The sequence below is a fragment of the Phragmites australis genome, chromosome 17 (assembly GCF_958298935.1).
Source record: "Phragmites australis chromosome 17, lpPhrAust1.1, whole genome shotgun sequence".
Lineage (NCBI taxonomy): Eukaryota > Viridiplantae > Streptophyta > Magnoliopsida > Poales > Poaceae > Phragmites > Phragmites australis.
In genome coordinates this window covers 25,057,755-25,171,127 of record NC_084937.1, presented here as the reverse complement: position 1 = coordinate 25,171,127, position 113,373 = coordinate 25,057,755, and the positions used below count along the sequence as shown (strand labels likewise).

Sequence of the window (113,373 nt, the reverse complement as noted above, 5' to 3'; positions counted from 1 at the left end):
GCTACAGCGAATTTAGAGCATGTTTGGTTTGACGCCAAAAATTGCAATAAGGCAGCCAAAGTTGTTCAAAACATGGGCAGACAACTCGGCCGCTCCGAGTTTGGCGTGCCAAAATTTGGTACGGCTTTCATGTGTACCGTTCAGGCAGAAAACCAAACCTATTTCCAACCAAATAAATAAATCATAATTCTAACCAGTGTCTTCTCCCGGGTTAATTAAGCGCTTGCGTGTGTCAAGCTTGGAAGTTCATCAGCAATAAGATTTAAAAAAAATAAAAAATCAAGGGGTATACAGACCCTCGATTTATCTTAAGAGGTGTCAGGAGTCGAATTAGACCGGTTCAGTGAGAACGCAGTCCTCTGATGATAACTAGAGTCTTGGTAAATGAAAGATCAGAGAGGCAGACAACCTCTCGATTTATCTTAAGGAGGTGCCAAGACTCAAACATAAGCCAGTTCAGTGAAAATGTAGTTCTCTTATCGGTAGACCGTGAGTTGGCGAATGAAAGATCAGAGGAGTAGATAGCTCCCTGATTTTATCTTAAGGAGGTACCAAGACTCGAACATAAGCCAGTTCAGTGAAAACGTAGTTATCTGATCGGTGGACCGTGAGTTGACAAATGAAAGATCAGAGGAGCAGATAGATAGCTCCCTGATTTTATCTTAAGAAGATGTCAGGATTCGAATCCAAGCCGGTTCAATGAGAGCGCAGTAGACTACAAGAGTCTTGGCAAATGAAAGATCGGAGAGGCAGACAATCCCCCATTTATCTTAAAGAGGTGTCAGGACTTGAACCTGAACCGGTTCAGTAGGAGTGTAGTCTTCTGACCGGTAAACCGCGAGAGGCCATCAGCGATAATATACCATCACAGCAAATTGAGACCCTCTATCAACTTTGGAGTTCGTGTTGTAGCTTTAGAGATTAGGAATGCACCTTTATCTAAAAGCTAGCATACAAATATTTGATGGTTGTCCGGGGATCGACTTTGTCTTGCAAAATAATGGAAAAAGGCAGGTAAGGATTTCATCAGCAAGACAGCGAGGTTACACTCATTTGTGGTACACCGCAATGGGGCAGCATGGCACCTCATTATCACCTCGGCAAAACCAGCGTAGATCATTGTTACCAAAAGTTGAACGATCACATGGCAGCTAATTCAAGGGCGGTCCACCCCAAGAATTGTGCAAAAATGCTTTGATTTCGCATAGTGAAGTGAAATATACAAACTTGTGGCAATCCAAAGTACAAGTTCATTTCTACAAGTGCTCTTATTTCTTCTCCAGCTTGCTTTGATGTTTTATACGTTGGCGATATACAAGAACTTATAGAAATTTCACGAGAAACAATCAAATTCCAAAAAAGTTTTAAAAAAAATTATGCGTGTCAAACAGCGCTATAGATACAAATTAAGTAATCTAAGGTAACTACTGACTCTTTTTAGTTTAACTAATTATATTAATTTTCTAAAATTTTACTTAATTTGAAAAACATATTGTTATTAATTAAATTAAAGAGAGTTAGTGCATACTCTTGTATTCACCGGTTTACACCTCTAGCCCTTCTGATCATCGGCGATAGCGGCAGCAGAGAATGCAAGAGGTGGGCAGCTTTCTTTTCATGAGATTTTAGCAAGTTACAAGAGCCACTCGAACTTCTTCTTCTTTTTGTGTATGTCGTTTTCCTTGCTCTATGCTCGGCCATTTAGATGTCGAGATGATATGGAAAATGACGAGAAGCTTTCGCCTTTCGTACATCCACCATGGCCATTAGGATGGTCTGATCGGTGACTCATCACCGAGAAAATCGACATGGCCGGCTGTCAGTGTGGGCCCGCGCACATATCCGCTCGGATCTCCCGTCGCATCAACTTTATCACGGCGTTTGTGCGTGTGTTGCGTGCTTTTGAGTTTTCATCTCAAACCTAAGCAGTTGAAATTGTTTTTGAAAATTATTTCTCAAATAGGAAGACATTAGTTCCTCCTTGGCATTCTTGTTTGTGAAATAGTAATATTATCGGTGTAAAAAATAAGTGATGCCCTATCATAAAGTCCACATCAGCAAATTCTAGCTGACAATTGATATTATCAAGACTATGACCCAACTGCGTGACCAGTCCCCTGGTCGAAGAAGAAAACCCCATGATCAACCATTGTTGGTCGCGGGGTAGGTACTCAATTAATCCGTCTAATCTCATTTAATGATATCCATTTAAGTATTTTTCTTCTCCAGATATCTCCTCTCAACGAGCAAATTGTGATCGGCGCAGAGGTGCAGTGCTCTACGGGGTGGCCTTGCAGACATATGTGATATTATTGGGCAGATGGGATAGGGTCTGGAGGACGGCCAGGCAAGTGGGATGTTCTCATAGGAGAGCGTGCGGCGCGTGGTGACGGGAGCAAGGCATACCGGTCGATCAGAGCAGGGCGAACATGCCTATCCTTTGTTATCATAGGCTAGGAGTAGTTGGTTCCGTCAGTCTTAGTTCGGTCTCAGGTTTTTTTATGATCTGTTTGTATATATCTGTCTCCTACTATATAAAAGAAGGATGATCGGGATTGAAAGGAACAGAATTTATTCTGTAACAAGTTCATCTAAACCATAAAAAATACATATGACGTATGACTCTTATTCCATATGAATCTAGATAATTTCTTGTGTTTTTAAGTTTCTTTTGACACATATTTATCAAAAATATTGATCACACACACATCATTCAGTACACTCTGAAAATATTATCAGAGATTAACTCCAACAAATACCATTTAATGTTGAATAAAAAGCATCCAGACATGAGTGAGTTTCTACTACAATAAAGAAAGTTTACTCGAGAAGTAGCGTTACGGGCATTACCAAAACTTAGACAATGTTCGATGACACGGTAAGTACATGAATTAAAAGGCCAAGTTCACATGGAAAAAATGGTTGCAACAGCAAAAACTTTGGTTGAAGCCACATACGTCGCCATGGAATTGCTGGCCACAGAGACAAGTTAGCATAATTAGAGGCCATGACCCGGAACCTGATGGTGACGTGGCACCAGAGCTAGGGGCGGTGGACAGGACCCCACCCACAGTCCTCTTGGAACAGTACGGAGTACTTTCCACTTTGTGATGACGTGGGATGCCGCCATACACGTGTGTCCATGTCATCTTACGAACACTAGCAATTGAATGGTCTGACGTGTCAGTGAGTGTGACCAAATTCTTATGATCAGAGAGAGATGATCTACAGGAACAACAAGCCAAATTTGCGTAGGATTGAGAAGGATTATGAGCTGTTTCGTGTTTGGGGTTACTTTTGAGCAAGACTAATTTATCCTAACTGCATCTGGTGCAAGTAAGTTGTACTGGAACTTTTGAGCAAAATTTGTCGAGTAGTTTGAACGAAGAACATGCGTGTGGTGTTCAAAAGTTGGATCTCGTCAGCTTCATGCTGTTTCGCAGTCAATAGAAGCTCTCAGTCTCTAACAATATTTTTTATAGATGAGAAAGGAGAAAAAGAAAAAAAAAACAGGAGGAAGAGGACAACATATAGGGATGAGCTCTCTACCTAATTTCTCTGTATCCACCACTGACCAAGTATAGTACACATGTTGTTCTATGTAATTGATCAAAGGTACTACTTCTTTGCAAATAAACACATAAAAAAACCCAACTATTCCCAACAGAAGTGAATGTAGGTTACTATTACCACCATTTACTCTTAACATCCAACGAACAACTGTTGCTTGAAATGTGAATTGATCTCTAGAGCTGCTACCTAATCTTTTACACATTGTTCTCGACATCGAAACGGTCCCCATTTACACACCTTCGACTATTTACTTTTTCTAATTTTACATCAGCAGAATTCACAATAAAAACAATGAAAAAAAAGTTTTCGACATCGGTTGTGCCGATATCGTTTCCTGAAGAAAGGAGGTGGTGTCAAGTACTGAGCTAGCTCTATCAGCAAGGACCATGAACAGACGCAGCACCGACACGTCCGCCATTGCAGGCGCAACCTAGTAACCACTAGCCTGTGATTGGACGTGCATGAGCTCACTGTAAGCAGGTCATGCCACGACTCCATGAGACCATAACCAATTAGAGATTCCCATAGGCTTTTGCAAACAAATGGATGCAACAAAAATACTACTGGTTCCCAGTGCCTGATGAGAGGGCATGTACTCTAGCTCTGCTACATCTCGATCAATCGCCATGGGCGCAACGTTCTATCGAGCACCGACAACGCATTGTCAGGATATGGAATGTTTATTCTTGCAGCCATGTCGAATTGTCGATAAACGAGAGTTCTTCGACTAATGATTGAGCTAGATATTTTTGCCATTGGGATTATAAATTTCTAAGTTATAAAAGGTCGACGAGGTAGATGATATCAAGCAATGTGAGCAAATGCTTGCATACGCGTAGTAGTTGGAAAACAAAGGTTTAGTAGTAGGTCTTGCATGGCGCCGTTGACGTGTGTGGGCAGAGAAAAACTGATTTCAAAACTGCTATTCAAGTTGACATGCAAAAGATAGTCTCAGTGACTTCACACTTGCTATAGAGGTTGACATATGGACCTTTTTTTTTTGCAATTTGATGACTGGGTTACAACCTTCTATAGAAAACTAGTGAACGTGGCAAAAACCACTATCATGTTTGTGCCACGTCAGCTAAAATCACTTTCAAATGGAGTTACGGGATAAATTGTCTAATTTTTTATAGTTGATGGTGTGCTATATCTGATTTTTTTGTTCTTAGAGAAAAATGAGACTACCGTAAGAGTTGAGGGGATCAAATACACTTCTTCCACTTCGCATTCATGCGCTTCAACAACAGTGGATTCAGAATTATAGTTAAAGGTGATTCAATTTAATATAATTTAACATGCTAATATAATTAAGTCTAAAATTTACCTTAAAAGAAATTTACACGTCTATATATAGATCTTAAACTGATGTAAATTTTCAAAATGGTCCACGGCTCACTGTGCCACCCAGTTTGATCCACCATTGCCGCTTCAATCATTGTGTACTTTCAAAAGGTTGCATGAGTAAAAGATCCAAATAGCAAATGAGTGCAATCTCATCTCCCTTGGACCCTTTCCTCCAAAGACAAAGACCAGTTTTTGGGCCATGTCCAAGCCCTACAAATCCCAAAAAAGTCGGGCCCATACATGGCCCCAAACGGAAAACTCGCCCAGCCCACCAGTCACGCCTGCCATTGAACCGCCGCTTGCTGCACGAGGTGGCACCGCCGCCGCCGCCGCGCAGCCGCCAGAATTGGCAGAACTAACGAGCAGCCAGAGCACGCCGCGGCGCCCGTGTCAGGCTGGCGCCGCAACGCACCAATGGAGCGCGCGGTGCGGGAGCTGTGGGTCGAGTCCCGAGACCTGCTGGGCCTCCACTCCCCGTCCCCTGACGCCGCCGACGCCTCCGCCGTGCCGCGTGTCGACCTGCCCCCCGACGCCGCTCGCCTTCCTCCGCGACCACGTCTCCCTGGGCCGCCCGCTTCTCGTCTCCGCTGCGGCTACACGCCACTGGCCCGCCGCGTCCCTCTGGCCTACAGCCTCCTACCTCACCGACGCGCTCCGCTCCACCGCCGTCTCCCTCCACCTCACCCCCAACGGCCGCGCCGACGCCCTGGCCCCACACCCGCAGCTTCCCGACTCCAGGTGCTTCGCATCCGCGCACGTCCGCCGCGTCGACTTCCCCACCGCCGTGCGGCTCATCAGGCGCTCGGTTCCGGCCGCGGGCCTGGTGGCGTACGCGCAGCAGCAGGACGATTGCCTCCGCGGGGAGTACGCGGCGGTGGCCGGCGACGTGGACTCGCACGTGCCCTGGGCCAGCGAGGCGCTTGGCTGCCTCCCTGAGGCCGTCAACCTCTGGATCGGCAACTCCCACTCCGTCACCTCCTTCCACAAGGACCACTACGACAACATCTACGTTGTCGTCTCCGGCGAGAAGCACTTCCTCCTCCTGCCCCCTACCGAGCACCACCGCCTCTACGTCCGCGACTACCCCGCCGCCCACTACGTCGCGGAGCAGGGAGGAGAGGGGGAGCTGAGGCTTAAGCTGGAGATGGAAGAACCCGAGAGGCTCGTGCCGTGGAGCAGCGTTGACCCCTACCTGCCTTCTCAGGTGTCATCCTTCCCGCTCTACTTCGAGGGGCTGAGGCCGATACATTGCACGGTCCGCGCCGGCGAGATGCTCTACTTGCCGAGCATGTGGTTTCACCATGTCAGCCAGAGCCCCGAGCCAAACGGGCTCACCATCGCAGTTTGACATCAAGTATGCTTACTTCAACTTCTTGAGGTCGCTGGAGATCGACGATGGTTGGCCGAACAAGACTGGTGCTTTGGTAGGTGATTTCGAGGAGAAGAACGATTGAGTTGGTGAATTGTGGTTGCATTCGATTCTGGATGGATGCAGTAAGGCCAGTATGAGCAGGATATTGCTCAGTTTTTTTGGACATCATCTAACAGTTCCTCAATGTTCGGAAGTAGATGCTCGGTGCAAGTATCTCGATTGCCTGCCGTGTATGTCGTACAAATTTGCAGGGCCAAATAGCTTATCAGGTTTGATTTGGTTGCAGATTGAACATTTTGATGGCAATTTTTCAAATGTTTATTCAGGCATGGGAAGGTGAATTCTGCCCATGCTTATTCAGTTATTCTCCGATGGTCATGCCTTACATTCTGCATTTCTAAAAATGTCATCTCATGCAAATTATGCATGTTTCAGTGCGAGTTGGATCAGAAGGAAAGCAGAATTTCAAGCGAAGATCTCTTCTGAATCTGGCAGTGTTAGTGCCTGATGTCATAAACTTGCTGCCAGCTCTACATTGCACATAGATATTGTCTTTAGTTCTTTTATTTATGACATAATTTTCTTAGCTTTAATTCATACACATGATATGTTGAATTGATATCTGCTTCTGCTAACTTGAGCCAATTTGTGGTAATTTTATTCTCCCGGATGACCGTTCTGAAATTCACTCGGAACATATTTTGTTTACCTGTTCTCATCATGATAAATATATTATCATCCAGATTACTGAAAACAGAACACGGAATGCATCCGATTACTGAACACAGAATCCTCACACTCCAGATTCCAAAACTGCCACTTTTATTTCCACATGTAGGCTTTCACAAGCATAGCCACACAACATTTCCATTTGTTTAACTAGCTTGTGTGGTTTATGAACTACAGCATTATAACTTTTGGGCTTCTGCCGTATCCCACTAAATAAGCACGAGCAACTAGCAATGAAATAGCTCCAATCAAGTACAAGAATGGCAATATAAAATTAGAAATCGTAGACGTGTGACAAAATTGCTGCAAAACTGTTGCTTCAAGCTGCTTTGGCCAGCTCCCTGTCCACAGCCACCTTCAGGAAGCTGCCTTCCTCGACCACCATCTGCACCGGCAGGAACCCGATGCCGTTGGCGACGGCGAGCATCACCTCCTTCATCTCGGCCCGGAACTCCTCCACGTCCACCGTGCCGTTGCCGTCCCGGTCGAACTGCGCAAACAGGCCACGGTACAGCTCCACAAGCTCGTCGGGGCTCATGGCGGCCTCATCGACGCCGAAGTGCTTCTCAAGAACTCTGAGGCTCATGAGCTCCTTGGCCATCTCCGAGTACGAGAGCAGGCCATCACGGTTGGTGTCGAGGGCCACGAACCGGCCGTCCACGGAGGAGTTGAAGGCGCCCTCGTCCTCGACGAAGCTCCGGATGGTCTTGCCGTCAAGGATTTCTACACTCATGTTGCTGGTTCGCGGAGTGCGGTTGATGTTCTTGCTGGTTTGGTTTGAGGATGGTTGAAGCTGGCCTGGTGAGTGCTGCTTATATACAAGCTAGTTTGCAGCTGGTTTTTTTCATGCGGGTCATATGCTATGGGCATTGGGCATTCAGTGCAGTGCTGCCAACCGGCTACGTCGTGGTGGAGGAGCCTATGGTTTTAGGAGAAGGTTGTTGTGGGCAAAATGCCGAAACCAAGGGGAGATGTAGCTGTCAAAGATGAAGGTCGCGCTGAACATTGACTTTATGTTCTACGCGTCCTTCGCCCTTGAGATATGTTTCGTGTCAGGCGGACGCCGCAGCGCCAGTAGAGCGCGTTGTGCGCGCTGGAACTGTGGGCGGAGTCCCGCGATCTGCTGGGCGTCCACTCCCCGTCCCGGACGACGACGACGCCACCATCGTGTCGTGCCGCACGCCGACCTGCCCCCGACGCCGCTCACCTTCCTCTGCCACCCGTCACTCTGAGTAGTTCTTAGAGTATGTTAAGATTCGGAGTGATGAATAATCTATAAAAAAAGAAACAAATGTATGACTAATCAGAACATTTATACTAATAAAAAAACAGATAGTGTAACTGATTAAACTATAGTACTGTTGTATTCTATCGAAAGATTTAGACTAATAAATAAACCGTAAAAAATCATCTAACTGAAGCAAACGTATAACTACTCGAAGTATTTATACACCATAAAAAATCCGAAAAGTGTGACCTATTAAACTATAGTACTATCGTATTTCACATTTTAATTTTCAGTATTTCCGTTAGTTTGATTTAAGATTGGTGAGGACGGTGCAAATAGTAGATGGGCACGTTGCGGAAATTTCCCTTCCGCTCATACTCATCGACGCGCTCCGCTCCACCGCCGTCTCCCTCCACCTCACCCCCGACGCCCGCGCCGACGCGCTCGCCCCGCACCCGCGGCTTCCGCGCGCCTCCAAGTGCTTCGCGTCCGCGCACGACCGCCGCGTCGACTTCCCCACCGCCGTGCGGCTCATCAGGGGCTCCGACCCGGCCGCGGGCCTGGTCGTGTACGCACAGCAGCAGGACGACTGCCTCCGCGGGGAGTACGCGGCGGTGGCCGGCGACGTGGACGCGCACGTGCCCTGGGCCAGCGAGGCGCACGTCGCCGGAGGAGGTGGCCGCGCAGGCGTCGTCGTTCCCGCTCTACTTCAACGGGCCGGCGCCGATACGGTGCACGGTGCAGGCCGGCGAGATTCTTTACGTGCCGAGCATGTGGTTTCACCATGTCAGCCAGAGCCCAGGACCGAACGTGCTCACTATTGCCGTGAACTACTGGTATGACATGCAGTTTGACATCAAGTATGCCTACTTCAACTTCTTGAGATCGCTGGAGATCCACGATTGTTCATCGGACAAAAACGGTGCTTTGGAAGGTGATCTTGAGGAGAAAGATTGAGGTGACGAACTGTCATTGCCAGTACATCTGGTTTCTGATCAACACAATGATGCCAGTGTATGTAAAGCTGGGCTCGGTTTCCTGTGGTCACCTTCTGATAGTTCGTCAAGCTTATGATATTTCATATATATAGATATATGTGTTGTATTGTAAAAATCCGATGGAAACGAATTATCCTATTTTTAGATCAAATTATCTATATTTTACTAGGTTCATTACCTCTAGCCTAGACTAATACTATGAAATAGAGTATGCATTATATCTATCTATACAATGTAATATTTTGAATTATACTATTAGCTATTGTCTATTATATGATGTTTATTTGATGAAAATTATAGTATTTCTATGTGCTAGTGTGTATGCCTCTTACGTGTATAAAAAAATAGAAATAGCTCTTAGTTTCTTTTTCTTATAATTGAACCATATGATAGGCATATATTATTTTATATCTACTTGTGTATAAGCTAAATCTGTTTGGACTCTTTTAATCTTTCATTGTTTTTTGAAAAAATGACGATGACTTATGACAGTACCCTAAGTGAGATTTTAACTATATATATGAATCCTCATACTCACCAAAGATTGTCTCAATGAAGATAATTGATGGCTTCAAAATAGAGATGAAACTCACACAATCTTAATACTAACCAGCATAATTGCTATCACACTATCTATTGCTTGCATGACCATATGCGCAAATAATATCTGACTATTTTAGTTTATTTTTAGTCCAACTCTAACTCCGAAACAATCTGTATTCGAATTTGTATCTACAATATCCTCTCCCAACTCTAAATCCGACAAAAAAATAATATGAATATGGTAAAAACATTATCCATACAAATCTAATCTATTTTTACCTTACCGAGGCTAATTAGACCTTAAGATGGTAGACTGCGAGACTACGATAGTGAGAAAAGACTAAAAATATATAAATAATTTGTTAAATCAAAGTGCAACACATAATTATTAAATTTTAATAACTAATGATATAAACAACGTATATAGTCCACGTTTTGTGAAAAAATTAAATGTACATTTGTACACCCTTTCCCAGGTGTGCCCGCCCACGGATGGCATGCATCATATACTCCGACGACAGGCAGGTGGACACGAATGTTGTAGCAGGTGGGATCAAGGGAGGAGACGAACCTGACCGGCTTTCTTTATTTCAGCACCGCAGCAGGCGAGGTCAGGCACAACAAACACACACACCCAACAACACGGTTCCCCCAACTGTATCAACAAGTACATCAGCGGATGGTCCAACAGATGCCTAGAGTATAAACAGCTGAGCACAAAACACGACGGTACAGACCAAAACTTCTTGAAGCGGTACATGACAGACGTCCCACATGATAGCTCACTTCTGCATATGGTGGATTCAGATACTTCAGCAGGGGCAAATTAATGCGGTGCTAAAACAGAGAACATTGTAGAAGAGACCAAAAGCTTTACCTTCCACCATGTTACAACCCCAGCTCCAAGAGAAGATTGCGCCACCTTGGTGTCTCCTCGTCAAATATGTAAGTCAGCTTTGTTACCAAGACTCCGCTGCCACCAATCTGCAGTTCCAAGTCCATGGATACAGGTATCAATATCGCATGTTTCATTAACAACAAGAACCATAGAGGTTCAGAAAATAAGGCCTAATAAGAGCTCAAACAAGTTGGTACACTGTGCTGTGTGCAGAAGAAAAGAACAAAAAGCGTTTCTTTTTCTTATTGGAGTAGAGGAAAAGCTCCGTGCTTTCAGCTGCTAGAAATGAAGCTTTAAACATGATTTAAAATCCTAAAACCCATCGCTTCTGGATAAGGATAAATACTTTTAAATTTTATTTAGGGTAGTTATTGGAGAACATTTGTGGGACATCTCCTTCAATCGCAACATTTGTGGGACATCTTATATGAGTTAAAATGAAGATAAGGATGAGGTAAGAGTCTTACAGATCTCAGTTGCTGAATAGACTTGTAAAGCAACTTTTGTGGAACAACTACATTAATAGCATAGTATTCCACAGCAACTTTGCCATCACGTCTGCAATAGACGGGACTTATAGTCGGGCCCTGTTCACATCAACATGGAGTAATGAAATCATAAGCATGAGTTAGAAATATAAGAATTAAACCTCAATATTTCAACAATAAGAATTCAACATCAATTTTCAAACTACTGCAGTTTCACTTAGATCATGACCAATTTCACTCCGTTAATTATATAATTAGAATGATGTTAATATGCCTTCCAAGAGAGATGACAGATATTATGTCACAGCCAGCGGAAGGGCGTCGTGAACGAAGGAAGTAGCGGTGGAGGGAAGGAGGGTTTTGAGGAGGTCGCAGAGCCAAGCGCTTGAACTTGGGCGGCGTTGTGGTGTTGCGCTTAGGGACAAGGCTCGGGGTAGGGTGGTTTCGGGGTTTTCTCTTCTTGCTAGATCAAATGAATCCGGTGGCATTATATAGCCCCAGTGCCTAACAATTCAAACTAACCAATTCTTATCTCTAACCAAATCTAATTTATCTCTAACTAATCAATCTGAAGAAGCCGTTGGGACTCCTTGTGCCTGCGCCTGTACTGCTGCCCCCACATGACATATTACATATTATATATAATTAGAATAACGTTAACAGGACCCGCTACTTTCACTCCAAAGGGCTAGAAGTTTCCTAATTAGAATAATGTTAACAGGACCCGCTACTTTCACTCCAAAGGGCTAGAAGTTTCCTCATCAATCAAGAAAAAGAAAGAGAATGAAATATTTTAATCCTTATTGGTGGGGAAAATTTAAATGATGCTACATATGATGAATACAGCTCTATTTTAAAACATAAAGATAATCATTCCACCACAAAATTACACATGATTCATGGCCAGATTTTAGACAATAATGTTTGTTGCTAGTTTGAATATTCCTAATTATTACCTGTAATCCACATATTGATGTTTGGCTAAGAACTCTCTCTCCCACTTCTTCTGCACTATTGCCCCTCATGTTTGCTGTGACCTTATATGATAATGAAAAGTACAATAAGTTAAGCAATAAAACTTGTATAATCATGTAAGCTATATAAAGACTTACCATCAGCTCCGCAGTCGCTGTGAGGTGAGCCTCTAATCTTTCAAGCAACTCATGAGTAATCTCCAACACACCTTTACGTTTGTGAAGAGACCTCCTACTTGCTACAAGAGTGGCCTGCATAGAATTCGATATCATATGAAACAAACACAACTTTTCTCTTTGACAAAAGAAGCGTCAATTGGAAGTTGGAAATATTGCCTGAGGGTGTGTGCGTGCACGCGTGAGCGTGTGCCTGTGCGGGCGGGCACGTGCATGTGAGAGAGGAGGCTTACCTGGCTTTCCAAAACTACTCCACCTTCAATTTCCTTCAAATTATTCTCACGCAAGGTCGTTCCGCTACTCACAAGATCCACGATAGCATCAGCCATACCCATCTTCACAGGGGAAAAGGAAATTAGCAACATGCATTAACCTTGATAGCCTCTTGATTAGATTATGGCACAGCTCATAAGCTAGCAAAAAGACTATAGGCACACATTCCAGTATACATTACAATAGTTAAAAACAAACTGTTGTTCATTACAATGTGAAGAGTTAAAGTTCATACAGATTCATGCCAGTCATATCATAATATACTAGAGCAAGAACAAAAAAAAGGTACAGAACACGTCAGCAGTACACATAATAATATGCAGCATCCTAATTTGTTGAAAGAAATGACTAATATGATACTAGAAAACATTGGCAGTTAGTTTCTCGCAAGATCTAAATTTAAGCACTATAGTGGAACAGAAATGGGCACCATTCACTATTGCACCATCCAAATTCCAAATAACTACATGAAAAAAGAAAAGGTGGAATCGCAAAGAAACAGAAGGAAATAAAATGAAAAGAGAGCAATCTCACAGGAGGATATGACTCAAGGGCTCCATCAGCAGATAAAAAGTGAACATGCTTAAAACCATTCTCTTCCAAGAACTTAGCGCCTATCTGCAGCACAATAGCATAACTTGGGTCAATGATCAGCAAACCTGTGTTCACAAACAGCTTGGGTCAATGATCATACATATCCAAATCCTGTAACAACACGCAGTGGTCTTTCTTCTGTCCATTCAGGCATCTTTGCCAAATCCTCCAGAGTATTTATGTTTTCAAAAATGCCTTCCTTAGGTACCTGGTCACACGATTGACTGCTTCAGATATAAACTTCAATTAGGGATATCAAGACTATTACCCATGAATGAGCTTGGATAACCCCATACCGCAAGGGACAACCGACAGTGTCCAAACTCAAGAGCATCATGAACAACTACTAAATCAGCATTTCCCTGCCACATGAAATCTCAAATAAGTGCAAGCATTGATCAGATAAAGGCTCTGTAAAAAAAAAACACGCAAAGAACATTGTGAATTCAATTAGCAGAAATTTGTACTCCCTCTGTTTCATAATAAAGTCCACAACCATCATGCTCGCAAACTAAGGAGGCACTAAGTCTAAGGGTACGTTAGTGAGAAACAACCACACATGCCCCTATTTAACTGCATGCTAGAAACACTTAACCCCTTTCACATTATTAGATAGGGGTAGAAGGTGGAAATATTGCAATAATTACACTCTTATTTTCATCCGTGGACTAATGCTGAAATGGTGACTTCCAAGTAAAAGGAGCTATATTGTGGAATGGAGGAAGTATTAGATATTACCGAAACATCTAAGATTAAAGGCATGCACAAACAGAGCCAAAAGATTTAACAGGATGCCTCAGAAACTTACCTTCCCGTACTCACTGACCATGTCAAAACCCACAATACCAAGATCAAGATCCCCTGACTGCAGTTTACGAACAATATCTTTAGGCCTTTGAAACCAAACCTCCAAGTTTGGAATCTGCAAAAAGATGAAAAGATAGCAACACACCGGATTAGAACTAAGCGTGAATTTTACTGCCACTATCTATCGCTCACTCCGTTCCTCAGTATGTGTCAAAGCAGCTGTTAGCAAATTGCAACAGACCAATGAGGTACTATAAAGTTGAAGAAACGGGAAAATGAAGTAAAGCTGCACGTGCTACCAGTGTATCACTAATTCACTATTAAATGAATATACTCATACTGGCCATTCAACCTTTTATCTCAAACTTATAATAATTGGAGAGAAAAATACAAGAACTATATCGATCGTTTAGTCAATGGACAAATATTGCGAAATTATGCTCCATAGTAAGGCTGACAGATTGTGAGTGAGGGGCAGTATATAACTAAAACATGGATGCATGGATTCATTTTGAGAAGAGAAGCCCACATTAATCAGAAGGGGAGAAAAAAGAATACATGGACCCAGGCCGGACCGTTGGACATTAATTACTTGTAGGCAGATACTATAATTTCACAATACACATTGCTCCATTGTAGTATGAAGTCTTAATACATACATCTATAAATCAGATGTTAGGGTTCAATGTTCTTACGTATAAATCCAACTCTACAGATAATAGGTTGTATAAGCTTTGCATGCAAACAGGGATGTGAGAGTGCTCTAATAGAGACTTTTAAGTAGCCAACAAAAACCTTCTTGATTCTTCAATTTAAAAGATACTCGAAATTGTTGATAAACCACTTGGTCTTAAATCTAACTTTTTGTAGGACATATGCATGTTCTGCATCTCACGTATGTTTGCTATGCAAAATGACGAATATCGGAGGAATTGTATCTAGATGCACAATAGAGATGGTCTGGTGCCATGGACTTTGACATCATTTTCTTTGATTAGTACAAAACAGAAGGAGAAAAGTACAAAGAATAACAGTGTTGCTAAGCAAACCAATCTTAAGAAACAGAACAAATGTCTTGCTGGAAAACATCTTGACAGATGCAACAAATTGGCGTTCCTCTAACAATCCTGAAATATTCAATTAAGAAACGAAAAAAAAAGGCCGGCCTCAATGATTGGTGATTCGGCAATTACCAGAGCACATGACTAGAACAACTAGAACTCTAGCCTGAGTGACATGTTATTTATCAATTCACATGCAGGACTTCAACAAAGCTAACAAATATGGTCTGTTTCTCAACAACCACGTTCAATAAACCTACCATAACACCACAGCTTCAAACACAAAATTTGACTCGATCATAAGATGAGCTGCCTATCAAGTTGTCAAGCCTTCGCTCACTAGTGTAGGGACAATAGATATCATGTAACATTTCTTTGGCATTGCTTCTACCAAACATCAAACAGGCCTTGCATATAACCAACAATACCACAGTAGCAATTCCCTCTTGCTAAGCCTAAGTGTTAAGCTTATCTAGCAACCTATCTTAAAAACAAACCATGGGAGAGGAAAGCTACACTGTTCTTAAACCCCACAATCCTACCAGTGTGGCAGCAACTAAAGGCTTACTGATTCAACACCAACTCACAGCAAGTCAGCAACTGCCCACCTCCCAGCCAAATCAAATAGACGGTAATGCAGAGAGACCATAGGGCTGTAAACCTCACCAGCGGGATATCCGCAGTGTATTGCCGCGGGTTGAGCTGCCTTACCGACAATTGGCAACTCTGCACCATCAAGCACAAACAGCACGACCGCAAACAAATCAGCAAAACAATTATATAATTCAAAATTGCAAACCAAGCAACGGAAGCAGAATAGGGGAGAAGCACGATACCTTGAGGAGGCTTAGGGTTTGCTCGGCCATCCGCCCCTTGCTGGGGAGCCCGATACGGACGACGGTGCGGTCCGCAACCAGGGGAGCCACCGCCGCTGCCGGTTTAGCAGAGACAGCTGTCGCCGATGCTGACGCCCGCGGGGCGAGAACGCGGGTCCTCGCCGCCGGCGAGAGGCGGAGTCGGAGGCTGGAATGTGGCGAAGGCGACTGGGATAACGGGAGGGCCGTGAGCGTAAGCTGCGTCGCCGTCATCGCCGACATTTTTGGGTGGAAGGAGGCTAGCGGCGGGTGCGGCGGCGGCGGAGCGGGCGAGCAACCGACCTCAAGATACGGTGTGATGTGGGCCCCACATGACGGTACGGGATGAGGATGAGCACGTGGGTGTTGGGCTGGGCCCAGATTAGGACGTGGGGTATTAGCTCTTATGTTGGGCTGGGCTTAGTGGGCTTTGCAGATATGTTGTAAATGGGCCTTACACTTTTTATTTTGAAAAGAAAACGAGACTGAAAGAATCAAAAAAGGAAATAACGAAATTCCTATTAAACTCGGCTAATTATTTTTGCAAAACATGAATTAAGAGATTGATTGACATAATTTTAGAGAGTTATGTTTGTTTACTCATATCCACTATTTTAGTCTGATATGATAGATACAAATATACATTTTCAGCTAGCTTGGTAGATACAGACTCATACAGACGAGCTCACTGGTTAGTGTCAAAAAATATCTTCATGCGAGCAACCAATCACAATTTTAACTCTTGCATTATCCGCTTATACGGCCTTAGATTCGATCAAACAAATAAGAGGACAGCTCAACATGTCCAGATAGATATAAACAAGTAAACACTATTCTTTTTAGTAAATATAACTAAGTTTAGCTTATTTTATCTCAGCCTACATATACGATCTATATGAGCAAAATCTTATGTGTGCAACAAATCACACCCTAAAACATTCAACTAGCCCAAAACAAAGAAAATATTGATGGAATTTTTAGATTTTGGTCTTTTAAAAAACTTTTTCTCCGTTCAGATCTATGAAAAAATAATATCAAAAATAGATTATGTTTACGGCGTCATGATTGAATAGCATGGCGCCATAACAATTGACTCTGTGATAACTACCACGTATGATCTTTTAAATCCAAAATAAAATACCGCTAGCACGGTACCGTGCGCCAAATGTTATGACGCAGTGCAAAAAAAAGGATTATTTTTAGAAATTATTTTTTACATATCTATTTGTATAATATATTTTTAAAAAGGTCAAAATGTAAAAAATTCTTGAAATCATTTATACCATCGGCATACATACGGTCACGCTGAAATGCCAGGCAGCATTACTACACACTATTGACGGAGCTTGAGCTATAATTTAGAGGAGGCCAAAACTAAAGGATCTAAAAATTAGACAATATAAACATGACGAATTTAAAGCTTCATCATTAAAATTGTTTAAAATATTACTAAGTACATAAATATTTGCACAAATGTTGAGGGCCTATGGCCCCTTGGCCACAAGGAAGCTCCGTCTCTGCTACACACGCTTAGTGCATAAATAAGTGCACACTCCAAATACTTTTGCAAGTACGAATATTAGTCTGATACGAACTCGGAACACAGCGGAAACTCTCAAGAACTCGGAACACAGCGGAAACTCTCATCGACACTGAAACGGCGTGACCATGAGCTGAGCTGGTCAGTTCAAGTTGCTCCGCCCAGCTCCCTGTCGACGGCCCACCTGAGGAGGCTGCCTTCCTCGACGACCATCTGCACGGGTAGCACGCCGAGCCCGCTGGCGACGGCGAGCATGACCTCCCTCATCTCGGCGCGGAACTCCTCCCGGTCCACCGCGCCGTCGCCGTCGCGGTCGAACCGCGCGAACAGCGCCCCGTACAGCTCCGCGAGCTCGCCCGCCGCGGCGGGCTCGTCGTCGCCGAAGTGCGCCTCGCGCACGCGGAGGCTCATGAGCTCCCCGGCCATCTCGGCGTACGAGAGCCGGCCGTCGCGGTCCGCGTCCAGCGCCGCGAACCGGGCGTCCACGGACGAGTTGAACGCGCGCTCGTCCTCCACGAAGCTCTGCACCGTCCTCCCGTCAAGGATCTCCACGCTCATCTTGGCAAAAAGAGCTGTTTTTCACGAGCCTAGCACCGTGTTTCCCGTTGGAGTTTCGTGGTCTCCTGGTCTCGGTTTGGAGGCCGTGGCCGCGTTTTATAGAGATGCAGCATTGCATTGCACCGCCACTTGTGTTGTGCCGCGTTGGTTTGGTTTGGTTTGGTTTGCAGAGCAGGAAGACGCTGTTTGTTATCGCTCCACTCTAAGATCTATATAGAATTTAAAGTTTGTAATATAAAATAAACAATGTGCCTAAACTAAAGATTCTTAATCTGCTCATAACTCCAATTATAAGACTCTTTGGAGGTAGGAATAACCAGTTTAAAACTTTTTAAAACTGAAACTCTGCTAAACATACACTAATACGCTGTGGGATGTGCCAAAGCGTTGACGTCTTGACGAGTTGTGCTTTGGCAAGTGCGGTCTAATCCAGCATGCGCCCCCTGCAAAGCAAAGCAGAGGACCCCATGGATTATCGTAGCGTGGGGTCGTGGGCGGTGCGCGGGTGTTTTTCAAAAGGAACCCACGCTCGTTCGATTCTTTTTCTTGCTGTGCTCGGCGTCAGGCGGGACCGGCCAAAACTTCGAAGAGTGGCAACCGGCAAGGTCGTGTTCGTACGCGTACGCCTTGTCCTAGTGTAAGCTGTGTGCAGCGACCACGAGTTCCCGGAATTGACTCACGGTTAAGTCCGAAAACCTTGTCTGTGTTCTGAGCCGGAGTTTTCTTTAGTCCGTTAAAGGAGTGACAACAGAAGCAAATCAGGTTCGGTTCCATGCTTGGTTTGGCGGCTTCACTTTCAGAACCAGGGCACTACAGGTCATTTCGAAAGAAATACTCTTGACTTCTAGAGCCGAAAATATTGTTCTAATCGAGCTAGAGTTTAGTAGCAAATATCAACTTTTTGACGATGTCGGATAGTATAAAGATGAAAAAACCCAGTGTCTTCTCGCAAATGACACACCTGTCGTATAGCAAAATTTGCCCGAAGAAATGTAATGTTCAGCCCGTGTTCGGCACCAGCAAGTTGGGTGAGACAGATGGACCATATCTATGGTCCTGAAACCTGTGCCACCCTGGTTTGGTCCACCGACATCGGTCTCGCCGGCCACCGGCCACCGGCCACCGGTTCCTGTCACTCTCGGCCACAACCTTCTACAACCTTCTCGTCACATTCCCATGGGCTGCCCATGCTATGACACAGCGACATCAGATATGTTTGGTCCACAGAGCGGTGAACCCAAAGCAAAATGAGGAATTTTTTCGTTGGTATATTTTTTATTTTAAAAATTACAAAATTCTGCGGTCGTTTTTTAATTTTGTAAAAATAGGCTCCTCCAGTCTGTTGAGTGTGCGTGAAAAAAAAAACACCTACTGAACAGAGTGAGAGATTAAGTGGACGACATGAGGCACTTTCCGCTTATTGGATGGGCAAAAAATACCCCCTCACCCATCCAACAGGCGGTAAGTAGCGCATGGCCTGCAACACTGACTTCACACCTTTCCAACGAGTAGAAACTAGTGGGTCCAACGTCTCTCACATTAAACAGGCAAGGAGTGGCATGGGCCTCATAGCACTAGCCTCCTATTAAGTGACACGGACCCTACTATATTTATGTGCTTCATATTATTAGCTTGGAGTTTGTCACTGTAATATAGCCAACCCATTTTTTCATTGGTTACAGGGAAGATCAAAGATCTTGCAGGCTCAATCGATATTGGGGATGGAATAACTATCGAAATTTGTTCCTTTCATGTTTTGAGGTAAAAAAAAAGGGCGCTTCGGAATTTTGATTAATTGAATCTCCTGCTTAGGGATAATTTGCAGGCCAAAAATGTAGGGTTAAAGCCACGGAGAGAGCCAAGAACAGGAGAATATGTTGGTTCACCGATCATTGACAGCTCGAGAATCACTAAGCACCGACTTCTCATCGGCTTTGATATTTTTCCTTATTTTCTTTTATTACCGTCAATCTCTTTTCCCTCTGTATTAACAGTCGCGGCTTTCACGTTTATCAGGAGGTATAAGATGAGAGTAGAACCTGCCATTTTTATTCACATATAAACATGTAGAAGTTATTACAAAGATCGTCGTACATGATTTTTGATATTAGAATGCCAAGGATAGAACATGGATTCTATTATGTGAAGCGGAAATATTTTCTCCTTCTCGCATGCGCCGCTTCGCGGTCCTCCTCTTCTTGGCAGTGCAGGAGAGCCTGATGTCTCTAAAGTAGTTTCTCGCGCGTGTGAAGTTCGTCTTCATGTCTCCAAAGGCCATTTCCCTTACTCTAATGATACCCTTATCTATTAACTAAAATCCAGACAAATCTATCTCATTCGGACCATAAACAATCTCCCCATCTCCAAAGAAAATATTGAAATACAACTTATCTACCATTCCTACCTACAATTAATTTAAAAAAAGCTATACTATTGCTTTAGCCTGCAACAACTAAATCCAAGAAAAAATTACTAAACTATAAGTACTACATCTAAAATAGCAGTCCATAAAAAAACAATCTTGAAATATTGTTACAATAAATACCACTATCAACTAATACTAACTATCAAATCATCGGTCTAATTATTATTCTTTCTTCCTTTAAAAATCTAGATCCAATAACAACACAACTAACTCTCAATTACATATGCTAACCTATATATGATGGCTAACATATATCCGAAATCAGATTTGATAGCTAACCTATATTTGAAACTAGATTTGATGACTAACCTAACTCGTTTACAAAATAAAGTACCAAGATTAGACTATTTACTAGCAACGAAGATCGAATTTGGCAGGGCTCTGCTGCTCCTACTTTCCTCTCCTCTCATCTATTTTTTTTTAACACATGAGGTCTCAACTAGGCAAGTGAGGCCTCCACTCGCCCAATGTAGCATTATATAGGCCAATCTCTCGTCCTTCTAACGAGCGGAAAGTGATGCAACCGGTTGGACCGGCACAATTTTCCCTCTCCCAATATACGGGAGGCCACAATAGTGGGACTATTTCACTTTCCACCCTTCCAACAAGCGGGAGGCTGTTGTTGCAGGGCCTGTGCCACTTCCCGCCTTCTCGCCCTTCTAATAGGTAGGAAGTTGTTGGCAGCCGATGTGTTTTCTTGCTCTCTAATCGGGGAAGGAGATAACTCGTCCAATCATATGACGATTTTTTAACCTCCTTCCCGCTTTATTTCTGTAAAATTCAAAAATGGACACATAGTTTTATAGTTTTAAAATAAAAATATACAAAAAAATCGCAAATTGAGCAGCCGCTAACTTAGCCAGGGCCCAGCTGCATACTTTAGCAGCCCAGCGAAAATCCAGGTATGCGGTCCAGAATGCCCAAAATTGAAGCCCAAGCTCGGAACCGTCTGCGTCCAGAACTCCAGATCGCCGGTGACACTCTGAATTCTGAAGCGACCACAGCATGGCATGGAACGCACGACACCATGGCTTGCAAGGGAATGAAATAGCTCTCGTTTTCCTCTCGCTTGCGCGGGCAGACGTGGATGTTTGGCCTGCAAATCTTTGGTGCTTGAACGACATGCTAACCATTTCTCTTCTCCCCCGTTCTACGTCAGGCCACTCCTTTTCCCGTGTTCATTTCGGTGGTTCTCGAGTCATTGGTAGCCAATAATTGCACTCCAGGGACGTCTCCACGGCAGTTCTCCAATAAAAAAAGGGACATCTCGACGGCAGTTCTCCTAAAAAAAGGACGTCTTCACGGCCATAATGAGATCGTCATTTGCATGCAATGATGCAGGGAATGGAATATGGTCTCATTTTTCTTTATGTTTGCAACAAGTTAAATATGTAGGGTACAGACTATGCCCATACAAGATTTTGGTACTTTTCATCGTACAATATGTTCTCTACCGATTTTGCTGGTTCCTCACCTGATCGTGGATCTGTTAAATGATTCTTTTGTGTGTGTGTGTGTGTGTGATTGGGTCACTTAAAAATGTGATCCCTATCTCCTTTACATTGAAGAACCATCTGAGACGGTCCTAAAGTTCAAGCTTGAATCAGCATGGAGGTTAAACAGAGTGCTCACCACCAGCCCAAGTTTTAACGGAACAGTAATGTTTGAGGTTTGATGAAGTTGGTAAAAGGTTCAAGTGGATCGAATCTGAAGTCCTGAATAAAATAATCTAAGGTTTACCTTCCTCTTTAACATTAGAAGGAAAAAAGGCTTGCTTCACTCTGACAACAGATGAAGGTCAGCAACCACTGAAACAGCAACGTTTTTTGTTCGAGATCATTAGAGAGGTCATCAAAAGTGATAGGAGGTACTCTCATGTTATTAACTAGTCAAATACCGATGCGTTACAACAGGAGCAAAAAATTTACACACGATAACATCATGCAGTACTGCGTCACGAGGTGTGTGGCGTGAGGAAGTTTTTCATGGACCATATGTGTGTGCGTTCTATGGAATAAAAGGAAAAAGAATAAAAAAGAGGAAGTTACATGCAGGTGGTTGAGGAGCTCATGTATGTGTGTATATAGTTGTTGAGTACTGCTCAAATGCTGTTCGGACAGAAGAAAAAAAATGCAAGGCTACTGTGTTGAAATCGGCTTTGTCCTAGTGTAGCCTGGCGTGTGGGGCGTGAGGCTTAGGCAACCCAGTTGTTCGGCGCATGGCCCATGCACTCACAAGACGCCCTGCCAGCTGGTGCGTGTGGTCCATGTGGGGGCGGCCCAAGTGGGGCCGTTAGCCCATACGGGAGCGGACGACCCATGTGGGGACGCTGGCCCATGCGGGATCCGGATGGGATGGCAGGATGTCTTGCCTGTCTTGGAACAATCACTGCACATTTTTTAAATATTAGAGATTATAGTCATGAAGTATGCATTAATTGATTGTTTATAGTGAAAGGAGGGCATTAGCTTCCTGCAATCCTAGAACAAATAGGAGCTCAGTTTTCAGCCAGTGTGCTTAGAGTGAAAGAAAGGATAATATATATCACCCAACTTTCAGATTTCCTGGAAGGTGAAACCAAACCAAAACGCAAAGTTGGAAAAAAAAACGTGTTAGTTGTTTAATGTAACTCCTTGAGTCAGCCTCCTGCTGGGCCTTTTATTTCCATTATGTGATGCACAAACTAATGCACAAACTAACAATTTGAATGTAGGTCTAACAAGAGGCATTTGAACAATATGCAAAAATGTGATTAGAAATGTATTGGAAATAGTTTCGCAAAATTATGTCTACTTTGTTTTAATTTTTTAACTTTCTTACAGACTAAGTTATAGTACTGATTTACAATTGAATCAACAGTAGGAACATGAAATTCAACTGTGCAGTTACATCCATCGATTTTGCAGTCTATGGATGTTAAACGTGTTACTTGATTGTGTATGATGAAAGGTGCTGAATATATTTTTTCTACCCAGCTTAATTGAGCATGACAGCTCAAGAAATGAACTTTCCTTTCCTTCGATGATTAAGGCATTATTGTTACCTACCACTGAACAGTTATTATTCTAGACTTGATGCAAGGGAAGATGCTTAACCCCACCAGATACAAGCTGTATCAGCTGAGTCAAGTGGCCATCTCACCGACACTGCAAAATCAACTCAGGTAGCCCATTCAGTTGTGATCTCGCATTATCAAATACAGTTAATACCCCACGTCAGTGAAGTTTATTATATACCGATCATGGCATATTAATTCATCTAGCAAGGTTGAGGTAACTAATTATTTTAAAAGTAAATAAAATGTTATATGCAGATTGAGATGCACACATACTATTTATTTCAGTTAAGTAAAAAGAAGGCCTCTACTAAATATTTACGAAATCTTTAACTCTAATCAAGAACTAATCCATTATTTCTTGAAAGATCATCCTCATGAGCCAAAAAGCTAGCTGGTAGCAACTTGTTACAAATTTTCTCAAAGTCATTTGCTTGTTTCCTTTAAGAAAAATGAGTTCGGTTGCACTGTCAGATTTATTAACCACACAGATGCACTAGGCCTACTTGAAGTCTTCCATGAGCCTTAGTAGCTGTACTAATCTGCTACTGACCTCTGTAGTTTACATGTGGCCTAAGCTACAGATCAGATAGCAATGATAATCCAAAGTGGAGTAGAAACAGATTTTAATCTAATTGTCCTATGAGTTTTTCCTCATAAAGATGTAGTAGAAACAAATTTGAATCTAACGGATCTTGGTGTCAGACAATGAATTAACAAGTTCACAGTTTTTATACATCTTGTGGCTTCGCACAAGAACAGTTTAAAAAGGCAAAGTGCACAACTGGATTCGAAAAGGTCAGAACCACTTCATGCATCCGGGTGACAGTTTGCAATGAAGTACATAAGTATAAAAAAAAACTAGTGTGACGCTGAAGTACCGGCAATTGACCTTACAAGAAAACTGAAGTCTGGTACACAATCCTGACAAAATCAATAAGCGCTGAAAAGAAAAAACGAGAAGTGCTCCTTGCAGGTATGCCTGTTTTCAGACAAATCCACACACACTAAGGGCCTGTTTGGAACACAGAAATTTCGTAGCATTTCGCAATAAACAATTCAATTCTTGCATGAACTGAAAATTATTTCTGGAACGGGGCCTGGTTGTACTGCCACTAAGCAGCAGTGCAATTTACTCAAGAACGGAACAGAAAAAAGCTGGGACAGGCAGGAAGAAAGTGCAGCTAATACCCGGCCAGCTCTCATCACGCACCTTCTCAGAAGAGAGAGCGCGGGCACCTACTGCCCCCGCCCGCAACAGCTACCAGCCATATGAAACATCTCATTATCTTCTTTTTTTCTTCCTCCTTACACGAAAGAACACCACCGTTTTATATAGCATCCCCCTCTTCTCAGCACTCCAGCGTCAGTTGCCACCCTCTCCTCTTCTCTCGTTCTCTCTTCCCTGCTCTACTCAGGTCTGTTCCCTTGAATTCTTCTTTTGCGCAACGCAATGTTGTCATGCGATTAGGCACTTCTTTTCATCTATTGCAAGCTCTACTTCATCGTTTAGCTTTGTGATACGAACTCTTCAATGCACTGTGATGCTTGTGTATCTCGTCGCAGTACTTGACCTCGGAAATATGAACAAATTTATGTTTTTCTAGTGTACAATGATATTTCTTCTTCTTTAAGTCGAAGCGAAGATTGTGTAGCTGGGCTCGTGAGTGTTCATCTAGTTAGTTGGCTCTTGCCCCTTTTTGTATTGGTGCTGAGATCTGAAAAGTTTTCTTTTTGTTCAAGCGATTGTTTTTGTATTTGTGTCATGATTTGGTAGGCACTTGCACATCTAGCTACAACGTGCCACCAAGAGTAGATCTAATGGCCCCACTGGAGCCTGAAATGATTTTTCTATACTGTTTTCTAATTCTTGGTGATAGTGAGTCGATCAATAACCAGATGTTCAAATTATATGCTCTCAGTCTTAGGTAGTATCGTTCCAAAATACCGTTGATCTGAATTTCTGGAACTATGCATCGAAAAATGTCAGCATCAATTTGATCATTGTGATAAAGAGAAAGAACATACTCCTTGATTGCCGTACTGATCTGTGATCACTCAGATCGAACTCGCACGTCGTTCGTCTTCTGAGTTCCAAGTCTGTCTATATTTCTGCATGATCTCAGGGATTTGGATCGGAGAAGAAGAGAAGACAAGCAGACGCTTCATGATGGGGTTCAAAGCTGCCATTTTTACCACGGCCGTACTGGCCGTCCTCCTCTCCTCCCCGGCATTGGCTCAGAAGATTAGCCCACCCACGCCGGCGCCCGTGTCACTCCCACCGACCCCCGCGCCGGCGCCGGCGCCGCACTACGTGGACCTCGCCGTACTCCTAAGCGTGGCCGGCCCGTTCCACACCTTCCTCAACTACCTGGAGAAGACCGAAGTGATCAAGACTTTCCAGAGCCAGGCCAACAAGACCGACGACGGCATCACCATCTTCGTCCCCAAGGACTCGGCGTTCGCGGCGCTCAAGAAGTCCACCTTCTCCAACCTCACCGCCGACCAGGTCAAGACGCTGCTCCTGTACCACGCGTTCCCAAAGTTCTACTCCCTCGCCGAGTTCAAGAACCTGAGCGCGCTCAACCCGGTGGACACCTTCGCCGGCTCGCCGTACACGCTGAACCTCACCGACGACATGGGCAGCATCTACGTGCAGTCCATGTGGTCCAAGCCCAAGATCGCCAGCAGCGTGTACGCCACCGACCCCGTCGCGATCTACGCGCTCAACAAGGTGCTCCTGCCCATGCAGATCTTCAGCAAGGACCCACCGCTCGCGCCGGCGCCGGCGCCCGCGCCGGAGTCCGGGGCGTCCGATGCTCCCAGCCCGGCGGCCGGCAAAGAAGGCGGGCTAACCGGCAAGGGTGACTCGACGAGCGCCGCGTACAACGCCGGCGTCAGTGTCGCGAATTGCTTGCTGCTAGCTGCCGCAGGGTGCCTGATGCTCCTGTCGTGAGACTTGAGCGATCTTGTCAATTTGTAAGCAGAGTGTTCGTGCTGTGCTTCCCCACACTTCATATCATTTTGAATTGGTTGACGGAGTCATTCTTTTGGACATATGGTAGGCATGCCGTTAGGACCGAATTGGAGTATTTTACATTACATTACTCTCATAATTACTCATCTTTTGTTGGATGAATGAATATGAAAAAGGAAAAGTTTCTTACTGCTTAGCACTTCTCTTCTAGTCTCTCTATGCAGCTGGTGATCATCCATATACTAATTGTTCAGTTAAAGAACTGGAACTGCTTGTAACCAGCACCTCACCTCTGACTGATTCACCTATTGACCTATTGATGCTCACCAGTCACGTGAGACATGGCCCTGTAAGACGTTGAGTCTGAGCTGATGAGTTGTTCCTGGCAGAAACAACATGCCAAAGATGATTGTTCTTTGAAGTAGTTGTACGGAATCGAAAGATCTATGCATACCAGTATACTACCACACTAGCTACTTTATTCGAATTTTGAACTTAGGTTAGCTCTTGCCTTTGGCATGCCTATAGAAATAACAGAATTTTCCATGTGCATTGAGCACGGTTTGCTGTTCTCACATGCAACTAGTTTTTGTGTCTGAAGAATATGTATTCAATGTAAAATGTATCAGATCTTAGGCTTGGCAATGTTCAGTCTCCATTTGACTCTGAGTAATTAACTAAGGGTCTTAGGTTTACAAAATGTGTTTTTTTCCTAATGGCCTTAGGCATGCATTGTCGTTGCAGCTAGCAATTAATCGCAGAAATAAATAAAAAAACATTTGTGAACTCAACTCTGCGACACTAGTTTAACAGGAGGAGCATTTCCTATCGTTCTGTTCCACTACAGCAGATCATCTTGTTAATTTGGATGCTTTGACTGCCTTTTGCAAATGTCAGAGCATGTAACTCGCATTGTTCAGGAACAACATCTTGTGCCTGAATCTGATAATCTGATGCCTTTGATGCTTGCTGAAACCATGTAAATATTGTAACTGCAGTGCTAGAAAACGTGGTGCCGCGAAACTTCTCTCAGGGAACCGCCGTACACGTCCTGTGATCCTGCTGTATCTGTACTGTTATTCCGGCGGGACCCGATCCTCTGCGGCAGAGAAAGTATTTTCTGTAGCAGCCGAACAGTAAAATATGAGCAGCGAACTGTGATTTAAAGTGACACTGTAGTAACAGTACTCGTATACTGTAGCGACGATTCCAACTGTTTATTGTTTACGTAGCGTCTGATCTGATCCGTTGCTTTTATTCCACGGTTGTGAAGGGATACTAATATATTTTACTGTAGCTTGCACTGCAGAGGATCTTTCCGACGGGGCCAACCAAATCCAGATGATAATTAGGGGCTGCAAACCTGCAGCTGCGGAATGGCAGATGTTGCTTTGCTCGGCCAGCCAGTCCGTAGGAACGGCAGAAATCACCACACCGTGCAGCACTCGCCAGGGAGGGCACCACCGAGCCAGCTTGCCCATTTTGGCAGTGCATTGTGCGCGCGAGCGCGTTGGTACGCGCGGCGGGAGCCGGCGGAAAGTGCAGAGGCCGTGCCACGGCGGGCGTGCGCGCGTCGCACCGTCACGTCGTCGTTCGCCGGGGGTCCGAGCGCGACGAGTGAGCCGAGCAACACGCGTGCCGCCGCGTTGAAGATGACGCGCCCGTGCCGGGCCGCTGCAAAGATGACGCGGAGACGGGCGCGTGATTGCCGTTGCCATCTCGTTCTCTTTCTGTCAAGAGTTGTGCCGTCACACGCCGGGCCTCAGGCGTCGGAGTCCAGAAGACCACGGACGGGCAGGCAACCTCTGCGCGCCCGTTCCATCATCCATGTCACCTGGTCAGTCGCACAAATCTCACAAAAGATAAGATGCCTTTTCAGTGCTGACAGTCTGCTGTTTTCCACTCGAAAGAAAAGATGCCCTGCAAGGCTGCAAGGAAATCAAACCATCCCGATGTCCCATCAAACCAAAGGCTACACTGGTCTTCACTCACTTTCAGTCCAAAAAAAAAAAAACTACTCACCCATACTAGTGTCGTAGTTTATCCAGGAGACCAGGAGTAGGGTGTAGGGAGAACCGGTGCTGACTGATGAGTGACTCGAAGGAATCGCATCAAGATGGGCGCGGCGGTGAATGCTCCGAAACGGAATAGAAGCCCCGGACGAGACGAGGCATCGGAGCAAGAGCCGGGCCGATGTCGCGGGGTTCGACGGTCCCGGGAAGGAGCGTACACCGGCAGCGCCGCGAGACGGACCGCGGACGCCCACCTGACACCATGCTGCGCGCCTGCGCCCCACGGCCCGGGGCTGCCGAACCGGATCAGAATCCTCTACAGTTAGTCGTTGATACGTGAGACTCTAATAACATGCTAATGATTTTTAATGCACTTTGTAGCACTGTAGATGATTCGTGACGAGCTGTTACTGTGCCCACCAGCTAGGCCACCATCGAGATTGTCACTGATGAGAGTTTATCCGCATATTATGTGCTACGATAGAAGCTGATGAAATGGTGGTTCGAAAAGGACTCCTCCTGATGGCAACTGGGTGTCGGCTCGGCCGTTCAAGATGGTGCGGCCATGAACTCTACTTAGTTTAGCCTTAGTGAGAGTGGTGGTGCACGGTGAATCATGGTGATCCTTCTTTCACAAAGTGGGTGCGATTATGAATCACTTTTTTTCCCTTGACAGAAAAAAGTGCATCTATGATGACCTCTCATTTAAAACAACATTATAAAAAGGTCACAATAAAGCATAATATTAGCTTTGAGTAGACCATCGCTATAGACATAAACAGCTCAAGCTTAAAGTCAAATTTTGATTTATTCAGCTTGTGACTAGGGGCAGATCTTCAAGTGGGTGTGGGAGCTCAAGCCGCCTACCCTCTCGTGCTTTATAGCGAAGAAAGAGAGAGGATGGAGAATAAGAAGAGTGGGACTAGGAGAGTAAAAAGGAAAGAGTCCCTAACAGTCTATTCTTTTAACATGGCATGTATTATATTTATGTGGAGTATTTTCTTTTTGGACATGCAATATTAGGCCAAGAAACCAACACGACTCCACTTGCTAAATGACTCCGAAAGCTTAGCAAAGCACAGGAATAAAAGAAACGCGATCACGATAAGCTGCAGTGGTCGGTGCAGCCCCAAGCCCACTTGCGCCGGTGCAGGTCGTTGTACGGGCTCATCCCATGCGTATGGTTCCACGCTTTCCAGGACAAATGATTTCGATGAGCATAACGAAAAAGCGGCACCAAAACCACCGGCAGAAGAAAGCCCCCCCGCTTTCCGTGCACAGGCACGGACGCGGCTGGCGCGCGCGCAGGACATGCCCGTGCGGGGCGGGCGCAGATGATCGATCCCGTGGGGAGATCTCCTGACCCGGCGCCTCTCCAGATTTCCTGTCCCGTCCTTAAATCCCCCGAAATATTCCCGAGGCGAAGGGCAGCGCATCTGAAACCTTTCTTCTTGGTCGTCGTCTTCTTCCTCTCTCTCCCACCTCCCCTCAGCCATTTGTGGCTAGCTCGCACCTAGCTCGAGTGTACCTTGGCATTTGTGGCTAGCTGCGACATGGGCAAGGATGAGGATGGCGTGCGCTGCTCGAAGCCATCTCTCGCGAGGTGCAGGAGGCGCCTCCCGTGCATCGCTGCTCGTCGCCGGCTCCGGGATGCCGGGGTTCCGGCCGGCGGATGGTGATCCGTTTGCCTTCCTGTTCGTCGCGGCAGGGTCCGGCCTACGGGGATGATGGTCCGGCGGGATAGGCCACGAAATGGAGGGGAGTTTTGGTGGTGAAGATTCGATCAAGGTTGAAGATTGAAGAAGCTGAGTTATGATGTAGTGTTGTAGGTCAGTCGATCGGCGGCATACATGGGAAAGCCAGGCATTTTCTCGCAGTTCAAGTACCTTTCGTGTAGCTTTCCTCTCCATGCATGGTAATGGTTGTTCCTGTTGGCGTTGCTGTCTCTGTTTTCCTTCCGGGATTCGTTTAGATTTTAGTTTAGTTGAAGGAGGTTAGTGAGATCAAAGTATCGGAGTATGTATATCTGCATTTTCTCGAGGTGCCATATATATATGCTAAAGATTTAATTCAGGATTCGTGTCTCTCTCCCCTCTGTTATAGTCTAAGTAATGCATTTTTTTTTTCATCGGTAAACTTGCATTTTTTTTTCATCGGTACAAGGGTGACACACCATACACGCCCACACCCACTAGTACGTCTCTATCAACTCTTACACTCTGGTAAACTTGCACCCTCAGCAATCATCCTATGAAGACGTGGTTCCATGCTCAATGGAGCATTTTAACTTGTACTAATATTAATATTAAAGCCAGCTGATGAAATGTTGGAATGTGGATTGTACCTGCTGTATCTTGTTACAGATGTGCATGGATCGAGTTAGAAGTCCAATTAATGAATCCAGACCGTTTGTGATATACGTACGTAGCCTAATTTAATAAATCAAGTTGAAATATGTATTAATTTATATATGATGAGTGATTGATAAGTTTATTGATTTGGTTTGCTAAGTTTTAGATTGCTTGAGTTTGGTTTGATCATTTTAATTATGTACTAACTGGAATTGGAGTTGGAGAAATGTGTTTTCTTGTCTCATGGTGTGCGGGTGACGGATGCAACTTGACGGTCGACGGTGGGTGATCGGGGCTAAGTAGGTGTTTGGTGCTGGACGATCAAGGAGGTCGAGTGGAATCAATAGTGATCCTAGTTGTACACTTAGAGATCAAGCAAAACATAAAACAGAGGATAAAGATGATGTGTTAACAAAGACAAGTGGAAGGGATATCGATGCAAGTGATAAGGCAGTCTGAGAGATCAGGAGCGGGAGAGGCTTGTTGGTGGTCATGATCGCAAGACGGAGTACAGATGTTGATATTAGAGCGTTTGCTTAAGGTGTAAGCAGGTGGCGAGATACATTTTGAGAAACGTGTAGAGGATTTCATGGTTGGATCTTAAAATCGTAGGAGGACTGGAAGAGTATGTTACACCATCACGAAGCTTGTTTTGAGGTGAAGCTAAGTTATGAAGGCGTCGCAGCCGTTCGACGGACAGAGCAAAAAATAGACCAAAATGTCATCGATGATATGTAGTAGTGTACTACAAGATAATGATATTTTAGTAATAAGCTAGAAAATTTAGGTGTCAAGTTTTCTATGCCTATAAATAGAGCGATATGGCTATGAGAGAGTTTGAATCAGCCACTTGAGGTCCTTGTGCTACCCATTTGAGAGCCTATTGCTAGTATTTTAAAAAAGAGAAAGATGAGTGTTTAACCTATGTAATAGTTGAGAGTTTTTGAGAGAAAATTTTTTATAATTCGTCTAAAATAAAGTTGATCTCTTTGAGTAATAAAGTTTATATTTTTGCATATACTTGAATTACCCTCCTTCTAGTATCTCTTTATTGGTTCCCTTGTAAGTTTGCAAGTTTTACTTTTATGGTTGTAATTTTCTTATTAATTTTCGTTTTTGACTTTGAGCTACGATTTTTTAACCTTAAAAAGTTGTTTTTCTTACTGCTAGAGGTATAAACGTTCATATACTTATGTATTTAAGAGGGTTTTGAATCATCTTATTTCTAGACTATCAATTTGGAAAGTTGTTTCATTTTATGACTATTTTTTTATATTCTTCATTCAAGTTTCAAACTTTTGTGCTTAAAGACATATGAAATAGTCTTGAATAAAACTTATGTTCATATTCTATCAATGGATTCATATTGTTTGAAATTTCTTTCTTGTTTTGTCTCTCTAAAATTTATGTTTCTGTTTATGTATTTTTGAGAAGTGTTAAGTGAACAAGTAAATCATCATTTTCATAAATTTTTTATAAAAAATCTATTCACCTTCTATAATTTCTCCGTTCTATTCAACTCTCTAATTATAGTTCTCGGTTCTACATAATTAGAAGAGGATCTACGTACAGAACCGTTCCGATCAGATTCAACGCATTAGATATTCAGATATCGTCCTTGGAAAAATAATGAGTGTACGTTGGTACTGTTTCTTTGGTCATTTCCGTGTCATTATTTTTCGGAGCTAGGTCCCTTAAGAGTGCCGTCTTCACTCTTGACTATCTAACCGATCAGTACCGGGTACAATCAGAATCAGTGTTCACTTGGAAGCTTGTTGATTAGGTGGTACTGTGATTAAGAACCAGAACCAGTTTTCCTCACATAATCTATTGAGACAATTATCTGCGTGCCATCAAATATTAACATAATTCTCCATTTGGCTGGGATGTTAGTTTTCCACAGCCTTAAGGCGCATGATTTTCAACTTACTAGTACATCTTTGCAGCTGCTTCTTTAATTGTGACCGTTTCGTTTAGACAGAACCATTGCCTCTTATTGATTAATTGCTAGAAACAAATTTCTTAGAAAATAACATTTTTTAGAACATTCGTTACTATGGACGAATTCAAATAAAACTCCACATGATCCTCATGTTTCAAACATGTCCATGTATACCCCACCAGATATGAAAGCAATACTCATGTAGAAGAATTTGACGGCAAGAAATGGATAGCTTACGTTGGACCAACACAATGTTGCTCCCAAGAACCAAGCCTCGGGTTGGAGAGTCCGTGGAGTTGGTTATATCCTTTACGCATTTATATTTGCTTATTGTGTATCTCATTAAAATAGAAATTTCTTTCGGTGGTAGGTGACATACTCGTAAACTGTGAGATGAATATGATGACTTCATTAATCTTTAAATCCTAAATCTTCAGTCTTCAATAAATATTATGTGAGTGCATACATACGGTGATGTGAGGATGTAGATACCTAGGTGTGCTTGTGTATAAAAACACTGTTGCTCCACTGTACCATAATGGTACATACTACACCAATAACTGTTCTGAACCCTCCATGAGGATCCATTTTCTTTGTAACGGATTTTTTCACATACACATATATGTTTTATCAAAACTCTTCATTTGTGTTAAGATTTAGACTGGAAAAGTAACTGAAAAAAAATCATGAGTAGATGAGGATAATCAACAGATTAATAAGTATTAAGTGTAAGAGATGGACCGTTAAGATAAGCCGTGTATACACGAATCCATTGCATTTTCCTATTTCTTTCCTCGGCCTGCTCGTGTGGTGCTGCAAAATTAGTAAGGGTATCTCCAATAGTATGAAGAGTCAGTATTTGCTCTTCTGATAGGTCCCACCTCATCGTACGAGGTACGGTATAACCTGTATAATTTTTTTAATAAAATGCTTTCTCATCTAAAAACCAATATTAACTCTAGATATTAGAGATGTTATGTTGCACCATCCACGGCATCGAGGAAGACGGATCATTAGACCAACCCCAACCATATTCCATTCATTTCGTTCCCTTTCCGATTCTCTTCCCTGTTCCTATTCGCTTTATCTCCTCTCATCTCCAACAGCTTCCCTTCGAAGGAAATCGCGAAGGGAATGGAGAGAGAATCCCGTCCTGAAGTGAATGATCCTGGGAATCCCGTCGTGAAGTGAAACTGTTGGAGCGCTGAAGGGAACGAAAATCCCTTCGTAACAGAAATCTCGCCCGTGAAGGAAAGCTGTTGGACTCAACCTTATATATAGTAGTGTCGCGCTAATCAAAGGCTTCGCATCAGTGTTGTACTGAAACTGGAGTATTTTAATATGCTTTGGTTTGTTTTTGTTTAAGCGGCCTATCCATCTGATCGATCCGATGGCACTGCGCCGATGACCTTTCAAAAATTAGCGGCTTGCATCGCGCACCGCATTGACTTTCTGCCTCCATCCAGCAGTTCGCCTGGTGAAAAGCTCGTTTTATATTGGGTGTGTGCAAGGTTTCTTAACTGTGTCGTTTTCAGATCATAGTATGGGCCCCTGTGCTGCTGTGAATGCCATGCTGCCACTGCGACATTGTAATACTTACCATCACATACTAAAACTTGTTCCTCTCGGGTAGTTAGATGAGACACACATGACCTTTCATTTCCTTTGGATGAACGGAACGTATCGGTGCACCGATGTTACCTGTATACGCATATGGTGGCGCCTATATGGCTATATGATATCCGGGGTCCAGGCCTCCTGCTCTTGGTCCGGCCGGTTCTTATGTACTTTGCACAAGAGAAGCCGCTCTGTGCTGTAATATGAAAATTCCGCTAGAGTTTGTGAAAGTATGATTTATCATGATCAAATATTTATGTGAAGATTTATACTACAAGATGAAAAAAAATATAGAGTATGTGAGAGAATCAACAGATGTATAAATACATATGAGAGATAAACGATTAAGATAGATGATACGTGTGCAACGACGCAAGAGCATGTGAAGTTACATTTAGCGGATAAAGAAAAATTGAAAATGGTGTGCCTATTCTAGTCCCAGTGGGGGTGGGGCGGGCCGGCGCTGGGAGGAGGCGCGGGGCAGGGGTCACGCGGCGACACAACCTCACGAGAGGAGCAGAACGAGAGGCGGAGCGGAGATGGCAGAGACGCGGGCAGCAGGGCACGAGCATTGGAGAGCCGAGAGTGGCCCGACGCCCGACGATGTGGCGACCCAACGATGAAGGAGTCCAAGTTCCCTGACACGCTCGACCTCGCGTTGGGCGTCACCGACGCTGAGGGCCCGACAGTGATGCGGGTGTGCCCATACACATACTGCTCCCTCAATAGCCACGCTCACGCGTCGGCAGTACCCGTCATGAGCTTCCTCGCGTCACGGCGGTGGCTCATCAAGACACAACAGACACGACGGCTAGGGGAACCAGACACGAAGGGGTTTGGAGACAGGGATCGAATAAATTGGGCTAGACAAAAAGGAGAGTTCTTGAAAAAAAAGGCATCTCGGCCCACCCGGTGACCCCTAGATCCGCCCCTGACCGCGAGGGGCATCCCAAAGCGGCGCCACAGAGCGCGCGCGAGGCGGTCGTACCCGTGCCACTCCACGCGCGCGCGCGCGCACGCATCCGTGGCGTCGGCGCCGGTCTCCCGCGGCCGACCGAGAGGACGGGCCACTGTGCGCTACGCCGCTACCAGCCGTGCAGGTTCAGAGATTCAAGTACGCGTGCAGATTATTTACCGGCCGGCAGCCGGATAGAAACGTCCACTTGTTGGCAGGGGCCAGCCAAGCTCTGAAAAGTCCACAGCAATGACAGCTGACCTCAGTTTCTTCTTCTACTTGAAGTGACCTCGTTCTGGTGAACAAGTACAAGGGAATAACTGGAATATGTTACTACTTACTAGTAACAAGATTAACGCCTTCACAGGCCAAACTTAAGTCAATGAAAAAAGGAAAAGAAAAGAAGAGTTGGCGGGAGGGGTTAAAGTAAGCGAACCCATGCACCACGAAGCACGGGACTCTTGCCGCCCGACTCCATGGACGCTCCCCCCCCCCCCCCCCACCACCTTAATAGACACACCTATACAGGCTCTTGCTGGGGCGAACCCGCAACTATTTTAACCCACCAGCTTTCGTCTCTTTCTTACTTAGCAGTCCTGTCAAGTAGAATTGCAAGGCAAAATCTCTTTTAAACGTTTTTTACTCTCAAAACAGAACCTCCGTGGCTAACACGATACGCTTGATCTGATGTTCTTTGGCACAGAGCTGGTATGCTACTCACATCTATCTCAGCATTCTTACCATAACATGCATAGCAATGGTCCAACAGTAGATGACATTCTATTTTACGATGCTCTTATGAAATATTTGCACCAGACCTTTTACAAGCCTCTATACTTTTCGTATCTATCTGCATCTTCTTTTTTCGTCATAACTCGGGTGTTGCTTGGAATCACCTGCTTGTCAGCTCCTAACGTGTTCAGTAAGAAATCCAAGACGGAATAGCTGTAAGGCACAAAGGACAGGATAGCAGGAAAAAAGTTTTTTGATCCAACTACACTTGGGAGCTGAATAAATCACACTGATCAGGAATCTGCAGAAGGCAGCACTAATATATATCCCCGATATGGCCATATGACCATACCAAAGCTATGTGCCAAATGCACGTGGATGCTCCCTCAATAAAACATCACTCAAGTACGCAGCAGTGGCAACACAACGCTGCATGGTCCTAATCGAAGAGAGCAGCTTAGCTTAGGGTGGATTAAAACAATAAGTTTTTCCGGATATTGATTATTATCATAATTAAGCTAGACATGCTTGGTACTCAGAACTAGACGCCGTGTTTGTCTACTCCAGTCCCTCCCTGATGTGTAGCCTGCAATTTCCACATCGATTTGATAAGAAAATAAGTGTGATTTATTCATTCTTTCGAATCATTTGAATGTAGTATACAAACCATCAAATCAAACCATAAAATGAATCAAAATCCAAGAAAAAAATGATAAATGGGTGGAACCGGAGTTACTTTCAAATCTAGCCAATGCCTCATGCCTGTCTATTCTTGAAAAGAATCAGCCACTCCAGATACAGGTTATTCTTTGTTTTCTGACTATAAGATAAAGCTACCGGGAAGACAATGTACATCACAAGCAGAGAAACTTTGATCACAATGTGAGGCATTCCTTCCAAAATGAGAATCTACTAGACATATGCACCGCAGTGTTTTTCATGGGCTTTTCAACGTCTCTTGTGAGATTTGGCTTGGTGTCTGTTACCTTCTCTTCCTCGGTGCTCTCTATAAATAATTCAAATCCCTAGAATATGCACACCATCAAATAGGAGATTTAGCATTAACAAACTCAAATCGCCTGGAAGGAGGACAAAGTAAAAGGAGGGGCATATACCTTCACTGGCTTGTTTTTAGATTGAGCTGGATGTGAAAGCTTGAGTTTTTCACTGGCTTCTTGTGGAATGAGGAACAATGATGGATCATCAAAAGAACCACAAACAACAGCAGAACAAAGAGAAATTTATCTTTACTCAATAACTTTACTTGAATGAATAAACAAGAACGATTGATCGTGCAGAATTGCAGACTAGCCACCTGATATTAATGATCCGCCCAGCTCAAAAAACTTGGCATTTATTCCATATTTTGTACCTCCTACTAGTCGGCAGAGGTACCATATACCAGCATTAGCCACATCCTGTCCAGTAAACACAAGATGTCAGGGTAATGAGAATTACAGGATGACATGGCTCACTAATACTCGCACCTACATTCAGCTACCTGTTTGTTCTCAAGAAACTCGATCTTCTCCTTCCCGATAATAAGAAAAACCAAGGTCAAGATAATCGAAGAATTTTGATAATAGTTCGTGAACAAGTTTAAGAGATGCTCAAGCTCACTAATCCAGCAACCATTTGTTGAATTCCCTCAATGTCAAATCCAATTGTACTTAAACAAACATTTCTAAGTTTCAAAGGTCAACATGTGTGATTAAAGGCGAAAGCTGAACAACATATCATCAAAATATGTACCATGCATATAGGACTCACTATACCTACTGAAGAATAAATTATGCATGATTTTCGAATGCCAAATGGCGTACATTGACTAGCAGAAGTGGTAGATGCAGATTTACAATATAGTGCTAAAACCGCTTGACAATGCACATAATTAAACGGAACATAAAAATAGAGGGGGGGGGGGGGGTTGGAATCTACCGACCTGGAGCTCCCTTAATACATCAGACAAGCGTCCATTCCGTAGTAGGATCGAACCGTCATCCATGCAAAGACATCAGCTCACCAAGTTAGGGATTAAAACAGCACCCGATTGGAAGAAATTGCATCCAATCGGCAAGCGAGTGAACGATGATGATGGCGAGAGGAGGACTTGCACCAACGAGGATGAGGACCTTGGAGGCGGCGACCCCCGTCTGCGTGCCATGCCCTTTCGCTTCCTGGATCGCCTTTGGAAGGCTCTAGAAGGGGGCGGTAGTGGCGTCGGCAGCCAGTGGGGGGAGGGGGAGGACCGGAGGAGGAGAGGCGAGTGAAAAGCTTTGGGGCGAGGAGAGCGCTTGGACCAGGGACATGGTGGTTTCATGGGTGGGTGCTAGGCGGCGCGCGTGCACCAGCTGGCGATTGGGCCACACATGTCAGTGAGAAGGTAGATACCAATTCTTGTCTCTTAAAAGAAAGGGACCTGCTATATTTCAATTAACTGAAAATAACAATTATTTCAATCGATCAATCTGGACCCTTAGATCATGATCGGACAACCCATGAGTCATCTCTAACCTCTAGACCCTCCTCTCCTCTCTCCTCTCTCCTCTATGTTACACCTATGCTCACCACTGTGTCCCCGGCCCCATCCTATAGGTTGGAATCTTTCAATGAAAATGCTATAGGAACTGCATGGTAGGATAGGCATTTTGATAACAACTTCCATACTGCAAATCTAAACTGTTGTATTTTCGATGTCATGGAGTATTGGAGCATTATCTTTTAACTCGGTCTGTCTTTGATTCTTTCCTAACAAGATTTCAAAAGCAACAAGTATACATTACTAGTAAAGTTACATGTAAATTTCTGGATTCCTTTGATTTCTTGTGTTGAATATCATATCTTGCCTTCAGGATGTCTAATATGTTGAAATTTTTGTTATACTCGCTGCATTGCCCTTTGATTTCTTGTGTTGAACATTATATTTTGTCTTCAGGATGTCTATAATGTTGAACATTATATCAGAGCCAAAAACTAGGAGCTGTCCATCTTCTTCTTCCCCTCCCTTCCTCTTTTTCTCTTATTTCTCTTTCTCTTCTTCCTCGTTCTCTTCTCTTCTTACTCTTCCATGCCCAATGTGAACTTGGGAGCCCCCGTTGGATCCGTCGATGACTCGCAGACAGTGCTGCAAATTTTCCTGAAAAGCATGTTCGTACCCTATGTGAACTCATACCTTGGGCAAAGCTTCCCATTACCTATCATCAAGGGATCTTCCATCAGAGATGCATATATCCTCAACTTCCTACTCAAGAATGATTGTTAGCTGTGATGTTGCCTTCATTCAACCAGACGCCCTGTTCTCTGTGCCATACCAACGAAGATTTATGGTATAAGTTGGTTTGTTGGTTGGATCTGCTAAAAACATGGCGATCACCATGGAACGAGTAGTGCAAATTCCTGCACATTATAGTCTTATTTAATTGTATAGTATATTTGTTTTTGTTGTAAATAACCGTCCAATATACTTGCACGCCCTTTCATCTAAAGATAGGAGCTATACAAGTATTCTGTTAGTTAAATTATTATACTAGGTCTGAGTTGTAAACTGTAATGTATCTACAACTCTTCCAAATGAACAGGAATTCAAGGCGTCTGCTGTATATAATCTTCCGGTCCTGTAATTTTCGCTGGATTTTTCCTTGCTGAATGTAATCATAATGTGACCTGTCAATACAACGCCCACTGTTGTTTAGCCTACTGCACCACTGTAACTCTAAGCACATACTGATGTTTGATCGTGTCATTTTTTTTTTCTTCCTGAGACGATGTTTGATAATATCTGGAATGTTCTTCATTTCCACAATTATGTCAAATACTTGCATTTTGTCTGGCATTTTACAGAAAGCACCTCCACTGATCATAATTCACGAGCCAATATAGGAGTCTGCATGAGCTTGTATTCGTCAGGCTCCAACGCTACAACGCGGAACGAATATTGCGACAAGGCAGGGGCTACGGCGCGAAAACTGTCGTTATCCTCGAGCCGAGCTCACCTCACCAAAACCCCAAGCCCCCGCGCCCTCGGCACCATTCGTCCCCAAACCCGAGCGAGCGAGATGGCGACCAACTCCCTCTTCTCCCTCCCCTCGCTCCGCCTACTGTCCCGCTCCTCCGCCCCAGCCTCCCGCTTCCAGACGCTGGTCGCGAGGAAGGCGGTGGCCTCCTCCACCGTCAGCGGCGGCGGACGCGGAGGGGGCGGGCTGCTGTCGGTGCTGGACCGGGCGCTGTCGGACGAGGAGGAGTACCGGCGCGCGCGCGCCCAGGTGCAGCGCAAGGGCGTGGAGGTGGAGGGGTACGCCATCGAGGGCGTCTCGGTGGGCGGGCACGAGACCTGCGTCACCGTGCCGTCACTGAACGTCGCGTTCGACATCGGCCGCGGGCCGCACTTCTTTTTTTTGCGAAATTAGGCCGCGGGCCGCACTTCGCCGTGACCCAGGACTACCTCTTCATCACCACGCCGACCTCGACCACATCGTGAGCGCCCCGGCCCCTGCTCTGATTTGCCTAGGCTTTAATTTCGCTTTTACTCGGTTTGCTTATGCATGTCGAGATAAACTTAGAAGGGCCGTTACTAAGTGAAGCTCTTACAGGTCTGTTACAAATAGCCTATACCAGAATAATGTTGCAGTACTTGTAGGGAGAAAATGCGCATCCACATCCACTTGAACTATGAAACTATCATTAACGCTTAATCCATCGAATTCTGCTTTGATAATTGTTCAGGGTGGTCTTCCAATGTACATAGCAACTCGTGGCCTCTACAACTTGAAGCCCCCAACTGTATTTGTATCACCCTGCATCAGGGATGATGTTGAGGAGCTGCTTCAGGTCTATCGTAGAATGAGTCAAATTGAGCTGAAGGTTGAATTAGTTGCACTTGATTTGGGTATGGAAATCGTTTCACCTTTGTCTTGTATGTTTTCTCAGTTGTTTGTTTCTTATGATGCAACAACTTCTTTCAGGGGAGACATATGAAATATGTAATGACCTTGTTGCCAGACCATTTCAAACTTACCATGCTATACCCAGCCAGGTACTGCTCCTCAAGTCAATTGAACTATTAGAGTTAGCAGATAGATATATTTAGTTATTTGAACATAATCTAATTCTTATTGACATTGTCCATCTTTTACCCTTTGTAACCTTGAATGGCGTAAAGGGTTATGTCATCTACTCCATTCGAAGAAAGTTGCAAAGGCAGTATGCTCACTTGAAGGGTAGTCAAATAATGAAGTTGAAGCAATCAGGCGCTGAGGTGAGTACTTTTGAATTGGCCTACTCTTGATTTGGAATATCTCTTACGTATTATTCACTGCATGATGTAATATTAGATTACAGATACCATACTGTACCCTGAAGTTGCCTTCACCAGAGATACGAAGTCTGATTTTATTCTTGACCCACGAAATTCAGATGCCTTGAGAGCCAAAGTTCTCATAACTGAGGTATTGGCTTTACACACCTTCAGTGTTCCTGTGGCTAGGATGTTTTCTTCTTGTTGTTCTTGCTCCAAAACCTGTAAAAATGATTGTTCCTGATGTGTATATATTATCTGAAGAAATAAAAATCAAGACAAAAACACGCAAAATGCTCGGTAATTGACCACTTTAGGGCATGTTTGGAAGAGAGGGATATCTCAAAGAATTGGATCCTGGTCCTCCCTTTTGAAACAGTCCTTTGGGGATTTAGGGCCTGTTTGGTAGAGTTCCGGATTCTCCTAGAAATGTTTCGGTTCCAATTTGTCCCTGAAAACGTTTCTCTGGTGAATCAGAATCACTTTGTGCAATCGTTTGGCTAGTTGGATGGATTTTGATTCTTGAGACAGGATGACAGCTGTAAATGAGAATGAAGTGATTTAGAAACGGGAGAAACCACCTTTTGCATGTTTCTCCCTTGCAGTGTAAAAAAAGAGAAATGTTTTTCCCGTTTCGGATTTGAATCACTTGCCAAAAGCACCGTTTGGTAGGGATTCCACTGATTCTAGCAAGAATCTGAAAAGTTTCTCGCATCCAAACGGCGCCTTAATCTCTGTTGTCAACTAAACGACATGGAATGGTGTTCCTCAAATATAACTTGGGAGTAGATGTTAGAAAGTCATTTTTGTCATATGGCGCCATTACTTCTATAAAACCAACAGTTTGTTACATACTCTCGAATACGCAGGAGAATTGCGTATCATTATATTAAAGAAGAAGAAAAGGTAGAGAACCCATACACACTCACACCCACGGCTCTTAAATTACAGCCGTGCCTGAGAAAACAATAACACGACCACACAACTCCCTAATCACTAGGGGCTAGGCAGCCAAGGAGGGAAAGCCCTCGAGCCCCAGCTGTCTCCCAGAGCTTAGCCTCTTCCTCGGCTAGCTGCAGAGCTGCAGCCATGCTAGGTGCAATTCCATCAAAAACACATCTATTCCGATACTTCCAAATGGTCCAGGCACCCATAATGACCAGAGAATTAAAGCCCTTTTGCACCTGCCCGAAAACCGCAGCCCTAGCCTTGCACCACCAGTCTTCAAAGGTTTTATCATCAAGTGAAGGTGACAGAGCATGAAGGTCATATCTCCTCAGGACACTAAACCAAAATTGCCTCGCAAAAACACAAGTGGTGAGCAGATGATCAATTGTTTCAGCCTCTTGGTCACAAAGAGGGCAACGATCTGGGTGAGGCAAATTTCGTCGAGCAAGCCGGTCCGCAGTCCAACACCTTTTATGAATCACTAACCAAATGAAAAAACGACATTTGCCTGGAGCCCAAGATTTCCAAATGCACTCCCAAGACTGAAAAAGGATAGAACCTTGGAAAAAACTTGCATAAGTCGATTTGACCGAAAACTGTCCTGATGGAGAAAAACGCCAGCGATGAACGTCTTGTTCCCCTGGCTGCAAAATAACCTCAGCCAGCCGATCCCAAAGAACAAGAAACTCGGCTAGCACACCCACAGTCATAGCACCTTGGATATCAAGAATCCAACAATTATTTGTTAAAGCCTCACGGACTGTGCGTTTATTGGCTCTCCTTTTGGAAATTAGAGCAAATAAGTGAGGTGCGAGATCAGCAATTCGTTGTCCCAGCAACCACCTGTCTCTCCAAAACAAAGTCTGTGCCCCATCTCCGATCTCAGTTTCGATCGCCATGGAAAAGAAAGCATGAACACACTCATGCACTTGGATCGGAAAAAAGGACCAAGGCCTATCAGGTTCTGTTTTCTGCAGCCATAACCACCTCATCTTAAGGGCCCAACCAAGCCTTTGGAGATTAGAAATACCCAAACCGCCAAGCTCACGAGGCCGCTGCACTTTGTCCCAAGCAATGAGACAGTGACCTCCTCTGACATCTTTTTTTCCTTTCCAGAGAAAACCCCGCCGAATCTTATCAATTGCTTTTATAGCCCAAACTGGGAGCTCAATGGCCATGGTTAGGTAAACAAGCATGGCTGTTAGAACATGCTGCACCTGAATAACCCGACCAGCCCTGGTCATAAGATCAGCCTTCCACCCAGGCACTTGATTAGCAATTCGGTCAATACAAGGTTGCAACTGAGTTTTTGACAATTTCCTCAAGGAGAGAGGTAACCCGAGGTATCTGCAAGGGAATTGTTGCAGCTCACACGGTAGATGTTCCTGAATTATTGCAACATCCATCTCAGTGCATTGAATAGGGAAAACGCAGCTCTTCTGTACATTAGTTTTCAGTCCTGAGGCTTCTCCAAACAGGTTTAGGATGTCAAGCATAAGTCCAATATCATTCCGAATCGGCCGAAGGAAAAGGACCACATCATCCGCATATAAAGAGATCCGATGTTTGATTGTCCTAGTTGATAAAGGTTGCAGCAAACCTTCTTCAGAAGCGCGAGACACCATGTGACTGAGAATATCCATAACCAAAATAAAGAGCATAGGAGACAAGGGATCGCCTTGCCGCAAACCTCGCCGGTGCATGATAACCTCACCGGGGATTCCATTCAACAAAATCTGAGTTGAGGAGGAAGCCAACAGTCCACTAATCATATCACACCAAATTGGTCCAAATCCCAATTTTTTTTAATACCTCAATGAGAAAAGGCCAAGAAACCGAATCAAAAGCCTTTGAGATATCCAATTTGAGAAGAATTCGGGGCTGTTTTTGCTGATGCAAAAATCTTGCGGTTTGTTGCACAAACATGAAATTATCCTGTATGAACCGACCCTTGATAAAAGCACTCTGATTGGGGGTGACTAAATGCTGTAGCCGACCAGCCAACCGATTGGCCAAAAGCTTGGAAACGAGTTTTGAGAAACTGTGCACAAGACTTATAGGTCGGAAATCATTAACATGACATACCTCATCTCTTTTTGGCAGAAGAGTAATATATCCTTTATTGAGCAACCAAAAATTCCTGAATTTCCTACTCCAAATATCCGAAAAGGCAGCCATGATATCACCCTTGATAATCGTCCAACAAGATTTATAAAATCTCCCTGTAAATCCATCCGGCCCTGGCGCCTTATCAGAAGGAGTTTGTTTGATTGTATTCCAAACCTCCTCTTCAGAAATGGGGGCCTCAAGATCAGCTAGATCATGGGATTCGATGCCCAACAGATCAAGATTAATAGTGTTGGTCCGGTCCCCACTAGCACCGAGCAAATTGCTATAGAAATCCAGAATCACCTTAGCTTTGTCCTCATGGCTGGTGAGGACTTGATCATCTGAAACCAGTTTGGATATGAAGTTTTTCCTCTTTCTATGACGAGCGTGGAGATGAAATAGAGCTGTGTTTGCATCTCCATCCTTAAGCCAACCAATCCTGGAACGAATCCTAGCTATAGACCGCATGAGTGAAGCCAACGCTAGGCAGTAAACAAGAAAAAGATCTTTGCTAGTTTGTTCATCAGATAATACTTCAAATCTGAAACACGAATAAAGCAATCTGAACTTCCTCCACTTTTACTATCATTTAGTACCAACATAATTTGACATTTGCAGGCAACCTTTCTAGATGACCATATTGATGTTGAGCATGCTAGGGAGCATGGCCACATGCATCTGTCTGAGGTAACAATTCCCATTCTGACACGCCCTACACATGCTAATGAGCCCCGTGACAATTTTGATTATTAGAGGACATAGGCCCTGTTTGGCATAGCTTATTGCTGGCTTTTGCTTCTCAGAAGCTATAAGTTGGAACAAACAGGTTGGTTTATTACTGGCTTTTGAAAAGCTAAAAAGCTAGTTTATGATGAAATGAACTAAAAACTGATAAGTTGGCTGAGAGTGTCTTTTTTGATAAGCTGGTGTGTTGAGAACTTAAAAATTTCTCGCCAAAACCAACAGCTTTTGGCATAAGCCATAAGAAGCTTTCAACAAAAACTCATAAGTTTCAGCTGTGCCAAACAGGGTCATAATTGCTGGTTCTATCACTAACCTGCACCCATTATGCTATACGTAGATAATGGAGCATTCCCAGTGGTTTAGAAACAAAGCGATCATACTCACTCATTTCTCAGATCGATATAATCTTGAGGTGTGTAGCCAATTACCTATCAAATCATTGTCTCAAATCATTGTCAGCGACTAACTAATATGACCCAAATGATCATTTTGTAGGATATTCGACAGGCTGTTTCTAGGCTGCAACCTAAGTTACATTCAAAGGTTGTTGCTCTGACAGAAGGTTTCAAATCTGAATATAGATAAGTGTATATAAATAGAATAACTGGTGTTTCTCGATCTTCCCCTAATTTACTGAATTTATGTTAGCATTAGGAACTGGTCATTTTGTCAAAAAAGATATAGTTTTGTCTGTGGTGTGTGTTCGCTTGCAATTCTCTTATCTTTTTCTCTCAGAAAATATACTTTGTACAGCTTATTGAATATGTTGATGGGAAAGTATTTTTATATTGCACACCTAGGTGGAGATTCTGTAAATACAGAACCTTTCTTATATATTCTCCAGTTTTCAGAACAAGGTGGAAATTTGTCTATTACAATACCTCGGAGAACTGGAAGGTGAAATACATAAAAGTACATATACTCTTCATTCCTTCATGGAATATGATAAGTCAAAAAGTGTCATATAGTATATTCCCTGATAAAGTAACCAGCAGTGACTAGTTTGTTCTCTGCGATCCTCTTTTCTTCTAGTTTGCTAATATTGATGTTTCACAGCAGAGCAAGCCTACTAGTATCTGGTTATAATGTAACGAGGTTTCTTAGCATCAGTTTCTTCTTCACTTGCATCCTCCGCTGATTCGTCGTCAGTGGAGTACTCATCAGGATCTTTGCGCGCGGGAATGATGAATATGTCAGATTCGTCAGGTAATCTGAAGCTAACCCTCCTGGCTATGCTACTTTGGCTTCTCATGGACATTCTATCGATGGAGAAGCTATCCCTGACATTTAGAGAGTTGCTCTCATAAGAGCAGTCCAGGTTAAGTGGGCAGACCTTCGGAGAATGCCTCCAGGGAGATGGCGCTCCAATTGCCTCGGCTTCGATGCTCAGCGGAGAATACAGAATGTCTTGAAGAGTGTCTTGTCTTTCTTCTGCTCTGCCCCTGGTTGCATTGGTCTCACAGCGTTTCTGGTTCCCTTCAAGGCATCCGGGCTTCATTCTGCTCAGAATTGCTTTGACATGGTAAAAACCACAGCCCTGTGAGCCCATCTTTTCCCTCTCTTATGAATGCTGGATGGATTAGTATGGCTTGAGCAGTTCATTGTAGTGTTCTGATAAATGCATTTATAGATATGTCATGTGTGCATGCCTAGTACCTTGTGCGTTGGAAAAGAAGTAATTTGCTTAGCGTAGGCTTGGTTATGACAAACCTTGGTTGTGTCAAACTAGGACAAACCATGGTGACTAGAGCAAAGAATGTACAAAGGAGACAGAGGTCACTTAGTTTGGATTAGCTTCGACAAGGTTATCAATTTTTTAAAGTGAAATTCATAGATAGTTTTGGAGCTGTTATTGGTGTCATACCGTCATTGCTTTGGATTTGGAACTTCACATAGGTACTAGCGGAGTATACGAAGAACTATTTGGAATCGTGACAAGAAAAATGTGGATTGTAGTATGCAATGATGAAATTTTGTCGTTACCTGTGTTCAGCACATTGTAATTGTGTTGGAAGTCCAAGTGAAGTAGCGAGCCCATAGGATTTCCTCTTCTTCTATGTACTGCATAAAGGAAGATACCTAGAAACAGAACATCCAATATATAGGTTTCTTCACTGTTCTAGCATCTTTGTTGTGTACTTCTTCCTGTATCTTGCCTTTACATGACAATTAAATCTTGACAAGTGGAGTCCTCCGAGATTTTAGTGAATGAATCATGTTCACTGCACTTAACATAGTTCTTGTTTATTCCTCCCTTCCTTTGCCTTTGCACAACTTCTTTTTTGAAGGTTTGCCTTTGCATAACTGTAAACTGTATGGGAGCGAAACACTTGCTATGGTTGAGATATATTTTATAGGTATGTTATATGATATAATTCCATTGCTTATGCACAAAATTTTCTGTTAAATGTTGAATTTTGCAATTTGTCTGCGTGTAGCGAACTTATCTTACTTTAAATCAGCTTGTCAATATTTTATCCTTACTTTTGTCCAAATATTATCCTTACTTTTGTCCAAATACAAGGCACGCCAACAAGGAATAGCTCTTGGAATACATGTATTATTGAATTGTATTACTGGTCCACGTGGTCAGGAGCACAGATTCTATTTTTAGCATATAGACGAACTTAAAATTTTCATGTAGATTCTATAGGTTTCCTCAGCGGGAGCCTCCTCAGCGCCGCGGGTTCGCTACTTGATTGATCGCATTAGTAATCACAAACAGTATTAGGATATGGATATAATAAGCTAAACTCAGCTTTGGACAGTAAGCTTAAGCTCTATTCTGCTTTGTTCTTTGCACATAATGACACTGAGTATTTGAGTGGCAGGCAGGCAGGAAGATCAGCGAGAAAAGCTTGCTGATAGCAAGAATTCCCTATCAGGGCGATAATTTTTACAATTTTTTATCTTCGACAAATTTTTCTTTCTCATGTCTCACCCCTCACTGCAATGGGCACAGGCCGCAGGCCGCAGCACAGCTCCCTTCTCTCCATGCCCACCACACCGCCAGCAGACGCGAATCAGCAGCGGGCGACGGGTGGATGCGCATGCAGAGGGCGACGGAAGGATGCGGCCGAGAAGATGAACGTAAACTTCGATGGGGCAGGGAGCGACGGCAGGCGGCGCCGGCGCCGCCAGCTAGTCGCCGTTATCGTCGTCCGTCGATGGTGAGTGAGATCATGGATTGTGAAAGAAAAGACGTGCGCGCAGCAGCGAGAAAATAGCGCTTTGTTGCACATCGCGATCATAAACTGTGAGAACGCCCTCTGTTAAAACCCATGGATAGTCGATTTTCACAAAACAGACCTTTTCTGGTTGTACGGAGAACTCAGTTTTAGATATACAGTTTTAGATCTTGGACTATCCGAACAAGGATTTAGAGGTTGTTAGGCTAAAAATCGGTTTTAAGATATCTGGTTCTCTTAAACCGTGAGATCCAAACAACCCAATTATCGTTGATGATTTGTTTTTAAGTTTTCACAGGCGTTTAGATCCACTGCCTATAGTAGAACAAACGCTTATACGATTAAATACGAAGATCGATAGACATGGAAAAGAATAACTACGTCAAACTGATAAAACTGATTAAAAAGTAACAGATTTGGGAGGCACAAAGATAAAACAGAACATAGAAACATCTACCATTACAAATAATAACGACAAACTGTTCAACAAGGTAACGTAACAGCTTAACCACACTCATTGCCCGGCTAGCTGAACAAGACGAAAACCAATAACGATCCAAAAACATCGAACAGTAGTCAGATATGCTACCGACAGGTAAACTGGATGCATCAAAAACTTAGTCAACCTCCTCCATCTTGCTCTCGCCGGCGTCGTCCTCCAGCGGCGGCATGTCTGCGTCGGCCTCAGCAGCAGGCTCATCCTCGTCGATGCTCAGGCCAAGCTTAAGCATGCGGTGGATCCTGGTGCCGAAGGTGTTGGGGTCGTCGAGGCTGAAGCCGGAGGTGAGGAGGGCGGTCTCGAAGAGCAGCATCACGAGGTCCTTGACGGACTTGTCGTTCTTGTCGGCCTCAGCGCGCTTGCGGAGCTCGTCCATGATGGCGTTCTCCGGGTTGATCTCCATCGTCTTCTTGCTCGACATGTAGCCGGCCATGCTCGAGTCCCTCAGGGCCTGCGCCTTCATGATCCTCTCCATGTTGGCGGTCCAGCCGTACTCGCCGGTGACGAGGCAGCACGGGGAGTCCACAACACGGTCAGAGACCACCACCTTCTCAACCTTGTCGCCAAGCACCTCCTTGATGACCTTGCACAGACCCTCGAACTTCTCCTTCAGCTCCTCCTGCTTCTTCTTCTCATCCTCGCTCTCATCAAGCTTCAGACCTTCCTTGGTGGCAGAGACAAGCTTCTTGCCCTCAAAATCCTTGAGCTGACCAACAGCATACTCATCAATGGCATCAACCATGTAGAGAACCTCATAGCCCCTTTTCTTCAGCTTCTCAAGGAAGGGGGAGTTCTCAACGGCCTTCTTGCTCTCACCAGTGATGTAGTAGATGTCGTTCTGCCCCTCCTTCATCCTGGTCACATAGTCCTTGAGGCTCGTCAACTCATCACCACTCTTGGTCGAGTGGTACCTCAGGAGCTCAGCCAGCTTGTTCCTGTTCTGGGAGTCCTCGTGGATGCCAAGCTTCAGGTTCTTGGAGAAGGCCTCGTAGAACTTGTTGTAGTCCTCCTTGTTCTCGGCAATCTCAAAGAAGAGCTCAACACATTTCTTGACAAGGTTCTTGCGGATAACCTTCAGGATCTTGTTCTGCTGGAGCGTCTCACGGGAGATGTTGAGGGGAAGGTCCTCTGAGTCAACAATGCCCTTCACGAAGCTCAGCCACTCGGGGATCAGCTCCTCGCAGTTGTCCATGATGAACACGCGGCGCACATAGAGCTTGATGTTGTTAGCCTTCTTCCTGGTGTCAAAGAGGTCAAAGGGGGCCCTCTTGGGAACAAAGAGGACGGCCTTGAACTCCAGCTGACCCTCCACAGAGAAGTGCTTGACAGCCAGATGTTCCTCCCAGTCATTTGTCAAGCTCTTGTAGAAGGCAGCATACTCTTCCTTTGTAATCTCTTCTGGCTTCCTCATCCAGATGGGCTTCTGCTTGTTGAGCAAGGACCACTCGTGAGAAACTTCCTTTATCTTCTTCTTCTTCTTTTCCTTCTCTTCCTTCTCCTCGTCAACATCCTCAACCTTGCCCTCCTCAGTATCCTTTTTCTCTTCCTCATCTTCATCATCAGAAATTTCCTTCTCGGTTGTCTTCTCAGTCCACAGGGAGATAGGGTAACTGATGAACTCAGAGTGCTTCTTGACCAGATCCTTGAGGCGACGCTCCTCGAGGTATTCCAGCTGCAAGTCAACAGTTCAAGGATCAGCTAAAGCAACAACAGCAGGGCTTATATGAACGCAAATTACAATTCCTTAGATCACCAAACAAAGCATTACTAATTCTATGATGGCAATTGGCAGGAGAATGCAAGCATATAATTCATTGTGGAATCTAAAAATAAGTAGCATACACTACATGCATGTTTGACTATTTGGGCAACAGTATGAACAGATGGAATAAATGCATATATCAAAACCAAAACGAAAGAAACTATTCGCTCAGCTCAAAAAATCTGTGGTTCTCTGTATGGTAACATGTAACATGTCTAATTCAGCACGGTGCATGGATTACTGTAACTACAGAAGGCAGTAACACAACTTATTTTTAGTAAATAAGAGTTTCTAGGATCAAGCAAAAAAGTTAAATCAGGTAGACCAAGTGAGCTTAGTAGCATCCAGACAAACAACAACCATCAAACACTCTTATCATAAGACTGATCCATCCGAGCGTGACAAATTGAAGTGGATTAAATCGAGTATAATTGTTGATCAATTTATGAGTGCTGAATCTATATGAATCAAGCTATGGCACAAAAGTCATGTACTCGATCACAGTTGCAGAACATAGACATCTCGAGATCACATGACTAAAACACACTGCGAAACAGATCACGTAATAACAAGCTTGGACTGAATATGCATACCTGGTCGTCCTTGAGGTAGAGCGTCATCTTAGTACCCCTGCCAAGCTGCTCCCCGGACGTGTCACGAGTAACGGTGAACGACCCACCGGCCTGGGACTCCCACACATACTGCTCGTCATCGTTGTGCTTGGTGGTCACAACGACCCTCTCAGCGACAAGGTAGGCGGAGTAGAACCCGACACCGAATTGCCCAATCATGGACACGTCGGCGCCGGCAGCGAGGGCCTCCATGAATTCCTTGGTCCCGGACCGCGCGATGGTCCCGAGGTTGTTGACGAGGTCGGACTTGGTCATGCCGATGCCGCTGTCGATGATGGAGAGCGTGTTGGACGCCTTGTCAGGGACAATGTGGATGAACAGCTCGGGCTGCGCATCGAGCTTGCTCTTCTCCGTAAGGCTCTCGAACCTGATCTTATCCAACGCCTGAAGAGATCACATCCAAAACCGAAGCAGTTAGATCGAAGAATCGCAGATCAGAAACAGAATTCGCGAGCTGCATAGATTCGACAAACAAATAACAAAAGGTCTACATCTCTCTCAGTGTTCAGATCACAACGAAATCTACGAGTCAACGGGTGAAACAGTAAAACACGTAGGTGCATACAGATTTCGAGATGCGAGGGGATGGTTAGAAATGGATTTGGGGGCTTACATCGGAGGAGTTCGAGATGAGCTCGCGGAGGAAGATCTCCTTGTTGGAGTAGAAGGTGTTGATGATGAGGGAGAGCAGCTGGTTGATCTCGGCCTGGAAGGCGAAGGTCTCCGTCTCCGTCGCCATGGCGTCCCTGAGCTATGCTCTGTGCGAGGAGAAGCTTGCAGGAGGCGGCTAGGGTTGGGAGGGGTTTTCGGATCGAGAGGCGTTGCGAAGCTCGGGGTGGGCGAGTACTTATGTGGTGGTGCGGTTCTGGAAGCTTCTACATGGGCCTAGAAGCCGGCGAGCGTAGGGAGTGGGGACGGGTCGCATTGACTAGTCGCCGCCGGTGGTTACCGTTTGGGCCTCGCGGGGGAAGTTTACGCGCGTGTTTGGGAAGGGGACGGGCCTTGCGTTCTTTGTGGCCCACCAAGCCCGGGGTTTCCATAATCCATTGCATTCTCTCTCTGGTAACAAAAAAGAAAACGGTAATAGGGGATTTCCATAACTTTACACTCTACAATAGGGTGCTTAGAGAATGTGCTTATAGTAATTTTTTTCTTAACTGCAGTAGCACAGGTGCTTAAGTAGAGAACAAGTTGCTTACTTAAGCACCACTGCATATATTAGTGCTAACAAGATAGTTAATTATATTTAAGTCCATGTAATATTTGTTTGAATTGAAAATTACAATTTTAAGCACCTGTAGTTCTTATTTATACTGAAAATTGTGATTTTTATGTAGGTACTTAACACTATCTTTTCTTAAACACCTAGCTATAAGCCCCTAGCATTGGCTGAAATGTTGAGAGGGTAGAAGATTAGTATGTGCCCCGTACAAATCTGATTTTGATGGTCCATTTGAAAGCAGGAAATTTTTAAGAGTGGATTTAAGAGAAGTTTCAGAGAAGATGGCTCAATTCACAAATATTTGAAAACATAAAATCGTGGTTTCTCAAACAAGGCCTCTAATATAGTCGGGTTCAGCATGACTTAGAAATCTGAATGATTTCGATTTCGAGGAACCTGTAACTTGCACAGGTACACAAGGCATAGCATCTGTACTCACAAAAATTTCAGTTGGAAGAAAGGGATCAGAACAAAATTTTGACATTCCTCGGGGAAGGAAGCAGGTTACCGAGTACATTCCACATAGGTTGATCTTTGCTTACATGATCCTATGTTGAAGTATCCTAATCTATGGCTGATATACTGCTACTTTCACCTTTGTCCACTACGAGAGATGATGTGTAAATTCGAGGAAGCTGGTCACTTCATATCTGCAGTCATTAATCATGCCCCTCTGAGTCTCTAGGCCCGTCAATGCTTTATCTGCAGTTACATCCAGACCTATAGTTAGTCTGCAAGGAACAGCTGAGCTAATATACACCGGCTTTGTAAATGCTGGAGTGCAAGTAATCGAAATAAAGTGATCAAATTATAATAAGAAAAAAAGAAAGAGATAAGGGCGTTTTCTCTTACCGGGATCAACCTCATTATCATCGTTATCGTCCCCATTTTGAGAGGTAAAAATGGGAGTAAGATAGTTTTTGTCCAATAAAGCAAAAGACGAAGTGCTGCAAAAGAGAAAGTACATCGGAGTGAGAAGAAGCTTTATTGCAGTAGATCAACACAATCAATTAAGAACAATGTGTAACCAACTTCTTTTAATACTAGTTTTTAACAATAAATAAAGGTTTTCAAGAAGCAAACAAAGAAGTGTAGCAATATAAATCAAATATGTTAATTAGTATGCCTTCTCCATAGCTCTCTGAGTTTCAATTTGAATTTGCTTGAAGTGGACGTTCCTTCATCACAATTGTGTCACACGTTGTCATCAGAATTCTCCTGCATTTTGCAAGATTATCGTTCATACCACACAAACCCCCATTAAGGCTCATGTGTTTGTCCATGAGCAGTGAAATATACAAGGATGAATGCAAGTTAAATACTCGAAGTGCATATGGTGGTCGGCAATATAATTGGTCCACTTTTAAGCACCAAAATAGACTAAACGACTCCATGGTGAATGGTGACTACAACCCCTGATATGCATTTGTAATTTTATATGCAAACAACAAGTAGGCTGCAATTCAGGAGACAACCATTCCAAAGAGTAAAGTGCTTGGAATGCAATGTGGGTATACATATTTCTTTGTAGTACCATTTGGCATTATGGTTAAAATGCACAGGAAAGAAACAAAATTGTGTTGTTAAAAAAAATCAAATGGCTCTACACAGAGAAACATGGTGATGAAACTTGACAACAGTAAAGTGTATACTTGTTACGACCTGCAAATATACTTACCTCGTACAGATGGTGATAATGATTGTTGTCCCCAACAACTTGTAGTGCTTCAAGCATTGTTCCAGTAGAGCCTCTAGTAAGAAGTACCTTGAATATTACCGTAAGAGAGTTATTTACAGCTTGTTTGTGATGCAAGTTTTTCACAAGAATTTTGCAAGAAGTCCACAAGAATCAATTCAATTCCTATAAGAATTGAGCTCGCATTCCAAACAATGCCTTTGGATGCTTTAGAATCGCAAAATCCCAAGCCATACCTCTAAAATCCTTTCCATATGAATATTCTTGATTCATATTGATATAATGCCGAAATAATCCAGCAACTTACAGTTAGAACAACAATAGACGTGGTAGAAGTGAAAATTGTCCTGCCGTGTCTATTAGGAAGATCATGAATAGACTGAAGAGCAAGGGCAAAAGCCATAGCTCCTCTAAGCCCTAATTTGAAAATATATGATGACATATTTTATGTCATCCATACCAATATACCAGAGTGCCAGCTGATATTGCCTAGGTCTTTGGCAATGGGGTGACCGTGCCAAATTCAGTATGTATGCACAAGAGAAGACATTTGAAGCCCTTCAAAACAAAAGGAGATGAGAAACTGATATTGTAACATAGCTAAGCAGGCTAAGCACATAAAGATAATGGAAAGCATTCTCCAAAAGCTCAGCGATCAAGTTGACACACATCCACGTCAAACAAATAAGGGGGGAAATAGTTCAGTTTGCCAAATGATACCTTGCAAGTAATATGAAGATCTGCATGCCATTGATAAACAAAAGATTAAGGAAATAACCGAAATAGCAACATATTTCATTGATAATGTTAAGAGTAGAGGTTGATAGTCTAATCAAACAGAAGGTACAATTGAGAAAAATATGAATCCAATATGTGACCAGCTTTGATGTTTTATTGCAATATCGAATCCCATGTATATGAACCTGCATAGAAGCACAGCCAATTCTTCATCTAGGGTTGTTTGATTATGCAAGTTGGATTACAATCAAACTTACACAAAAGCTTCTGCTAGTGATGAAAGAAGACGGAAAAGGCGAGCAGTAAAAAACTGAGAATCTTCTTATAAGTTATAGAACATGTATCTCTTCATTACCTGGAAGAAAAATTCTTCTAGTAAGCATCTTTGAGGGTTTACAATTCAGTAAGTTAAAATTGGTTACTGAACTTGAATTTTGTAAGTTACATACTCAAAAGATAAACATAAGCATTTTCCAAAAATCAATAATCAAGTTGAGCTTAGAAAGTACAGAACAAGACCCAAGGCAACATTATCAAAGTTGAACTTACAATCCCAGTGAAGAGAATAGAAACAATGCCAGATAGACCAATGCCTTCAGTTAGCATGTACCTAACACAAATGCCAATAGCTAATAGAAACATTCAAATGAAACATCAAACTAACCGAAGTTCAAAGAAGGCTTACGATAAGTAAGGGAAAAGCACAAACAAGCAACTCTCCAGATTGTGAAGGCTGAAAATAATATGAAATTTAGTTGCCTATGTGATGAGCTCCAGTTTTGGAGAAATTATATGTGGCGGATTTTACTTACTTCTCAGTGCCCAGTGCTGCATACTTGAAGAGGTTTAACCGAATTAAGGAGTAACAGGTTGAGATGTGAGTGGAAAAAAAAAGTCCAAAAAATAATTTGTGTTGTGCAAGAAGCTTTTCTTGACAAGATGATTTTTTACCCAAAAAAAGTGTAAAAAGTTACATATTTTTTTGTGATCTAAAAAAGTTACAGATTTAGCTATGCACATAGCTGTCAACCCTGTTTGGGGGAGCTTCTTCAATTTTTTACCAAAAAAGGCAAATCTCTCAATAAGTGTCAGCATGACTGTTTAAACAGATTATGAAAGAAGCCAAAGCTCCCTCACAACATTAACCACCTTTCTCGTTGGAGTTGCATTTTTCTGGTCTAAAACACATCAAGTAAGGGGACAAAATAAATGAAAAAAAGAAACATGAGTATATTAATGTGTGCCTAGTGTTCACCAAACAAACGGGGACAAGAAAGAAAGATATGCTTGTCTAGAATTATGGAACAGCACGGTACATATACTCCGAAAGAGCCATAACAATTAACAATATTAAATGGCAGATAGTTTATGAAAGTCAAAATCTTTTACCTTCTCCTTTTAAACCTGAAAAAAGATTCTCATGGCATATGCAGAAAGGATCCTAACTTCTTAGATAGTTAGATCACCCCGCATAAATATTCTAATTCTGGAGTAAATGGCAGCAAAATGGAGATAGATTTCATTGCATCAGTGCTACTTAAAGGTATACCGAGTTACACTCAAACAACAGAAAAGCCTGGATGGCATCCCGTTGTGTGCTAGGCTATGACTATGATATGTAACAGTTTCAATTATCCTCGGCATTACACTGGTTAACATTGGCATTGGCTATTGAATAGGAATAATCGGTTGCACCACTGACCTAAACTCACATGAATCACATTAGCAAAGCTACAACAGCTTTCTCACAAAAAAAAAGGAGAAATGTGTGTTTCTTTTATTTTGATGAGTAATCAGATTTCTTTCATGGAGTACAAGTTTAAGGATATGAGAGCAAAAATGAGTCCAACACCAATGCCTACATGAAAAAAGGTTATTAAAATATCAAATGTGCAACAATATATAAATGCCTGTAGGCAAGCATAAGGAAATTCAAGAGAAAATAATTTGATTAAGACAAAAAAGATTATAGGCTGTTGGGATTTTGATCTAATTTGATTCACCTAGGAAATACCTGATGACATTGATCCGACAAAGTTCTCAAGAAACCTCAAAATAACAAGAAAAAAGTTTTGATCAGAAGAATTCGTCCTCATAGAAACCAAAGTCCTGAAAGGTAAAGATATTCAAAATAGGATTCCTCATAACACAAAAGTAGTTCAGCAATCACACCCTCACATGTACAATGATATAGCCACCTTAATTGTCAGACCATAGGTGGGAAATGAGAATTATGTAAGCATTAGTAGAAATAATTTAAACAAAGGGTTATAAGGAAAAGTTTATGCATACAACATCATTTAGAAATGATTCTCCCAAAACCAGTGCATAAAAATTTGTATCAGTGCCAAGTTCCTGCAAATCCATTAATAGTATGTAATTGTTTCTTTCAAGACAGAAGTAAACATGAACAATGTCTAACCATTTGTTTCAAAATAGCAGTAAAACATGCACACATAAACATATTAGTGTGAATATTTGAGAAGCGGTGGCAAAAACCTGAAATATAGATAAAACTATTACAGGATCAGTTGGTGACACAAGAGCATCGAACATCATATATTCAATTAGAGGCAACCTATATACAATGTACATTAACCCACCAAGGTAGCTTCCACAAGAAGTGCAAAACTTGGATTATTATTATTATTTATCAATAAGAAGAAACATAAGGGAATATGCATGGAGGCAATAGAAAATGGGTTCTTACACTAGAAGACCTATAACAATTGAGGCAATTAAGGTTCCCAGGATTGCGAATGTTATGATAGCACCAAAGTTTGAAAAAGAATGGCTTCTATGAAAAAAACGAACAATAATAGTATATTTAATTGCGACTGATACAAGACTAAGAAACTAAGGGGCCTAAAGAATTCAATACTTACTGGTGCTAAGCTGAATTCGGACTGAGTACGATGCAGTCAAGTAAAACATGACAAACTTCCCAAAAAGTAATTAAGAAACAAAATCAGAATATAAAGGATATAATATAATTGGAGGCAGTAAGAAGAGAAGGAAGAAGTCCTCTGAAAATTAAACCATCTCCTGAATTAGCAATGAAAGTAAACAAACATCAAATGTTGTTCAAAACTAACGATGATGATGCTTTGTGGAGACAATTTGGTTAACCAGAAGGAATAAGTACGAGATATAGTATATAGACCTGGTATTTTCTGAGTGTTTGATATGTTAGCTAGCCCTCCAACAATCATCCCTGACACAAGAAGATAGTAAATGATTTTTATTTTCTCAATAACATGGTGCAATCCTAAACACTTCAGTTTACCCCTAAAAACTTGTATAGAAGTTCATGATATAGGTGCAGAAAATCAATTACGGAAGAAAATAATTAGTTTCCTTTTAGGTTTTAGAATAATTAGTTTACTTTTAAGTTTTGGAATAGTTAGATTTTCATATTGATTAGAGTCTTTTTCTATCTATAAGCTTTCTTAGTTAGGACTTTTGGACCTCTATATAAAGAGAGGCATATTGTGTAATCGACAAGCAAGAAATAAACAAAGTAATGATCGGAACCTGCTATGCAGAACGATCTAGTTATCCTAGCTACCTGTTTTTGAATATTTGGTATCACGAGTCCTTGTTCCTGCGCCCTGTCTTCCACGTCGCCTCCACGCCGTCGCCGCTCAACCAGAACTTGCACCACGCCACCGCCGCTCCTACTCCCCTGCCAGCCCTACGCTGTCACCTGCCTGGCGTTGCCGCTCCACCAACTCCACATCGTCGCCAACCGTCGCCTGCTTCATGCCACCGTCGCTACCCTATTTCATCCAGCCACCGCTGCCAGCTTCACGCCGTTACCGCCGCTCTACTCCACTCATTATACAGCCAACCTGCACTTCTTATCATGGGTGACGACGCATACACCATAGAACTTCTCAGCAAGATGATGGAGAAACTTTTAGCAAAGGTTGAAACAATCGAGGCTCGTTAGGATGAATGGGAGAAAAATTCAGCATCTCAGGTTTGGCCTCTTCCACCACCTCGAGTACTGTCAAGGGCAAATCAGTAAGCTTAGATGATGATGGGTGTTCTCCTCGCTTTCATAAGCTTACCTTCCCCAACTTCAATGGGGAGGAAGATCTTTTGCCTTGGTTGAATTATTGTGAGCAATTCTTCCGTGGGCAACGGACACCGGAGAATGACAAGGTATGGCTAGCTTCTTATCATATGACTGTCGATGCTCAATAATGGCATATGCAGTTTGAACAGGATCATAGCGCAATGAAGTGGTTTGTTTTTTAGCATTACGTCAAATATGCGCTTCGGTCCTCCAATTTGCAACAATCCTTTGGGTGAGTTGGCTACTCTCATAAAGACGAATTCAGTGCATGAATATCAAAAGAAAATTTTGGCCCTTCTTTCTCGAATTACTCCATCTCTAGTTACCAATAAACAAGTCAACTTATTCACCGTGTGACTCAGAAAACCTCTTAGCACTGACTGTTAAGTTTGAGAATCCATCTGATCTTGAGAAAGCCATGAGTTTGGCACGAGCAAATGAACAACACCTTTGCATAAAGTCTGAAAACCCTTCTCTTCAATGCTATTCTCGCCCAACAGTAGCAACCATAAAAGCAACAACAAACACAGCACCACCAACAACAACGTCAACAACCTCAACAGTAGCAAGCCTGAGGTTCTCTCCAGTAGTCCATCATGAAGGTCAGCAAGGTCATCAATCCTCTCCACTTCCTCCAGTTCCTTCTCCCACCTCTACTGTTGGACAATGCATGCACTGCTTAACTACACATGAGATGGCTAATCGCCGCTATAGATTTTAATATTTAAGTCAAACAAACATGCTCATCATTTCAAGATCCGATAAAGATATAATTTAGATAAAAATAGCATATAAGACTTGAAGATACTAAATAAAAGATAAAATACCAATAATGATGTCCAAATTATATCTAAAACTAAAAGATCAACAAATGATCATTCACAAAGTTCAACAAATAAACTAAGTGAAGATTGAGCATATAAAGATATGAAGAAGTTTTAAACACGCTCAAAAACTTATCTCAAGTAAGTATATGAGTAATGATTCAAGCATTGAGATAACAAGCTTCCAAAAACTCTAAAAGAAAAGTTTTTTTTTTGAAGAAATCAATATTCCTAGCACACGAGTTAAATGAAATCTTTCACAAAGAAAGAAATCACTTGGAGGAAAAATTGAAATAATGATGATCAATAAGGGTTACCACTTGTATTACTACTAATTGTAAGAAAACAATGGTATAAGGAGATTTTACAAATCAGTAATTGCAACAAGGCATAGATCAACTTTCTTTCAAGAAACATTAGAAGAAAGATTTTAGAAATTAAACAGCATGCTTCAAATCATTCTTCACAAAATCAATTATTACAAGTAAACACATAAAATCCATTGTTGATTTGATCCGAATGCGAAATTATTCAAATTAAAAATCTTGAGATTAAATAGATCACTAGATAAATACCACGAATCTCAAGTTTCAATTTAAACAAAAAATGGATCAATTAATGGATTCTTGCAAAGATAAAATTTATATAAATTTGACATACTACACAGATGCTAGATGAACAATTATATTAATTTCAATTGGTATTGGTCAAATGTTCACACTTTATGGGTTTCAAGATGCACAAAGCATAATATTTTCCCATATTGTGATAATACATTAACTTCTCAAAAAAAAACTAAAATAGAATTTAATAAGATGAATGATATCAAATAAGGCTCCAAAACCCCAATCAATATATGAATTTGCAATGCATCCAATACATATTAGTTATATGACTTACACATACTAGTTAGCAAGGAAAACTAGATGCACTAGAAAGAAATTCATAGCACACTTAGCAAGCAATCAAGACATATATGGATATGAAATATAGACATGACATGATTGCAATGAAGTCTACACATGCTAGGATAGACACAAGCTCTAAATAAGCATAGATACACAAACTACACATGCAAAGAGCTAGAAACTTCAAAAATCCGGAGTTTTCGGATACAATCTGGAACTTCAGGATTCTGTAACACTCGGATATTCTGGACTGACCTGGAACATTCCAAAAAATATGTAGAATAATAAATCTAACACAATAAACAAGAATACGAATTTAAGGCATTGTGATAGAGAGTTACCTTTATGGAGTGACATTAGATAATAATAAAAATAATTCAACATAACTTGGCTCTTTTAATCAATTAGATAAATTTTCAAATAATTTAGCCAAGTCTTCAATGTCCTCCATTTCATCAAGAGAAACTATAGGATCATGTAAATTAAGTTCATCTCCTATAGCCATCACCAATTCCAAATTCTCTAGTGCTTCTTTTACCTTATATCTCACAAAGACACAAAAGGTAAAATTCACAAGAGATTGTAACTAAAGATTTTAGCAATTATCATCCATTTTTCAAATGTCACTTTAAACATCATTGATGAAATGGTCTCTTGGACATGAACTCTTGATCTTTCTTGATATTTTTCTCGATGACTCCTACAAGCATTCATTGTCTAGCCAAAGGATGTCATTGGTTCTTAATATTAGAACAATAATATTCATACTTTGCGTCCTTTCCACAAATGATGAGAAATACTATTTAAAAGGAAACTTAATAAGATATCTGCAGTATAATTCTTCTCAAGTCAGCCAAGTCTTCAATGCATCTTCATATACCTATTTAGCAATCCAAACACTTTGTGATACCCAAACCATATTTGATCCTTTGAAGTTAGTCACTGGATACTTAGGCACCTAAATGACCTTTACATTAACATAAGATGAACTAATCACCTTAGCAACACAAGCTCAATTCTTAGCCTCCTAAGCAAGTATTAATCATTATTGAAAGAGTTAGGCTTAAAAATATTACCCTTAGGATAATTTTTACCAATATATCCAATGGCCCAGCAAGTGTAGCAAATGTGATGCATGTCCTTGCTAGATGTCTTCTCATCTTGTTTCTTGCTTGCTTCCTTACCGGTGAGCCTCTTTCTTGATGATATAATACTTTCATTTTTCATGTAGGGGTATGATGCAACTTTATGTCCCTTCTCATTGCATCCATAACACCTTCTTTTGTTTTTTTCTTATTTTCTTCTTTGGAAGTGTGGTCTTTTCATCAACCTTGTTAGAACACATAGAGGTATAGCGTTTCATACTTGAAGCACTTGACATGAGTCATTTTCTTATCTTAGCTCTTGCTCATGTTATTCTCTTTCTTTTTCAAGGAGCAATCTCTCACATGGTGACTCTTCTTCTTGCACTTGAAGCGAGTGATAATAGCACTGATCTTCTTTTGATTTTGCCCCTTGATTTTGACATTGTTGAACTTATTCTTCTTGTTAGAATTGAGTCCAAGTCCACTTTTATTTCTTGAATGCACTTGATTCTTGAGCTTCTTATTTTTCCCTTACTACAAATATCACAAGTAATACTAGAGAAAACATTAGTTTTAGAGCAGCAAGGATTAGTAGGCAATTCATCATTGGATATAGAACTAATATCAAATGAATTACTAGAACTAGCACATGTCAAATTTATATTCGGCAAAGAAAATGTGCTAATGTTCACACGAGGTTCATAGGATTTTACCGTGATGATTATTACCTCATGAGCTATTTCTAGCATGGCATGATAATCTACAAGATCCTTATGAGTACACAAAAGCTTGTCATGACTTTCTTGTAGGCTCACATACTTGCTAGTAAACTTTTCAAGTTGAGCTCTTAGCTCAATATTTTCTTTCTCCAAAGATGCTACACAAGAATTAGAGTTAGTTGCACAAACATCATTAATAGGAGAAGTAGTGGATTTATACTTAGATAAAATGTTGCAATTAGAACATTATTTTTCTAAATCCACCGGAGACATAGCATCTAATTTATCAAACAAAAAAATATGCTTAACTTTAAGATCCCTATAAAGATTAGATAAAGAACTATGAGATTCTTGAAGTTCTTTATATTTCACAATTAAAGCTTTAAGTTACTTAATTTTTCCAATGAGAAATTCTTCTTACCTCTTAAGGCAATCCTCTAAGCTTTCCATGGCGGCTATGAGCTTGATCATTTTATACATATTCTTTTTGCTCAAATAATCAAACGAAAGTCCATCAATGACACTATCACTATCATCCTCACTTACCGGTTTCCTTTTACCTTTAGCCATAAAGCTCATGTGGGTGTTGGAATGAGGAGATGAACATCTTAGAGAGGTGGATGCTTCTACACCTAGGCTTTGTCGCTTATAGACTTCTATTTACTTTAAAAAGTTAGTCTCACAAATAGTAGTAGAAATATATGCATCGCTATGAGAATAAGTAAACATATCATCGTAATGAATAGACATTTTAGCACTGTCAGTCGTTGTTTGAGCATTGTTAGGGGAATGGAATCGGTGGGAAGACTATGGGCCTTAGGGCTTGGGCCGGAGAGAACTGGTGTCTACAATGTTTGGGACTTCAGGATTTTTTTTATTTTTCTATTTTAAATTTTCAAATGTAGTAATTTTAGACATCTGTTTAGAATAAATGAAAGGACAGTGATAGTTATTTTGGACCCTTGGTGGTCTTGGGGTTTGCTAAGTGATCTCGTGAGTTGTGATCTTATTTTGATGTTGTTCACGTAACCCCCACCGCCACAACTGGCTTGTATAAAATGACATTTTTATCTTTAATTGATCAACAAAGCTCGTACCCCTTTTGCCAAGAAAAAAACTAAACTCTATAAAATGCCTTCCACACCTGTTTATAAAAACGAGGATTGCAATAGGAGTTTCAATATCTAATTGAAGATTAAACTCTATGATAAGAATTTGGATCCTAAATTCCTCTTTAGCTATCGATTTGAAACAAGTATGTACTCTAGCCATGACTATCGGCCGTATTCCATCTTTTCGTTAACATTATTATTGCACGATATACCGTTTACTGTCTCTTTCAACATTTTTAGCCATTTTTCGAACCTGCTATTAGGATGCCAGAGATACGCAAATCCTCTATTTTTCCCTTTTCTTTTTTTTTTAAAACCCTGGGCTTGGTGGGCTACAAAGAACGCAAGGCCCATCCCCTTCCCAAACACGCATGTAAACTTCCCTGCACATGCCCATGAGGCCCACACTGTTCTTAATTGAATGTGTTGACCAATTGCAATAGAGTTTCTTCTCACTCCCATGTACTTTCTCTTTTGCAGCACTTCGTCTTTTGCTTTATTGGATAAAAACTATCTTACTCCCATTTTTACCTCTCAAAATGGGAACGATAACGATGATAATGAGGTTGATCCCGGTAAGAGAAATATGTATACCCACATTGCATTCCAAGCACTTTACTCTTTGGAATGGTCGTCTCCTGAATTGCAGCCTACTTGTTGTCTGCATATAAAATTACAAATGCATATCAGGGGTTGTAGTCACCATTCACCATGGAGTCGTTTAGTCTATTTTGGTGCTTAAAAGTGGACCAATTATATTGCCGACCACCATATGCACTTCGAGTATTTAACTTGCATTCATCCTTGTATATTTCACTGCTCATGGACAAACACATGAGCCTTAATGGGGGTTTGTGTGGTATGAACGATAATCTTGCAAAATGCAGGAGAATTCTGATGACAACGTGTGACACAATTGTGATGAAGGAACGTCCACTTCAAGCAAATTCAAATTGAAACTCAGAGAGCTATGGAGAAGGCATACTAATTAACATATTTGATTTATATTGCTACACTTCTTTGTTTGCTTCTTGAAAACCTTTATTTATTGTTAAAAACTAGTATTAAAAGAAGTTGGTTACACATTGTTCTTAATTGATTGTGTTGATCTACTGCAATAAAGCTTCTTCTCACTCCGATGTACTTTCTCTTTTGCAGCACTTCGTCTTTTGCTTTATTGGACAAAAACTATCTTACTCCCATTTTTACCTCTCAAAATGGGGACGATAACGATGATAATGAGGTTGATCCCGGTAAGAGAAAACGCCCTTATCTCTTTCTTTTTTTCTTATTATAATTTGATCACTTTATTTCGATTACTTGCACTCCAGCATTTACAAAGCCGGTGTATATTAGCTCAGCTGTTCCTTGCAGACTAACTATAGGTCTGGATGTAACTGCAGATAAAGCATTGACGGGCCTAGAGACTCAGAGGGGCATGATTAATGACTGCAGATATGAAGTGACCAGCTTCCTCGAATTTACACATCATCTCTCGTAGTGGACAAAGGTGAAAGTAGCAGTATATCAGCCATAGATTAGGATACTTCAACATAGGATCATGTAAGCAAAGATCAACCTATGTGGAATGTACTCGGTAACCTGCTTCCTTCCCCGAGGAATGTCAAAATTTTGTTCTGATCCCTTTCTTCCAACTGAAATTTTTGTGAGTACAGATGCTATGCCTTGTGTACCTGTGCAAGTTACAGGTTCCTCGAAATCGAAATCATTCAGATTTCTAAGTCATGCTGAACCCGACTATATTAGAGGCCTTGTTTGAGAAACCACGATTTTATGTTTTCAAATATTTGTGAATTGAGCCATCTTCTCTGAAACTTCTCTTAAATCCACTCTTAAAAATTTCCTGCTTTCAAATGGACCATCAAAATCAGATTTGTACGGGGCACATACTAATCTTCTACCCTCTCAACATTTCAGCCAATGCTAGGGGCTTATAGCTAGGTGTTTAAGAAAAGATAGTGTTAAGTACCTACATAAAAATCACAATTTTCAGTATAAATAAGAACTACAGGTGCTTAAAATTGTAATTTTCAATTCAAACAAATATTACATGGACTTAAATATAATTAACTATCTTGTTAGCACTAATATATGCAGTGGTGCTTAAGTAAGCAACTTGTTCTCTACTTAAGCACCTGTGCTACTGCAGTTAAGAAAAAAATTACTATAAGCACATTCTCTAAGCACCCTATTGTAGAGTGTAAAGTTATGGAAATCCCCTATTACCGTTTTCTTTTTTGTTACCAGAGAGAGAATGCAATGGATTATGGAAACCCCGGGCTTGGTGGGCCACAAAGAACGCAAGGCCCGTCCCCTTCCCAAACACGCGCGTAAACTTCCCCCGCGAGGCCCAAACGGTAACCACCGGCGGCGACTAGTCAATGCGACCCGTCCCCACTCCCTACGCTCGCCGGCTTCTAGGCCCATGTAGAAGCTTCCAGAACCGCACCACCACATAAGTACTCGCCCACCCCGAGCTTCGCAACGCCTCTCGATCCGAAAACCCCTCCCAACCCTAGCCGCCTCCTGCAAGCTTCTCCTCGCACAGAGCATAGCTCAGGGACGCCATGGCGACGGAGACGGAGACCTTCGCCTTCCAGGCCGAGATCAACCAGCTGCTCTCCCTCATCATCAACACCTTCTACTCCAACAAGGAGATCTTCCTCCGCGAGCTCATCTCGAACTCCTCCGATGTAAGCCCCCAAATCCATTTCTAACCATCCCCTCGCATCTCGAAATCTGTATGCACCTACGTGTTTTACTGTTTCACCCGTTGACTCGTAGATTTCGTTGTGATCTGAACACTGAGAGAGATGTAGACCTTTTGTTATTTGTTTGTCGAATCTATGCAGCTCGCGAATTCTGTTTCTGATCTGCGATTCTTCGATCTAACTGCTTCGGTTTTGGATGTGATCTCTTCAGGCGTTGGATAAGATCAGGTTCGAGAGCCTTACGGAGAAGAGCAAGCTCGATGCGCAGCCCGAGCTGTTCATCCACATTGTCCCTGACAAGGCGTCCAACACGCTCTCCATCATCGACAGCGGCATCGGCATGACCAAGTCCGACCTCGTCAACAACCTCGGGACCATCGCGCGGTCCGGGACCAAGGAATTCATGGAGGCCCTCGCTGCCGGCGCCGACGTGTCCATGATTGGGCAATTCGGTGTCGGGTTCTACTCCGCCTACCTTGTCGCTGAGAGGGTCGTTGTGACCACCAAGCACAACGATGACGAGCAGTATGTGTGGGAGTCCCAGGCCGGTGGGTCGTTCACCGTTACTCGTGACACGTCCGGGGAGCAGCTTGGCAGGGGTACTAAGATGACGCTCTACCTCAAGGACGACCAGGTATGCATATTCAGTCCAAGCTTGTTATTACGTGATCTGTTTCGCAGTGTGTTTTAGTCATGTGATCTCGAGATGTCTATGTTCTGCAACTGTGATCGAGTACATGACTTTTGTGCCATAGCTTGATTCATATAGATTCAGCACTCATAAATTGATCAACAATTATACTCGATTTAATCCACTTCAATTTGTCACGCTCGGATGGATCAGTCTTATGATAAGAGTGTTTGATGGTTGTTGTTTGTCTGGATGCTACTAAGCTCACTTGGTCTACCTGATTTAACTTTTTTGCTTGATCCTAGAAACTCTTATTTACTAAAAATAAGTTGTGTTACTGCCTTCTGTAGTTACAGTAATCCATGCACCGTGCTGAATTAGACATGTTACATGTTACCATACAGAGAACCACAGATTTTTTGAGCTGAGCGAATAGTTTCTTTCGTTTTGGTTTTGATATATGCATTTATTCCATCTGTTCATACTGTTGCCCAAATAGTCAAACATGCATGTAGTGTATGCTACTTATTTTTAGATTCCACTATGAATTATATGCTTGCATTCTCCTGCCAATTGCCATCATAGAATTAGTAATGCTTTGTTTGGTGATCTAAGGAATTGTAATTTGCGTTCATATAAGCCCTGCTGTTGTTGCTTTAGCTGATCCTTGAACTGTTGACTTGCAGCTGGAATACCTCGAGGAGCGTCGCCTCAAGGATCTGGTCAAGAAGCACTCTGAGTTCATCAGTTACCCTATCTCCCTGTGGACTGAGAAGACAACCGAGAAGGAAATTTCTGATGATGAAGATGAGGAAGAGAAAAAGGATACTGAGGAGGGCAAGGTTGAGGATGTTGACGAGGAGAAGGAAGAGAAGGAAAAGAAGAAGAAGAAGATAAAGGAAGTTTCTCACGAGTGGTCCTTGCTCAACAAGCAGAAGCCCATCTGGATGAGGAAGCCAGAAGAGATTACAAAGGAAGAGTATGCTGCCTTCTACAAGAGCTTGACAAATGACTGGGAGGAACATCTGGCTGTCAAGCACTTCTCTGTGGAGGGTCAGCTGGAGTTCAAGGCCGTCCTCTTTGTTCCCAAGAGGGCCCCCTTTGACCTCTTTGACACCAGGAAGAAGGCTAACAACATCAAGCTCTATGTGCGCCGCGTGTTCATCATGGACAACTGCGAGGAGCTGATCCCCGAGTGGCTGAGCTTCGTGAAGGGCATTGTTGACTCAGAGGACCTTCCCCTCAACATCTCCCGTGAGACGCTCCAGCAGAACAAGATCCTGAAGGTTATCCGCAAGAACCTTGTCAAGAAATGTGTTGAGCTCTTCTTTGAGATTGCCGAGAACAAGGAGGACTACAACAAGTTCTACGAGGCCTTCTCCAAGAACCTGAAGCTTGGCATCCACGAGGACTCCCAGAACAGGAACAAGCTGGCTGAGCTCCTGAGGTACCACTCGACCAAGAGTGGTGATGAGTTGACGAGCCTCAAGGACTATGTGACCAGGATGAAGGAGGGGCAGAACGACATCCACTACATCACTGGTGAGAGCAAGAAGGCCGTTGAGAACTCCCCCTTCCTTGAGAAGCTGAAGAAAAGGGGCTATGAGGTTCTCTACATGGTTGATGCCATTGATGAGTATGCTGTTGGTCAGCTCAAGGATTTTGAGGGCAAGAAGCTTGTCTCTGCCACCAAGGAAGGTCTGAAGCTTGATGAGAGCGAGGATGAGAAGAAGAAGCAGGAGGAGCTGAAGGAGAAGTTCGAGGGTCTGTGCAAGGTCATCAAGGAGGTGCTTGGCGACAAGGTTGAGAAGGTGGTGGTCTCTGACCGTGTTGTGGACTCCCCGTGCTGCCTCGTCACCGGCGAGTACGGCTGGACCGCCAACATGGAGAGGATCATGAAGGCGCAGGCCCTGAGGGACTCGAGCATGGCCGGCTACATGTCGAGCAAGAAGACGATGGAGATCAACCCGGAGAACGCCATCATGGACGAGCTCCGCAAGCGCGCTGAGGCCGACAAGAACGACAAGTCCGTCAAGGACCTCGTGATGCTGCTCTTCGAGACCGCCCTCCTCACCTCCGGCTTCAGCCTCGACGACCCCAACACCTTCGGCACCAGGATCCACCGCATGCTTAAGCTTGGCCTGAGCATCGACGAGGATGAGCCTGCTGCTGAGGCCGACGCAGACATGCCGCCGCTGGAGGACGACGCCGGCGAGAGCAAGATGGAGGAGGTTGACTAAGTTTTTGATGCATCCAGTTTACCTGTCGGTAGCATATCTGACTACTGTTCGATGTTTTTGGATCGTTATTGGTTTTCGTCTTGTTCAGCTAGCCGGGCAATGAGTGTGGTTAAGCTGTTACGTTACCTTGTCGAACAGTTTGTCGTTATTATTTGTAATGGTAGATGTTTCTATGTTCTGTTTTATCTTTGTGCCTCCCAAATCTGTTACTTTTTAATCAGTTTTATTAGTTTGACGTAGTTATTCTTTTCCATGTCTATCGATCTTCGTATTTAATCGTATATGCGTTTGTTCTACTATAGGCAGCAAGGGGTCAATGGTTATTCTGCGTGGACGTTGCGTTTTAATTTGGTGCGGAGCTAAACGCCCGTGAAAACTTAGAAACAAATCAACTACCATAATTGGGGTTGTTTGGATCTCACGGTTTAAGAAAACCAGATATCTTTAAACCGATTTTTAGCCTAAGAACCTGTAAATCCTTGTTCGGATAGTCCAAGATCTAAAACTGTATATCTAAAACTGAGTTCTCCGTACAACCAGAAAAGGTGTGTTTTGTGAAAATCGACCATCCATGGGTTTCAACAAAGGGCGTTTTCACAGTTTACGATCGCGATGTGCAACAAAGCGCTATTTTCTCGCTGCTACGCGCACACGTCTTTTCTTTCACAATCCATGATCGATCTCACCATCGACGGACGACGATAACGGCGACTAACTGTTGGCGATTGTATCCTCAACCCCTACAAAGAGGTGCGAGTTCTCCTTTCTAGACATGTTCTTCTCTTTTCTTTCTCTGCTACTCTCCTCTCGACTCACAGGTTGTCTTCGTTTGTTTCTCCCAAACGCTGAACATGTGAATTGTGATTGAAAGTACAGGAAGGAGCAGATTGACACACATCTCATTCTTCGATTTGCTCTCAGGTTCGAGCTTACGCCGAGAAGCAGGTGGAGTAGGAGGGCAGAGACACGTTCCTTACTGTCTCTTCCCCTCCGGCAAGCATTTATCCTCCGCCAACTCCTAATCCTAGGAGGGGATGCGCGTTGGCTACGATCCCAGCAAGCAAGTCGCTTTAGTTTACAGGTTTATCTTCAGGCCTAGAAGCTTTGTGAGTCACTTGTGTTTGACGTTAGCAAGAAATAGATAAGGATGCGCGTGTACATGTTTCACTGAAATTCAGTTAAGATTGCCTACAGCTAAAGGGGAGATGTGAAACATTCAGAACATAGAATATGCTTTGATCATGCACATGGGAATTTCATGTAATTGAAAATTTTGTACGTTTGTGCTTGACTCTTCTTGTTGTTCTTGCTTCACTGCTTGTTGAAGCTACTACGAATATGTCTTATGAACCGCTAACCAATAGATTAAGTGAATTTTAGTGATGTGCTCGCTTCCAGCAGAATGATTAGTTCAGCTTTTCTTTTCTGAGGTAGCCATAGCAGGAAACCTTGAGGTGGTTTTCAGTTACAATTCAAATGCTTTTCCCAGAAAGCATATTTTCAGAGAAAAGGACATGGTGAGATATATGCTTTGTTATGGACTTTCCACTGTGCCTTTTGAATTGCTATGAAACAATGTCCATAATGCTTGCTTTTAGATAGTGTCCATACCTCTGGGAGATGTGTTATAGAGCATGAATAAATTGGAGCCATTAGAGTATGCAAGATTTTCTGAAATACCTATAAATTTATATGATGTCATAATTTACATGTTGAACTGAGACCCTATTTCTTTTCCGCTTCTGCTTCTGCTGCTGCCAGAAGCTAAAACAAATGGAGTTCTAGAGAAGTGGCTCCTGAGGAAAACGAACTAAAGCTGAGACGTTTTTCTGAGAAGCTATGTGCTGAAAAGCTAAAAATTTGTTATAGAAGCCAATAATATATTTTCAAAAATAGCTTTTCAGATAAGCTAAAAACACAGTTTTTCAGAAAAGACTAAAACAGAAGCCCAAACAAACAAGCCTTGAAGATGTTATTAGCTTCTGAATTTTCGTTCTGCAGGAAAAGAAAACAGAAGAAATAAGTATAGCAACACATATTATAGCATTTAATGACATGTATAATTTCAGATATAGCATTGCATTTTGATAAATAGTACTACTGCGATCATCATCTTATTCAGGTGCAGAGACGCATAGTAGTTTGGTGTGTGTGTGTGTTAAGTAGAACTAGGTGTTGACTATTTTTTTCTTTAAGCTGTAGGCAGTCTTCTTTAAGTAGTAGAGATATCTTTGCCATGCTGAATTGAGCTTCATTTCACATACTGCTATTCAATTATGCTGCTATGGATAGCCTGTTCTGTCAGCTGTAGTTTCTTCTATTGGCCAAGGAAAGAAACAATCTTTCATGCTTTTATCAATAGCTTCATTAGAGAAATGATAGTTCCCTGTGTTAATATTATGCATCAGATTGCCCTGTTATACAGTAGAAGTAAATGAACTTACAACACTATCAACAATTCTCACACAAGCTTCATTCAAGGAAAGAACAGGGGGAGTAGAGAAGGGATGTGCGCCTCTTGAGTGATGTGGCTAATATTTGCAGTAGTGTTACTATTCATTCATTTACACGAAATTGTTCGGGTTTGGTGCAATGAAAATGGTATCTTAATAGTACGTCTGTACTGATCTTCCTCTCATTTTGGCTTTAGACCCTGATACGCAACTGTAATAAGGAACTCATTGGAACTGTTGTATAGTATTAGAGATCTTGGGACAAATGATGTGGTTAACTTCTTTGTTGCATTGTTTTTACATTAGTGCTCTCTCTTGGTTTGTTCTTCACACTCTGTGTGAAGTTAGAACAGCAAGTCACATCTCTCAGTCCTTTATTTATTTTTGGTGCAGAATTGAGGAAAGGAGAAGCTAATGAAGAATTGGAAAGCAGGAATGCTCGAGACAAGAAAGCATCAACAATGAAGCACTAGAATGCTTCATATTTTATTTGACTCTTCATGAACTGAATCAATGTTGTAGTTTTGACTTGAGTTTTGATGAACCGAGTCGAATTTGTAGCACACAACTGGGTCGAGGTTGTATTCATGTTTATGTTCTTTAATGCATGACATTATTGATCTATAGTATGTGTTTTGCTTTCCACAACATCAGATTTGATCTCATCAGTGTTGTAAGTTATAGGAAAAATATTATATTCGTGTGGGTTAATAATTAGAAATTATTGCAATGTAAGGGCACCTTACTATCATGTTTATTACGAAATGATTGAAAATATTGCTATAATATATGTTATATTTAACTAAAGTATATTTGCATACTATATTTTTTTCCAAGTGATATATACGATTGTAATAGTAAGGCATGCGTTCGAAATATTTAGATACTGCAACACACGATTATTGTACTAGTAAGCAAATAATTCGTTCTTGCCACTTGTTACTTGTTAACTTGGACGAGAGCGTCGCTGCAGAACACTTGGCCAACAACGATTTCTTCTGTTCGAGGCTTTTCCCGTCCATGCTAACCGCCAGTTCTTTGGCCTTGTCATTTGACTAATAGGAAGTTACAAAGTAAGATTTCGCATATATGTTTAAAAGGAAAAGAATGGTGATTAAGCACTAAGCCACTAAGCGAATGAAGAACAGCCCTATAACTATGAACTAGACGGTGAGGGTGTACTCCGTCCTCGATGTAAGGCTTCGCCTCCTTTAAGATTTCAGCAGCAAGAAGCACTGCTGCGGTAGTCCCATCACCAACATCAGTTCACATGACTGCAGGAAAAAGAATTCTGCGTTACCTGAAACATACAGTCCAAACTGGACTTGAGATCAAGCGTTCATCCTCCATGCTGGTCAGCGTCTTTTCAGATGCAGACTGGGTGAGCTGCATCGATGATGATCGGCGGTCAATTTATGGTTTTATGATTTATTTTGGCTCAAATATTGTCTCATGGAGCTTACGGAAATAAGCAACGGTGTCTCGCTCTAGTATAGAATCGGAGTATAAAGCACTTGCTAATGCGACTATAGAAGTGGTGATAATTTAAGGGCAACTTACTTTTCGGTGAATCCAATGTTTCATGCTCAGATAAAACATATTAAAATTGATTTTTATTTTGTGTAAGAACAGGTGGCGTACAAACCTTAGATATTCAGATAATCTCTTCTTCAGATCAGGTTGCAGAGACCAAATTTCTTCCTTTGTCAACATTCACACGACTAAGGCACAATCTCAACGTTTTGGCTTTGCCTGGATGAAATTGAGGGAGGGTGTTAAGATTAGTTGTAATATGATCCTATGTAATCTAGTAGATACAGATAACTCGATATCTAGATGCAATTGTAACCGGCATGATTGCAATATAAAGCAATAGCCGTATCTGTACCCGACTAACAACCTATTGCCGGTGGTTGTCGATGATGTTGTCGGCGCCGTCACTGGAGATGGTGGTGCCACCCTCTGCACGCACGCATGGAGACTCGGAGTCCTGAGACTTAGGGTCGTCGACGACGGTCTTGATGATGGAGTGGACGATGTCGTTGGTGCCATCATTGGAGATGGTGACACCGGCCTTGCGACTTGGCGTTGCCAATGACGGTCTTGATGGCGGGGTGGACAATGTTGGCGCCGCCATCGTCAGGGATGGTGGTGCCGGCCTCTGCACGCATGCATGGAGACTCAAAGTCCTGCGAGTAGAGTCGTCAACGACAGTCTTGATGGCGGGTTGGACGATGTCGTCAGCGCCACCATTGGAGCTGGTGGCGCCAGCCTCTCCACGCATGCATGGAGACTTGGAGTCCTGCGACTTGCGTCGTCAACAATCGCACCCAATTTTACTTAGTTAAATAGGATATAAACTACATGTATGCTAAAATCAGTTTCATCATATATGTAGTGATGTTATTAACAATAATAGCACTATATCGTATAAAAAATAATTTTATTGAAATAAATACTAGAGTTTTAAATAGCAGTGGAAGAACACGAGAAAACTTTAACAAAAACTTCAAGGCACACCATAGGCAATCGACTGGGCGCAACACGATCTAAGACGTTCCATCTTCATTGTAGCCTCTAGGTTCCTTGATCTCTGTGTAGTATTCTCCAACTGTGCAGCTTTGTTTGGGTATAGCAAGTATGAGTATATGAAATACTCAGCAAGTATAGAAAAAATATAATATGAGAGTTTAAGACAAGAAAAGCTTGACTCAGATTTACTGCAATCTATGTCATCCTAACCTAGGACTCAAAGAAACAAACAACATCCTATTTACTCTGTGTGACAACATTGACTCATAAGAACAGCTCCGGATTCCATCCGACTAACAAACTCACCAGGTATTCTATACCTAGCTACCAACTCATCAGGTCACCACCACTTGACTACCAAAACCAGCCATCCAAGATCCCTCACTAATCCTGAAGAAGTCCAAGTCTGCTCTTAACCGTGAGCACAACTGATATATCAGTTTTACAATCTGCAGAGGTTGCACACTTTATCCACGAGTCGTGATTCCCATGTTGCTTCACACTTTTGAGGTGTAGAGCTGGAGTCTCACTATAAGGCCTTTACAAAGCACTTACTAATCTTTATATACCCACTAAGGTTTCACCGCTAACAGAGATTTCATCCATTGTAGAGGTCCCCTCTTATACCACACAACAGTCAACTGGTGCATACAAAATAAGGATGACATCTAATTAATTGGTCATACCATACCCATATAAGCCTCATTGTTACGCTCTTTTGCCGGGTTACATACTTCACAAACCAGTCCTTAGCATCTCAAGCAGGTACTACCATCAACCTACAGTGCATACCCGCACTATGTATATCCGCACCATCATCATACCACCTCCTACTCTGAATCCCTATGTTTCATATTGCTAAAAAGATTAACAGACCAGTTCATGTTGCATAGACTATTAAACAGATTAACATTTAAACCACCTAACTTGACGGCACAACTAAACAATTTTACCCACGACACCTACAACACAAGCGACAAGGATAATCAAGGAAGGATCTAGTATACCCTAGTCATATAATTCATATTAACAAGCATGCAATGAAAATAGAAGACACACTTTCGTACAATGGGGTCAATGTGATTAATGATACTTGCCTTCTTCGGAGTGTTGCTCAAAGTCACCGAAAGTCTTGATCTTAAATATTCTCGAACGGCTCTTGGACATGATCGTCTACACGCGGAGAGAACAACACACTAAGAACAAGCGCAAAACAAAGCTAACAAAACAAACAAACACTAAGACTGGCTAGGTTACGATATTAGTAAGATTTGGACGTAAGGACCGCTCAAATCGGAGCTATGATGTGAAAAAAACAGTTAAAACTAATTTTCTAGAATTAAACTTAATTTTTAAAAGACCTAAATATTTATTTAAATTTTTTCTAGAATTATTTTAGGATAAACTGAATAAAACAATTTTATAGAATTTATTTATATTTTTCTATAATTAAAACTAATTTTATATGCAACAAAACATATTAAAGCATTTATTTTACTAAGAAAACATATTTAAAACATTATTAGAAGTATTCTAGATTTTCTAAACTATTTTCAAAAATAAAACATTTATTCTAACATTAAAACTAATTTCAGAAATTAAATCGAATTTAAAAACATATACAAACATTTATTCTACTGAGAAATGCCATTTTAAACATTTATTTCTATTTTTTGGAAATTTTCTAATAAAAGAAAACCTATTTTGAGAATTATTCTATTTCGTGAATTATTTTTCTAAAGGAAACTTGGATTATTGCGCTAGCGCTGATATCATCAGCTGACTAGGCATGCTGATGCGGCTCAGGAAGGTTCACTGGACGCCACGTCGGACGAAACCGTTGGCATGACACCCTGACGTGGCTTCATAAGCTGACTTGGATTATGGGGTCACGTGGCAGTTTCCAATTGGTTCACGAAGGGGTACGATGCCATTCTAATCTCGACTGCTAGTTGAAGATCGGGCGGAGGAGAGGAGGGCTACCTGGGCTCCGACGGGCAGACACGGAGGCGCGGCTCAAGAGGTCGTCCGAGTTGAGCTCCGGTGGCCGAATTGTGATGACGAGTGGTGGAGTTGGACCCTCGTGTCACAGAGATTCCGTTTGAGGGGCGTGTGGTGTCAGAGTGCGGTAGAGTAGCTTGACAGCGGCGATGCTTCAACGGCGAGCCTCGGCGACGATGAGAGCTCGGCTACGGTGGAGAAATTTGATGGCAAGCAGTCGCAGACGTCGAGATGTGGACGACGATCGACGGCGCAATGGCTCTTGGCTGCTTTGATGAGCAATTGGCGACGGCGCAATGGCGAAGGAGAGTGGGGAAGTTGTGGCTCGGGTTTGGGATGATGAGAGGAGGGTCTCGGTAGTATTTATAAGGGCGGAGGGGGTTGGGTGAGGCCGATTCGTGCGTGGGGTCACTATGGCGGTTTCGATGCGGGCTCGACGTCATGGGTGCAGGGGTCGCTCCGGTTTTGACGCGGAGTGGGCAAAGTGGGAGCTGCGATGGGGTTAGGGGTTGGGGATGACGGGCATGGCCCATGTGACATAGAGAGGGGGGGGAGGAACGGGCGTCACAAATCTACCCGTTTAAAAGAAATCTCACCCTAAGATTTAGGTGGACTAGAGAGGTTAGAAGAAAGAGCTTGTGAACTTAGGGTTTGTCTTGCAATCGGTAACACCCCTTAAAAATTTGTTTGATAAGAAATATCATGCAATGTTTGCTAGCTCGTTATATACAAAGCTAAGCTTTCACTCATTAAACAAAAAGGTACATAAGTGAGTGGAATATTTTAACCGTTTAGTCTTCCGAAACGGATCTTCATCTTTTCCGGGTTTTGGTAGAGTTTAATTTTGCAAGCTTCGCGACGTAGAATTGAAGAAGCTGGCAAGGTTTAGTGGCGGGAGTTCTATTTCTTGCGGGATTCTCCATTGGCAAGTTTAGAAGGAGCTTCTGGGAGCTAGGTTGGCCTTGTGGGGGAGGCGGGTGCGGAGGCGGAGTGGCGAGACGAGGTGACAGAGGACGGCCAGTGGGTAGTGCCAGGGCGGGGGTGGGCGAAGATGACAGTTAGTGTGACAGCGGGCAGCACTGGCAAATCTGGCGATAGGAGCGCCACCGGCGGGAGGCACGAGCGAGCACATGGAGGGCGGGCAAGGTGGCGAAGGGTGTCGCACGCTGGAAGAAGAACATAGCTACTCTGGCCAGAGAAAAAAGAGAAGATGGTGGCAGTTGGATTTTAACCGGACAATGGAGCGGTGGAAGAATAGCATCACCCTATGCATTTGGGATATGTGTGCGCTAACGGTGGGGATTTGGGGGAGATGGTGAGGACCTCGGTGGGCGTAGTTAATTTGTAGGCACGGAGGAGGGCTTGCTGCTCGGCGGGGGGAAGACACCTTTTCTGAATTTCGGATGAACATGAACTATTTCTGGCTTCCAAAAGTTTATGCGGAGTTTTCTGCTTGATGATTCTTATTTCCATTTTCTGTGTCACACAACTCATGATCATCAATTTGTTTTATCATTTATGGATTGTATTATCCAATCACCGATGGCGTATATGTGCCACGCCGATTGACTACTCAGCTGCAGCCCTTGGCGGCGAATCCGATCTTCTGGTTGGCCACGTCGTAGACCACGGCGAGCGTCCTCTGTTGCGTGTTCCCGAGGATGCCGATGGACGTATCGTCGCCGTTGGACGCGAACGCCAGGCACGCCTGCGACACCTTCGACACGTACAGCACCCCGCTGAAGTCGAGGCTCACAGTGGCGCCGCCGGTGAACACCAGTTCCACCGACGGGATCTGCACCGTCGCGTATCCGGTGAAGTCGTAGCACGTGTCCAGGATGGACAGCGCGGGCGCCCTCTTGTACTTGCCCATGAAGCGCGCGAACGCCGACCGGAGCGCCTTGTAGGCTCGCGAGGGGAGGCGGGTGATCACGGTGCCCGAGTCGATAATTGTGCCGGCCGTCGCGAACACGGTCGGGGGGATCTTGATCGCGCGGCCGGCGACCTTGATCCCGAGGAGGTTGAGGTAGTAGAACGACGGCGTGTCGCTGCGGGTCACCATCGCCGTGAACCGCGCGTCCGCCGGAGCGGCTGCGCCGAGGGATAGGTATCCCGTGGCGCTCGACGATGACGGCAGACAGTAGGAGAATCCCGCTCCGTACTTGGCCGCCGCTTGCGAGGCCAGCGACACCTTCTCGCGGCCGAGACCCAAGAGCCCGTCGGCCTTGCCGAACAGCCCGGTGTCGTCGTCGCCGCACCCGAAGACAAACCTCGGGAGCGTGTCGGACTGTGCCAGCGTCAGCGTGTCGCGCACGAGGTCGCCGTCGGTCTGCGACTGGTCTCCGTAGACGACATCGTACCGGCACTTGTTATCCGACGAGCAGCTCTGCGAGTCCAGTTCCTGGCACTCCTGCGCGCCGCAGGGCACGGCGGAGTACGTCGACGACTGCGCCGGGTCGAAGAGCGGGTCCTGCTGTTTGTAGCAGTCCCTGCACGGCTTGCACTGCACCCACGACAGGTCGCTGCCGGTGTCGAACACCACCGAGAAGTCCCTCGCCGGCGTCCCGAGGCCGACCGAGACGATGTAGTTGCCGGTGCCAAGAGATATGCCCCAGTGCGCCGGCAGCGACACGCTCTTCGAGGCACGTGCCGGGTTGATCGTCGACGAGCCAGCGATCTTTCGGTGTATGGAGTTGGCCCTGTCCTGGTCCCGGTCCAGGATCTCGACATGAGACGGCGCGGCGCCGCGAGCCAGCAGCGGCGAGCACGGGCCGTGCCGGTGCACGACGCTGAGAGCCGACGAGTTTGATGCGGTTGCTGGACAGCATGGACGATAATGAGCAGGGTTTTGCTTGACTTTTGATATTTTTTTTTCAAATCCTTTTCTTCTGTATTCGTAGTCCACCAAATGAAACTACTAGTACAGTACAACCGAAGCAATTTTTTGGAAGTTGAATAAGTGTAGGCAGTAATATTGGGATGGCATTGTAGAATTACCGCAGCTATGTAACGAGCAATAGGAAGTCATAAAAATAAAACACAAGACGAATGCATCAGTATATTTGCATTTTTGGATCGTATCATCCTCTAAGAGAGGTTTTAAGGTGTTACACGATAGCGCTAGTTTAGAAACAACATGATCATTATTTCAGTTAAAGTGACCAAACAGCAGAACAAGAAAATTTTCACACGTGGATATGCACGTAAGGCTTATCACCATAGTTCATTTGCATTGAAATTTGTGTTTTAAGGGTAGATAAAAAAAATCATAAAGTATGTGAGAAAATTAATGGTAATTAATGAATATCAGATAAAAGAAATTGGACGTATGAGATTAGCCATATGTGTAAAGGGATGTGAAGTTGTATTTCGCCTTGATAACGGTTGCCGGCTTTTAATTTTCTTCCCTTGACAATTTCAGTTTCAGGTAGTTGTGAAAATACGACAGACTGCGTTTTTTTGTGTGTGCAAAAGTGCTTGTTCTACGGTTGGATGTCGTCCCATGGTGTATTCTTATTTACTTTTCTTAACCTAACAGTGGCTGTTACGGGTTAGAGCATCTTCAACTTCATTTCAGAGTACAACATTTGTACTTGACGTGTTCACTTGGAAGAACGACAAATGATGCACCATCAGGAGAGAATTTCAGAGTACAATGTAACCCCCAACTTCAACTACGCTAAAAAGGGGTAAAATTATAATAAATTTGTTCAATGCCTTTACAAAGAAAAAAACATCTGAGTTAGAACTTAAAAAATACAATCTGTGTGTTAATGACACGCAGCTTCAACAGAACGGATGATAGTTGTGGTCAGAGGGGCCGAGGTCCTGGCCCAACAAATTTTATGTATTTTCTAGTGTATTTTCCTTTTGATTTAATAAATCTTACATATTTGTAGTGTATTTTAAGTCCAATCTCTTATATTTCATTGACTCGGCACCCATGATTCAGTTAGAACACATTTAGCTCCATCACCCCTGAATTTGGGTCCAAGTTCCACCACGAAGCTTCAGGTCATACATGTCATATTCACAGTAGATGATATACGGTGCTATTGTGGGAGAAAATCTACGATTCGCCATTGAATAACTACTGATTCTACAATCCGCCATCGAATAAATTCTGTTTACTTCTATACCATCGAATAAATATTTCAGTTTTTTATATGCCATCGGCTTCCGATACTGCCCTCTGCTATACTGTTTATGAACAGTATCCGAGAATAAAAAAAGTCAAAAAAAATATGTCGATTTTTGTGCATGCTCTATAATTCATAATCAACCTATTTTAACTGTATTCACCTAAAAATACTGTGTAAAATTCAAACTAAAATTTCTCAAAATGAGCTACTTTTGTAATACTGTGCATTACAAAGAACTAATTTTTTCACCGCGGGAGATAATTTTAGAAATTATTACATTACATTAGAGGAATATTAGTAAATTTTCTCAGATTTTTTGTAAATTTTTATGAGGCTTAAAAATTGCAAGAAGTTACAAAAGTAGTACATTTTGAAGAATTTTAGTTTGAATTCTATACAGTATTTTTAGGTGAATACAGTTAAAACCGGTTGATTATGAATTATAGAGCGTGCACAAAAATCGACATATTTTTCGTGATTTTTTTATTCACAGGTACTGTTCATACTGTTCATGAACTGTGCAGCCGAGGGTAGTATCGGAAGCTGATGGTATATAAGGAACTGAAATATTTATTCGATGGTATAGAAGTAAATAGAATTTATTCGATGATGGATTGTAGAATCAGTAGTTATTCGATGGTAAATCGTAGATTTTCTCATTTTTCGTGGACAACGGAAGAGTGCAACAAGAAAGTAGACTAATCCTACCTTTCCCAGACGCGCAGACCGCGCTCGGCAGCAGCGAGCTGACGCTCACGACGTGCCAGTTCGGCCCGCTGCTCTCAGCCGCCGCCGCCGCCGCGGCGCCGAGGCGGCGAGGAGATGCGAGAGCTGCTAGCGCGAGAACAACCGCGAGACAGCAGCCACGAGGCAGCGCACACCGCGCCATGGAGGCCATGGGGGCTCTAGCTAGCTGCTATGGCTCGCTCTCTAAGCAACTCCAATGACCAGAGCGTGCGCTTGAGACGACGCGACGCGCGCACTGCTTATATAGCGCTGGCTAGCCGTGCGACCAGTGCGGTGGCCCGCACGGCCGGACCACGTCAAAAATTAGGCCGTGCGCCACACACGCGCACCACGGCCGTCACCGCTCCATCGATCGACGCGCAGGCGGCACGAGACGGCGAGTGCGCGTGGACTCGTCAGAAGTGGTCGTCGCCCGCACGCACGCGCCACTGGCGAAGCTGGAGGCGGGCGGGCAGGCAGGCGCATCAAATCTGCACGGCGCGCTCCTTTTTGCTCGCACCTGATGGCGATTCTGTTCTGCCGTTCTCTCTTTCGCCCCGCGCCCCGGCCCGATTTGGTTCGACCGGACGGGCAGGGAAAACGACGCCACTCCACTCGGGCGTCGAAATCGTCGTCGACAGCGACGACAACCGACCACGTTCACGCAGCCGGTGCGAGTGCTGCATGCGATCGATGGATGGATCGATGATGGAGGTAGCTTTCGCGTGATCGCGTCGCCACCATGTAGGAGGATCTACCCATTAGTGCAGGACTGACTCTACCCGCGCTGATGCGCCGTGTTAAGCAAATGCAGCGAGGTGCGGGCGCCATGATGCTTGGCTCTTGAGATCATGACCGAGTAATCATGATTCAGAGAGAAGATGGGAGACTTTGGGGGACGTCGCTAAGCGTGTCAGTGCAGCGGTTTACGCTGAGCTTACGTTCTAAACATCACAAGAGGTAATGAGTCTAATGACCAGAGCCGCCTTGTGACGGTCCAAGTTCGCCGCTGCCAGGTCGGACGGCCTCTTGCCTTTGTCATTCTGAATTAAGTAGATGGCCGGAGGTCCTAGAAGTGTGTGCTTACCGTGGTTTTCACCATGGTGTAGGGTGCTTCATCGTGCTATTGCCATTGCTTCTATTTTTCGCTCTTAAGCTTTGTGCAATAGTGATTTTCCGTAGTGTCTAGCTGGTTTCCGATCTTGAAGCATCAGTCTGGTTAAATATCTAACTATAGGGTATATACATATAAAGAGCATACCATATATGAACGGAATATACCGTGTGCATACTTAACAACTCCGGATATTAATTAACCGAATCCATGGTACCTGATACGCCTGAAATTTATAAGGTATATACTAGAAAGTCCTCGATTGCTTACCTAACTCGAGAATACTTGTATCTATGATAGATCTATCTATTTGGATTACAAGAAAAATGACTCTTTATCGACTACGACTATATAGGAGTCGGTACATCACCCCTATATAAGGTGGGGATCTAAACCCCTCGGAAGAGGCTCTTTTTTCTCTTGACTATTGGAGGCAAGTATCAAGACCTTAGTTATGCATGGTACTATTGACGCAAAAAAATGCCACGCTAAACACCCAACACCTCGTGTGCAATATCCGGCAAGCAACACACATGATACTCTGGTCGTGGTGCTGCGTCGTCGGACCTTCGTCATCATCCATGCTTGGACGGGACCCCGTCAGAGCGCAGATGGCCGACGGCTTGTGCTTGGTCGTCAAGATCAAGAACAGATAGCAATATAGATTGGAAAAGAGAATGAGACTATGTGAACTAAGCAAAACGAAAGGTAATGTAAATTGTATTTGAACGATTGGATGATGATTCTCAATCGGCTATGACCCTCTCATATTTAAAGGGCGGCAGATCTTAGCAGTACAAGATTAGGACTCCTAATTCAAACCGAACAACATTTACAGATATGATTCGACCATACTTTCTAATTTCTAAACTTTCTATGACTAACATATCTTTCCTAGTCAACCATGTAAACTCCCATATATTTGCCCGAGTATCCTTTATTGCAGTTCAGCCTTCTTAGATTCGACTACATACTTGACCCGGACATCTGCTCGCGTACTACCTTCTGGGTCTGACTACTTGCTTAGAGACCAGTCGCTCGATGTACCCACGTGCTCGAATCCATCCAATTCTTCCACCTATCCAGAGACCAAATGCCGAAATTCATGTTCAAAGATCACTGTGGTCGGTGATCATGGTCGTTTGGTCACTGGTCGTGGTCGTTGGTCGCTGGTCACTGGTCGTGCTCGTGGTTGCTGGTCACTTTCCACGTATTCGATCGGGTCCAACAATATCCCATTGAGATTATCATCATTGTAATTATCATTATAGATACCGAATCTTATTATCAACATATGCCACTGTTTTTAGTAAACAGACATGTTTGACATAAAACAATATCCTCAGTTGTACCTCAAAATGCTGGTAAGCAACGTATCAGCTATGTTTTATCTAAGTACTTTGTCACACACTAAGATAATATTTCTTTAAGTATCGTCCGTTAATAGCTTTATGCAATTTCTCTCCTTGCAAGGTTTCTAATAAATAGGAATTTTCGGGGAAGATACTTACAACTCTGTATGGACCTTCTCAGTTCGGAGTTCTCTTGCCAAACTTATTGTCCTTTAACCCAATCGGTAGGATAGTCTTCCATACAAGATCCCTAATTTGAAATAACTTTGCTTTACCTTCTTATTATAAGCATTGGCTACTCTTAATTTGTCCTTCTCAGTTTCCCTCAAAGCTTGTAATCTTTCATCCGTTATTTCATCAATCATATCTATCATTAGATCATAATAATTTATAACCGATAAGTTATTCTGCTCAGCCAATCTCAAAGCATTAAGATTCACTTCAAAAGGTAAAATAACTTATTATCCATAAACAAGCTTGTACGGTGTTACTTTAGTAGCACCATATCTAAATATATGATGTGCCCATAAAGCATATGATAGAACATCATGCCATCTTCTATAATATTCCTCTATCTTTTTCTTTTTTCTTGATAAGCATAATCAAAATTTTATTACTAAACTCGGTCTGACCATGACCCTGAGCATAATACAGAGATGAATTGAGAAGCTTAATTTTCAACGACTCGGCAAATTCACATACTTGATGTGACATGAATGAAGTACCTTGATCCGTAGTTAAAGTTTGCAGAATAACGAATCTATGAACAATATGCTTCAGTATAAAGTTAATCATCTCCTTAGGTGTTATGTTCTTGAGAGGAACAACTTCAACCCATTTGGTGAAATAATTAGTAGCAAAAAAAAAAACAATGAACTTTAGATGATGAAAGATGTATTTGATCAACAAAATCCAAACCATATCCTCGTAACGGCCATGGTTTGATAATAGGGTGCATCATAGCAGCATGAACTAACTGAATATCACCAAACTTTTAACATGCTTCACACCCTTTATAATACCTGAAATAATCATTAAGCATACTAGGCCAATAGAAACCAATTATTTTCAATAAGAGAAAAATGCAAACCCCCCTAAAGTCATTTAGATTTTGACTTCCCTGAAGAAGTTATTTTGTTGCAACCCCCTACGTTCAGCTTTGCCCCCCCCCCCCCCACAAATTAAAAAAATTAAAAAATCTAAAAAAAACTAGAGATAATTCTAAGACCTTATGTGATTTTTTTTTTCAAAAATAATATCCTTTGCATCATATTTCAGAGAAGAAGTTTGAAAAAAAAAGAAAAATATGCAGCTTATTTATTAATTCGAGTTAAATGCTTAGTTAATTATTTACTAATCCAAAAATCATGAAACCAATTATTTGGTCCTATTACATGATCCTCTATCTTCTAAAAATACATGAAATCTTGAAATAGTTATTGTAACGTGCAGGATTGAGTAAATGTGTTGCAGATAGATTAATTCATAACTAATCCATAACACCCCAAAATTAGTGAAACCACTTTTATTAGTTTACTTAAACAATGATATGTGTGGGAAAAATAATGGTAGACATGATAAAGTTAAAATAACATGAGTTAATAAATGAGATGCACATTTTTCTTTTTCTTTTTTTTAACTTTCTCTCCATGAAATATGACGCAAGGATATTATTTTTGAAAAAAAAATATTAACAAAATGTCTTTGAATTGTCTCTAGTTTTTTTTAGATTTTTTATTTTTTTTGATTTTGTTTTTTTTTGGAGGGGGGGGGGGGGTTGCAACAAAGCCAATTTTTTTTTTGGGGGGGGGGGGTTCGCAACAAAGCAACTTCTAGGGGAAGTCAAAATCCAAATGACTTTTGGGGTGGTTTTTGCATTTTTTTTCCCTTTCAATAACCATTTTATCTTGTGTGTTGATTGATGTGTGCCACATATGCCTTCATGTACTTTCTCCCATAGCAATTTTTGCTTGATCTGAATTCAAGCATTTGACAAGTAAACCATCTACAACTCAGCGATATAAATAATCATTCAACAATGCAGATTTGAAAGGTTGTCGTCGAATCTTTCTATCAACACTTTTGCTTGGATCCTTCAAGTAATCAATTAAAGACATTCTTCAACATTTTCTCCCACTAGAGAAGACATAACCGAACCAAAAAAGTCATGTTCGGCTATACAATGATCAACACTTTCAAGTATCGGTTTTCTAATCACAAAGAATTTGCCTCTATTAACTTGATAAGTAGATGCTTGTTGTGCTAAATCATTAGCTCTAGAATTATCATCTCTAGACACATGATTGATAGCAAGATCATCCAAAACAACAATAATATCCAGATACTTATCAAGATAGCTATTTAATGACTCGTCGAAACATTGATAATTACCGAAAACTTGCTACACAACTAGCAATGAATCACCAAAAGCTTCTATATTCTTTACACCTAAGGAACTTAAATTTTTTAATTTTAACAAGAGAGTTTCATATTCGACTTGATTATTTGTAAAAAATAATCTAGACGATAAGATGTTTCAAAAATAGCGTCTCTAGGTGAAACAAAAATAAGATCAACACCTTGTCTAGCTCTACGAGCCGAACCATCAAAATAAAACTTTCATGGTTTAATAAATATGCAGCCGACTTCTAAATCATGTTTATCATCAATAAAATTAGCTATAATTTAAGCTTTCATAGATTTCAAAGATTCATAAGCCAAATTATATTCTATAAGTGCATATGCCACTTTACCAATTCTACCACTCAAACTTGGCCTTTGCAACATATATTTAACCACATCGTCTTGACATGTTACTACACAAGTACTGGATAGCAAATAATGCCTTAACTTTATGCAAGCATAATACATCGATAAGCATAATCTTTCAATAAAGACATACATTGTCTCCATTTTCAAAAGATGTCGGCTCAAGTAGACATTGCCATCAATTTCTTATATCAAAACAGCACCAATCACACTCTCTCCCGCAAAAACATATAGCCGAAAAGGTAATCCAGCTTTAGGCACTCGAAGCACCGGAGGAGTAGACAAATATTTCTTAATTTCATCAAATGTAAGATGTTATTCTGCCCCTAAGTAAATTTTGTCTCATTCTTTAACTGAAGTATAGGTGTAAAAGCACTAACTTTCCCGGACAAGTTCGATATAAATCTCCTCAAATAATTTACCTTATCCAAAAATTTCTGCATATCCCTTTTACATGTAGGTGCTTGAACCTTTTGTATAACCTCTATTTAGTAGGATCTATCTCTATGCCTTTCTCATGTATTACAAAACCTAAAAAAATTTCATCCGACACACCAAAAGCACATTTGAGTGGGTTCATTTTCAGATCATACCGACACATCATTTCAAAGGCTAAACGTAAATCGGCTAAGTCAGAATCATTGCAACCCGATTTAACAACTATGTCATCAATATATACTTCTAGTATGACACCAAGAAATTCATGAAAAATTAAATCTATAGCCCTTGGATAAGTAGCACTACATTTTTCAATCCAAATATCATGACTACCCATTCGAATAAACCAACAAAACCAGGATATCGAAAAGCTATTTTAGATAAATCCTCTTCGGCCATAAAAATTTGATTATAACCAGAATTACCATCAAGAAAAACTAATTATTCTATGTCCTGAAGTATCATTAATTAACATGTTGACTATATACATAGGATATTCATCTTTAGAAGTAGCTTTATTCAAATCTCTAAAATCAATGCAAACTCACAAATTATCGCTACTCTTCTTTTCAACTGGAACGATATTAGAGATCCAATCCGCATACCTGCATGGTCTAATAAACCTAGCTTTCAACAATCGGTCTATCTCTTCTTTAATCTGATCATACATGTTAGGATTAAATATCCTACACGGTTGCTTGTAAGGCATAAACCCTGCTTTAATAGGCAACCGATGTTCTACCAACGCTCGGTCAAATCCCGACATCTCATGATACTCCCAAGCAAAATAATCAATGCAATCTCTAAGCAATTCGATTACTTTAGTCTTGTAATCGGCTTTCATACTTTTGTTTACAAACGTTGGTCTTGGTATAGTACCATTACCTATATCAACCTCTTCTAATGAATCGATCGATGAACATCCTTGACCCAACTTATCTAATTCATCTAAATCCTCAATAGCTTCATAAATATCATTCTTATTTGACTGATATTGCTCCATATGTTTTTGTAACTATTCTAAATGCATGTCCCTATTCCTTGTACATTACCTCATTGAGTCGATTATCACAAGTTAGCTTTACAACTATGGGTACAAATCCATCCTTAGAAACACTAAGAAAATCATAATTTGAAAGATCAAGACCTGATAAGCACTTACTATTACCATATCCCTAATTAGCTGGAGCATCGGCCAAAGCGACATAGGCCGAAGTGTCCGTATGTATTATTTCCACATCATCATCCACCCATTGAATTAAAAACTGATGCAAGGTAGACGAAACACAACTATTTGCATAAATCCAATCACGTCCAAGAATAACACTATAGTTACCTTACACCTAAACAACGAAGATGGCAATGGATAATGTCTTGCTTCCAGTAGTGAGCTCCATAGAGATAACACATTTGGCCTCATTAGAATCACCCACAAATCCATTGAACATCAAATTAGTCTTCATCAATTCATCATCACCTGTACCAAGCTTCTTGAAAATTGAGTATTGCATAAAATTAACTGCAGCTCCAACATCAACAAGCATTCTCGAAATCGACTTCCCATTGATATAGTCTTTCACATATAATAGCTTCAAGTGCTGATCCACCCCATTTGACTTCTCAAAAATAGCTTCTTTTGGCCTAAATCTAATTGAGCTACCTCACCTTCATCCATAGCATGAAATTCCAAAGGTAACATAAAAACCATATTGATATCTATACCTTCGGTTGGTGAAGCACTATTAGTATGCATCGTTGAATCACCATAATCAATCAATTCATCATCTTCCTTATCATCTTGCATAGGCACCAACATTGTTGTTGACGAAAAGTTGATGTAGGAGCTACTATGGCATATTACTTTGGTCTCCACATTTGCTTCACAGGTTGCATTAGTTTAACGTCATTGAAGGTAGCATCTCGCAAATTTTTAGCTTGTTGCTCCATCAACTCTTGCTTGTGTAACCGTTGTGTTGGGATCGAGATCCCAGACAAGGTGGGCCTTCGGATACGGAGATATCGAAGGTCCCTCAGAGTGACACGTACGGGAGGTGAAACAGTTTTTGGTTACCCCTTCCTGTTACACTGTGGCCCTATTTATAGCCCGTACCCGATGACCACAGGTTCTGTTTACACATCTTACCCCCTAACCTGCTACATTCCCGGAATATCCGGGGGCATTATGGTACAAATGAGCATGATCGCATAATTACAGCAGTACCCAGGACGACCGTAGTCGAGCCCACTGTGTCGAGGTGGTTCATCCCTTCGAAGGGCGCTGAAGCCTCCTTCGCCCGGACGCACGTCGGATAGCCTTCGCCTTCCGGCGAAGGTCAGCTCGCGTCTTCGCCTGCTCCAAATGATGCGGGACGCGAACCAGGGCTTCGCCCGTCAGTCGAAGGTCGTGAGCTTTCATCTTCGCCGGTTCGGGAACTCAAAGATGCGAGCGCGCCTGCACCCTTCGACCAACTTCGCTCCACGATCTCCGCGACTGACAGACGAACTCCTGCAACAGAAGCACAATGGCTATCACGCAGCATCTCCAGTAGACTTCGCGGTTCCCTTCAAGGTAGGGGTGGCGGGAGATGATCCCCAACATGCTGCAATCTTCTTTTCTTTGTGTGAGATAAACCCGAGGGACACTACATCGGCTGTAGGTACTTAGAAAGCAGCTTGCTACTACTTGTTTCATGATCATTGGGCTTTGAATCAACTTGGACAACAATAGGCACATATTTAGGCTTGATAGGATTATCACCAAAGATAATCGGTCCTTTGCCAAGCTCCTCGGCAACCCCTTTTATTGAACCAATTTCAATAATATCAGCAACAGTAGTCCTTGTCTTATCAGCATTAGAATATGAATTTTGAGTAGAAATACTACTTCACTTGACCCGGTATACTTTCTTCACAACTCTAGCATATTGAACATCGCTAGACCGATTTGTATCCTCCAATTGGTTGTGGACATGACGTGATATTCTATCAAAAACTGGCCTTTATGATGTTGCCCATCCTAGATGAAAATGAGGAAATTACATAGGAGGAGGGAGTATCCACATAGCATTATAACCCCACATTGGACAAGGAGGGAATGACATAGGAGAGGGTGCCCATAGCCATGGCAACGGACCGAGTGGTGGGTAAACATTAGTAGCATGATCCTCCCTTGATTGATGATGATTGTGTACTCCTTAACTCGAAAGCGATCTTGGTCGTTTAACTCCACTTTGCTAGCTCATATTTGCTTGGACGGCCTTATTTTTCTCATATTCAGACAAGGTTGCTTGAAAGTGGATTTGAATTTTTCAACCTTGTCATGCCCCTTTGCTTCATTGATCTTCCACTTTTCAACTTCCGGGATTTTTGGTTTGATCATTTTTGGCTTAGCATGGCGATCATACCCCGGCAGCTGTAGTGTGCACCACAATCTTGATTGATTCTTTGCCTTCGGGAGTCTTCTCAAGTAACACTTCTCTTAACAAGTTTTTGTTCTCCTCCAAAGATTTGGGCCTTTCTTCACCAACAATTACATTTTTTTCCTTTAGTTGTTCAGCTTGAGTTGGCCAAATTAGGATGCTCTTATCTTGAAGATCAACCACATTAACCAGGAAGAGTTGCTTGTCTACTTGAATCTCCGCTAACTTCAATCGTCCTTCATTAATAGTCGATTGAGTATGTCGATGAAAAATATTGCAATCGTTAATAGCATGAGAATAAGAATTATGCCATTTACAATAAGCTTGCCTCTTTAATTCATCTAACTGCGGAATTACATGACCATGAGACAGCTTAATCTGTTTTTCTTGTAGCAAGTAATAAAAAATTCTATGGCACTTTACTACATCAAAAGTAATTTTTTTTTTGTCGATTCTTAGAAGACATCGGCTTAAGACCAGAGCAAACAAATGATTTAGACTTAGAAGACCAAGCCCATTCGATCACACACACATCAACGTTGTCATCGTTCGAATTTTCAGATTCATATTCAAGCATGTGAACATTGGGATGATCGACTCTCACTTTATCACTTGACTTCTGAAAATTTCTACTCTTTAGCATGACTTTCTTGTGCTAGAGCTCTTTGCAAGACTTGACTAACATATTGAAAATTATACCCTTCTAGCTTTTCCTTAAGATGATATAATAAGCCCAAATAAGCCAATTCGGCTAAGTCTTTATCAGAAAGTATCAAGTTAAAATACTGGTTCTTTGTATCCTAATAAAACTAGCAATGAGTTCATTGTATTTTTGTTTAATCGATGTTAAATGTGAAAGCCTCAATTCAGTATCAACACAATAAAAATACTCATAGAATTTTTCTTCTAATTGAGACCACACATGTATAAAATTGGGAGCAAGAGATGTAAACAAGGTAAAAACGGTTCCAGACAATGACAAAGGAAATAATCAAAATTTAAGAATATCATTTGAACTAGATTCATCTAATTGTGCAAAAAATTGACCCATATGCTTCCTAGTTGTTCTATTATCTTCTCCGGTGAATTCTACAAAATCAGAAACCTTAAAACCATGGGTATGTGATTGTATCATAGTGCTCGGGATATGACTTTTGGTATGCATGAGTTTTTATTTTAACATCCAAGCCAAATTGTTTCTTTAACATGGTAGCTACTTGTTCTAGCATAATTTTAGTATAATCTGCTACAGTCCGAGTAAGGTTAGCTATTGGTTCAAGCGGCGATGCGGGCAAATTCGGTGCATAAGGTGTAATAGGAGGTGGTGTAACAAAATATTCCATAGGTGTCGGCCCATAAGGGATGTCCGACCCTTGTGGGGGTATAGGTGGAGCAATATATGCTACGGTTTAGTAATAAGGTATTTGCACATTGGGATAACCTTCAGCTCTATAAGCTTAGCCAAAGTTAAAGCATAGTGCTTAACATATGGCGTTTGATATGAGTTTTGTGTCATATCAGTTTTAATAGCATGAGAAGTGCCATGATTAGGTGCAACATCACTCATATAATTCCGGCCATCATGAGAATTGTTCGAGTAAGCATAAGAAGCACTAGGTAATGCATTAACGATAGTAGAAGTAGTTGGAGCATTAGCATTACTAGCAATGGGGTTTTTCGAATTTTATTCCTCATGTATTTGTAAAACTAAAGGCCGAATCTTCTCAGCCAACATGTCCTCAACAATCTTTTAAACACTATTAGCCATAGTTGCACCAACAGATTGATCAATCATAATAGCAACCTCTTGATAAGAAGGAGAGGGTTGAGTACTCACATTGGTTAGTACCTCAGGGCTTTAGTCGCGGACGGTGGAGAATTTTCTTTCTTGAATATGCCTTGCTGAGTCTTCACGTAGCGCGAGAGGAGCTATTGTCAACGTTGTTCCAAGTAGGCCTCAATTTTCATGCGCGCTTCTTTCGGCAACTCGTCGTAGGATGCCATGACGATGTTATCCTTGTCGATTTCCGAAGTAGACATCTTTAGGGTTTCAAAATTTGGCTAAAAGACACTCGAAAACTTCATCCCACAGCAGAGTCGCTAAAAAGTGTGTTGACGCGAAAAAAATGGTATGCCAAACATCGAGCACCTCGTGTGCAATATTCGGAGAGCAACACTCAGGATACCACGGTCGTGGTGCTGCATCGTTGGAACTTCGTCATCACCCACGCTCAAGAGGGACTCCGTCAGAACGCAGATGGCCGACGATTTGTCCTTAGTCGTCGAGATCAAGAACAGATAGCAATATAGATTGTAAAAGAGAATGGAACTATATAAACTAGGCAAAATAAAATATAATATAAATTGTGTTTGATCGATTGGATGATGATTCTCAATCGACCATAACCCTCTCATATTTAAAGAGTGGCAGGTCTTACCTATACAAGATCAAAACTCCTAATTCAAACCGAACAATACTTACATATATGATTCTACCATACCTTCTAATTTCCAAACTTTCTATGACTAACACATCTTTCTTAGTTAACCACGTAAAGTCCTATATATTTGCCCGAGTATCCTTTATTGCAGTTCGGTCTTCTTAGATTCGAATATATGCTTGACTCGAACATCGGCTTGCGTACTACATTTTAGGTCTGACTACCTGCTTAGAGACCAATCTCTCAACGTACCCATGTGCTCAAATCCGTTCAGTTCTTCTACCTGTCCAGAGACCAACTGCTAAAATTCATGTTCGGAGATCACCATGGTCGGTGGTCGCTGGTTGTGATCGCTGGTCACTTTCCACATATTCAATCAAATCTAACAATATCTGATTAAGCCAATTATCATTATAATAATCAGTACTATAGATATCAATCCTCAACAGGTACATTTCAGTTGCAGCCACTGGCGGCAAACCCAATCCTCTTGTTACCCAGGATGCCCATGAACGTCTCGTCGCCGGTGGACGCGAACGCCAGGCACGTTCGTGATTCCTTTGACACAAACAGCATCCCTCTGTGGTCAAGGGTCACGGTGGCGCCGCCAGCGAACACCGGCGCCACCGACGGTATCTGCACGGTCGTGTGGCCGGTGAAGTCGTAGCATGCGTCGAGGAAGGACAAACTGGGCGCCCGCTTGTACTTCCCAATGAAGCGCGCGAACGATGACCGGAACGCGGCATAGGCACGCGGGGGAGGCGGGTGAACTCGGTGCCCGAGTCGTCGAGTCGTTTATCATGCCGGCCGTTGCAAACACTGTGGGGGGGGGGGGGTGTCTTGATCGCCTGGCCGGCAACCTTGATGCCGATGAGGTTGAGGTAGTAGAACGACGACATGTCGTGGCGGGTCACCATCGCCGTGAACTGCACGTTGGCAGGCTCCTCTCCGCCAAAGGCCAGGTACCCCACGGCGCTCGACGACGGCGGCAGGCAGTAGGAGAAGCCCGCGCCATCCTTGGTCGCCGCTTGCGAGGACAGAGACACCTTATCGCGGCTGAGGCCGATGAGTCCATCGAGCTTGCCGAACAGTCGAACACCCCGGCGTCCTTGTGGCCACACCCGAAGATCGTGTTGGACGGCGCCAGTTTCAGCGTGTCGCGAACGAGGTTGCCATCGGTCTGTGGCTTGTCGCCTTAGTGGACCTCGTAAGTCGTAACGGCACTTGTTTTCCGACGAGCATCTCTACGAGCTGAGTTCTTGGCACTCCTCCGCGCTGCAGGACAGGAGGGAGTACGTCGACAACTGCGCCGGGTCGAAGAGCAGATCTTGCTGCTCGTAGCAGTCCGTGCACGGCTCGGCATATGAAATGATAAGAGGAGTGCAAGCCTTGAAAGCATGTCGATCGTCAGTGGGATCGTCATTCATCCAGCAAATCTCCATCCAGATTAGGATTAGTAAGCACATCCCTTCGTTTCATGCTGCGCATTTGCAGAGGTCTGCCGTCTGACGCCGTGCAGTGCAGGATCGCTGCCCAGCCGGCAACGACCCAGCCCAGTTCACAAGTTCAGGGCACATGTGACAGACGTGACCAAACTCCCGTTGTACCGTACGCGGCCCGTGCGCAGTTCTTTTTTTGAGTTTTATATTTCGAAAATCAAAAAATTATAAAAACAGGTATCTATTTGAAAAAAAAAATAAAAGTAGGCTACTGTTGGAAAGAGATTTGCTGCACCAATGAGCGATAGGTTTTAAAAAAGATAAACATGTCATCCTTCTAATAAGCGATAGATTAAAAAATAAAAAAAATTACGTTTGATTGCTCTTAAAATTTAAAATACCATCGAAATAATCATAAAAAATTCTAAAAAAATTGGTGGTGTAGAGGATACTATGATCTAGCTCTCCAAAAAATATTAGATAAAAATATGATTTTTACAATGAGAAATTGTAAAAGTAATGCTTGAGTTGAAATTTTCGGAGAGCTAGATTATAGCATCATCTACACTATATATTTTTCAGAATTTTTTATAATTATTTTAATAGTGATTTAAATTTTAAGAGCATTGAAATACTGAGTAACATATTTTTGCAATTTTTTCAAACATATACCTATTTTTGCAAAAAATAAAAATAAATAAAAAATCTTCTTTCTTTCAGGGGAACAGCCCGTGCGTAGATTTTTTTAAAGAAAGGGGTGACTTTATGCGATCAGTAAAAAACAAAGTACAACCAGAAACCAAAAAATACATAGTAATACACACATAGATCCTGGTCATCAACACTCCGAAGCTTTTCCCAATGCCGCTACCAAGCTAGATCGGAGGAGTCGACGCCAATACGTCTACCACCGACGAGGTAGGGCTATTAAAGGCCAATAAAGTTTTCTTAGCCACCACCAATAGCGTGAAGTGCTATTAGAACACTGATTGAACTGGGCGACATCTTCCCCTTTTAGAGAAAGTAAAGATAACGACACCAACAGAAACCAACACGATAAGCCAGCAGGTCGAAGAAAAAAAACCTCATAGGTTTTTCTCAGAGGAGAAACCACAAAGAGATAAAAACACCAACGAATCTTTCACCAAATCCAAGAAAAACTACAAACTAATCTAACAACTAAAGTAGAAAATAAACAAACTACTAACTACTCTAGAACTAACCACCAATAGGACCGGACCACCCTCCTCCACCGAGGCCGGCAGACCGTCGGGGTGAGGGGGCCATGCGCAGATGATGAGTTTTTTTATATATATATTTTGAGTTAAAATTTAAATAAATAGATTCCCGGTGAAGATATTTGCAAAACTAGTCGCCTGCAGCCCTCTGAGAAGGCGGTTACAGGTCCTAACCGCGGTAGGCCTAACCGCCCTCTCAGAGGGCGGCAAGAGGGGCTAACCGCCCTCTCAGGCCCTGAGGGGGCGGTTAGCCCCTAGCCGCCCTCTCAGAGGGCGGTTAGGGGGCGGCTAGGGGCATTTTTTCGTCTAAAAATATTTTTTTCCATTTTATCCTCTAAAAATGTATTATTTTTGTAATTAAAAAAATAAAAAAGGAATGGGTGTAAGGAAATTAAGAAATTAAATTTGGAGTAGGTTATGTAATAACGGGAGAAAAAAATCAGTAATTAGTAGTTGCAGCATTTTACGTGTGTATGGGGTGCGAACGAGGACAAACATAGTATTAAACACAGGGTGAAAACATTACAATACACTGTAACCGCGACGACACGATGAGGAAACAAATGTGGTATGCACGGTTCGCACTAAGACCTACTTATTAGTGCGCCGATCCTAATCATAACATGCCTTAGGGAGGGAAAGTATGTCGGGTTACATTAGGTACTCTCTACTGTGTGCATCTAGCATACTTCCCCTTTCGGAGGGCATCGGGACCTGCCGCCTTAGCACGGCGGGCTCTCTCCCGCTTCCTTTCCCTCTCAGCCTCTCGAGCCTGAGCCACGATACGGTCGTGCGCCGCCTTCCTCATGCGCTCTTCTTCCTCCCGCTTGAGGCGAAGTTCCTCTTGCTATTGCTCGTACTCCCGACGTGCGTACGCTTCCCTTCTCCACCTCATGTTCATGTCGACCCACAGCTTTTGTGAGTCATTTTGCTCATTGTCGAGCCACTGAATAAAATCACAGAGCGGTGGAGGGGACTGAACAAATGGAACAAGATGAGCGGTTAGTAAAAGAGGGTGCGTAATCGGAAGAGATGATGCGGATATCTGTTACCGTACCGGTCGATAACCAGTTGTTGCATAGTGAGGCTTGTCATACTCATAGTTGGCACACATGAAGAAGCGCAGTTCATAGGTGTATGATATGTCCTGTGACTCGCGGAGCTTACAAAGGTCACCACAGAAGCACATTGGTGGTTCGAGACTTTCAGGTTTGGTAGTCCCCCAATGTTTTTTTGGTGGGCTCGATGGAGCTGAGGAAGACATTACACTTGGGAGATATGAGAAATGAGCGATGCTTCACCGTAAGGAGGTTCGGCTATTTATAGTTGGGGGAGGCAGGAGCATTGGATTCGCTATTGAAGAAAGGAGTGAGGGTATGTGCGTAGCTGGTGGGAGGAGCATCGGATTCCATCTTGAAGAATGGGAAAGTTTTGTCATTACTCATGATCAGAGATTCCACGTTTATTGGTACCCGTGTTGTCATTTACTGATTTGAAAAAGCTGGGTAGTGTTGTCACATCTTGTTTGATGCCTGCGGCAGGAGGCATATGTTGTCAAGTCATGGTTAAAGTTTAGTGCTGAGGTAACTTCTTCATTTAACGTGTCTGAATATGAAATGCATTTACGAAATGCTAAGTCGACCATACAAAGTAAACATGTCTTAATACATAGGAGTACATCACGAAGCAAATATGCATATGTTAGTTACATAAAATGTAAAATGCTACTCATGCCTCTCTCGTTGCCATCGCCCGTGCGCCCCATCGTGCTCCCAATGCCGCTGGTTAACCCTCACGTGACCCCTGGAGTAGGTGAGGGGGTCGGGTGGGCCGACGTGTCTGGTAGGCCTAGTAGGGACCACCGGTGTCGAGGGCTCGTCGTGCGTGGGCTATATCCGAAGCGGTGCACTGGAAACCTGGGACCGCTGAGGGGGCGGTTAGGCCTACCGCCCTCTCAGGGGGCGGTTAGGACCCGTAACCGCTCTCTCAGAGGGCTGCAGGCGCCTAGTTTTGCAAATATTTTCGCCGGGAATCTATTTATTTAAATTTTAACTAAAAAAATATAAAAATAAAAAAGCACGTATAAGTCGAACAACTCCTTCACCGGTCTGCCCAGCCCATACAGTCCACGCTTCACCTCTTCTAGGCCGCACCGGGAGCCCAGCCAGGTCCGGTTACACCCTCTCTCCGGGACCAGCCTGCACACGCGAATACGCGATACGCGCGGACGCACCAGGCTCGGCCTCAGTGCATGCGAAGAATGGCGCCGTCCCGTCGGAGCCCGTGTGCCGTGTGCGGTCGCCACGCTGCCCACACAAGCTGGAGCGCTCGGTTCCGAAGCCGCGGCGCTTTCTTTTGTGGCTCGCGCGGGAGCAGGAGCGCTACCTCGTTGCCTCACAGGCTCAGCTGTTGCAGACTTGCAGTGGTACACACGTACATGGGCACATGTAGCCCCCATGTGGATCCCGTTCCCTTCAACCCTTCAACTTCAGGTAAACGCGAGTGACGAATTCTGATCCTTTTCCTCCGAAGCGCCGATTGGAGCAGAAATAATTTTCAGGTCAATTCTTATGCTTTCGTCCCAACTTGCAGAGATTTCATTCTTTGTTATGCGGCAGCTTTGCAGCTAGCTTGTGGTACACTCGATTCCACCAAAAGTAGCAACACCAACACATCTGCCAAGAACGGAAGAACCTGATGTTCTTTGCATCAGAGAACAAGACATAAAGCTCTCAAAGCATCCCAATTTCCTCTCTTTATTTCCCTGCTTTCAGAAAAGCAAAGCATAATGCATTTCTTAACCCAGTGCTTGTGACTGCCGTCCAAGCAGCCATTTTATTCAGCTGCCAAGAATAGATGCACATCACCCAGCATGAGAATACCACCTGACCGATCACAATCCTAGCAGAGGCCGGCAGAAGAATCCAGCCATGTCCTCAGGTTCAGCGAGGGGGAGTAGCGCCGGCGAGAGCCTCCGGAACTCCTGCAACGACTTCGCCCGGACCCTGGCGAGGCTCCCGGTCAGCATCATGGAGGGGCTGTCGAGGTCGATCCCTCGCCGGGCTCCGTGGAGGAGCCACCACCCGGTTCAGCTCCGGCAGCCACCGCAAGTGCCCCTTCCTCTTCCTCCGCCGTTTGTACCCGAGGAGCTGTTCTTCTTCGGCGTGTTCGAGCAGCAGTACGGCCCCCACCACCCGTTCTTCTACGGGTGCCGTTTCGCCGACGCCCTGAGGGCCGCGCGGAGGGAGGGCAAGCTCGTGTTCGTGTACCTCCACGACCAGGACCACCCCTACACCGAGCCATTCTGCCGGAGGACGCTCTGCGCGGACGTGGTGGTGGAGTTTCTTGACGCCAACTTCGTGTCCTGGGGAGCCGTCAGCGGCAGGGGGGAGGGGCCGGGCATGGTCGCGTCGCTGCAGCCCGGCAGCTTCCCGTTCTGCGCCGTCGTCGCTCCCGTTTCCGATGAAAGCATCGCGGTGCTACAACAGGTAGGAAGCTCATACTGTCCCCTTCTTTTTTTCATTTGCCGTTTTGGATATCGACATAGTCTGCAATACACAAATATTTGTTAATAGAACCTGTTTTGTGTTTGTATTAAGAACTGCGACACACCTTATCTCCCTGCAGGTAGAGGGACCAGTTTCACCGTCAGAGCTGGTGGAGATCCTACAGAGGATCATTGATGAGCAAGGTGCAGCTTTCACAGCCTCTAGGCCCGACGAGCAAGCTGCAGCTGCCAGATCCTCCAGAACGGCAGAGGAAGAAGAGAGGAGGAGATCGGCTCTACGACTACGCCAAGAACAGGACGCAGCGTACCTCGAGGCTCTTCGGAAGGACCAGGTAGGTAGCCATGCCAGGTCGACGGCCGCAGTGCTCTGAACATCTTGCTCGGATGAGCTTATTAACTCTGTTGGGTGCAGGAGAAAGAAAGATCGCGGAAGACTATGCAAGAGGGGATTGCGAAGCCAACGGCAAACAATGATCTTCGCCCAAGATATACTGGCCATGTAGCAAGAGAACCTACCATGACGGCTCAGAGTAGATCACCAGCTCAGAAGGAAACTGCACCTTCACACAGAACTGAAGCGAACACCAAGGTATGGTAACTGGTAAACATGGTCATATCTTTTGTACACTCTAGACATAAGCTTACACTACAAAAGTTTCATGCAGATAGATGTAAAGATTTCAAAATAGATCAGTATAAATCGTAGCAACTTTTATGCAGATAATGATAAGATTTCCCAACGGTGAGAGAAGGCAGCAGAGCTTTCGTCACACGGACACCATCAGAGAAATCTACAAGTATGTTGATTCCTTGGGCATACCAGGCATTGGAAGCTATCAACTCGTAAGGACCTATCCAAGGAAGACTTACGGTCATCAGCAGCTGGGGATGACTATTCGAGATGCAGGTTTCCATCCAAGTGCGACACTGTACATCGAACAACTTCAGTAAACATGCTGTAATCATGAAATTGACATGGAATTTCAAGCAAATGATGCAATGGAAAGATCTGAAGATACGTGCCAGAAATTTAGACAATTTATCTGTATATATTTCTTCACTGAAAAGCCAGGGGAGAAGCCCCAAACCAGGGACATGGAATTTGATTGCATTACATTCGCTCCAAACATGACACGATTTGTATGATCATTTTTTTTTCTCGGATGTTGACGCATGTATGACCAAAGCGAGACGCATAAATTTCCAAACACAATGATCCTCTAGGGTGGATGATTCAAAACTTGAGCAACTCGCATTCAAATGCACAAGCACTGCTACAACTTGGTTGGGCCAATACAAGTCCAGCCCACATGCTTCCTTAAAAAGCCCGGCCAATGAATCGTCAGTCCACCACCAATATGGGCCGGCCCAACTTTGTAGACGCCTGCGCGCTGTGTTCCCTCCGCCGCCGTCCTCCGCGGCAGCTTCCTCGCCGTGTTCCCTCCGCCGTCTGCCTCCTCGTCGCCGCCATTCTGCTCCATTCAGCATACGCCCATCTCTCGCGCCTCATAATAGCAGCGCGCGGCGTGCGGTGCTGGCGCCGGGGACAGGTGAGCCGCGCGGCCGCGGCGATCACCGCGTCGCTCGACCTCACCGAGGAAAACGTCCGGCGGGCCCTCGTCGAGGCCAAATCCGAGGCATGTGAATTGTACTGACTTCCTCGACCCCATCCCCCACCAAAATTCCGTGCCGGCCTCGAACTGACGCCATTGCTGTTCTTGTGCGCTTCAGCTGGGGCAGCTGTTCGACACGTCGGTGGGCATCACAGGTGAAGGACGGGCTGAGCCCCAACCCTACGCCGCAATGCCAATTGGATCAGGAACCGGTTTGTGATTTTAATTTGCTTCTGGTTTTCGTGGATGGTTGGTTGTTGGTTGCAGGGCAAGTTGATCTCGCAGAGCTGGATTAGCGAGGCCACGGATCCCACCGCTGCCATCCACCCATGCTGCTAGAGTGCCTAGTAGCGGAAGGCGATGGTCGGGTAGGAAGGGGCGATTGAGGCGGCTTCGGAGCTAGAACTGGAGAAGACGAGAACGCGTAGAATGGCGACAAGGAGGAGGGAGTGTACGTGTTGGACCCCTCTTTTGGGGTCACCTCATATAGCTCATAACAGTCCCTGGATCAGTAGCCGGTACACACGAACTCCAACAAAAATAGACATCACAGTCATAGAGTTCATTACAACAGAAGCCCGTAGGCATAAAATTAACAAACCCTCAAAGCACAGCGAAAACACATAAAAGCGACCCAAGCCCTACAGACAGCTTGAGTGCAGACGAAATCGGCTTCTCTAATCTTCATCTTCTCTTTCGACGAAGTCAGCCTCTGGATCATCTGGATCCACAATTAGCAAGTGTGAGTACATAAGGTACTCAGCAAGTCCTACCTCAATGGGGAAAAATAGATGCTTAAGGGTAGATCAAGGATAAGGCCGTAGAGTCTTTTAGGTTTTGCGGAAAGCTAGTTTTATTGATGCAGGGTTCATTTTGCAAGGACTAACTTTAATAAAAGCACTTCCGAAGAGAAATACATAAGTTGAGCTTATAGGGGTTGACGGCCCTAGGGGAGATACATCCGTCCCGCCAGTTCCCACAAGACTTTTGCCAGCGGACACACAGTCTAGGAGGCTTAGGGCACAAAGCCCAAAATCCTTCTTTTCGAAAACATGGGCACACAGGCCACTCACACACCAAGGAGATACTCACTCCGAAAAACTAATCATTGTGACCAAACCATAGCACGTCCTTGATCGAGGACACGGCTATCCGGATAGGTTTAACACTCTGCAGAAGTTGTACACTTTACCCACAAGATATGCACAGGCTCCCACCTTAGCAACTGGTGAAGCCGTCATAACGAGACGTAACGACCTCACAACGAAGTCACAATATCCACCCATGGGGCACTAAGATACCAGGGGTCTTAGAAGATTCACGGGAAGGACCACTTAGCAATCCCAAGGTTTTGACATGGCCTCAACAATATCACTAGCCGGACCTTGGACTACACACTACCCAAGTCTTCTCCTGGTCCCCATTGCCACTACCGGCCTCCGGGTGGGTACCGCACTAAGTCAGAGGGGTTAGGTCAAGTCTTGCCCATACATGCCATGTGGTTGTACGAGTGGATACTAGGTGAGATGTCACAGCGAACCGGTCCTTATATGACCGAGGCAAGAGTCTCCCAACAAAAACACCACAAAGACGAACCTTGCTCCAAGGTAGTTCCCACCTTTGTGGGGCACCTTACTCACCCTCGTCAACACTACTCTAGAGTTTTCCCAAAAACACAAGTTTTACACGCAGACGCACCAAGCACACATCACTTCACATTGTAAAGCATGATTATCATATGTAAATAATCTAGTTCTTTCTTTTGAGCAAAGCAATCCTAAGCACACTAGTAAACAAACATTCATCCAAACAATCATTATAGTTGATGTTGGGATCCTTCTAGGGTTTTAATGGAATAAAGGTAATAATGACAAGGCATGGGATAAACAAGCTGGGTCATAACTATTCTAGCATTTCTTAAAAATCACAACTACTAATCTAATCATGCATACTCCTATGGTTTGAAACAACGGCTCTACAGGTTGTATTTAAAAACATAGGATCAACATGATCAATGGTTGTAGGACTTGCCTTCATTGAAGTTCCCGTTTGCTTCTTCTTCAAACTCCGGGTCCTCGGGGTCTTCCTCGAATGCTCCTTCCTCTAATAATCGCAACAACGACATAGGTACAATCAATCAAACAATTAAAACAATGATCAAATAATTTACAAAAATTATGAAATTGATATGATTGGGTAGATCTCGAATTTAGATGAATATCGGTGGAAGAATCGATGAAAACGGAGTTAGGACGGAGGAGAAACGGGCTTCGGAAGTTTTGTCGGGAGAGAAATTCAGAAAAAGAAAAGGGAAGAATATTCCAGGAATATTCTGTTTGGGTCGGCTCACGGCTCGGTTTCTCGGCTCGGCTCGGCTCGTGGCTCACGGCTCAGGCTAAAATGGGGCCCACTGTCAGCCACACAGGGAGAGAGAGGGGGATATAAGAGAGAGACAGAGAGAGTAGAGGGCGGCTCGGGCAGAGGGAGCGCGAGCGGGCGAGAGAGAAGGGGGGGGGGCAGGCGGCGGCGGCGCACCGACGGCGGAGCGCTAGCGGAGGGCGGCGGCGGGTCTCGCCGATCGGATCTGGCCAGCGGGCGGCCAGCGGTGGGGAAGTGGCTTCAGCCCGGCGCGGAGGAGCGGCGGCCGACAGCGGGGAGGACGGCGGCAGCCCGACGGCGAGAAAGCGGCGGCGGCCGGCGACGGAAGAGACCCAGGTACGCCCAAGGGGGGGGAGGAGGGAGAGAGAGAGAGAGAAAGGGGGCCGGGGCGGGGCTCACCGGCGGTGGCGCTTGGAGTGAGGCGGCGAGGCGACGGAGTGCTCGGGGAGAGAGAGAGGGTGGGTGTGAGGTGGAGGAAGGGGGCACTGTTCATCCTTATATAGGGGCGGCGACGGAGTGGGCGCGTGGGGCGAGGTGGCTCGGGGCGCGAGGCGGCACGGGACGCGAGGACTGCCGGCGAGCGGTGACGGGACAGCGTGGTGCGGCGCGGCAGCGGCGGTGGCAGACGGGTCACGGGGAGGGGACGGGGGAGAGAGAGAGGAGAGAGAGAGGGAGAAAGGGGATAAATTTAGGGATTTGACAGTACGGGATCAGAGAAGTAGACGACAGTGGTTAGATTGGAGGAGGCAACGAAGCTGCCATGGCTGGAATGGAAGGAGAGAGGAGGGTAAGGGAAGAAGAAAAGGACAAAATTGTCTACAGTGGCATACAATAGAATAATATATAGCCTATGTGGCAAATTTTGAAAGCTTTGCAAATTGAGAGGCAAATCTTTAGAGGCACGCAAATTTGGCAGAGAATTCTTAAAATATCTCATCTCTTCCCTTCCCCTCCATCCTTTCTCCTATGCTTTCTTTAGCGTCAAGCTTCGGTGAGCTGGTACCGGCTGAAAATCGGAGGTGAGGTCCTCTTCCATAACCATCCTCTACCTCTCTCTCTACCCGTGGAGGATGGGCAAGATGTTACAACTGCTTTTCCAATTGGGATTAGTTTTTTTCATGTTGCACAGTTGCAGTAGATGAATTGGTATGTTTCAACAAACAATTTAGGATGTTGTAATGGTTTTATCGATGTCACAACTCACAATAGGTAATTTAGCTGCACAATGTGTTATCTTGCATCGAAAGAGATTTTTTGAAGCATGCTGTATGAAATATAATATAACGTTGCGGTAGAGATTTTTTTTTTGGCACCGAGGAGATTATCATCTGGAATGTTACATGAAACATAACGAGATTTTGTATTGCGAATTTCCTCATGGAGTAATAGTCATATGCATGCAGTGAGCTAAAAACCTTGTTTTTTAACGTTGCAACTGACGTTTTGCAGGGTGCGATGAGAAGTCGATTTGTACGATTTGGAAAAGCAGCAACGGTTCTTGAATTCAATCCCCCAAACCCTCACCTTTGCCTTGTGTCGACTACCTCAATAATCTCTTCCTATGATGGCCGGCGACGACGACCTCACCGCCGGAGCGGCATACATTGGAGCTTCTACAGCCGGGAGAGAGAGGCCACCTCAGAGTACTCTAGCAATCTTGAACCCTAATTCACCATGAGGCGACGGCGTCGAGGAACGGCTAGAGAGGCAAATGTGCCAGGAATGGCGAGGGAAGCAGCGAAGAAGATGAGGTCTGAAGAGGATAAAGTGATGTGCATCGCAGTTGTTTAAGTCCGTCTTGCTCTAACCTCAAAGCTAACCGATGAAAGGCGTCCCGCAGTTTTCTTGCCGCACGCTCCCGCAGCTGCCCGGCCTCCCCGCGTGCTGCCGCAGCCCCCTAGCGTCCGGCGCGCCGTCGCGGCCTCCCCGGCCACAGCGGCGCCCAGGAATCCCTGCTACGATGTCTATGATGGAGGAGAGTTGGATCGTGAGCAGGAGGGAAGGAGGAAAGAGAGCAAAGAAGAGATCTTGGTCTTAGAGGCACGTGGTAGAAGAGAGAGTAGTCTGAACTCGCATACGAAGAAGAACAGCAGTTTTCTTGCCGTTTTCCAACTAGCTAGTATGGTGTAGGGTAGCAAATAAAACTAGCAACTTATGCCAAAACAGGGTACCAACTTCAGTGAAAATTGGGTATCAACCTCAACAAATTTAGGGTGACAACTTCAGCGAAACATGATAGGAATTTCTATGTAAAGTACGGTAGCAACTTCAGTAAAAAAATGATAGCAACTTCAATGGAAAAATAGTAATAACTCATGCAAAATAGGGAATAGCTTTAGTGAAAAAAAGGTTTGGTAGCAACTTATGTGAAATCTATATAGCTACTTGGTAAAAAAGAGATCTAATGAAGACCTGTAACTATTTAAGTGGAGACTTGTACCAACTTTAGGTTTAACTTCAGCGAATATTGTAGCCAACTTATCTGAAGACTACGTACCAACTTCAGCGAGTATTCATAGCAATTTAAGGAGGCTTTATAAAATGTCTTTGGAACATATGCAATATGGATATCATTTTGTTGTGCTTATTGTAAATAACACGATTGTTCCAATGGAATTGCAAACACACATCGGATGAGAGAGAATATTATTAAAAGATCTGATCTGAAATGTACTAGTACAACTAACCCAAACCAGCTGCTTATCGAAGATCCTTTCTCGTATGCGGTACACCCAATCCAGCCCACCCTTTATCTGCACCACGACAAACCTTCCCCTATGCGGCCCACATGCGTGAGTGCGGCCCACGTCGCGCGCTTGGTTGGCAGCGCGACCCCGCGCGGGTTAAAGTTATAGCCATAGATAGGATGTAGCCGCATTTCAGGGCCTGTCTGACACGTTTGACGAGATTTAGCTTGCATATTTAGGTCTAGATCTGAAGTTTGTATTATAAAATAAAATTTTAATTTAAAATGAAAATTAGATAAATCAATTTAACCATAGCTTCAGATTAAAAAAATTAAATTAAATTTAACCAGCTAAAAAAATCTTCCACCTGTGCCAAACGGGGCGTCAGAGGATGTGGTAACTGTCGCCACCCACCAAATTGTATCGGCCCAGGCAGCCCAACCAGCTACTCGAGATTTTCGCTGCAAAGGGAGAAAAAAAATCCGTTCGATTTCCCTTTTGGAAACTGTGGGCGGCGGTTCCTGCGCGATTCCGATGATGGCCGGCGACGACGACCTCGCCGCCCTGCACGAGCAGGTTGCCCTCGCATCCTCCGCCTCCGACCTGGACCACGCCTTCCAACTCCAGCTCGCCGAGGCCATCCAAGCCTCCCTCCTCCACTCAGGATCCAACGCCGCCTCCTCCTCATGTCCATTGCAAGCCGCCCCCGCGCTCCCCGACTTCTCCTCAGACGCTGCCTACGCCTTCGCGGTCCAAGCCGCCGATCTCGCGCTCGCCGAGCAGGACCGCCGCGACGCCGAGGCCTGCCGCGCCGCCCACGCCCGGGCCGCCGCCTCCGTCCGCGTCGCCGCGCACGACGCCCTCTTCGCGCGCGACCTCGCCGCCATCCCGGAGGAACAGTGGGCCCACGACGGCGACTACTTCGAGCGCCCCGTCGACTCGTCGCCCCGCCCGCTCTTCCGCATCTTCTCCAAGGGCATGGGCAGCAGGGAGGTCATGGGTCCGCGGGACCGGGACCCCAGCGTCGCGGTGCTCGCGGTGATTGTCTGCGGGCCGCAGGGGGAGGTGGTGCTCAGGATACAGAAGCCGGTGGAGCGCTTTGTGGGCGGCCGCATGATAGTGGAGGTGATGGCGCTCATGGAAGGCCTCGACGCCGCGCTGGGGTTGGGCATCAGCAGCGTCACCATTGTCACCGGTTACCGGCCGCTGTACAACCATGTATGGCATGACACAACCCCTAACATCTATCGTCCGCACCCTCACCACCTGCTTTAACTATTTGATCAAATTCCCAGGCAATATGGCCAGTAGAGAATATATGTTCTAGCCAAATCAATACAAAACATAGTTTTAGTATATTTGGTGGTGCTGTTTTCATGAGTTTAGGATACTTCGCTGTTTCAATGGCTGTTCATTAGTGAGCCTTACTGGATACTTCATCTGAGTGGAGAAGATAGCAGCATTGTAATCTCTATTGGACGAGATTTGGTTGGACAGTAGGCTTTAGCCTATACCTGAAATGACTGTTCCATGGTGCCATGATCCCAACTTATCTAAATTTGCACTGGTTGTCTTGCTTATTGCATTGCAGCAAAAAAGAGAGAGATATGGTCCATCAAACTTTTTCCTTTATAGTCAGTTCTGAAGAGTTTCTGTAATTGGTGATTCCTTTTTTCAATTACCAGTTCGAGCTGAAAGCATTGTACTGTTTTGAGTTCATGTTAAAAGCAAGGTTTGGGTCAGGGGAGGTATATATTTTAGATTTATATAGACGAGAATCTCATTATGTTTTTCGTTACTCCCCCTATTCAGAAACAGAAGTCTTATAATTTGAGATGTCAAACATCCTTAACGTTGTGGTTTTACCATTTTTTTTTTAGCCATGTCTTGTCCAAGACGGCATGTTTTCAGTCAATGGGTACTTCACTAAGATGTCAGTCTAGAAGTATTTAGTTCTCACAAACACTTCGTTGTAGGTAAACGCGAAAATGGAGCATCTGTTGTAAGACAACTTTATGATGATCTGAGTCATTTGTTCAGCAAGAACTGTAAACCCTGAAGGGTGATATATTATAGTTATGCGTCTAGTTCAGTGCCAGTCTTGTGTGCATTGTGCATGTACTATTTTTTTCACCTCTTGTGTCAGCAGATCAGGTGTGGTCTTTGAGGGTTCTTGGTGTACATGTACATTCTATAGTCAACTTCTTCAGAATTTCTTTTGTTCTGGTCTTATGATGGTACCTCCCCGTATGTGCTCGTCAAAATATAGTAATACATTTTTCTGATCACTATTTCCTAATATCTTTGCAATTGCAGATGCTTGGAATTTGGCGCCCATCAGGGAAGAAGCTGGCAGATATGATCAATCAGGTTCTGTCAGTGCGAAGGAAATTCGATCAATGTGAAGTCTCACTTGTTGAGCCAAGCGAAGTCAGCCATGTGGTAAAATTGGCAAGAGATTCAATAGCTGTTCAGATCGCCAAAGCTCTTGCTGCCAATGCCAGCAAGGAGAAAAGAGAGACCTGCGCCATCTGTTTGGAAGACACTAACATTACCAAAATATATGTTGTTGAAGGTTGTGCACATCGCTTTTGCTTCTCCTGCATGAAGGAGCATGTGAAAGTTAAGCTGCTCAATGGAATGCTCCCAGCTTGCCCACAAGATGGTTGCGCCACAAAGCTAAGTGTGGAGGGTTCAAAGATATTCCTATCGCCACGTCTGTTAGGAATCATGGTGCAACGCATCAAGGAAGGACAAATCCCTCCAAGTCAAAAGATTTATTGTCCATATCCCAAGTGTTCAGCCTTGATGTCCTTGGGGGAAGTGATTCGTCCAATGCAAGAATCCTGCTCAAAGTACACGGCTGCTGATGCTGCCACATTGAGGAAGTGTGTCCAATGCAGAGGCTCTTTCTGCATCAACTGTAAGGTCCCATGGCATGATAGGATGAGTTGCTACGACTACAAGAGGAGGTACCCTCACGCTCGCCCAGAAGATGCAAAGTTACAAAACCTTGCGCGGCAGCGGCTGTGGCGCCAATGTGTGAAATGCAAGCACATGATTGAACTTGCGGAGGGTTGTTACCACATGATCTGCGTGTAAGGCTCATTCTCTTTATTCTTGATTGCACTAGCGTCGGATACGTTGTTTTGTCGGGATGCCTAGAAAATCCGCTTAATGAAATCCCCTATGAATGCAACAAGGCTCATATTTTGTGGCCCAGTGCTGAAAACCTTTGTTATATGTCTGTTGCTGCTTCTTACGTTACAGGTGTGGCTATGAGTTCTGCTACACATGTGGGAAAGAATGGAAGGAGAAGAAAGCAAGCTGCTCCTGCCCGTTGTGGGACGAACACAACATCATCAGAGATGAAGATGAGGATGATGATGACTACGAGGAAGACGAGGATGATGATGACTACGAGGAAGACGAGGATGGTGTTTACTAGCTAGTAGGTTGTTGCAATTCATTTCTGTTACTGCAACTATATACGTACTAGCCCGCCTTGCAGAGTTTCCGTATCAAGTTGGAACGACTCGTATGATGTATAACCTCAGCAGCAGGTATGCTACTTTGTTTTTTTTGGAACGTAATACAGCAAGTTAAATGCTGTGTGAAACATGAATGCATGGACAATCTGAGGTTAGGGAGGGCGTATCGTGAAGTCAAAACTACTGTCTAAAAGACTAGTGTCAAATCCTGTACTGAAACTCAAATGCGCAAGAGGAGCTGGAATTGTCAGCGTCGGCCTCATAGACGTCGGCTGTCCAAACTTCCTGAGCAAGACATACGTTTCCCCACACTGGCCACTGTTCTACCCCGCCTCCTGCCTTTAACACCGGCTAGCTTCACGCCATCTTTGCCACCCCCTCCCTATCATGACTGTACCCACCATTGCCGCCATGGCTATTGCGATCCGTGGCCGACGGCAACTATACGACATCAACATTGGCCACCGCTAGTCCGGTCACCTTCTAGGATTTTCTCTAAGCTCTAGCTCTTCCTTCTCCCCCTTCACATCCTTGTCCCAGTTCCCTCACAATGCCGGCCCAACCGTGGACCTAATAAGTCAGCCACCGATCAGCTCAGACGTGAAGGTGGAAGTGATACGTGTACAACCTTTTCCATCACCTCCTCCCCTACACCACACGATATCTCCCTACACCTTGCCAACACCAACAAGGCATGTTGGACATCCCTCCTTCACACCTCCCTTCTTCCCTTAGCCCTAATCACCTCCCACATGACAATGTCGCCCATGCGCCCCTTCTTCCCATCGGCGAGCCTTCCTGCCTACATACCTTGCCTCTCTCGACTTTGACAGCTCACTTTACCAGATCTGTCAACTTCCTCCTCTACGCTATGAAAGGTAGCGCCACATCCACGGCCCAACTTCTCTCTATAGCCGTCTCTTGCTCCGTCCCAACTCTGAAAGCCCAATTTGGTGTACTTGCCAAAGTTTGAGGTAATTGCTAGTGAAGATACCACCGTAGGTGAGGTCATCTTTCCACCTCCTTCTTCCGTCCCTCCATCGTCTGAAGATTGAAGATGCCTTTTTGGTAGGGACAATAGAGAAATCTATTATTGTTATTATGGCAAAAAAAATTTGTTATCTGTAGGTGAGGTTGAATGCTAGAAAATAGGTAGCTATAATATGGAGTCAGGCTTAGTACCCCGCGACAACCTAATAAGCTAGTCAAATTTGGATGGAGTTCCAAGACAAGGCGCCACACGCTTCCCGACCTATTGATATGATCCATCGTCGGCATATATAGCAAGCCTAGCTAAGTGTTGCCAATGCAAGTCCCGCTGTTTGAAGTGATCGAGGAAGAATTACCGATTATTCTGTAAGGACTAAGACGCCCTAAGAGGGGAGTGAATTAGGGTTCTAAAAACTAAGGCTCAATTGCACATATAAAAACCTACTAAATTTCTATCTAGATGTGCACTAAGGTTTTTCTATGTGTTTCTACTCTCTACCGCACAAAGTTTTGCACCCTAGGTTCTAATCCTACAAACTACACAAGGCAATTCTAGGAAAGGTAAATATGGAAGGTAAAGTACAATATGAAATGAAAAATGTAAAGGGGTAGAGAGATTGCAAATTCCGGCACGACGACTTTTTTTACAAAGGCATCGGAAAGCTCACGCTTTCCACTAGTCCTCGTTGGAGCTCCTCGCAAGGGTCAAGCTCCCGATCGGGTCACTCTATTGATAGCCATAGGTACTTCCCCACACGTAAGTGTGTCTCTGACTTGGCCTCTCCTGGATGCTCCCCGCTGTCTTCACTTGGTAGAGCTTCGGCCAAAATGCCACGGGCCTCTCCTCCCATGTACAAGCATCATGGCCACTCCACAAGCTTAGTTGGAGGGTATCGCAAGACTTACACGCCACCGGGGCCTCAAGATGGTGCGCTCAAGCACCTTGGATATAGGAGGTTTCTTCTCCTCACCTCACTCTAGGCTAACACCTAGGAAGGTGCACTAATAGGCCTAATCTAGCACTAATCTTCTCCTAATACTTGTGCTAATTGCCTTACTCTTCAATATCAACTCTTGGATGGTGGAATCTCTCAAATGTGTGTGGCAACACTTCCTCTAGCTTCAACAACACCAAATGGCCAGGTGGAGGGGTATAAATAGCTCCAACACAAAGAACTAGCCGTTGCATCAACAGTCACACTTTTTGTTCTCACCGGATGTCCCGGTGTTCACAAAGTGTCCTTCACCAGAACATCCTATGAGTACAACCCAACTAGCCATTGGCCATTTGAACACGTCACCGAATCATCTGTTGATCACAGTGACCTCCTTACCGAAACATCCGGTGAGGTCTTCGGGCCCTTCTTCCAACTTGCAACCTCACTGGACCTTTTCGTCCGCTGAAGCATCTAGTGCTGTCACCGGACCATCCAGTGAGTGCAACTTGGAGACTCAGTTCAATTTTCAAGCTCCCTGAAAATTGCTCCAGTGAAGTATCCCGTAAGCTCCTTGCTCATCACCAAACCTTCCGGTCAGTGTTAACTCATCGAGCCTTGGCGCCATGTGCATTAAAGTCATTACATACAACAACAAAATCAAACTTATTAGAACCACCAGCAGCTATCTCCTTAACAGAGGCATAAGGTACCTTTGATACAATAACATCAGCGAGATCAGAGACACCGGCAACCTCTGGGACAACGGTGGTAATTTCCTGAGCCAAATGCTCAATAGGCTCCACTTCCTGGCTAAGTCTACGCCGCACCTCTTGAACTAATGGCATCGAGCTTCCACAAATACCCACGTGAACTACAACCTACACGCAACAAACTTGAGAATCATTCACACAATCCTTATACAGCTTTCAATCATCCTCTGATGCTAACTACATGACAACATAGTGAGATGTACCACCCCAACCAGCATCAAACCTTCCACATACGATTACATCACTTTCATCCACATCAAGATTCATAATTGACCTAACACGAGCAACAATTTTATCGAAACAAGGTGGGCTCCCAAATTTCAACATATGCTCCCTCATCTTATCAAACTCCCCATTTGCATTAACCGTGCCACCACAAAACACACGAACAACCCGGTCCATCTACACAAACTATCCAAACATTTCACATATGCAAAAATATGTAACCCATGCAAATTATACATATAATTAATTTCAATCCCTACGCCTCATCATTTTATCACAACAATTCAAAATTACTCATATATATAGAAGAACATGCATTGCTCATATACATGAAGCCTAACCATATATGCCTATATTACCTACTCTCAAATAATTGCATGCAACAAATTCCACACGATACATATGCGTAACTATATATCCATAGCACGATATTTAACTTCCGATCTAACCCAAAACGTACAAATTTCATAGATCATCATCACCAAATACAAAACCCTACCTACCATTCACCTAAGAATGCAAGCCAAAAAATCGAAAATAGATGGAGGGAATGAACGAGCTACCTTACTAGGACACTTCTCCGTGAAATCCGCTATGAATCGGGCCCAAATGGTGGAGGATTGGCCAAGGAGACTCTCGCCAACGTGCTCGATCTGGGGAGACGAGAGGAGGAAGAACAGCGTACAAGAGGAGGGGCCGGTGCGGCCCTCTATATACACCTCAGTCACGTCAAGAGACTTGGTGTGACAACCAATCAAGCCAAGACTCATGGCGCAGCTCAAGTCTGACATGCCAGCTGGCTATCACGGCTATGAGGAATTGTGACGTCCTAAAAGGGGGGGGGGATGAATTAGGACACTTAGAAACTAATAGCTCTAAAAACTTTATAAGATAAATTTATCTCAATTTCTATCTAAATATGCTCTAGGTTTATCTAGTGTGTCTACTATACTACTCACGAGGATTGTAACCTACTCTAGCAAGGTAAATTGTAATTATGTAAATGCGAAAATGTAAATAAGGTAGAGAGATAAACTTGGCACAAGGGATTTTCATCGTGTGGTATCGGTGGCACACGAGCCACCCATAGTCCACATTGGATATCCACAAAGGATATGCTCCTGGTTGCCAAGTCTCTTCTAGTCACGGCTCTTGAACTACCAAGTCACTAAAATAAGACCTCAAGCACGATGAGTCACCAAGCCACCAAGGCGAGATCTCACCATTAACCCCTCTTCTAGTCACTTGTACGCCATCTTTACTTCAAGGCTTTAGTCATAAAGATAAGGGTATCCGTGTTCTCGTACAATCTTCTTACCGTCGCTCCACACCAAGTTGGAGGGTCAACAAGTTACCAACTAATCATAAAGACTCTAAGGCTTCGGCGTACCTCTCGGTACACGATTGGATCACTCCTTAATCAGCTCTCTAGGTTGCAGCACATAGCAACACTTCTTTCTGGGCC

At 43.5% G+C, this 113,373-nt stretch overlaps 11 protein-coding genes and 5 pseudogenes across 13 annotated transcripts; 9 read left to right on the top strand and 7 right to left on the bottom strand.

Moving 5' to 3' along the window:
* The first annotated feature begins 5,246 nt into the window (after positions 1 to 5,246).
* On the top strand, positions 5,247 to 7,046 carry LOC133897791 (lysine-specific demethylase JMJ32-like; annotated as a pseudogene).
* A 49-nt stretch (positions 7,047 to 7,095) lies between these two features.
* LOC133897792 (uncharacterized) lies at positions 7,096 to 8,169 on the bottom strand. Its single transcript, XM_062338615.1, has one exon. The coding sequence runs from the start codon at positions 7,752 to 7,754 to the stop codon at positions 7,341 to 7,343; it is 414 nt and encodes a 137-aa protein (XP_062194599.1). The 5' UTR covers positions 7,755 to 8,169; the 3' UTR covers positions 7,096 to 7,340.
* Positions 8,008 to 9,424, top strand: LOC133897014 (lysine-specific demethylase JMJ32-like; annotated as a pseudogene).
* Positions 9,425 to 10,172: 748 nt separating this feature from the next.
* LOC133897411 (ATP phosphoribosyltransferase, chloroplastic-like) lies at positions 10,173 to 16,256 on the bottom strand. Its single transcript, XM_062338141.1, has 12 exons — positions 15,899 to 16,256; positions 15,729 to 15,788; positions 14,003 to 14,116; positions 13,491 to 13,556; positions 13,295 to 13,402; positions 13,135 to 13,218; positions 12,561 to 12,662; positions 12,289 to 12,402; positions 12,133 to 12,213; positions 11,156 to 11,275; positions 10,668 to 10,774; positions 10,173 to 10,578 (listed from the first exon to the last, which is right to left on the bottom strand). Exons 1-11 carry the CDS (start codon positions 16,157 to 16,159, stop codon positions 10,679 to 10,681), a joined length of 1,206 nt encoding a protein of 401 aa, XP_062194125.1. The 5' UTR covers positions 16,160 to 16,256; the 3' UTR covers positions 10,173 to 10,578; positions 10,668 to 10,678.
* A 1,050-nt stretch (positions 16,257 to 17,306) lies between these two features.
* On the bottom strand, positions 17,307 to 18,194 carry LOC133897384 (uncharacterized). Its single transcript, XM_062338106.1, has one exon. The coding sequence runs from the start codon at positions 18,012 to 18,014 to the stop codon at positions 17,604 to 17,606; it is 411 nt and encodes a 136-aa protein (XP_062194090.1). The 5' UTR covers positions 18,015 to 18,194; the 3' UTR covers positions 17,307 to 17,603.
* A 6,512-nt stretch (positions 18,195 to 24,706) lies between these two features.
* On the top strand, positions 24,707 to 26,674 carry LOC133897808 (fasciclin-like arabinogalactan protein 7). The gene is made up of 2 exons (XM_062338636.1): positions 24,707 to 24,912; positions 25,621 to 26,674. Exon 2 carries the CDS (start codon positions 25,662 to 25,664, stop codon positions 26,448 to 26,450), a length of 789 nt encoding a protein of 262 aa, XP_062194620.1. The 5' UTR covers positions 24,707 to 24,912; positions 25,621 to 25,661; the 3' UTR covers positions 26,451 to 26,674.
* Positions 26,675 to 40,065: 13,391 nt separating this feature from the next.
* On the top strand, positions 40,066 to 48,497 carry LOC133896744 (tRNase Z TRZ2, chloroplastic-like; annotated as a pseudogene).
* Positions 45,938 to 48,540, top strand: LOC133896743 (uncharacterized). 2 transcript variants are annotated; one of them, XM_062337347.1, is made up of 4 exons: positions 45,938 to 46,071; positions 46,324 to 46,380; positions 46,483 to 46,696; positions 48,144 to 48,540. In XM_062337347.1, exons 1-4 carry the CDS (start codon positions 45,938 to 45,940, stop codon positions 48,399 to 48,401), a joined length of 663 nt encoding a protein of 220 aa, XP_062193331.1. In that variant the 3' UTR covers positions 48,402 to 48,540. The 2 variants fall into 2 exon arrangements, with proteins under 2 accessions (XP_062193331.1, XP_062193332.1); XM_062337348.1 differs by having other exon boundaries at positions 48,137 to 48,540.
* A 254-nt stretch (positions 48,541 to 48,794) lies between these two features.
* LOC133896742 (heat shock protein 81-1-like) lies at positions 48,795 to 52,091 on the bottom strand. The gene is made up of 3 exons (XM_062337346.1): positions 51,869 to 52,091; positions 51,217 to 51,639; positions 48,795 to 50,533 (listed from the first exon to the last, which is right to left on the bottom strand). Exons 1-3 carry the CDS (start codon positions 51,992 to 51,994, stop codon positions 48,980 to 48,982), a joined length of 2,103 nt encoding a protein of 700 aa, XP_062193330.1. The 5' UTR covers positions 51,995 to 52,091; the 3' UTR covers positions 48,795 to 48,979.
* Positions 52,092 to 53,081: 990 nt separating this feature from the next.
* On the bottom strand, positions 53,082 to 58,675 carry LOC133897013 (sodium/hydrogen exchanger 6-like; annotated as a pseudogene).
* Positions 58,676 to 66,128: 7,453 nt separating this feature from the next.
* On the top strand, positions 66,129 to 69,428 carry LOC133897664 (heat shock protein 81-1-like). The gene is made up of 3 exons (XM_062338459.1): positions 66,129 to 66,354; positions 66,584 to 67,006; positions 67,690 to 69,428. Exons 1-3 carry the CDS (start codon positions 66,229 to 66,231, stop codon positions 69,241 to 69,243), a joined length of 2,103 nt encoding a protein of 700 aa, XP_062194443.1. The 5' UTR covers positions 66,129 to 66,228; the 3' UTR covers positions 69,244 to 69,428.
* Positions 69,429 to 77,654: 8,226 nt separating this feature from the next.
* LOC133897456 (aspartyl protease family protein At5g10770-like) lies at positions 77,655 to 81,327 on the bottom strand. The gene is made up of 2 exons (XM_062338189.1): positions 81,080 to 81,327; positions 77,655 to 79,046 (listed from the first exon to the last, which is right to left on the bottom strand). The coding sequence occupies exons 1-2, from the start codon at positions 81,267 to 81,269 to the stop codon at positions 77,803 to 77,805; spliced, it is 1,434 nt and encodes a 477-aa protein (XP_062194173.1). The 5' UTR covers positions 81,270 to 81,327; the 3' UTR covers positions 77,655 to 77,802.
* Positions 81,328 to 93,086: 11,759 nt separating this feature from the next.
* LOC133897012 (aspartyl protease family protein At5g10770-like) lies at positions 93,087 to 94,072 on the bottom strand (annotated as a pseudogene).
* Positions 94,073 to 97,593: 3,521 nt separating this feature from the next.
* LOC133896651 (plant UBX domain-containing protein 10-like) lies at positions 97,594 to 99,922 on the top strand. The gene is made up of 5 exons (XM_062337253.1): positions 97,594 to 97,799; positions 97,900 to 98,795; positions 98,935 to 99,147; positions 99,228 to 99,404; positions 99,536 to 99,922. Exons 2-5 carry the CDS (start codon positions 98,238 to 98,240, stop codon positions 99,764 to 99,766), a joined length of 1,179 nt encoding a protein of 392 aa, XP_062193237.1. The 5' UTR covers positions 97,594 to 97,799; positions 97,900 to 98,237; the 3' UTR covers positions 99,767 to 99,922.
* Positions 99,923 to 100,149: 227 nt separating this feature from the next.
* On the top strand, positions 100,150 to 100,878 carry LOC133897011 (uncharacterized). Its single transcript, XM_062337614.1, has 3 exons — positions 100,150 to 100,452; positions 100,547 to 100,640; positions 100,714 to 100,878. The coding sequence occupies exons 1-3, from the start codon at positions 100,150 to 100,152 to the stop codon at positions 100,722 to 100,724; spliced, it is 408 nt and encodes a 135-aa protein (XP_062193598.1). The 3' UTR covers positions 100,725 to 100,878.
* Positions 100,879 to 105,908: 5,030 nt separating this feature from the next.
* LOC133897722 (E3 ubiquitin-protein ligase RSL1-like) lies at positions 105,909 to 109,140 on the top strand. Of its 2 annotated transcripts, XM_062338533.1 has the most exons (4): positions 105,909 to 106,712; positions 107,811 to 108,592; positions 108,765 to 108,866; positions 108,906 to 109,140. In XM_062338533.1, exons 1-4 carry the CDS (start codon positions 106,029 to 106,031, stop codon positions 108,940 to 108,942), a joined length of 1,605 nt encoding a protein of 534 aa, XP_062194517.1. In that variant the 5' UTR covers positions 105,909 to 106,028; the 3' UTR covers positions 108,943 to 109,140. The 2 variants fall into 2 exon arrangements, with proteins under 2 accessions (XP_062194517.1, XP_062194516.1); XM_062338532.1 differs by having other exon boundaries at positions 105,911 to 106,712; positions 108,765 to 109,140.
* Positions 109,141 to 113,373: the final 4,233 nt, after the last annotated feature.

Coding starts and splice junctions, on each gene's coding strand:
- LOC133897792 (XM_062338615.1), bottom strand. CDS start 7,754: ATGAGTGTAGAAATCCTTGACGGCAAGACCATCCGGAGCTTCGTCGAG.
- LOC133897411 (XM_062338141.1), bottom strand. CDS start 16,159: ATGTCGGCGATGACGGCGACGCAGCTTACGCTCACGGCCCTCCCGTTA. Junction 14,117..15,728: donor ACACTGCGGATATCCCGCTG/GTGAGGTTTACA, acceptor ATCTTTTTGCAG/ATTCCAAACTTGGAGGTTTG. Junction 11,276..12,132: donor CATCAATATGTGGATTACAG/GTAATAATTAGG, acceptor TGATGTGAACAG/GGCCCGACTATAAGTCCCGT.
- LOC133897384 (XM_062338106.1), bottom strand. CDS start 18,014: ATGAGCGTGGAGATCCTTGACGGGAGGACGGTGCAGAGCTTCGTGGAG.
- LOC133897808 (XM_062338636.1), top strand. CDS start 25,662: ATGATGGGGTTCAAAGCTGCCATTTTTACCACGGCCGTACTGGCCGTC.
- LOC133896743 (XM_062337347.1), top strand. CDS start 45,938: ATGTTGATGGGAAAGTATTTTTATATTGCACACCTAGGTGGAGATTCT. Junction 46,072..46,323: donor ATACCTCGGAGAACTGGAAG/GTGAAATACATA, acceptor ATTCGTCGTCAG/TGGAGTACTCATCAGGATCT. Junction 46,381..46,482: donor GAATATGTCAGATTCGTCAG/GTAATCTGAAGC, acceptor TGCTCTCATAAG/AGCAGTCCAGGTTAAGTGGG.
- LOC133896742 (XM_062337346.1), bottom strand. CDS start 51,994: ATGGCGACGGAGACGGAGACCTTCGCCTTCCAGGCCGAGATCAACCAG. Junction 51,640..51,868: donor TCATCTCGAACTCCTCCGAT/GTAAGCCCCCAA, acceptor TGATCTCTTCAG/GCGTTGGATAAGATCAGGTT. Junction 50,534..51,216: donor TCTACCTCAAGGACGACCAG/GTATGCATATTC, acceptor GTTGACTTGCAG/CTGGAATACCTCGAGGAGCG.
- LOC133897664 (XM_062338459.1), top strand. CDS start 66,229: ATGGCGACGGAGACGGAGACCTTCGCCTTCCAGGCCGAGATCAACCAG. Junction 66,355..66,583: donor TCATCTCGAACTCCTCCGAT/GTAAGCCCCCAA, acceptor TGATCTCTTCAG/GCGTTGGATAAGATCAGGTT. Junction 67,007..67,689: donor TCTACCTCAAGGACGACCAG/GTATGCATATTC, acceptor GTTGACTTGCAG/CTGGAATACCTCGAGGAGCG.
- LOC133897456 (XM_062338189.1), bottom strand. CDS start 81,269: ATGGCCTCCATGGCGCGGTGTGCGCTGCCTCGTGGCTGCTGTCTCGCG. Junction 79,047..81,079: donor GGTCTGCGCGTCTGGGAAAG/GTAGGATTAGTC, acceptor CATGCTGTCCAG/CAACCGCATCAAACTCGTCG.
- LOC133896651 (XM_062337253.1), top strand. CDS start 98,238: ATGTCCTCAGGTTCAGCGAGGGGGAGTAGCGCCGGCGAGAGCCTCCGG. Junction 98,796..98,934: donor GCATCGCGGTGCTACAACAG/GTAGGAAGCTCA, acceptor ATCTCCCTGCAG/GTAGAGGGACCAGTTTCACC. Junction 99,405..99,535: donor GAACTGAAGCGAACACCAAG/GTATGGTAACTG, acceptor ACTTTTATGCAG/ATAATGATAAGATTTCCCAA.
- LOC133897011 (XM_062337614.1), top strand. CDS start 100,150: ATGAATCGTCAGTCCACCACCAATATGGGCCGGCCCAACTTTGTAGAC. Junction 100,453..100,546: donor TCGTCGAGGCCAAATCCGAG/GCATGTGAATTG, acceptor TGTGCGCTTCAG/CTGGGGCAGCTGTTCGACAC.
- LOC133897722 (XM_062338532.1), top strand. CDS start 106,029: ATGATGGCCGGCGACGACGACCTCGCCGCCCTGCACGAGCAGGTTGCC. Junction 106,713..107,810: donor ACCGGCCGCTGTACAACCAT/GTATGGCATGAC, acceptor TTGCAATTGCAG/ATGCTTGGAATTTGGCGCCC. Junction 108,593..108,764: donor TGTTACCACATGATCTGCGT/GTAAGGCTCATT, acceptor CTTACGTTACAG/GTGTGGCTATGAGTTCTGCT.